Below are 141,559 nucleotides of genomic sequence, written 5' to 3'. Positions count from 1 at the left end.
TTTGCAGCAAAGGGCTTTATGCATTTGGAAACTAAGGTGCAGACAGTGCTGATGACTGGGCTGCTGTCAGTTCAGATTTTAATTGCTGGTTTTAGATATATTGTGATGTTATTTTAAGTATTGTTTCTAACCAGTTTGTTTTTATTATTCTTGATTCTATGACTCATGTTTTTACATGTTGTAAGCCGCCTTGAATTCCAACTTGGCAGGATAGAAATATATTACATAATAAATAAATAAAATAATATGAGAGGCAGTGGGGTGGAATCCATGTACATTATTCTGAGTTTTTTTGGAGGATGAACACTATACAGATATAGTTAGTAACACATATTTTGACATCTCTTTTTTATTGATTTGGTTCAATATTAAGAATATTTTTAACTGTTGGGTTTTTTTTACACATTTAAAATATATAAGACATATATCTACACTAAATTATAGAGTAGTATTGAGTAGAGCTACACACATGCAGAGCTACATACACGCAAGAATGAATTTCAGTGGGGACAAATGTGAGGTTCTACACTTAGGCAGGAAAAACCAACTGCACAAATAAAAGGTGGGGGACACCTGGCTTGCCAGCAGTACATGTGAAAAGAATCTAGGGGTCTTTTTAGACCACAACCTCAACATGAGTCAACTGTGTGATGCAGCAGCAAAAAAGCTAAAGCTATTCTAGGCTGCATCAACAGAAATATAGTGTCATAGTTCCGCTCTATTCTGCCTTTGCCAGACCACACCTGGAGTACTGTGTTCAGTTCTGGGTGCCACAATTTAAGGATATTAACAAGCTGGAACATGCGGAAAGGAGGGCAACCAAGATGATCAAGGATCTGGAAACCTAGCCTTATGAGGAACGGTTGAGGGAGCTGGGTATGTTTAGCCTGGAAGAGAAGACTGAGAGGAGATATCTAATGGGGTGTCACATGGAAGATGGAAGAAGTTTTCTCCTGCTCTGGAAGGGGGCAGGATCTGAATGAATGGAGTTCCACTTAGTTTAATGGCACTTATGTCAGAGCGCGGGTGGCACTGTGGTCTAAACCACAGAGCCTAGGGCTTGCCGATCAGAAGGTTGGCGGTTTGAATCCCCATGATGGGGTGAGCTCCTGTTGCTCGGTCCCTGCTCCTGCCAACCTAGCAGTTCGAAAGCATGTCAAAGTGCAAGTAGATAAATAGGTACCGCTCCGGCGGGAAGGGAAATGGCGCTTCTGTGCGCTGCTCTGGTTTGCCAGAAGCGGCTTAGTCATGCTGGCCACATGACCCGGAAGCTGTACGCCAGCTCCCTTGGCCAATAAAGCGAGATGAGTGCCACAACCCCAGAGTCGTCCATGACTGGACCTAATGGTCTGGGGTCCCTTTACCTTTACCTTATGTCAGAGCCAGGTGTGGATTGGGTAGAGCAGCCATTTGGTTGGTTTGCTATGCTATACAGGGGGTGAAGTCGGACAGGGAGTTACACAGAAAATCTGAGCATGGGAGAGCTGTATCATTGGCAAGTGAGATGGGAGTGGGAGTTGAGAGCAGACTACATAGGTTTTCACTTATTACATAAAAGTAAGCTGCCCCTGGTGTTTGAATTTCTTTTCTAAAGGGTCATATTGCATCTGGTTCTGACTCACTGCTGTCTCTCTCTTGCAACCACAGAAAGCACAGTTCCAGGGGGGCCCATTGGAGGCCAGACGAGGGTGACGTTACGCAACGAGCACATGCAATACATCATTACCTGGTAAGTGACAAAACAGTTGGAGTTTTTATCTAGAGCTGGGCAATATTTGAAAATCATGATGCAGGAAAAGCTGTGAAGCCAGCTAATGCTTCTTTATAGCTCCATCCTTATTTCAGATGTAGTGATATATCTGTATATCGTTATGTTTAGCTAGTGACAATATTAAATGCCATATTAAATAAAATAAAGCAGAATATAGAAAATCAAGAAAAATTGCTAGCAAAATCCCCTAAAGATAAAACATTGAGTAAAAAGATAAAATTATTGCAAATACAGCTTTCAGCATTGCTAAATAATGAGATTGAAAACAACATCAAATGGATGAAACAAAGGTTCTTTGAAGCAGGGAATAGACCAGGATGACTACTCGCATAGCAAATAAAGAAAAAATGAAAAGAAAGTCAGATAAATAAAGTAGAACACAAAGGGAAGGTTTATGAAACGGAAAATGAAATCAATAAATGTTTTGTAAAATACTTCACAAAACTATATAAAAGAGGGTCAGAAACAGAACAAGAAATTGCAGATTACTTCTCAAAGAGGAAAATACCTAAAATAAGCAAAGAGAAAGTGGAACAGTTAAATGCCCCAGTTACGGTAATGGAATTACACCAAGCAATTTCTAGTTTGAAAATTGGTAAAGCTCCTGGCCGAGATGGACTAACGTCGATCCACTATAAAAAATTGGAAGCTAACATAGTCCTGCCTTTAAAAAATCTAAAGTTATCAATAGGAGGAAGAGTTTCCATAATAAAAATGAATGTCCTTCCCAAAATGCTCCATCTCTTTCAAACAATTCCCATAATATCTAGAGAAACATGTTTCGAGGAGTGGAGGAAAGATATGACAAAATTCATATAGCAAAATAAGAAAGCTCGCATAAAATTTAAGCTCCTGACAAAAAAGAGAGGGGAGGTCTGGCGTTGCCAATTTTAAAATTATACAAGAATGCCTTGTGTGGCTGAAAGAATGGATCACTTTGGAAAAAGCAGATTTATTAAGACACGCCTACCTCACATAAGATAAGATCAAAGTCCATAAAGGCTTCAATAGCCACCTAATTAGAAATGCATTTTTTAAAGTCTGGAGTAAGTACAAAACGAGACTGGAGCCAATGACACCATGCTGGCTCTCACCTCTAGAAGCCCATGCCATGAAAAAACTAAACATGAATAATGAATGGGCAACTTATAGAGATTTGATAATGGAAGATCAAGATAAACTTAGAATAAGACCCTATGAGGAAATAAGGCATTATGTCTCCGACAGAGGGCAATATATACAACTTGGAAGTGTCTTTTACTTGGACTCGAAGAGAGGCTTTGCTAAAGAGAATTCATTAATTCATGAAACATTATTAAAAAACAACAAAAAAATTACTATCTAAAATGTATAACCTTCTGCTAGATTTGGACATGATTGACAAGGAAGTGAAAGAGACAATGATTAAATGGGCGCGAGACTTTGGCCTCACAATATATTTAGAGCAATGGGAGAAACTTTGGCAGGAAGATATAAGGTTTACCACCTGCAGTACAATGAAAGAAAATTTCATCAAAATGTTCTACAGGTGATATTTAACATCAGTCAAATTAGCAAAAATCTATAAACTGAAATCCAACCTCTGTTGGAAATGCAACAAGGAAGCTGGTACAACAATGCATACGTGGTGGAGTTGCACCCCAATTAAGTACTTCTGGGGGGAAATACATGAGGAGTTGAAAAAAAATGCTTAAAATCCCAGAGGCTTTACCTACTGGGCCTTTTAAGAAAATAACCGAAATCGAAAAAAAGAATTTTCTTATACACGACCACCGCAGGCAGGATAGTAATAGCATCTAAATGGAAAGCTAAAAAACTACCTACCAAGGAGGAATGGATTCTCAAATTAAATGAATATTTAAATTTGGCTAAATTAACAGCATCCATACGTCAGCAGCCAAATCAAAAACTAAAAAACGAATGGCAATGCTCTGATGGTTATATGACAAAATATTGCTCTAAAAAAGACATGCTAATATGCTTAGATTAAGAATGTAAATGCATCAAAACAATAAATTATCAATGACATATGTATAGTGGTACCTTGGGTAACAGATACTTCAGGTTACGGGTTTTCAGGTTACGGACGTGCCAAAACCTGGAAGTACCGGAACAGGTTACTTCCAGGTTTCAGTGCTCGCAGATGCACAGAAACACCAAATTGCAACCTGCACGTGCGCAGACACAGCGCTGCGGGTTGCGAACGTGATTCCCGCACGGATCACGTTCGCAACCCAAGCGTCCACTGTATTTATACAGTGGTACCTCAGGTTAAGTACTTAATTCATTCCGGAGGTCCGTTCTTAACCTGAAACTGTTCTTAACCTGAAGCACTTTAGCTAATGGGGCCTCCTGCTGCCGCCGGAGCACGATTTCTGTTCTTATCCTGAAGCAAAGTTCTTAACCTGAAGTACTATTTCTGGGTTAGCGGAGTCTGTAACCTGAAGCGTATGTAACCTGAGGTACCACTGTATAGAGAAAATAAAAATAATCAGAATGCAATGATAAGGGTAAAATTGATTCTAAAGAAGATGAGTAGTGGTGGAGGGAAGTTAAACAGGGTGGTGGGTTTATTTTATTTTGGATATTGTCTAATGATTTAATGTTTCTTTTCTGTTATGTATTATTTCTCATTTTTTAATTAAATTGTATGACGGAACATCTAAATAACAAAAAACAAAAAACCTGATTCTCATCAAGGCCACCATCAAAATAAGTAAAATGATGTATATTTTGCAGTTTCCATGATTCTCCCCCTTCTCTCTTGAATTTTTGGGAAATGATTGGTTATTAAATGGCCAAATCAATGTGCCAAATGAAAGCAATGATGCATTGCAGGGGTTACACTAGATGACCCTTGGGTAGGGTTGCCATGTCTGGGAGTTCCCAGACATGTTCTTTTAGGGGACAAAAGGCCCATTCAGGGGTACTTATAAATTTTAAAGGAAATGTCTGAGTTGGGGGGACAGTTTTTATTTTGCCTGACTCAGGCTGCTCTGCACACCCTGGTCGCTGCCAGCCTGAGCCAGGAGAGGTGTACAGGCACTCTGCATTCCCTGGCTGCCGCCAGCCCAAACTGTGTGGCCATGGCCCCGCACACCCCTTTCCTCAGCTCGTTGTCCTCTTTGTACTCATTATATGGCAACCCTTTGCATACATTTCTGACCCTAAAATTGTGTGCCCTTTGCAGGTTAACCTTGTGTCTTAACACTAGCTTTCTCCTCTTTGCAGGTATGGTTTATGTGCAGCTACCTCCTACATGTGGTACAAGAAATTTATTCAGAAGGTTCACCTCTAAGACTTACAACTCCTTGGTGCAAGCTTGTCCTCAAAATGCTCACAGGAGCTGCAGCCAGTCTCTGAGCTCACTATACAGAGGAACAGGCCTTCTGACTTGATTGCAGCACTTCAGTGACCAGAGCAAGCAGACCCAAGCAAGGAAGACTCTTACGTTCTGCTGAAAGTCGGCTGCAATATATTAAGAGCTGCAGTCTTGCCCGACTGACCTGGGAGTAAGCCCCACTGAATTCAGTAGGACTCATTTCTGGGTAGGCATGGTTAAGGGAGGAATTAGGATGATGGGGGCCTTAACAGGGAGGGTGAAAGCCTTTCAAATTGTAGTGCTTATCTTGGGTTGCTTAATGCTATGTAATCAGAAATGACATGAAGGAAATCAGGATTCAAGAGTATTAGTGTTTGGGCAAATAATCAGCATGTTGCTGATAACAATATGATGCAAAGTTCCATGTAATGAAGTAGTAAATAAATCATGTTGCATATACAGCTTTGTTTCTTCTTGGCAACAATAATGACATCAAGTCCCTATCAAAAAGAAGTATTGTAAACTTCTGAAGTTCCTAGTTGCAGGTATTTCAATTGCAGTCTCCCCTGTGAGCTGATCAATTTCTGTTGTCTTATCAAGGCAGCTTATGAAATGTTCTAGAACCCAATATACTTGCAGCTAACATTGGCCAAAGCTCCACGAAGGTGTTGTTTGAGCTTTCACACCTGCAGAGATGCTTCCAGGGTGCTCATTATTGGGGCAAATCTTAAATTCTCTCCCCTTGGGACAGAAAAATGGAGAAAGGAATGCTGGAATAATTTCTTCTTGGGTGCTGTGGAATCCCCCTTTACTAGACAAGGCTACCAGAAGACATAATTGACAGAGCACCACACTCTCATCACTAAAAACTTACAGAAAACTAGAACACATTTCTTCTTTTTTTTGCAGTATTTTATTTTTATGGGAATAACTTCTTGAGGCAAATCTGATACATCTATCCAAGTTTAGTGGCCAGTTCTTTAGCCTTGGCTTTTTCAAGCTTAGCAATGCGGGCCACTGACTTCGGCCCCAGAAGATTGCCGCCCCAGTGACGACGAATCTGGAAGGAAAAAAGATTGCACACATGTCAAAGTGACTTACAAAACTTACAATTAAAATTTAGATTAAATGGTACGATTTGAGGATTTAACATGCACAGCAATAACCTGAGTGTCTGCTTTTAAGTACAAATTAGATGCAAAAACTACTACTGGAACAGAGACTCAAATCAACTCCACTTCCTACATTACAGCTGTGCTCTAACAAGTAGTAACAGTTTCAAACATTATAGTACTATAGACACAGACTCTGGAATATTGCTAACAGGCTGTGTAACCCAATGGTGGCTCAAGTCCTTTTCTCCTGTGGGCATTTATAGATTCTCAATCCTGTTATCTTGCCCAAAATATTTTTAGATGCTACCAGCTCAGTGGGTCAACATGATACTGCTGTTCACTCACATTATTTCTGCTACACCATGAGGGAATTCTCTACACAGGGCTGGAATGAATTTTCATATTGGAGGCTGCTAGCAAGCCATTCCTGATTTCAGCAAGCTGGACAGTGGTCATGCCACTGCAAGGGAGGGGGGCACTTTCCAAAAGCCAACAAATTAGTCAATATACCCACAGACCCTATAAGCACAATCTTACCTCATCGTATCTCTCATTGTAGTTGGTCTTGACAGCTTCCACGAGTTTAGCTAGAGCTCCCTTGTCCTCACTGCAAAGGAGAAAACAGATTCAACAAGTCAGCAATTGAGTCTTGAGTTATGCAAGTAGACTACAATTTAAAATACTGCTTTAAGTGCCACTTTTCAGGGCAATGTTCTCTTAAGGGGCCCCACAAAAGTTCATTGAGCTTCAGCAGTTGTGTTCATTCAATTCACCATGGCCAGATGCGGAAGGAGGAAAGGCTTTAGCAGCTGTTTAGCTTGCAGTTAAAAGTGTAACTGCCCCAAACCACACCAGCCTCTTTGGTTTCTTCATCTGAATTAGAAAATAGGCGAAAAATGTTTTCAGGGCTACTTACGGATTAACCTGAGTGAAGGCAACACAGGTACAGGTCTTTCGGTGGACAAGGCGGCCCAGCCTTGCCTTGCCTTTGATGATGCAATAGGGCACTCCCATTTTTCTGCACAAGGCAGGCAGGAAAACTACCAGCTGGATCAGAGAGGGGAGAAGAAATGCTTTAAAGTTGGCAGTGATTCAGTTTTTAATACAATAGGAATGAGGAACTGTGGCTCTCCAGACTTTACTGGACTCCCATCAGCCCCAGTGGTTAGGGATGATGGGAGCAGGAGTCTAACATCAGTGCTTTCCCCTTCCCTGCTTTACAACAAGGGCTCTGGCAATTGCTCAGGGTTAAAAAGCTCGTATAATTTTGCTCTTCACAGATAAGGGTCAGGTGAAGAAATTCAAACATCATTGCAAAAGCCATACCCTGCTCTATAAAGAGTCAAGTTTGAAAATTTGTTAACAGGACTCAGTGATGTTTTCCAAAGTAAGTTGTACAGCCAAGCACATTTCAACAGTCACCATAGTGGCCTGGCAACATTAAGAATTATCTAGAGAAGGAATGGGTGACCATTTTGTTCAAGTTAAGGAAAGAAACAGCAGAAAACACCCGTGCCTACAAGAATGCAGTGGCCGCTATTCATTTTTTAAAAAAAACTACTTAGCAGCATAAATCGGAGCTTTCGGGTACAAGACCCCGACTCTTGCACCTCCTTACCTCAACGGGGTCTACATCGTGTGCGATCACCACCAGCTGCGCCTTCTTGTTCTCCACCAGAGTTGTAACGGTGTTGACACCTACAGAAAAAGCCAGTTACTTGAGTGTGCTACAAAAGTTTGTTTTCCCATGTAAAAAAAATAAATCCAGAGCTCCCTGCCTGTGGAAAAGCACAGTGGCTCAAGTGGTGTTAACAAAGCACCAAGCTGCCAGCTTTTCCTAGCCATGTCAAAGACTAGCAGAGGAAAGGCCTGCTACCGCTCAGGGTTAAAAAGCTCGTATGTTTTGCTCTTCAGTCTGCAGTTCAGGTGAAGAAATTCATACATCATTGCGGTAGCCAGTGTGATGCAGCGGTTACCTGGGCGAAACCAGGGTTCAAACCCCAACTCAACCATGGAGCTCACTGGGCAACCTTGGGCTAGTCACTGTATTTCAACCCAACCTACCCTACAGGCTTGTTTGCGAGGGTAAAATGAGGAGGGGGAGAACCAATTATGCCATTTTGAACTTTTTGGATATCAACACAATAAATAAATATGGCCAGCTGTCCAAGCTTTCAATCAACCAGCTTAAATGTATAAATATAAAGTAGGAAGGTTACCTGCTCTGAGCACAGGAGGCCTCTTGGTAGGGACGTCGCCTTTCCCTGCAGCCTTTTGCTCTGCACGGGCCAGCAGCCTCTGCTTCTTCTCTTGCTTCGTCTCAGGCCTGTATTTGTGGGCCAACTTCAGAAGCTGAGTAGCTGTGGAAGACAACTAGAACCGTTCAGAGGAAAGCCTCTCTAACACCATGTTCCCATTATCCCCCTTCCCTAAAGGACATGACTTTTGTGCATCAGCGATCTTGGTGGTTGGGAGTCATCAAGGAAGCTCAGATAGCAAATATTTTGCTAGCATCATCTGCACACATAGGAAAACCCTTTCTCACTATAGCACTGTGTAAAACTAGTTGCCTCTTTCCAGCAAGCTCCCAAAACATGGGGTGCACATTCAATTCAAGGAGTCTGAGCAACTACCCCACTTTCTTCTGCAACCCCACCTTAGAACCAAGGAAAGGAGCCAGCCTTCACCTGTCTGGCGGTCCAATGCTTGAGTGAACTGGTTAACTGCTGGAGGCACCTTCAGCCTTTTGTAGAGGATGGCTCTTTGGCGCTGAAGTCGGATATAACGAGGCCATTTCACAAAGCGAGTCAGGTCCCGTTTGGGCTGAATGTCCTGCCCTGAAAGGCAGAATAACAACTCAAAATAACTGCTTCCTTAGCAATTACTGGTTATCCTTTTTTATTCCTGGTTTTCAGCCCAAAGCAAAGGTGGCAGGAGCATCAGCGATCTTGGTGGATAAGATTGTCAGCAGCATCACTCAGATAGCAAATATTCTTTTGCATCATTTGCTCACAGCCCAGAGAAGCTTGGTCTTCCAAAACATAGTGGAAACACCAGGCCCTTCTAAAAGCCTGCCAGAAAGTTTGCTACTACATACATCCTAATTTAGATAGAAATACACTGATAAAGAAAACATATTTAGCGTGACAAGCAATTAAGAAATATATGACAGATTTAAATTTAATAGATCTGCGGAAACTAATGCTCCCTACTACCAAGGGAGAATTCACTTTCCTATCACCAGCGCACCAGAATTTCTTTCAATTAGACCAATTTTTAACATCTTTTGTTACAGTTATAATATGGATAATGCTTTTTTGATACACACACTTTTACAATGTTTCACTCTAAGTTTTGTGTTGGATTATATAAATATGTTACTGGGGAATTTCAGATGATCAGACGGGCATATTCTTTTGAACGATATACCCCTGTACCTATTGTATGGAAAGTGACAACGGGACAGCAAAAATAGATTCTGCATGCCCTAATGGTGGCTAAGGGACTGATGAACTGGAAGAATAGTTTTAATTCTCCGTAATCAATAGCTTGATAACATAGCAATGTTAGCAACATATGAACAACCACTTACAAATGCACTTTCTTTGGATAATTATATTTGGAACGAGTTTATACAGAAAATACTAGGTTACTGATGAAGATATTTGTAACAGAATATTAAGGCTATATATTAGTCTTAATATGTACGGAAACCTAATTGAGTATTTTTCTTTTCTTTTAATTCTCGTTCACGTTTTCCTTTTCTAATCACTTTTTTAAAAAATGAAATTCTTGCAATGAAATATCAATTTAAAAATTGCTACTGCCTAAGGCCTATACAGGCATTTAAGATTAGATTCCTCCTCAATGATCAACTGATGCTTGTTTTAAATTATTTTGCTTTTAACTTGCTTTTAAATTTTCTTCAAAAATGTTTTTACTGTATGGTTTTATACTGTTGCAAAACCTCAGCGATATATTTCTAGGATGCAGCAGCACATAAATACTTGTTATAAATAGACAAATAGATAGCAACTTGTCAAAATGCAACAAAACCAGCAGTATTCCCCATGCACAGGTATTTTAGAGACAGGCGTATATTTCCCATTTCCCGTGAAAGCAACTTTACTCCTATTCTGTTTAGGCTCTATAACGGATCAACAGGGCTGCAGAGACCCATCATTCCAACCCCAAATTCCTTTTCCAACTCACCGATGCCGAAGTTCTTGGGCCTTTTCTCAAAGAGAGGATTTACAACCTTCTTGGCCTCCTGTTTCTTGACCACGGCAGGGGCCGGAGCCACCTTCTTCCCCTTGGCCTTCTTCCCCTTGGGCTGCGTAAGTTGAAAGAAAGATTCGGTGAATTCCCTACCAAAAGCGGGCGAGCCGCACACACATCGGAGGCCTGCACCAGGCCCGGGCCCCCAAACCCGTTCCCCATTTCATCCGCTTTCCCAAATACAAGGCGCCAGGGTGTCCTGTGCCTCCCCTGCCAGAAGAAGCCCAACCATTAGCTCGTTTAGAGGACGGATGTCGGCGGATTGAAAGGCCGCCGCTACAACAGACACAACTCACCATCTTGGCTTCGGCTTCGAAAAGGAAGGGCAGGAAGCGCTGGGCGGGCCTTAGAAATCCGCGGAGCGGAAGTAAACTCTATAGTTATACGTCTATGGTCGTTTTGGCTTTTCTGCGTAGTGATGCAAGCCTATAGGAGGCCGCTCCTCATCCATAGAGAATCCTGGTCCGTGCCTAGAGCGTAACCGGTTTATTGCCGGTGACAGTATCAAAGCGAGCATGCGGCTGCAAACCACGCCTGCGCACGAAAGCAGGCATGAGGAACGCGTGGACGGTCAGCTCGAGTCAGCGTAGCTTGGGTTCACGGGACACTTAGCGTACTCCATGCCGATTATGTTGTGAAACGGGCTATATGTTTAATTAATAATAAATAGTTCAGCAACATCCTTCTTTCCCCAACTGACCATGTCTGCCCAACGTTATTTCCTCACTTAATGCCCCTGTACATAAGTACAGATAATTCCCAGATATTTGTGCAGTGATGTACAACAGCTCCTAAGCATGTACAGTGTGTGTTCCCATAAGTTTCTAATCAGAGTTAAAATGCAGCCCTGCCCCCCCCCGCCCCACAAAGAAGCAAAGTATCCAAGGACACATGGCACAGCTCCTAAGCTGTTGGGCTGCCCACGACCAAAATTCCCTGAGGCACTTGTCGCCACCTGTCCTGTATAATACAGGATTGTCCCATATTTGAATGTAAAACGCAACGTCCTATATTGAAACAGTTTCGTCTTGTATTTCAGGTCCGTCCCGCCCCCTCTCGATGCCAAGCTGAGGATCCTCTCCAAATGCATGTATCCGAAAGGGGGTGTGAAAGGTAATGTATTTAAGCTCTGTGTAGCAAAGCACAGATAGATTTACAAATTCACGTGTGTGTGTGTATGTGTGTGTGACAAATTCCAGTGGGGCCATCCGGTTAGGCTGCAATGGATGGTAATGGATTGCTTTGGAGTCACTTCAGCACCAGTGCGGGGGGGGGGAATCACCCACCAAACACCCCACCCTGCCTTGTCCCGTAGTTTGCTAGAACAGTGGCAACCCTAGCTATGGTGGCTTGTGTTTATAAAAGAACCATAGGCAAAGTTGAGACTTGAGACTAGTTGCTGAGGCTGAAATCTCCACCCCCCCCCCATAGCTGTCAAGCGTCCCTTATTTGGAGGGACAGTCCCTTATCCCAGCGCCATGTTCTGCTGCTGTCCCTTATTGATGGATGTCCCTTAAATTTCTGGGGTTTCAAAGGAAGCAACTCCTCTCCCTCCCTCCCTGCCGGCCAGGGAGGAGGGAGGCTCCAACTGTGTTGCTTGGCTGCCCAGCCCGCCCCCCTCTGGTCTCCTCTCACCAGCCTCGGCCCCCAGGAGCCCCTCCCCGCCGGGACTGGTGGGAGCCTTGGGCCCTTCCGCCACCATCCTCCTCGTGGTTGCCGAACTGGGCGTCTCTGCCTGGGGCCTCCCCTCTGCCCGTCACCGCCGCTCCCGCTAGGCCGTACTGCAGCTGTGCCGCTGAAGGACCCGAATGAGATGGGCAGCCTGGCATGGTCTATGAATTGATGAGGAGCCTTGAGAGGAGAACGAGGGCAACCATAGAGAAATAAGTTCAGAGAGAGGAGGAAGAGGCGGAGACGGAGGCACGGGCAGGTGTTCCAAGAGCTACAAGGTAAGGACCGCAAGCACTTCTCCCATAGATTTGTAGTGGTAGACTAGCATAGATGGTCTGATCTGCGGGTTTACTTCGGGCGCAATTTCCCCCCCCCTCCTCCCACCCCACCTGATGGAACTGAGAGCTGCAGATGGAGCATGAGAGAAAAGATACAGAACTGCAGCAGCATCTTCGTAGCTTGGTCTTCGTTTTGCGCGAAAAGTGGTTGCTGCTTGTAGTCATTTAATTGCAGTGTTTCATCAGCTGGTGTCTTGAGCAGCAACCTCTGGAAACGAATGGCTAAAAACCGGTGCTACTCTCCAAAATTATCTGGTCCCTTTTAACTGTTTGACTAAAATCCCTTATTTTGGCTGCTGGTCCCTTATTTTCAAATCTGTAAGTTGACAGCTATACCCCCCCCCCCGCCTTCTCTGTTGTAAACTCCACTTCCCACATTTATGGAACGCTCTTCTTAAGGGATTTAAAGTCCCAGATTAAATCCCTAACATTTCCAAGTAGGGCTGGAAGATTCCCTGTCTCCATTCATGGAGAGCTGGTGTCAGTCAGTATATACAATACTGACAGCATACCCTCCAACATTTCTCTGATGAAAATAGGGACACCCCATTTCATAATTTTATTATTTATACCCAATACATCTTACTGGGTTGCCCCAGCCACTCTGGGCAGCTTCCAACATTTATAAAAACAGAAAACATTGAAAAACTGCCTTCAGATGACTTAGGGGTAGGATAACTCCACACCCTCCAACATTTCTCCAATGAAAATAGGGACAACCGAATGAAAAGTGGGACATTCTGAGATCAAATCAAAAACTGGGCAGGCTTTTCTAAATCAAGGACAACCCTGGAAAATAGGGACACTTGGAGGGTCTGTACTGAGTTAGATGAACTACCGTATTTTTCGCCCTATAGGGCGCACTGGCCCATAGGGCGCACCTAGGTATTTTTTGGAGGGGGGAATAAAGAAAAAGAATATATTTTCCCCTAGGTGCTGGGCTGGGGCGGGGGAAGCCCAAGCTTCCCCCGACCCCAGCCCCCAGAACAGGCTGCTATCCACAAGCCTTGGGAGCCCGGCAGGAACTCCCGCCGGGCTCTCCAGGCTTGTGGATATCTGCCCGAAGCCCAGGGTGCGCTGCTCAGCGCGCCCCAGACTTCGGGGTGCAGGCTGCTGTCTGCAAGCCTAGGGAGCCCGGCGGGAACTCCCGCGGGCTCCCCAGGCTTGCGGATAGCTTCCTGAAGCCTGGAGAGCGAGAGGGGGCGGTGCGCACCGACCCCTCTCGCTCTCCAGGTTTCAGCGAAAGCCTGCATTCACCCCATAGGATGCACACACATTTCCCCTTCATTTTTGGAGGGGGAAAAGTGTGTCCTATAGGGCGAAAAATACGGTAAATGTTAAAGAAAATAAGGAGGTTGGCTTTTGCTGCCCAACTCCCCAAGGGACTGAGTCCACTAAGTCCATGATTGGTCAGAAAGGAATGGCGGTAGGATGCACTGAAAGCAAGGCAGATCTTTATTTTTCTGTTGCAACAGAGTTCCCTCCCCTCTTGCAAGGAGGCAAGAGAGACCTAGAACAATGGTGCACAAGCCCCTATAAAGACTTTGAAAACTGCCCACCCTGTAGCCCAAGACCACCCCAGAAACATCATACATACATTGCAGAAGGTGGTCTCCAGCAGAAATTTGAGTGCGTTGCTTCTCTCCTGTCTGCCAGAATACCTGATAACGCCTTACTGATTGCATTTTCTGGGTAGCCTAGCCATTCCTTTGAGATGGTAAATACTTTAGTTCCTGAATCTCCTTTTTACAAATTTACACCTTATTGATAGTCTGCTCAGCTTAGCATAAACTTGCCAGACTGGATTTGCAGGGAGGATTTGCAAGTGAAAAGACAATTGGAAAGTTTCTCCCATCCTCCTGCTGCAGAGAAATATTTGAGGTCCTTTGGGGAGAGTCAAAATGGTTTCAGGATTGCTCTCATGTACTATTTTAGACATGTGGTTTATATGCTTATCTATGTGTGTTTACCTTGTGCATTTATGAACATTTATGAATATTTATTCTATATATGCATCTGCCCGTTCTGCCTTCTGGTTCAAAAGGGCCCATGCATTGGTGATCACACATCAATTGAATCGCACACCTAATATGGTTCCTGCCTGTATATCAGAAATTGAATCACTCCTCTGCTCTTTCACATGCCTCTAGTATCTGTGTTACATCCAATCAACAACCATTTCATTTTTATTGTCTACAAAATGGGAAAGCCACACTCATATTTTCAGCAAAATAACACAAAAATTGACTTTATTAATTTTTAAAAAAATGATTTTTATTGAAAATTTTCAAATATACATTTTCATCATTAAATATGTGATAGGAATTTTGATGTCTTAGATATATGTTAAATGTTCATAAGTGTACCAACCAAGCACGTACATAGATCAGCACAGGAAGACCAACCTGAAACCATTTTGATTCCCAAACTGAGCAAATGTTTTCTCTGCAAGGTCAAAGGAAAATGGAAAAGCCTCCCCATTGTCTTTTCCTTCACAAATCCTGTCTAAAGGGCACATTTAAGATATGAATAGGGTGTGAGCATGTGACATGGTCCAGGAACTAAGTATTTATCATTACAAAAGACTGGCCAGGCTCCCCAGGCAATCCAATCAAGTGACCATTAAACAGGTAACCTGGCAGACAGGAGGTAAACAAACCACTCAGATTTCTGCTGTAAACTACCCTTTCTGTGATGTAGGTATGATGTATCTGGGGGTGGTGGTCTTGGGTTACAACCCTTCTGTGATGTATGTATGATGTATGGAGGGGTGGTCTTGAGCTCTAGGGCAGGGAATTTAAAATGTCTATATAAGGCCTTGCGTGCCATTGTTCTGGGTTCCTCCTCCTGCGTGTGGTGAGCGAGGACCCTGTTGCAACAGATGAATAAAGATCAGGCTTACTAGCTGCTTTGCTTCTCAGTATTCTCTGGTTGGCCTCTGTTATTTTCTCCTACCAATAGGGAACCCACGTAAGGACTCTATATGGGCTCTTGGATACCCCATAAGGGGAAAAGGGCAGATTTTTGTTTACAATAAATAACCACCATTGTAATCTTGCATTCATCGACTTCCTTCCTTCCCCTTCCATGGTTCTTTAAATTTTCCAATATCTGCATACTCTAAAAGGGAAAAAATTCCACTTAATTTAGTCCCCCCCCCAATTATATCTCACTATTGTTGATTTTACCTTAATCCCGCTAGTGTTTTCACTTGCTTAGAGTTATTTTCCAAATATTCCATTAAATTTTTCCACTCTTCTTTATATACGTGACCTTCTTGCTCTCGTAGGTCTGTTAACTCTGCATATTCTATCATTTTGAGCTGTCATTTCTCTTTCTTAGGAACTTCTCTCACCTTCTAGTTTTGGGCTAATAAAATCCGAGCTGCTGTAATTGCATACATAAATACGTTTTCTGTCTGCACCATTCCCAAAAGAAACGCTTCTGGTTTGGGGGTGAATGGTTTTCTAACTAAAATGTTTTTTCCATCTCATTATGCAGTAATACCTCCACGAACGTCTGCCTTGTCTAGCGTCCATTCCGGCGAACGTCCACAGCAAACCCGGAAGTACCGGAACGGGTTACTTCCGGGTTTGCAGCTCGTACATGCGCAGAAGCGCTAAATCGCACATGCGCAAAAGTGCAAACTGCTCCACACGTGTGCACAGATGCGACGCTTTGCCCTGCGTCCATTTCGGCTAGCGGCCAGGGCTCCAGAACGGATCCCGGCCGCAAAACCAGGTACAACCGTATATAATTTCCCAATACTTTAACTAATCTGCATGCCCATCACATATGTAGAAATGTTCCTCCCACTTCTCTGCATTTCCAATACATATCAGATTTAGATTTATACATCTTAGCTAACCTGCTTGGAGTTATATACCATCTATGTATCATTTTCACATGGTTTTCTTTTAGTGTGTAGCACGCAGTAAATTTCAAATCTTTCTTCCATATTTCTCCCAATGGTCAAATTCAATATTATGCCCTATATCTCTTGCCCAGTGAATCATTGATTATTTTACCAGCTCATCTTTTGTTTCCCGCTTCAATAACAACTTATACATTTTGGATAATAATTTTTCATTTTTTTCTAATAGGATTCTCTCAAATTCTGAGCTTTGGTCCAAAAAAACATTTTTAAAATCTATCTTGAACCATTCATTTAATTGATAACACTGGGGAACAAAATTTTTGTTGCATTGTCACCTACAGTTGTTCTAACCTAATTTTGACGTGCTGATTTCATATCTGAAGTTGGTTTTGTTCTGTAAGTTCTAGGTTTTTTTGCAATTCATGTTTTTCACTTTTCACCATAATCTTTGTTTTTCACAATGCAAGAATTCAATATTTTATTAAACACATAGCCAAAGTAGTACAATATGAGTATAAATGTAAGCGACCCATAAAACATTGAACATGACATGTATAGCATTTAAAATGATGTGTGTATCTATGTACAGTTGGAGGTATGCAGAAAAATGTATTCCATTGGGATACACAGTATACTGGGGAACAATTTGTTTTTCATTTTCTTTTGCATGAGATTTTTCAACTGTTCTTATATATTCTTTCAATGCTGATTTCAAATCTGAAATCGATTTTCGTGTACATGCTATAGTTATCTTTCAATTTCTGACTTTTGCCGATATGTCATATTTACGTTGGGAATAAGTGGACACTGACACGTAGATCTACCATAACCACATGGTAATTGTTGTTTTGCAAAGTTAATTTTTCTTTATTTTTACAGTTTTGTAACCTAAATATTTGTATTTTTCAGATCGGACCATGGCTTCTTCAAGTAGACAAAAATGTGTAAACAACCTGGTTGGGGAAAAAATTGTTCCCCAGTGATATTGTAACCAATCTGCTACTTGTTTTCTTTTTTATTTCTTTCACTGTCTTCAGTCTGAGTTCCTTCTCTGAAAAGTCCAGGAATTCTCTGTATGTCACCCATTGTCTGACCATATTTATTCTTTTCATAGCAATGGCTTCTATCGGCAATAAGCACAATGGAGTTTTCTTTTCCAACAGGTTCTTATATTTCTCCCAGACTCCCCGATTTGAGAAACTCTTACGTATCTTAGCTTTCCCATACAATAGACATGCATGCCAGCCAAATTTAAGATCATGACCTTTCAGATCTAATGGATAAGCGTTTTTTTCAAACCAATCCATTCCTTTAGCCAGCAAAGACATGCTGCCTCATAGTATAACTGTAAAGGGTGAAGGAGGGTAAAGCCTCCTCTTTATTTATAATCTATCAGAGTTTTATACTTAATTCTTGGTTTCTTTCCCCACCAGATATATCTAGAAATATCTCTGAAGCAGCACAAACTGTTGACAATCAGGACAGACTGGAATAAAAACATTTTAGGTAATACATTTATTTTGATGGCTGAAATTCTACCCATTAGGGAAAGCTTCATTCTTCCCCCCCAGCTCCAAAACTTTCTTAATCTCTTTCCAAACCTTTGTATAAAAATTGACTTTATTCAAACAATTTGTTAACAATTAGAGAAATATACATTTTTTTCAATTAAACACCCCCCACAAAATCCTACTTTTAAAAAAGCCACAAACATGTTACAATCAAGTGTTCAAGTGAACTGGCATCAGAAGACTAATGTTGAATATACAACTAAGGTCTCTTTTTCAACTGGCACTTCTCTTCTACCTTTAAACAGCCACCCGACACACATCCTTAAACTGACAAATGTCCTCCTGATTTGGGTGGAGGTAAAACAGAGGATACCAGCCCACATGAAGCTGCACATAGACATGGCCAGTTTTTCTGGTTTCTTTAAAGAAAGGTTGGAAGTAGTTTTGTCAATAGTTTTGAAATGTTTTAGATGGCCCAGTCCTGTTTTCAAATACATGTATGCTAAGATCCACATCCAGACTTTTACCAAAATGTGAGCAGATGGTTTTCAGAGAAGGGTGTGGTAGAAAGAGGCATCAGCTTATACAGTAAGTAGTTACATGATAGGGCTTTAATTCCTTATACAGCTGATCGGAAGGAAAAAACCCAAATACTCTAGCAACTGGAGTATGGGGAAAGGACTAAGGCCTGTTCCTTCAGTTGAAAACAACCCTTGAACACTGCTCCCTGAAGCTACTCAATAGAGTAGGTATTTGCAGGACAGGGATGTGAGCCTTAGCTTACACAACTGATACGGAGGAAGAATACAGTACTGTAAACGTAATATTATTACTTTTTAATAGTTGTTCTTAATTTAGTACTAGGGCCACCAAGTTTTTTCATTTTGTTTACAGCTTCTGCACCTTCAAGAGAAACCGACCATGTAGACAAGACACTCTTCTTATAATTTTGTACCCAGTGGCAATAATTTCAATGGCTTAAATTTCTGCCATCTTGGGCTGCCTTGAAGGCAGCTCCTGCTCTAAAATTCCCATTCAGATACTAAAATGTCAGACTATAAGCAACAGCCTAACTTTTTCCCACAAGAAATTCCATCTAAGAGAGCACAGTTCCCAAGGGATCTCGTAGGCAGGGAACATTAAAAGAACACCTGCACACTAAAAACACAGCCACAAGAGAAGCAAACTTCCCATCTTGACTGCACTGGGCAACCCATGGGAAACACTGGGTTAGCTATCCTGTGAGGCTGTGCCTAGAGAAATGTGACTTCTTGCAAATACAGCTGAGGCCTGCTGCCAGAGAAGAGAGCCTGGGGAGGGCAGGAAAATGTTGTCTTGATGCAACCACCGGAACGTTCAACTGTCAAAACGCAACAAAGCTGGGGAGAATTGCAGGCTCCCTTTTCAGGCGTGCTCCGTCGGGCCTGCTCCATGCCCGTTGATGTGAGGGTGAGAAGGAGTGGACCCCTGAGGGGCCGGAATGTTCTCCTCCATCATGGCAGCCGCCAGAGGCATGGCTAGGCCTTCTGGGGAGGACATGGTCAGCTCCTGTCTCCAATAAGCTTCACACAGCGGGAGGTCGTTGGTGTCACACAGACTGTAGCTTTCCCCGAATGAGATGCCCGTTAAGGAGAAAAGGACAGTGAAAAGCCACAAGAAGGAGAGAGAGAGAGAGAGAGATACAGGAGGGAGAGAAAAGGAGAAAAGCAAGACAGAGGCAACAGTGTTAAGAAAATAGCAAAAAAAGGGGAAAAAAGAAGCAACAACTAATGTTAAGAACGTAAGAGCCCTCCAAGATCAGGCCAAAGGCTCATTTAGTCCAGCATCCAGTTCTCAATCAGATTGATTGGCCAATCAGATGCTAGTTATGGGAAGCCCAAAAGCAGAAAGCAAGTGCAACAGCACTCTCCTTACTGTTAACAACAGCTAGTATTCAGGTTATACCGCATCCCCTCCAAGGTTTTGGAAAGGGAGTCTTTCCCAGCCCTGACTGGAAATACCAGGGATTGAACCCAGAACCATCCTCATACAAAGGATGTGCTCTGCCACTGAGCTATTGTTCTTCTCCTAAAAATAAAGCAACACTTCTGTCCTCATGATACTGAACAGCAACGTAGGAAGCTACCTCATCCTAAGTCACAACACTGGTTCATTGATCCCAGTATTGTGTACAGCATTTTAGATAGGGAGTCTCTGATAGCCCTGCCTAGAGATGTCGGGGACTGAACTTGCAGCCTTCTGCATGCAGAGAAGATGCTCCGCCACTGAGCCATACCCCCCCCCTTTTAAAAAAAGATGCTGCATGTGTATAACCATTTATCTTGGTCCTTCTTGCTTGTGGAAATCCTGCTCTGAAGCAAACAAGAGGTGCAAAAGAAAATAAAGCAGTGGAAGAGTTTTGGAAGGAGAGGAACAAGCTTTGCATAAGACAAGCAGGGGGAAGGAGGTTTTCAAAAACAAGCTGTGGGTTTGCTTAAAAAAATAATGTAGTTATCAGCTGAAATGACAATTATATTTTCCCCCACACACTGCTGTTTTATTTACAATAAAGCTTGCAGCAAATATTTCTAATGGGATATATGTGTGTGTATAATAATATAATAATTATAATAATAATATAATATAGTGGCATAACAAAGAATCCTTAAAATATTGCTTTGTTTTGATGCATCTTAACATTCTGGAACTGGAAACTCATGGTCCAGTCATCACAGACAGAAGAAAAAATGCTTATTATGTCCAATCCTATGTATCTTTACTCAGAAGCAAACCCCACTCTATTCAATTGTGGTCCCTTTCAGCTAAGGGTGCGTATGATTGCATCCTAAACCCCAAAGTTCCATATCTTCTCAACTGCAGCCCTTCAGATGTTGTTGTTTGACTACCCCATGCTCATACTATGCATCAGATACCACTTTAAACAATCATGGCTTCTCCTGAAGAATTTTGGGAGCTGTAGTTAAGGGCGCTAAGTACTATTTGGAGGCCCTTGTTCGCTTCACAGACCTACAATTCCCAGAGTGGCTTAACAATCAATCCCTCTTCACAGGGAACTCTGGAAATTAATTGTAACCCTGTAATCCCTGCACCATTCGAAAACTACAGCTCCCCTAATTATTTGGCGGAATCCATAACTGTTTAGCATGGCATCATAGTGCTTTAAATGTATTGTTAGAATGTGGCCTAAAGCTGCCATCTTCATTTATTATTAATTTCATAAAATTTATACACCACTTGATTGTAAAAAAAGCTTCAAAGCAGTTTAATCCCACTTAGATAGGAACAAACCCCAATGAATTCAAGAAGACTTACTTCTGAGTAGACATGGTTAGGATTGCAGTTTACACTGACTAGTGATTGGGGTACTCTGGGCAGTTCAAGATCCAATACCTGTTCCTGTTTGCAAGTCATTTAGGTGACAAGATCACAATGCCGATGAGGGGGCAGGAGAGAAGCTCACCTCCACATCTCTGTGGAGAAAGGCCTAGTTACATGGTGTGCTTGCCCTCCAAAATGGCTACATCTCACGTCAAACATGAAGTACTCAATAAAACAGCTTTGGGGCCTGGATTCTTTGGGTGCTGGGAATTTAGGGATGCTTTTTAAAACAAGGACAGTTGTTATTTTCACACACACCCCACCCCACCCCCACCCCACGTCAGAAACAGGAAATTGTTGTGGTTACTATAGGGCAACCGTCCATGGCTTCATTTGTACCTGGAAGAGTAATATTCTTCCTCCAGCTCATAGAGGTCTATCGAGATCTCATCACGCAGGGCAATAAGCTTCTTGTCGCATTCCTCCTGAAGGCTGCGCAACTGCTGGTTCCGCTGGTTGATGGCTTCGTTGACAGAAGGGAAGTCATTGAGGATCAGGAACTGTTTTAGGTCAGAGACAAGCTTCATAAGAGACTCACCAGCTCGAACCTAGCAGAGAAATAAATTCAAATTGTTTATTTTATACTATTTATACACCACTAGATCGTAAAAAGAAAAAGTGTCAAAGCGGTTTACAAAAAGAATAAAAGAATGAAATCATAAGAAAAAAGAAAAATACCACACTACTATTTAAAACAGGGGTAGGCAACCTAAGACCCGTGGGCTGGATGAGGCCCAATCACCTTCTAAACACGGCCAGCGGACAGTCGGGGAATCAGCATGTTTTTGCATGAGTAGAATGTGTGCTTTTATTTAAAATGCATCTCTGGGTTATTTGTGGGGCATAGGAATTCGTTCACACACCCCCCCCCCCGGCAAATATAGTCTGGCCCACCACATGGTCTGAGGGACAGTAGACCGGCCCATGGCTGAAAATGGTTGCTGACCCCTGATTTAAAACATTCAATGAATAATTAAAGTCAATGACAAGCTGAAAACCAAATTAAGATGTGTCTGTCTTCTACATGTCTGGACAGGCTTACCTAAACAAAAATGTTTTTGGCAGATACCTTGGAGTACAGTGAAGGCACCTGCCTGATATCGATGGACAGGGAGTTCCAAAGCATCAGTGCTGCCACCCTAAATTATTAATTTCTTACAAGTCCAGAACAAGTATTATGGGGCATTTGTAACAGTGCCTGCTCGACAGATCAAAACAGTCCACTGGGCATATATTTGGTAAGACTATCTTGCAGGTAAACTGGTCCCAACTGTTAAAGGCTATATATACCAATAATAACACCATGAACATGGCCCAGTAGCAAATGAGCAACCCTTGCAGGTCTCTTAGCTTGGGTGTTATATGCTGACAAGGTCTTGCTCCTGTCAGCAATCGTGCTGCAGCATTCTGCACTAACTGCAGCTTCTGGAATGAGCACAAGGGAAGCCCATATGCAGCATATTTCAGTAATCCAATCTTGACATACAGCCCCAAATTACCCTGAATGTATAACAACAACAACAATTTATTGCCCACCCTTCACCAGCAGGTCCCAAGGCATATTAAAACATTTTTTAAAATATACTGAACAGTTAAAACAAATCACATTCAAAGGAATTGGGTGGATCCTAAAACACACACATCTCAACAAAAACAAGAAGACACACTTCTGTGAGGAGGGAATTCCACAATCGAAGAGCTGCCCCTGGGAATGAGCTGTCCTAAGCTATCAGCACCCAGAACTTCTGAGGGTGGCAGAACAACCAAAAAAGCCCCTCTGCTGATCTCAACACCTGAGAGGGTCTGTAGGGAAGAAGGCAGCCTCTCAGGTATCTGAACACACCCTAGAACCCACCCAACAAATGCTCCTATTGGATGTTTTTTACTCACAATATTTGCAGCTCTGACTTGCATCTCGTAGTTGTCCTGCTCTCCTTGGGTTGCCCGAGAAACTTGGGTTTCTTCCTCAATCTACAGCAAATGTTAGAAACAAAGCTTTTACACTGGGTTCAACATCTTTCTTACACTGTTCTGCAGAGAAAAACAGCCCTCTTCACTATCCTCCATGAGATTTTATTGCATTCCCTCTGCCAGAGGTTCCGAACACTTCTGGCGAAAGCAGGCATGGGGAACATGTGATCCTTTAGATGCTGCTGGACTACAACTCCCATCATCCCTGACTGCTGACCATGCTGGCTGGGGCTGATGGGAGATGGAGTCCAAAATCATCAGGAGGAGCCACTGGTTCCCCAACTCCGCCATAGAAGAAGCAATGCCCCCAACTAGTAAAATGGAGGCTTCTCATTCAATCCTTCTTATAGGAACATTTATTCATTTAGGCCTCCCTTCTATTCTATAAATTTGAAGCAGTATTACACCACTTTACACAGTCATGGCTTCCCCCAAAGGATTTTGGGAACTGTAGCTTCTTAAGGGCACTGACAGCTTTTAGGAGACCCCCTATTCACCTCACTGAGCAACAATTCTCAGAGCGGTTCAACAATCAACCCCTCTTTACAGGGAGCTCTGGGAACTGTAAGCTCTGGGAGGGGACTAAATATCTCCTAACAACTTTTGACACCCTTAACAAACTACAGCTCCCAGAATTCTTTGGGGGAAGTTATGACTGTTTAAAGTCATATCATGGGGCTTTAAATCGAATGTGAGAATTTCCCCCAGCTTTGACTTAAAGCAATGATGAGGTAATATTTTTATGTTCCAATTAGGTGAGCAAAAACTTTGAGTTTGGATGGAAGAAAGAATACCCATGACATGAGGTCCCGCCACCCACCCACAAGTAATCTTCTCATACCTTTGCAGTTTTGACTATTTCTGTGAAGTTATCCATGATAGACTTGATGTCATCTTTCAGCCTCTTGTTGTAAGACTGAAGGAGGGTTTCCTTGCTCTGGGGGAGCACGCGCTGCTGCGGCATTGTGGTGGCAAGGAGAGAATCTTAGCTGCTCACCAAGAAAGGTCAGAAAGAGTTACAACTAAACAACAATTGAAAGTCAAAGCTTTATTACATATATTTCAAGACAACAGTCTTGAATGAATAAGCCATTCATTACAAGCAGTGAGTTGCAACCAGACACTGGAAAGAGCTTCCTAGCACAGTAGAAAATTGGTACAAAACAGTTTGGGAAACAGCCCTCCTTGACAGAGTAATAAATAAACTATGGTTGACATAATAATAAAATATTTTTTATTTGGATGCCGCCCGTCTGACTGGGTTGCCCCAGCCACTCTAGGAGCCTCCCAACAGAATAGTAAAATGATAAAGCATCAAATAGTAAAAACTTCCCTAAACAGGACTGCCTTTAGATGTCTTCTAAAAGTCAGGTAGTTGTTTATTTCCTCAACATCTGAAGGGAGGGCACTCCACAAGGTGGGCACCACTATTGAGAAGGCTCTCTGCCTGGTTCCCTGTAACTTCACTTCTCACAGTGAGGGAACCACCAAAAGGCCCTCAGTGCTTGATCTCAGTGTCCAGGCTGAAAGACGGTAGTGCAGACACTCCTTCAGGTATACAGGGCCAAAGCTGTTTAGGGCTTTAAAGGTCAGCATCAACACTTTCAATTGTGCTTTGAAATGTACTGGGAGCCAATGTAGATCCTTTAAGACTGGTGTTATATGGTCCCGGCGGCTGCTCCCAGTCACCTTTCTAGCAGCCGCATTCTGGATTAGTTATAGTTTCTGAGTCATCTTCAAAGGTAGTCCTATACAGAGCACATTGCAGTAGTCCATGCAGGAGATAACCAGAGCATGCACCACTCTAGTGAGACAATCTGCAAACAGGTAGGGTCTCAGCCGGCATACCAGATGGAGTTGGTAGACAGCTGTCCTGGACACAGAACTGACCTGTGCCTCCATAGACAGCTGTGAGTCCAAAATGACTCCCAGGCTGCACACCTGATCCTTCAGGGGCACAGTTATCCCATTCAAGGGGGTCCCCTACACCCACGTGTCCCCTGCCCCACCAAGAACAGTACTTCTGTCTTGTTGGGATTCAACCGCAATCCATTAACCTCCACCCACTCTCCAAGCACCTCCATACACTCACACAGGACCCTCACTGCTTTCACTGGTTCCGATTTAAAGGAGAGGATACCCATCTGCATACTGCATACACCCAGCCAAAACCTCCTGATAATCTCTCACAGCTATTTCATATAGATGTAGAAAAGCATGGAGGAGAGGACAGAGCCCTGAGGTACACCACAAGTGAGAGCCCAGGGGTCTGAACATTCACCCCCCCAACACCATTTTCTGGACACAGCCCAGGAGGAAGGAGCGGGACCACTGTATAACAGTGCCCCCTGCTCTAGATGGCCCAGAAGGATGTCATTGCTTCTGCAAAAAAACCCCTCAATTTGCAACAGATCTCAACAGTTTCTCCATCAACTGCACATCTCCATGACCCACCTCAAAATGCATGCATTACAAAATACATATCCACTGGTCAAATTCCAGCCTATTTTGCTTCATTAGCCTTAACCAACTTGGTGCCCTCCAGAAGTTTAGGTCTACAACTCACATCAGTCCCAATTCTGTGATGGACTTCCTTAGCATAAGGCAGCTTCCTATTTATTTAGAGCCACAAATGCTGGACCGCTACATTATTTTTTAGAGGAAAGGACTATAGCTCACCTAACCTGGGAGAGCTGTTGTTAGTCAGCGCAGACAACACTAAGCTAGATGGAGTAATGGTCCGACTCAGTACATGACAGCATCTTACTCAAACCATCCCTTTTAGATCTGGAACCTTATTTCTGAAGAAGGTCCTCATCATTTCGTGGAGAGCTGGGAGAGCGCAACCCTGGAGAGCCACTGCCAGCCAGTGCGGGTCACACTAAGCTAGATGGACCAGCTTTCTGACTTGCTATGATGGGAATCATAAATCCCAAAACCTTAGAAGCCAACAAGACTGAGAAAGGCTGATCTGAACTCGCCCAGCGCTCAACAAACGAGACTAAGGGGTGCATCGCCCCCTGTTTAAGAAGCCTTCCACCCGCATTCGTGCTGCATTACTCCGCGCGCTAATTCAGAAAAGTTTCAGCCTTTCTTCCGCCGGAGTAGTAAACACACCAGTCACTGAAAGCACAAGCATGCATTTGAAAAGTGAGAGAAGCCAAGTGCATCGCTCTCCTGCTCTCCAGTCACAAAAGAAGTCTAAATAAATAGATCGATTAGTATCTCAGTATCTTACTCAATACATGTAATCCTCTTGCAGACACGCGGCCATTTTTCCTTTTTCTCTGGCGAACGGTTCCTCCTTCACTGGCTACGTCCAGCCCATGGGGCGGGGAAAACGTTTCCTCCTCCTCCTTCCGAAGCTCCTCCAACATCCCATAATCCTTCGCCTCCTCCTCACAGGGTCTACCAATAGAGCGCCGAGCCGTTCACAAAGGGTCGTGGGCAAGTTCTGCCTTCCTCTCCAGCCCAGGTAAGTGACCAGCTCACGAGCCACGCGTAGTGCGCTTTTGCGATTCCTGCAAGAGAAGCGCACGCGTTGAGGTGAACCACACGGGTTGCAGCGCCTTCTTTGCACGCCCTGCGATCCTGGTTTAGGGGAACGCGTGCCAACCCCTAAAAAGCCTTAAGGGGGTGGATCTCCGCCAACTGCTCACTGGCCAGCCCTACACAGGATGGGAGATCTGGAGTGGTTTGCCTTGCGCCTACATATGAGATTATCTCTCCTTCCTGTGAGCGGCCAGCATGTGTTGGTTCGCACGTGGCGTTAGACGAGCGTACAACCTCTGTACATAAGTTGTTTAGCTGCACGCTCCTACAGCTATTCATATTTTCAGTTTGGGAAACTGTGTACACAGTAGTTGATCAGTACACTCTACACGCAAACGCTTGTGCGTGCGTAAAAACAGCTCTCTTTATTGTGTAACCCTGCACACGTGTTTGCTGGAAAGTAAAATTTAGCTGGCTGATGTGACACGTGGGGGCTGTTCACCCGTTCTGTTAAACAGATGTACAATTTGGGGTACCCATATGTACAAATTAGGTCTGCTCTTTAACAACCATTCACATGTGATATTAAGGAGTGTACAGTCTGTAACTGTGTATACAATAGCTTTACAAGTCAACAGATGTCCACTTTCCCCCTCAAATGCCTGTGCATGTGTTGAGATGGCTTTCTGTGGATTTTTATTTTCTTGACTTGTAAATATCAATCCATGAGTCTCCTTCAGTTTACTCATGTCATTGAATAATTTCTCTCTGTCGTTAAGCAGGATGAAAAGCGAGTATGCAAACGTGGCCCCATGAGTTTTGTCCACTTTGGGTCGACGTAGCAGAAGCAGCCTCACACAGCATTCTGGGTAGAAGTTTCGAAGGGAGGATGATCAGAATGAACAAGACATCTTTGACTTAGAAGCAACATTCCCCCTGCGAGACCATCTTACGATTTTATTTTAATTTTTGGTTTATTTACTTTTATCTTTTACCTTCACAAGACTTTGATCCCACAATGGCCAGTTTAGTCAACAAAGACTCTTACCTGCAGAAATTGGCCAAGAAAATTTGCACCCAGGAAGCCCCCGAGCCACGAAAAAGGAAATTTGGTACAATTATCTGATGCTGTCATTTACTTCTCTAGATCAGTGTTTTTTGTAGTAGTGCAGCCTCCTTGGTTATTGTAATTATTTTTATTATTTCACAGTATTTATATACTGCTTGTGATGAAAAGTGGTACCTCAGAGTGGTAGTACTTAATGTTTATCCTTATTTTAACCACAGCTCATTTTAGATTATAATCTGCTCAGGAAAGGGTCCTGATGCCACAATGGAATGACAGTAGTGTGTTTTGAAAATGCAACTTGGAAAAATTCAGTTGTCTTGTCTTGGTGCTTCCTGCAGACCTCCAGAAGTTGCTGGACTACCACTCCCATCGTTCCTGATCAGCCATACTGGCTAAGGTTGATGGGAGTTGGAGTCCAGTAACATCTGGAGGGGCTTCTAATATGTATGTTCTTAGGCATTTACAGTGCTCAGGTTGCGAATGTGATCTGTGTGGGATGCATGTTCACAACCTGCAGTGGCGTGTCTGCGCACACATGTGTTGCGATTTGGCGCTTCTGCGCATGCACGACCACCAAAACCTGGAAGTAACCTGTTCCGGTACTTCCGGATTTCGCCGGTGTGTAACCTGAAAAAACACAACCTGAAGCGGCTGTAACCCGAGGTATGACTGTATTCCTTGCAGAAATGTTTGCACAGCATCTTATCAACCAGATTGCAAAATATTTTCCTCTCTTTGTTTAATGAAGTCTTGTGTCTCTGCCTTCAAACATTCTCAGGAACTGGACTGGGAGACGATAGCACCCAGCCAAAGAAGAAGAGGAAGAAGAAACAGAAGAAGCAAGGCAAGATAGTGGGCACCCCTCTGGGCAAGCAGACAGCACCTGGGGGCAGCCAAGCATCACCAGCCAAGCCAACAAATGCCAGTATTAAGAAATCTGGCCCAGTTATCCATGCTGCACCCAGTTCCAGTGGATCTCAGACTACTGGGGGGAAAGGGGACAGAAGCCAAAATGATGTTGCAGGTGAGAGTGTTTCTACAGCCAGTCAGCTAAGCTACTGGGCTGGGTTCTCACATAACTCTAAGCAGTGGTTTAGTAACCCATATTTTAGAATTATGTGTGAACCAGGCCACTGAGTTGAGTTTAGCAGCAATTTGGGTTGGGACACAGGTCACGTGCTTTCTCCTGTTTTCCCTTACAGGTGGTGACAAGAGCACAGCCAGCTCATTTTCAGCCATGAATCTCTTGCGGCAGAGACTGCACGAGAAGATCCAAGAAATCTCTGGCCAGGTAAGATCAGCACCCTCCTTTAAAATGTTGTCAAGATGTGGAGAAAGCCTGGAGAATCCAAAGCCAATTTTAGGCTGTAGGCATATGCCAGCTTAATTTGGGAGCAAGCCTCGTTTAGGGCAGTGGAACTTGCTCCTGATTAAACACCCACAAAATTGCACTGTTAGATGTGTGTGTGGTGGAAATATCCCTATGCCTCTAGTATTCTGGTTCCAGTTGATATCATACTGGCTTCTGCTCTACCTTGATTTGAACTAAAACAGTTCACCCATCTTTGGAGGCCAGATTTTGGAGGATGTGATGGGGGGTGGTTGATGTATAATAGGGGTGGGAACCTATGGCTCTCCGGTTGTTGAACAGCCAGCTCCCATCAGCCCCAGCCAGCGTTGCCAGTGGTCAGGGATGGTTAGAAACATCTGAAGGGCTACAGTTGAGTGTATAAATATAACACATTCTTCAGTCAGGCCTGTTTATACTTTGTGATTTTGTTCAAACATAGCATGGGTGAGAAATATTTGGGTGAAAAAAATCAGCTTTTTAATAATCTTAGCTTTACTGTTTTCACTCTAAAAAGCAAGTTTGTAGATCGCATGGCTGAAAATATAAGTTTGTAGATCACATGGCTGAAAATATAAGCTTACAGCAATGCATTCTAAGCTTCCAGTGTCCTATGCACCTTACCCCTCCCCATGAGAAAGATAGGCAGTGATCCTAAGGATAAGCATGAGCCTAAGTATGCAAATGAAGAACCTTTCTGTTGGTTCAAGGAGAGAGAGAGAAAGGTTGATAAAAATGAGAATTCCTGGATACCATGATCCAAGTTTGGGGCAAGTACTCTTTGGCAAGAGAACACCAGCAGAGATTTGAAATAGCAAAATACACAACAAAGTAAAGTATGGAAATAAGGGTTTTTAGACTTTTAAAATATACCACTTAAAGTGAGTTCCAAAGTTTCCCTCTTTTAGTAGCTTAGAAAAAGGAACACATTTGGCAAATTAAAAAGTTTACTTACAAGCTCTCCAAATGTCAAATTCATGTGCTTTTCCATACAGCATTCAGAAAAAGCTGCACAGGCAGTAAAATGTGGCTTAATTACAGTGGTGCAAGTTCCTAAATCATTGATAGGAACTGAAGAGTGACTTGTGAAAGCTGAGCAACCATCACATCCTCTTACACCTGAGCTGCTCAGGTAAACTGGGAGAGAACAAAGCCTTGATTATCCAGTCTCTCCCAAAGTGAGCTAAGCACATTGATTGTATGAGGCTAGTTATCCCACAGTTCCAATAACTTTTGCAGTATTTAGGTTTTTTCTGTAAACGTGTAATATATAGATACTGTGTGTGTGTGAGAGAGAGAGAGAGAGAGGGAGGGAGAGAGAGAGATATATGAAACTGAGATCGATCCAACACTGTTTAGTTAATAAATAGTGACAATTCTAAGAGTACTCAGGATGGAAAAATTTTAAGAGATGTGACATATACAAATTATCCCTTTAAAATTACTATTATTATTTTTAGCTACATAGAAATTAGCAGAGTGGTTCTATAATACTGTCTTCAGAGTATGTCCCACTGAGTTCAATGGGGCCTGCTCTTGGGTAAGTAGGTTCAGAATTGTAGTCTAAATTTTGTTTTCCGGATTAAGTCCACAAGGTATCAGGGTCTTGAGTCTGTGCATCCTCCTGCTATTAAGATGGATTTTATGGTTGTTCTGTATGAATAAGTTGGACAGGTTGAAGCAGTTTCCATTTTGGGGGTCAATAGTGATTTCTAAATCATGCATAAAAGTATTTTGTCCCCCCACCCAATATTCTGATTGTGGCATCCAGTAATGTATAATTACATTGTTAGTCTTCCAGCTGAAATTCTCTTGAAGGAAATAATCCTTGCCGGCTTTCCTGCTTTTAAATGTAATGGTAAAGATAATACAGTCACCAGATTTACAATGATACATATGTTAGTGCTCTTTTCTAGGCACTGTCTTTTTAGCTTAAAAAGTTCACTTTCCTCTTTTGAACGATTCCTCTTTCTTTTCAACTTGCTGTTTCTTAACAGGGAAACAGCAAAGAGTTGTCCCCAGCGGTGTTGGAGAAGAGGCAACGAAGGAAATACGAGAAGGAGAGAAAGAAACGCCGTAGAAAAGAGTTGAGGATGAAAGAAAAAACGGAGAAGAAGGAGGCAGAGGAGGCTTCAGCAGCTATTTCAGAGCCCCAGGCCCCAAAGAATGACACCAAGGTTGAGATCGTCTTCAATAAGGTTGAAGTCCATGAGGAAGGGCTTAGCAAAGCGGAAAAGAGGAAGGCGCTGAAAGGCAACATTACTCCACTGACAGGGAAGAATTACAAGCAACTCCTGAGCAGATTGGAATCTCGGAAGAGTAAGCTGGAAGATCTGAAAGACAAGGATGAGGGGAAAGCCAAGGAGCTGGAGGTGAAGATGAAGTGGACAAATGTCCTGTACAAGGCAGAAGGGGTCAAAATCCGTGATGACGAGGACCGGCTGAAGGCGGCCCTGAAGCGGAAGGAGAAGCGCAAGGCCCAGCGCCAGAGGCAGTGGGAGAAGCGGACTGAAAATGTAGTGAACAAAATGCAGCAGCGGCAAGACAAGCGCCGCAAGAACCTCCAGAAGAAAAAGATGGCCAAGGTGGAGAAGAAGAAAGCCAAGGCTCGCAAAAAGGGTCGCATCCTGCCCGAGGACCTGGGCAAAGCCAAAATTAAATGAATCAGGCTAGTGGACCATTGGAACCCACTCCAAGGCAGGTGCTCACAGGGCTCATTAATAAAAGCTATTTTGTAGTGGAACATCTGAAATTTTTTATATCTAAATCTCCTTGCTTGTGAGATGACTTGGAGTCATCAGGCTGTGCAGCTAGACCAAGAAGAGGGAGCTCCTACACTTGAGATGCAAAAGAGATAATATTTTCACAAGACTGTTTCTGTGGTCATACAACCCTGAGCTATGCCAGTTGATCAAGTGGATCTTTTCATCCCTCTCCCTGAGTCAGGATAAGAGAACCTTCAGTCTGGGTGCTAAATGTGGCCTTCAAAACCTATCTTCCAGGCCCCCTGGCATAGCTTAACACCCTCCTTGAATATTTTCTACCTTTGACTGTGCTATAATGTCTTTTTTCCCCCTTGGGTAAAATGTGTATTCCCCTTCATTTTTGCTTTTGCCCTGCCCATCAACCGGCATGCAGCCCCTTGAAAATTTCCCAGAAGGGAACACAGCCCTAAGGCTGACAAATGTATTTTTTGTGAAGAAATTTCACAAAATCTCATCAACAGGAGCTCAGGAAGGAAGCAGATGAATTTAATATCATAACAATAATGGGATAAATAAAAAGAAGAGATTATTTTTCATTACTTTACATTAGCGCAACATAAAAATATTATGTATTAGTTTACATATAATTTCCAGAAGATAAAGAATAAATATTTACAGCTGTTTGCAGAGATGCACAAAAGTTGAATGTTATCTTGAAAATACTAATTCCAGAAGTTAATAAACAGTACCACTTTTCCAGTCAATTTGAGATTTATAATAGCTTTTTGTGAAATAAGTTTGTGCAGTCCTTTTTGTGGTGGTTCCAGAGTTTTCAGGTATGAGGCAATACACATAACTTCAGTTAGTAAGTTTAATACTGTTTGTGAATCCTCTGGTTTTTATTTCATTTTCATTTCAACTTTTCAGTAATGTATAAGATTTATTTTTTCATCTGTAGTTAGATGTTAATCTGTTAAATAACCAAAATAATGTTCCAAAAGTGGCTTATTTTAGAACAGACCCCAAAAGTGGGCATAAGCTCAACTTGGGAGGTATGGTATCTCCAACATATATCTGATGAGTTTATAGTATTTAGCCTATGTAGTGTAGGAGATAACTATTTTTTATTTAAATAGGTATATATTTGAAATTTGCCTTAATCCAAATTAGGTGGAAAGGAATTATGAAAGGAAAACATAAAGCTGAATGAGTGTCTTTTACTCTCAATTGACAAACACTGATTTAAGTGTCTATTACTTAAAGGTTGGGGTAAACCCTTTTATAAATAAAAATCCCCCTTTTATAGGGGATGGAGCAGCTCCCCTATGAGGAAAGGTTGCAGCGTTTGGGACTTCTTAGTCAAGAGAAAAAGCGAGTAAGAGGAGACGTTACTGAAGTACATAAAATTGTGCATGGAGGTAAAAAAGTGGGCAGAGAATATTTCTCAATCTCATGACACTAGAAGTCATGGACATGAAGCTGAATGCTGGTGTTATAGGAAAAAACTGCTCCAAGCGCCCATATAGAGTCCTTAAGTGGGTTCCCTATCTGTAGGAGAAAATAACAGGCCAACCAGAGAGTATTGAGAAGCAAAGCAGCTAGTAAGCCTGATCTTTATTAAACTGTTACAACAGGTTCAGGTAGAGTTAGGTAGCTGTGTTGGTCTGACGCAGTTGGGGGCGGGGATTGTCCAGTAGCACCTTAGAGGCCAACTAAGTTTGTTCTGGATATAAGCTTTCGTGTGCATGCACACTTCAGATATCTGAAGATATCCTTCAACTACAGGTGAAACTCGAAAAATTAGAATATTGTGGAAAAGTTCATTTATTTCAGTAATTCAACTTAAAAGGTGAAACTAATATATGAGATAGACTCATGACATGCAAAACGAGATATGTCAAGCTTTTATTTGTTATAATTGTGATGTTTATGGCGTACAGCTGATGAAAACCCCAAATTAACAATCTCAGAAAATTAGAATATTAAATGAAATCAGCAAAACAAGGACTGCAAATAGAGCAGTATTGGACCTCTGAGAAGTAGAAGCATGCACATGTACTCAGTACTTGGTTTGGGCCCCTTTTGCATCAATTACTGCCTCAATGCGGCGTGGCATGGATGCTATCAGCTTGTGGCACTGCTGAGGTGTTATGGAAGACCAGGAAGCTTCAATAGCAGCCTTCAGCTCTTCTACATTGCTCGGTCTCATGTCTCTCATCTTTCTCTTGGCAATGCCCCATAGATTCTCTATGGGGTTCAGGTCAGGCGGGTTTGCTGGCCAATCAAGCACAATAATCCCATGGGTATTGAACCAGGTTTTGATACTTTTGGCAGTGTAGGCAGGTGACAAAGTCCTATTGGAAAATGAAATCAGCATCCCCATAAAGCTCGTCTGCGGAAGGAAGCATGAAGTCCTCCCAAATCTCCTGGTAGACGGCTGTGTTGACCCTGGACTTAATGAAGCACAGTGGACCAACACCAGCTGATGACATGGCTCCCCAAATCTCTTTTCTGATGAGAGCAGCTTTTGCATCTCACTTGGAAACGAAGGACCCAGAGTCTGGAGGAAGAATGCCAGATGCTTGAAGTCCAATGTGAAGTTTCCACAGTCTGTGTTGATTTGGGGAGCCATGTCATCAGCTGATGTTGGTCCACTGTGCTTCATTAAGTCCAGGGGCCAATGCAGCCATCTACCAAGAGATTTTGGAGCACTTCATGCTTCCTTCCACAGACGAGCTTTATGGGGATGCTGATTTCATTTTCCAGCAGGACTTTGTCACCTGCCCACAGTGCCAAAAGTATCAAAACCTGGTTCAATGCCCATGGGATTACTGTGCTTGATTGGCCAGCAAACTTGCCTGACCTGAACCCCATAGAGAATCTATGGGGCATTGCCAAGAGAAAGATGAGAGACATGAGACCGAGCAATGTAGAAGAGCTGAAGGCTGCTATTGAAGCTTCCTGGTCTTCCATAACACTTCAGCAGTGCCACAAGCTGATAGCATCCATGCCACGCCGCATTGAGGCAGTAATTGATGCAAAAGGGGCCCAAACCAAGTACTGAGTACATGTGCATGCTTCTACTTCTCAGAGGTCCAATACTGCTCTATTTGCAGTCCTTGTTTTGCTGATTTCATTTAATATTCTAATTTTCTGAGATTGTTGATTTGGGGTTTTCATCAGCTGTACGCCATAAACATCACAATTATAACAAATAAAGGCTTGACATATCTCGTTTTGCATGTCATGAGTCTATCTCATATATTGGTTTCACCTTTTAAGTTGAATTACTGAAATAAATGAACTTTTCCACAATATTCTAATTTTTCGAGTTTCACCTGTAAGTGCACATTTAAAATATGAATAGGATGCAAGCCGGTGACCTGTATTCAGGAATTCAGTAGTTAGCATAACGAAAGAGTGGCCAGGATGCCCAGGTAATCCAGTCGGGTAACCTGGCAGACAGGAAGAAACAACACACCCAGATTTCCACCCCTTCTCTGATGTATTAAGGGGGTGGTCTAGGGCTACACCCCTTCTGTGGTGCATGTATGAAGTTTTTGGGGGTGGTCTTGGACTCCAGGGCGGGCAATTTAAAATGTCTATATAAGGGCTTACACGCATGGCTCGGGGTCCTCTTCCTCTCTCCTGCATGTGAGGGGAGCACCCTGTTGCAACAGCTTTAATAAAGATCAGGCTTACTAGCTGCTTTGCTTCTCAATATTCTCTGGTTGGTCTCTGTTATTTTCTCCTACTGACAGAACCTACAAAAGGACTCTATATGGGCTCTTGGGGACCCCATAAGGAAAAAGGAGCAGTTTTTTCTCATAACAGTTTCCCTTGTACATTTATGAACGTTTATTTTATATTTGGGACCTTAGAATTCTTATAACACTGGAGAATTCAGGGCTGGTGAGGACCACCACCTTGGATGGTTTTGAAAGGACTGATAAATTCATGGAGGATAAGGCTATCAGTGACTCTTGGCCACCATGGCTATGTTCTGGCACCAGTTTTTGGCCCCAGTTGGTCTGATCCAGCAAGGCTTCCATTCTTATCAAAAATCCCCCTTGATTGGACAAGAAGCTTTTATTATCTGCATCTGTTAAGTTCACAATCAAGGCATTAAAGAAGTACCCATCTCCTGTTGCTTGTCCTCAGCCCCTGGTGTGGATAGACTGCCTCTGAAAATGAAGTTTTGATTTTGCCACCAGGTGGAGCCTGTGATCTCATTTTATAAGGGAATGCAAAACAATTTCTGTGTATCTGACGAAGTGTGCACGCACACGAAAGCTCATACCAAGAACTAACTTAGTTGGTCTTTAAGGTGCTACTGGAAAGAAAAAAATTTTTTTTAATTTCTCCCCAGTTACCCAAGCAAATCCCCTCCATAAAATGTGGATGCACACCTGTGTCCTGACAAAAACACGTGTATACTAATGAAATCTGCCAGACAGCTCCGTGGCTGGTGCGTGGTGGTTTTTGCTACTTCCCAACTTTTTAAAAACCACGTTTTTACAATCTCCCCCCGCTAAAAAAAAATGGAATGGTTGTAACCTTCAATGCAGGGCATCTTGCATTGAAAAGCAGGATTCAAAATGCAGAAGCATCTTGACGTTATTCTAACTTTTAAAAGGATTTAAAGTCGGAAAGTTTCTGTACATGCTCGGACTCTTATTTACCACGCAATATTCTGGTGGGGGAAATTATGGAGGAAAACAACTATAACTAGTACTCTATAAAACGCTAAAAAAAAATTTTCCTTCCAGTAGCACCTTAAAGACCAACTAAGTTAGTTCTTGGTATGAGCTTTCGTGTGCATGCACACTTCTTCTAACAAGATTACTGTATAAGTGACCAGGACACAATGACGAACTCGTAAGACAAAAACAAGCCCCTGCCGCTCGTAATTTTTTTTTTTAAACCGCTTTCCGCGTCTCTATGGCAACAACTAGTCATCGGAGCGGCCATGTTGAATCCCGTCGAGTCCCGCGAGAGAATAACACGCACTTTCTCCCTTCCTCTTCCCTGCTCTTGATAGTCACCATGGCAACCAAAAGACGCCGTTCTTGGCCTAGCTGCCTTGAGGCGGCTTTTGGGACCGGCTTTCCAAGGGTTCGTCAGGTAAGGTTCACTGTCGGGTGAGAGAGGGGCAACTGCGGGAAGGCGGGAAGAGATGAGTTGAAGAGGAGAGCCCCCCCAAAAAAATACGTTGCAATGAGTTGCAATCTTTTCCTTTGCCCTAAGGGGGAAAGCAGTCACACGCCCCGCTAAGCATTCTGGGAGAGCAGCACATGGAAAGAATCCGTCCCTCCCATCACATTTAGTTTGGATCTCAAATGTATCCCTCACGGCAGGACCTGATCCGAGCCACAAAAGCCATTTTTCTCTTCTCCCCAACTATCAGCACAGGACTTGGGGAGGGGGAGGGGACACCACTCTTGGTTATTGCCTAATTGCATTTGATGATTTGCATAACTAAGTGCTGTAAATAAATTTGCACAATTAAATGCAATCATTAATTGTATAAATGACACTTTTATTTAAATGTGCTCAGGGCACTGGCACCCAGATAGGTAGATGGCAGATAATGGGGAGGGAGTCCACAGTTGCAAATAAGACTGCAGCTATAATATCATAAAACCCCACTGAAATACATACACTGGCACTTACTGCTGATATATGAGTCAGTTTGAGATGCCATGCAATTACAAAAAAGTCTTGTTCACAGCAGTTTCTCCCCCACTCACCATTCCCAACATCACTCAAGGAATGACACCAAACCATTCAATTATTTCTTTCTCTTTCTTTGCATTTTCCTTTTTCTCAGCTAACCCAAGAAAAAGTTCAGCTGCAAACCAATCGAGCGCCTAGGAAAAGTCTGCAACATGACCCTAGTGGGGGTGTCCCGTGTCGTCCCCAGTGGGAAAGTCTACAGACAGATATTTGATGATGAGGTACAGCAATGACAGAAGCTAGAATACCTGATTGGGCGGGTGGGGTGGGGGGAATAGCATCACTTGAAGCAGGGATGGGGAACTGCAGGTACAGAACTCTCCCTGAGCTACACCTCCTCTCCCAAGGCCACACCCCTGTCCAGTTTTGGTTAGTAGATCTGCAGATTAGTAGATCTGCAGGTTCTAGTAAAATACACACACACACACACACACACACACACACAGTAGATCCTGCAAGCCTTCGGTTTGCCCACCACTAGACTTAAACTCCAGCAGAGGCAGTTGCAAAGTTGGGTTAGAGCAGTCTTTGCAAACCTAGTGCTCTCCAGGTGTTTTGGACTAAGGTTCTCATCAGTCCTAGCCAACACAGGGTGAAGGCTGCGTGAGATTTGTGTCCTAATTTTTTGTGGGATATCTTGCACAGGATCACTTGGGGAGTACCTTGTTCATTATGGTCTGTATCAACCATTTTCAGATAATACCCTCAAATCCATGTGAAAACATCTGGAGAGACTTCAACTCCATAAACTTGTTCTAAGTAATGGTTCTAATTTCATGTTGCTATTAGACTTTTCCCAAGAAATGACAGGCTACCTGCTATTGTTGCAGTTCATTGTATTTTAAATTACATGTAAAAGCAAAAAAAATATTCTAAAAGAAGCAGAAAACTTAGCACATTTAAGCTTTTAGGGTGTGAAACTCACCCAAACTCGCTTTAGCATATTTTTCTCCCTGCTGGTCTCATATGCCTTCAGCTTGACTGAAGACAGTGTATACTTTCATTCGAGGAGCGACAGGGTTTGTTCAACCTGACACATCTCTGTACCAAGACAAAAATGTGGCGAGTCCTTATCTGAGAGATGTTTGCAGATGACGCAGCCTTGACAGTGCACTCCAAGGAAGCTTCACAAAGACACAAGCCTGCATGAAATTTGGCCATACCACCAGTCTGATGAAGACCAATATCCTGGGTAAGAACGCCGCCAGCACTCCACCATCAGCACTGGTGACCACACACTTGAGGTGGTAGGCAATTTTGTCTACCTGGGTTCTACCATAACCAGCAACCTTTCCATTAATGCTGAGCTGGACAAGCATATTGGCAAGGCAGCTTTGGCAATGGCTTGCCTCTCCAAAGGGTATGGGAGAATGTGATGCTAACATCTAATACGAAGATGAAGGTCTACCAGGTTTGTTTGTTGAGCACGCTGCTAATGCACACTGTGTGTTGACTTGTGGGCAACTTACAACTGCCAGGAGCAGCACCTCAACGCCTCTCACATGTGCTGCATCAGGAAGATTTTGGGCATCACATGGCAAGACAGAGTTTCAAACAAAGATGTGCTCTCCCAGGCCCGCAACCCCAGCATGTTCACATTCCTGTCTCAGCAACATCTACACTGGCTTGATCATATCCACAGAATGGAAGATGGAAGAATCCCCAAGGACAGTGGTGTCCAAACCAGATTTGATGAAGTGAAGGGCCGACCCCAGGAAATAAACTGCCACAGGGGCCAGAGTAAATTGACCAGCAGGCCGGATTAGGCCCCCGAAATGGACTTTCGACATGCCTACCCAAGGATGTGCTCTGCGGGGAGCTAGTTTCATGAACCAAGCTTGTTGGCAGACCAACTCTGTGTTACAAAGATGTCTGCAAATGTGACAAGAAGGCTGGCAACATCAACCCTGTGTGGGAATTCCTTGCAGATGACTGCAGTGCCTGGAGACAGTCAATCTGGTCATGGGAGGAATAACCACTGGAATGAGCGCAGAGGGAAGAAACACCATAGTGCTTCTACAGCGGCACAACCAGGCACCTTCATCTGCCCCAGCTGCAACAAAACCTCTCTTCACCCACAAAGGCACACTCCTCTATTGTCTCCTAAGACAGATGAACGCCAACACAAGCTTTTGAGGATGCATGCTCACTTCATCACATAGTGAATTGAAATCTTAGTATACATGTTTGTAAGGGAGAAAATTGTAATGTGGGAGTTGTATGGCAAAATCTTTCCCCCCTTTTTTTTTTGCATCTCATTGCCATTCAAACCCTGCCTTACAATTTTCTCCTTTATTCACTTGCCAACTTTCACTTCATTAACCTTGAACAAGATGCTTTAATTCTAGCTATTAAAAAAGGACAACAATATATTATGAAGAATTAAATCAGGGTGGGACTCATAAGTACTTAACTTTGCTTGGCAAGTGCCCTCTATTTCTGGTGAGTATAAGCATGCCCTCTTTCACCTTAAAGGAAGAGGTCTAATTATTTTTATTTTGGCTTTGGCTAGATAAACCTTGTGCGCACTCTGGGAGAAGCAAGAAGCAAAATAGCCCAGCACAAGCTTCCGCAGATCCCAGGAACGATTCCGCTGGTGAGGGATGTGGAAACCTGCTCTGGCAATGGGTTTTTATCACATCGTCAGCAGATGTGGGTTGAGGGAATGCCCAATGATGACGTCACTGAAAATCCAGTGCAATACAAGTAAGGAACAGAGTTATGATGTTATTCTGTGCTGTCTACTTGACCCTTGGAACTTTTTCCAGGCCACACCCCTCACTCACCCTTACTTCACATCCCAAGTGTTTTGACCTGACTGGAATGTGTTCTTGAACTCTAATAATGTCTCTTGCTTCAAGTTCCTCACACTCTGTTTCTATTCCAGAGAGGCTGCAACACTGGCATTTTTAAAGACTCAAGAAAGTGAAAATGTTATTGCTGCCCGGGAAGTCCGAGGACTTGCTGAAGTCATAAGTAAATGTTTACCAATTTAATTCTGGCACCATAATCAGTGTTTTTAGCAAATGTGGTATCTTTCATTTATGCAGACTACCAGCTATACTACTGCAAAGTACTCTGCTTGGGGCTTCCTTTGAAGATAGCTCAGTAACCGCAGCCAGTGCAGAACACCACTGCTCAGTTTTTGGCCAATACCTTGCCAGTTGCACTGGTGGCCACTGCATTCTCACACTCAGTTCAACCTGATGGTGATAGTCTTTAAAACCCAAAATTGTTTTGCCGATAGTAACACCTTGAACTTAGGCTGTTACCAAATGGGCCACAAGGGCAGATCTCTGAGCAGGTCTCCTGACAGGGCCTCCTGTCAACAACCATGCTGCAGCATTCTGCACTAACTTTAGTTTCAAACCCACACAGAGTTGACTGCAGTAATCCAATCTTGAAGTCACCAATGCCTGAACTATTGTGGTCAAGCCCTCCCTTTTTATTGTCTGTAAGCCACTTATATATTTTATTACAGTTAGTTAAATAAAAGAATGAGTAACTATGAACTTGTGCATAAAACTGAAGATGGAACTAAAATGTGGCAGGCTCCTTTAGCAGCATGAGAATGTCAGCTAACCCAGTGGTTTTGTAAAAAAACTCCAAAGCACATTACTCTCTCTTTATGCTAGCCTGGCTAGTTCTACAGCTGTGCATACAGTCTAATCTCCCTCCCTCCCTCCCAGTTCCTGAGAAGAAAAACAGTGACATTGTGGAACGTATCTCAGAGAGCAGGAGGTGCCGTTACGAAGAGACGGTGGTGATGCTACGGCAGGAATTGGCACGCGTTGGGAAGGTAGGCAGCCCCCTTCATCACTTTAGTGCATCACCATTGATAGTACTAGGGATGGGATAATCTGTCTATTTGCAATGTGAAGCCAATGTGGTGTAGTGGCTTGAGTGCTGGACTAGGACCTGGAAGACTAGGGTTCAAATTTATCCACTTGGCCATGGAGGTCTCTGAGTGACCTTGGGCTAGCCACTCACTTATGTGACACATTTTTCTAATACATACATATTGATGCACATTGTTTCGTCCAAGCCTTGTTTCGTCCAAGTGTAACATAACTCACAGGGTTGTTGCTGTGAAGATAAAATGGGGAGAAGGAGAACCATGTACATCACATTGAGCTTCTTGGAGGAAGGGTGGGATATAAATGTAATAAAGAAATAAAATTCAGTTCTCTCCGTTTCTCATTTCTTCCTATCTTAAATTCAGTTTTCCACTTTTTGCAACAATTTGTGAATCTTTCTTTAAATCCTCGTGAAAATATGCTACTGCTTTAGTATGGATCTCTCCAAATGTTTTGTGTTCAGTTTTGACTATATAGTTTTATGCAAGAAATTCCCCCTTATGTGCATTTTCATTTTATTTTTCATTTATGTGACACATTTTTCTAATACATACATATTGATGCACATTGTTTCGTCCAAGCCTTGGCAAGTGTTACCCATCAGATCATCTTCTCTGTTTCAGGAAATGGAGGTGTGTTTCTTGGAGCCTGGGAAGCTATTTCTGACCAAGCTGTCAGAATCCGATCGCACCATTGAGTCCCTTTTCCAAGATTCCTCTGAGAACCTCCACTTGGAGACTTACACCATGGAGGTGAGGGAGTGTCTCACAACTCAAACTCAAACAGGGCTTGAAGGCTGGCTGCCACCTTTTCTTGCCCCTCTGGCTGATACTTCTGGTGACCCCAGATCCTCACTGCTTAGCAACAGGGATGAAGGGCCTGGCAGTCACTGTGGGTAGCAGAATAAGGCATGCTGGAGATAGGAACATAGGAAGCTGACATACTGCATCATCCCATTGACTTATTTAGCTCAGTATTGTCTACACTGACTGGCAGCAGCTTTCCACTGTTTCAAGTTGGAAGTCTCTCCTTGGAGATCCCAGGGCTTGAACCTAGGAACATGGAGAACTTCCTTATACTGAATCTATGTATTTTTCTACCTCAGTATTGTCTACACTGACTGGCAGCAGCCCTCCAGAAAGTCAGGCAAGGGATATTCCCAGCCTTACCTGGAGATGCCAGGGATCGAACCCAGGGACTTCCTCATGCAAAACAGATGGGCTGCCGCTCAGCTACAGCCCTTTCCAGTAACATAGAAAGCTGCCTTATACAGAGTCAGACCATTGGTCCATTTAGCTCAGTATTGTCTACACTGACTGACAGCATCTTTCCAAGGTGTCAAGCAGGGGCATTACCAGCCCTACCTGGAGATGCCAGCAATTGACCCTGGGACCTCCTGCATGCAAAGCAGATGCTCTACTAAGCTACAGCCCTTCCCTCCGAAGGCTGTAACACATGGGTGTAGCCGGGGGGGCGGCAGAGGGGCAGCTGGCCCCCTAAATCAATACAAATCAGTACAAATATGAGGTTCTCCCCCCCCAACAAAAGCCTGCCTCCCCAACAAAAATCCTGGCTACGCCCATGTCAGTGAACAGAACAGTGGGATGGGTTGAAAGGAACTGGCATGCCAACAAAGACCATAGAACAGACTTCATCTTTTTCTTGATAACTTTTAAACAATATAGGGTTCCACCTCAGCTCCCCTGTGTGGAATTCATATCCCATTTGTACCTTGCAGGACTTTGAGAGAATGTGGAACCTTGTCTCCAAGGAGACCTTAAAAAGAAGGCAGTGGATTAGAGAGCTGGACAAAGCCTTACTCAAGGCAGAGGTAGATCGAACTGAACGGGTAAGTACAAGAAGATGCTAACAGAGAGTACATGAATGATTGTGGGGGTTGCTGCTGTATGCCTTCCATCAGCATGTTGCCCAGAAGGAAATGCAGCCCTTGGAGCTGGAAAAAGTTCCCCACCCTTGCTATGGCTCCTTGAAAGGGTTAGAAATAGTTGTTTCTTGCTGGCGCATGTGTCTTTTTAGGAACTGGCCTCTTCAGTGAGATGGTGGAGGTTTGTCTCTTTAGGTGAATGGGGCATTGCCTCACCACTCTCATTCTGTCTTCAGCCAATTCGCACCTGCCTTCCTCCTTACTTACGAGTCTAGGGGGTTGCCCCAGCTGTTAGCTTCCCCCTGCATAGACTTAAAGTGCCCCTTGTGGAACTCATCGGGGAGAATGATGAGAATAAAAGCTAGAATTGGTTGGCTCTGCCTGTCATTGACTCTAGTTCTACTTATCATTGGCTATGGCTCTGCCTACACTACAGCTTGCATCCCTGCATTCCACCTCACCCATGGCCACCGGTTACCACTGGCTGAGTAGCCCAGTGGGGTGGTCCCCCAGCATGTCCCTAGCAATCTCAGCAGAGAGATGTCCTCACCATCCCGAACACTTTTCTTACCCCCTCCCTCTTTTTCGGTTTCCAGATCAAACTTTTGTTGAACAAATATAATAAGATCCTGGATGACATTTCCTATTTCCTACCCTCTGATGTCCACAGGTTCATTCACAAGGAAGCCATGGTAAAACCTTTCTGCTTGATACCTGAAATTATCTAGTAAGATAACCACAGGGTTTGCTTGATCCCATCCCCACCCCTGTAGTTCGGAAATGATTGAAAGTGGGCATATTTGCAAACCTAATTCGGGTAGCAGAATTGGGCATTTTAAAATAAAATTGTGAGGTGTGTGTGAGAGGGGGGGGAGAGAGAGAGAGTGGATATGTGCAAGATCAGCACAGCAACCGGGAAAGAGGGATGGGATCCCTGAGACATTGTACGTGAAAGGAGCAGAGAGACAAGACAAGAACAGGTTTGCCCTGGTGTCCTCAGCACAGCACCAAGGGTGCACAGGTGCCTGTGATACCTCAAAACCCTCTGCACTCTTTTCTCTCTCCACTTCTTTTTTATCTTTTCCCCCTCTTTGGAAGTGAGAAAGCAGTGAAGAAAGCAGATTGACCATGATGGGAGGAGGAACCTACTCTGGGCATTTCTGCTTTCTGCCCCATCAAGTCCCAGTGGGTTACCAGCCACCATTGTAATGTCACCAGAGAACAATTAAGGGATGTGTCTAGCTAAGGTTTATTCAGAGTAGACTCCTTTAGATTACTGTACCTAAATTTGTCTTGCCCATCATGTCCTCTGGGTTGAACCAACTCATCTGAAGTCTTCATCTCCCTGAAAAAGAGAGATTCCCTTGCTACTCTCATCTACATCTTCCAATTCCAGATGATCAACCAAGCCCTGCTGGCCAATCGGAGAGCAATAGCCAAGCTGTTTGTCAACCTGATGGAGGCAGACCTGAAAGGAGACATCTTCTATCATCGCAAACTGGAGGAGAGAATAAAGACCTGGAGAGCCAAATGGAAGCAGAAAATAATTTACAGTTTCAGGTCTGAAATTTCATTTGTTTATTTATTTAGAGTATTTGTACTTTGTTCTTTATGCAAAAGTGGTTCCCAGGTTTGCATACAATTGGTTAAAACAAGACAGTCCCTGTCCTCAGGCTTCACAACACACAAGGAGAAAGGGAGAGGATGGGCAGAGGGTGGAAATCAAGCTCGGGAACCAGTTCTTAAACAGTTGTTTTTATAATGGCCAGCTATCATAGTTCACAGATAGAAGGTGCTTAACAGAGCTGGTCTTTTGGTGAACTCTGCTTCTCATCTCTCCCACTGAGGCAGACTGATTGAATGGTTGCCCCCAGATGGCAGTTTGGGGGAAAGAAGGCATGATGGAGCAGGAGATTTGGGCAGTATAAGATGGGTGTGGCTTTTCAATCGCACAGTATCCCTCGCAAAAAAGAAAGCCCACATTTAATGTTTCTTGTCATGTCCTGTAGACAGTTCATGGAAAGTGAAAGAATACGGCACCCGAGTGCTGTGAATGTGGAGCTGGAGAATATGCTACAAGATCAAAAATCACTCACTGAGAAGAGAACAGCACTGTTATATTCACTGGGGTAGGTGAACAGGAGAATAAAATGTAACTTCTCATTCCTAAGAATGTAAGAATAGCTTCCCTGCTGGATCAGGCCAAAGATGCTTTTATTCCTTTTTTTTTAAAAAAAATATTTTTTATTAACCGACCAATCAAATCAAATCACATCACATAAATTCCAAATTACAAAGCCGAATTTTTAAATTTTTGTTGTGGGTAGCCATATTTCAAGTTCCGAAGGGGGGTCCAATCATCTTCTTACTGCTGCCTTAATGTCCACAAATCTGTCCAAATAATGTTCATAATTCTATCCAATCCTATCTCGCTGTTTCCCACATCTCATCTTGTTATTTTCATATATTAAAGATGCTTTTATTCCAGTATCCTGTTCTAATAGCAGCCAACCGGATGCACCGTGGGAAGCTCACAAGCAGGACCTGAGCATAACAGTAACTCTCCCCTTATGATTACCAGCAACTGGTATTCAGAGGCATATTACCTCCCACAGTGCGGACAGAACAAAGCCACCCTGGCTTGTAGTAGTGATGTTTTGATGGTGTCAAATTATGGGTGGTTGGCAGATGTGTATGTAGGCCAGGGACTTTAACATTTTACTTCCCCCTATGGTCCCAAACCATATTGTCCCCACCCCCCATGCCAGCAGTTTGCACAGGACGTTTTCCTTATGCAACCTGTGGGGGGGACTCCAAATTGGGGCCGTGGGGGGCAGAGGCAGTGGCGGAGCTTCATGCTCCAGCACCGGGGGGTGGAGAGCAGGTGGGGGCGGGGCTGGCGTGTGTCCCAGGGGCGTGACATGTCACCTGTGGGGGCGTAGCACCCAGCGCAGGTGGGGGGCAGCCGCGATGGCACCCAACCAGGATCGTGCTGCCAGGATCAGTGCGCTCCCCCCGCACTCCTCTTCCTCTGCCACTGGGTGGAGGGCATCCAATGTTGTCAGTTTGTGTAAAAGAAACAACCACCTGCACATATAAAGGCAAATATAGAACTCTCCAATGTTAGCCATAATCAAAGTAAGCCCACTGAAGTTAATGACAGATTTAGACCCATTAGTTTCTGTGGGCCTACTCGGTAAGTATAGAATCATAGAATTGTAGAGTTGAAAACATCCTCAAGGGTCATCTAGTCTAACCCCCTGCAATGCAGGAATCACAGCATTCTAGGACAAACATGGGATACAACCTGTTGTTCAGTTTTTCCATTTGGCTCCCTGTATCACCCAACTCCAGGCTTAGCAGTAGGAGTGCTGTCAGCCAAACTACGTGAAAAGAAGGGGAAATCTGCTACCTCCACTTGTCTCACCGAGCCCCCAGTCCCAGCCCACAAATTTCCAGATTTTCTCCTATGCCCAAACAATACACTCCCCCCTTCAGCTTTCCCTGGAAAAGTTCTCTGTGGAACTTTCAACTCAGCTATATAACTAATATGTGACCAGTGAAAACTGGGACCCAAATGAAATTTAAGATTTGTCATGCAGACCTCAAGAGCTTTATGTGCTAAGTGTTTCTCTGTCTCTTGTCTTTTTAGCAATATGCTGCCTTTGATGCAATCCAAGGCTGAATTAAATGAGTGGTATGAATCTGTGGTGGCTTTAAATAAGCGGATAGGTAAGGAACAAAAGTTTTGCTATTGTTATTTAAAGCAGCAATTTATATATTTACCAGATTTCCTAACTATAACCCTTCACTTTTAGGTCTTAGGGCAGGCTACAAGAATATAATATACCATTATAGAAATAAGATGAAATCTTTATAATGATAAAAACAAGTAAAGCTGTTCAGATGGAACAAACAGTGCTCCACATGTTCACAAACAGAAAGATGTGAATATTTCATATTCAATCTTGTAACCACCATATCCAATCTTGTGTTAATTTTAATTTTTGTCTCAAGATACCCACAATGTCCAATACTTAATGAAAATCCGCCTCCAGTACGAGAAAGTTTGCCAGGAGTGTTTGTCAAAGGTGCAGGAGTGTAAGGTTAGTGGGCCAATCAGTTTTGTTGAAAACTGTTTTTCTGTTTTTCAGCCTGACTACAGATGTGAATAAGAGAAAATCTGCTGTTGTTGTTATTTACCCACCCTTCACTCTAAGGTCCCAGGGCAAATTAAAACAATCAAAACACAACATTAAAAGCATTTTAAAACAACTTAGCATCACAGTAATAAGATAGGCCCTAATATATACATCTCAAGTGTCAGGAGCCAGTTTAAAGAGGTGTGCCTTCAGCATATAGATGCCAATATAGATATTTTTGAAGACTGTAATAACTAATGATCTGGAAGAGATGATGATGTAAGATGTAAACTCCCCTCTGCCAGATCTTAGATCAGGGTAGCCATTGTAGTGTACCTTCAAGTGTTGTCGGGCTAACTCCTGTTAGCCCCAGCCATAATGGCCAGTGGTCAGGCATGAAGGGAGTTGGAGTCCAACCATATCTGATTTGACAGGTGAGCAGGATTGCCTACCTGTCAGTAACCTACATTGTTATAACACTAACCTCAAAGAGGGTTGCTGTCAGCAAACTTACATTCCCGCCCCCCCTCGCAGACCAGAAAAGCTCAAAGCCTATTGACATCAGGCAGTGTCAGGGCAGGTGTCAGGAGCAAGCAATAACTCACATGATGTAAGGAAAGTTAACTCTCTTTAGTCAAAGAAACAAAACAGTTCATGAGGCCAGGCCTAGCGAGCACAGCAACTTTTTCCAGCAGATCTTTCCTCAATGAGACAGTTGTGAGGACTGAAGGTCCCTGTCTTCCCACAGCTCCCTAAATTTCCTCCTCCCCATGGTCCTTCTTAAGCAATCTGTGCCTTGTCTGTCTTTGCTCCACCGTCTTCATCCCTCTTCTGGTTCTGGGAGACCGGGGGGTGGGTGGCGGAGCTGGTCACAGCAGAAGGGGGAGAACCCCAGGCTTCTTCAGCAGCCCATTTCAGTCCTGTCTCTTGGCCCCCCTCATCTTCAGCCTCATCTTCTGCCTCTGGTTCTGGACTGCCCTCTGCCCCAACTTCTTCCTGCTCACTACACCCTGTTACCTTTTCTGCTTCTGACACCTCCTTCTCCCAGTCTGCTTTCTCTTCTCTCTCTGACAACTCATCATTGTCCCACCACCAATCCTCAGGTTCTGAACCTTTGTCCCGTAAGGATCCCCAGCTGGTGGCTCCCACCAGTCCTGTGCATCCATGACAGGCTGACACACCTTCGCTGTACCCTTTTCAGCACCTGATAAAAATTGTTTTGTTTAGACAAGTCCACCCAGGTATTTAGAAAGGTATTTAGAAAGTTGGTGTGAGTTTTAATCTGTTCTTAGTTTATTGTTATTTGAATGCTTTGAAAATCTTAAATTATCATTGTTAAATCTTCTTATTGATCATTTTGTTGTTTTATCTTTTTTTGTAAACTGCTTTGAGGGGGGGGTTGTTGTTTTTACAATCAAGCAGTGTATACATTTTGTAAAATAAATAAATAAAAAGTGACTAGCTGCCAGTGTGGATTAGCGAACCCTACTTGCCAAGGAACATGTGTCAGTGCACCTTAAGCTCCTGATCATCCTTTTGCATCCACATTTTTAGTTGCTCCACACCTGATGTCATCTATGATGGAAGTGGATGTGGTTTACAGGGAAATGGTATCATAGGCCAAATTGCAACACTTACCAGACCTCATGTGGCCCATGAGCCCTGCTGTGAATGAAAAGCAATATTAATTCATAATAACTGAAACACATCAGTGGAGTCAAGGCTGCATATTTATGAACTTCACTACTAATAACGCTTTCTCCCTCTCCAATTTTAGAACAAACTGATAGATAAGAAAATTTGCACGGAAAAAGAGGCTGAAAGGATTGTGAATCCAAATTTCTACCAGTTAGTTGGGAAGTTACAGAGTCACTTTGAGCAGGAAGTAGAAATGATGGACGTAAGTTTGCCAGTGTCTCTTCCTAACACGTTTCCTGCAACGCATCCTAGCAGGATCAGAGCAGCAGAAATGAACCTGCTGCAACTCAAATTGAGAGAACCGATGGTCTGTGTAGCAGTTCTCCTTGTGGGTCAGATGTGGCCTCAAAGCCTCTGCATTTGGCCCTCAGGACCAGTGGCAGAAACTGAAATATGAAAGTTAGGAGCTAAATGGCACCTTAAACCTAGGTTATGGGCACAACTACAGAATGTTTAGGCACGTTTTTTTATAACAAGAATACAAAGCTGAAAATGAATGAACTGCAGCTAAAATATTATGTTCATTTTTCACATGGTCTGGTCCTTCCCCTGCCCACCCCCCCTAATATTCTTAAGAGGGTCTTTTCTCCAGTCTTCAGAGAGTAGCTGGCAGTGGGGAGGCAGAAAAAGGTCCTTTCCTTGCACTCTGCAATTTTAATCTGAAATCTTAGCTCAGAAACTGCTTGCGCTAATGACATTCCCTGTTGCAAAATGCACTTATGACAATGGGAGTTTCGAACACTGCTCAGGGCTCTTCCCACATCACACCTTTTCCCTAGCCACCCTTCTCTCCCTGAGCCACACTCTTCACCAGTTCCTCCCTAGCATTATCTATCAGGCTGTCTAGGTAATGCAACCCAGATGCCTCAGCTGGCACCTTTGAGATGCATTCCTCTATTTTATTTATGTCACTGGATGTTTCCTTGGGAGGAGGAGCAGAGGCGTCTTTCCTATTGGGCTTACTGGTGCCTTGTGCCAGCGAGCCCCAGGGGCGCCCCAGCGAGTGGGGGAGCTGCACAGCTTTGCCAGTGGCCTCCCCTTTCCCTGCTCCCACTAGCTGCACCTTGCCAACCATATGGCTGGCGGGCATGCAGCTTGCTTTCCAAGCCTCTGCAGGAAGAGAGCGATCCCTGCAGAGGCTTCAGGTAGAAGCTGCGCCCCGCCAGCTATATGGCTGGCTGGCATGCAGCTCTCTCTCTCTCTCTCTCTCTCTCTCTCTCTCTCTCTCTCTCTCTCTCCCCTGCCCAGCCTGTGGGAAGAGGGAGGTGGGCGATGGTCCCTTATTTGTGAAACAAGCCTGTTAATTGCCTATCCAACTAAAAAAAAAAGGCACTGAAGGTTTTTGAGATCAATGCAAGCTAAAAAGCATTGCAGGGGGTTGAGCTAGATAACCTGCAGGGTCCCTTCCAATTCTACGTTTTTCTGAAAAACACACAGACACACACAACCCAACTATGGTCCCTCTGCAGTCCTCGCCCCAAGCAACTGTGTGTGAGACTTGCTCCCCAGAAAGTGTGCCTTGTCTTGCTACCTGTGGTTTTTGGTCTCTCGTCAGCCCTCTCCCCACAATCTATTCATATTCCTTTCTCCCTGATCTCCAATATTACATTTTCCTCTGGTTGAGTCTTAAAACAGAAAGCCCTAATTCCCAACAGTGTTTCTTGCTGCAGTCCTACTGTCTACTCAGAAGTAAGGTCCTATTAGATTCAGCAGGGCTTACTCTCAGGTGAGTGCAGTTAGAGCTGCAGCCTTTGTGACCCAAGTTTTGGGTTCTTTTTAGGTTCAGGATGTCACTGCTTTACACCCACCCCCCACAATATTTGAAAACGTCAGCTTTGTACTTAAACACAAATTGGCTGGGAACTTTATTGTCTGTGTCTTTATTAGTTTATTTAAAGAAAGGATGAATTAAAAGAACTGCTGAGTCTTGAATGAGTGTTGCTTTGGAATTGAGGACTTCATTAGATTTTCTTCTGCCTTTTTATTTTGTTCTAAGGGCTTGTTAGAGATAATGTGTAAGTGTGGTGCCAGCTCCCAAAAAAAAGGTCAACAACTCTAGGAAACGGGGGCTGGGGCCATGCCAGAGGGATCTTTGCACCACAGCGCCGGATATGCTTAAGACTGCCCTGAGAAGGAGGTTGTGAATAAGATTGGTCCTCACTGATTTAAATTGGGCCCTACCCATCCTCAGCTAAATGCTGATTGCATCTGCTAACAAAAATCCTAAATCACAAATTCTTTCCGTTTGATTTCTCTCCAGGACCACCTAGAACAGTTGGTTAAGCACACAGAAATCAACTGCAGGAATGTCTACCAGTACTTCCAGGATGCTCTCACTCTCTTTGATACCCACAAATGCAGCCTTGTTCGTTATGAAAACGAGCTTCACAGTAAAATGAACGAATGCCGAAACAAGCATGAAAATCTAAACAAGGTCAGAGCAGGGGGTCTGGTTTAGTGAGGGGTGGGAGGACAGAGAATACAATTTGGTAGGCCATATCAGAGATCTTGGTGGGGACAGACAGAAGAAAGGTTGTTGGCAAATCTGCATGAACTCTTGCATCTTGAATCAGCCATGTGCATTTGCAAAATTTATTTGCACAATTTGATCTGCAATTTTTATTTTCACGTGATTTTGCTTTGGCTTAGTCTATGGAAAAAAGCAAGAACATCAAGAGAGCTCTGCTGGATCAGGCTAAAGGTCCACCTAGTCCAGCATCCTGTTCTCACCCAGTGAGCTCTGGGACTGAGGGGGGGATTTGAACCCTGGTCTCCCGGTCCTAGCCTGGCACTCTATATCTATGGCACCACATTGACTCTGATAACATAAGAGCATAAGAAGAGCCTTTCTGGCCCATCATAGTCCAGCATCCTCTTCTTATAGTAGCCAATCAGATGCCCCAATGGGAAGCCCGCACTCAGGACATGAGCAGAGCACTCTCCCTACTTGTGATTCCCAGCTGGTAGTATTCAAGAGCCATACTGCCTTTGACAGCCATCATGACTAGTTGTCACAGATATCCTTAACCTCCTCCTTGAATTTGTCCAGTCATCTTTTGAAGCCATCCTAGTTGGTGGCCCTCACTGCCTCCTGTGGAAGTTAATCCCATAGTTTAACTGTGTGCTGTGTGAAGAAGTCCTTCCTTTTACCTGCCACGACTCTTCCAAAAGTTGCCCTCATTGGACAGACAGCCCTGGGTTCTAGCATTATGAAAGAGGGAGAAAAGACCTCTCCGTATCCATTTTTTTCCAGACTATACATAATTATGTGCACCTCTATCATGTCTCTGCTTTTTCAGCTTTTCTCTAAAGTAAACTGCATAGTGACCCCCTTTTCTCTTAAATAAGCTTAACTAAACTACATAGTTCTTGTTTGTAGCACTGTATTCTCTTCTGTTTTTTAAATTTACTTTATTTCCCAAACTAGCTTACAGTCAGTATCCTAAATACATTTTTAAATCACAGTCCAATAATTTCAGACAATGAATTAACAAAAGCAAACACAAATTTTGGGAACAGTATCACAAAAATGCTGACTTAATATATTAAAAAAAAATCTTTAGCACCTCTTGACCAATTACTGAATGTTTCCCTGAATATCAGTATGCTTTTTAATCATTTGATTGGTTACCTTATAAAACAACAACTGTATATTGGCCGATAGTCAGCTTAGGTAGATTCTTTTAGAAATTGAAAGATATGTGAAATAACTTACGATTTTAGAAAACTCAACCTGCTGCTCACTGTAAGGCTGCCTTATAACTGTTTTAATTTTTATACCCTCTGAACACACCAGTCCCAAAGAAGCTTGGAGCAGCAGTGGAAATAAACTCCAGCCTGAATCAATTCAAGTTTTAGCTGGTTTATCTGCTCTGCCCCAAGTAATTAAGCCTTCTAGCATTAACCATTCTAATGCCGACTGCTTCCTTCCATATGGAGCCAGCTAAGGGAAATTAATCTGGATGTGACCGTGGACAAACTGAGGACCCAAAGTTCTGATGAAAAACTGAAGGCCCAGCTGGAGAAGGTTTATGCTGTTTTGGACTTCATTCGAGCTGGGTATGTTTCAAGCAGTGCAGGTGGCAGAGGAAGCACAAATGCTTTGGGCTAGAGATAGATGTACAGTATGTATATAAATCCTGTGAAATGACAAACAAGCTGCTGTGCCCTTCTCACTGCATGATTCGAAGCTTATCTCCACAACCATAGGGTCTATAAACTTGCTTTAAAAGAAAACTCTGCAGATGCTGCCCTAGGTATGCCTGTCAACCAGTAAGAACAATGTGCTCTCTGATGCACAAAACAGTGAATGGCCTGAGACTGAGTCTGCACTGGAATTCTAGGATGTGAGCTGGGACTTTTCAGGGTGGATGCCTAGTCTGATGAGCTACCGTGGGCTGCGTGTTTCAAAGCTTTAGAGCAGCCTTCCCCAGCCAGATGTTTGGGACTATAAACTCCATCATCCCTGACAGCTGGGCATGCTGGCTTGCCAGTTAAACATGCCAAGTCTACACCCACATTGAGGAGGTGCGGTAGCAGGACACATGCTTTGTATACAGCAAGTCGTTAGTTCTAGCCCCACTCTCTCCAGTTAAAGAAGATTTTGATGTCAAGAATTGCCATTAAAATTCAAAATTCAAAATCCAAATCCAAAACCAACATTCTTGATTCAGTGGTTCTGGTTGAATGAATGAAGTTCGCACAATGTTTACTCAATTTAGTTGTAAGTCATCTGTCATAGATGTTTGAATATTCATTGCTGCAAGTTGGGATGCCGACAGATTCTGGCAGTTGTACACGGTGTCTGTTGTTATCGAATGTTGACTTCTACTGCAGTGGCCTCTGATGTCAACCTCTAATCCTACATTGCACATATTTGATGAATTCTTGCACAATCAGATAATATCTGTGGCAAAATTGTTAAATAGGTCCTGGGAGACACCAGGGTTCAAATTCCGCACTCAATCCTGAAGCTCACTGAGTGACCCTGGGCTAGTTGCTGTCTCCCAGCCTAACCTACCTCACAGGCTTGTTGTGGGGATTAAATGAGGAAGGGGGAGAACCATGTATGTCACCTTGAGCTCCTTAGAGAAAAAGGTGGACAAGTAATGCAATAAGTAAAAATAATTAAAAAGTTTTGGTTTCTTTGTTTGTTTACAGATATGCAACCTTCCAACAAGATCTCTTGACTAAATTATCCACTTATCCAGACTGTATTTTACGCAGCCTGAATTCTTACAGCACCTCTGTCAGCCGGTATTTTAATGTGTGGGAAGTCTACAAAGGGGTATGTAGAAAACAAGACTTTGAATTTGACACTTTTGTAACTTAAGTAGGTGCAGGCAGGTGCTGCATCCTTGCACATGTTCTCCTTCCCTACACTGAAATTGACTTCTTGCTCAGTTCATCTAGCAAACAAAATGGGAATAAAAGGGTACAGTTAGTAATTTATTTATTTGCTGTTTTCATTTGTTTTATTTATTACATTGTTTATTACCTTTCTTCCCAAGGAGCTCAAGGTGGCAGTACATAATTTTCCCCCTTCCCATTTCCTCCTCCCAATGACCCTGTGAGGTAGGTTATGCTGGGAGCGAGTGGCTGACCCAAGGTCACCTAGTGAGCTTCATAAAGATACCCGTTAAAGGAGTGGGGACTGTCTTTTCTTTCTTTGAACTCAGTTAAATTGATGGACTGTGAACGTGTTCCCTTCAGGGCCCAGTTGCATCTGTGACATTGCTAGTCCTCTTGAGCAGCCACTTGTGACCTGACTCAGAAGAGGTAGAGTAACAGTGTGTGAAAAAGGAGTGGAGTTGATCCCCAAGGAAATGGCAACCCCCCACACATACACAAAGCTGATGAAGAGCATAGCATGGATTCCAGTGTGTTAAAAGCCCCTGAACATGGTTTGGGGGATTGGGAACATGCCATCTGAATGCATTTTCTCTCTCTCAGACTCAGCCTTCCAAACCTGTGTTGACCTACCTGTAAGGGTTCTTGTAGAGATCAAAATAAAATGCTGTCAGTGGCATGCAATGAGCACCCAAGAGCGCTGTGTAGATGTCATGCATTAAGTATTATTTGTGAAAAATAATGAATTATCCTTTTTAATTCTTGATATTTTTTCTTTTCCCGCTTTCTTTTTTAAAAAATCAGAAGCCATTCAAGCAAACTGGGGATATGAATGAAGAGGAAGGTAATTTCTATCCTCCACAGTGTAATATAGTATTTTAAAAAGCACAACTTTGCCTCTTACAATCATGAGAATCAGTACCATCCAATCAGGCATTTTGTTCCACACGATGTCGGCATTGAACCTCCAGTATTACGGTACCTATCCTTTGGAACTCCCCCCCACCACATACCTAATAGGCCCCTTGTCTGTTGACTTTTCAGCCCATGGTAAAGGCCTTTGCTTTTTCCACAAATATTCATCCCAGTTTGTTTAAACAACCCCTAAGGTCTCTTCCTTCAAAACCCACCCTCTCCCTCCAAGATTTTCAGGAAGGGGAGGCTGCCCTTGAGTGAGACTACTTAACCTGTAAGAGATGGGAGTGTGGAAAGTAAGAACACATATTGCCAACACCTTCATTGCCAACCCTCTGGAGGTGACCCTTGTGTTATTTTTTCCTTTTCCTTTTTCTCAACTCAAGGGTGGGGAACTTCAGGTCCAGAAGTCAAATACGGCTCCCTAGGCCACACTGTCTACTAGCTCTGCTTTGCCCCCTCCTTGCATATTTTTGCCTAGTTGGGCTAAGTCCTTGAACTCTGGTTTTGCCTCTTGCTTGCCTGGACAGAGGCAGGAGAGCTGTGGGAGGGTGGGTGAGTGTGTGTAGAAATCAGCACTATGGTGATTTGTAGTGTTCTGCCCACTTTTGCCTCTGGCCCCACCCTCCACTGCCATAAGGCCCTCAGAAATTTACCTAGAAGGGAATGTGGCCCTCTGGCTAAAAAGGGGTTCCTCTTCCTTGTCCTCCTCCTCTTCCTCCTTATTTTAGTATTCATATGCCTAGCAATTCATAGAGGGACAAAAGGAAGGAAGGCCTCTGTCTCAAAGCTTACAGTTTTAAAAATGCAAGGAATTACAGCCTTCCATGTGCAGTCTAAATGCATGTTAAGTTTATTCACTCACAGTTAGCTCATTGCCCTCTCCTTCTGCCCCCTCCCTCTGCTGTCTCCGTCCCCACCTGTGAAATTTTAACTGTAAGCTCCCTGAGGTTGAGGCCACCTCCCTTGCTTTAATTTTTCCTCTTCAGAGCACTGGATGGCACCTGTGTTCACAATAATTTCATTTTATGCTCTTTGGGCAGAAATGGGGGAGGACATTGAAGAATCGGACAGAATTGAGAAGGGCTTCTCTGAGAACAAAAGCGAAGAAGAAGAAAAAGAGGAACAGCAGGTGGAGGTGAACCCAGAAGCTGAGGAATCGAGAATTACCGTAGCAGGGGATTCAGAGAGCTCTGCTCCAGAAAGCGATGGAGCTCTCATCCCCAGAGACGGCAGTTTTATCCTGGAAAGTGACAATGTGGAGAAATCCGATGAAGGGAGCAGTTCTACTACGCAAGAGGCTGTTGAGGTCCGTGACGTGGAAAATGCCACAGCACCAGCATTTGTGAGTTTCTACCAGGTTGGGGTGGGGGAACAGGATTACTTTAGCAAACACAGAATGACATAGAAGAAGCAAGACCTGAGCACAAGAGTGCTCTCCCTTCCCTTGGTTTCCAGCAACTGGTATTCAGAAGCATTTCAACCTCCAACCATAGAAGCCATGCATGGCCATCATAGTAAAGGCCCTTGATAGCCGTCTCCTCCACGAATTTGTCCAATCTTCTTTTAAAGCTATCTATGTTATTAGCTATCAGTACCTCTTGTGGGGGACGTGGGTGGCGCTGTGGGTTAAACCACAGAGCCTAGGACTTGCCGATCAGAAGGTCAGCAGTTCAAATCCCCGCAATGGGGTGAGCTCCCGTTGCTCCGTCCCTGCTCCTGCCAACCTAGCAGTTCAAAAGCACATCAAAGTCCAAGTAGATAAATAGGTACCGCTCCGGCGGAAAGGTAAACGGCATTTCCATGCGCTGCTCTGGTTCACCAGAAGCGGCTTAGTCATGCTGGCCACATGACCCGGAAGCTGTACGCCAGCTCCCTCGGCCAATAAAGCGAGATGAGCATCGCAACCCCAGAGTCAGCCACGACTGGACCTAATGGTCAGGGGTCCCTTTACCTCTTGTGGAAGTGTGTTCCATAGGTTATCTATGTGCTACATGAAGAAGGACTTCCTTTTATCTGTCTTGAATCTTCTAACATTCAGCTTTGTTGGATATCCATGTGTGCTGTTGTAATGAGAGAGGCAGAAAAATCTCTCTTTCCACTTTCTCCATGCCATGCACATTTATTTGTGTGTGTGTGTGCATAGCATAGTATTTTGCATTTTTCTATTTACATATCATAAGTTACCATCAAATATTCTTTCCATATAGACTTCCTAGCCTAGCCTTCCATGGTGTCTGTAATATGTCTGGTATTGCTGTATATCCATATATTAATCCACCCTACTTTTTCCTTTCTAATTCTTATTTGTATTTAACTGTTGTTCAGAGAATCACCCATACTTGTAATTTCATTTTAGTATCATTTTTTTTAAATACTCCCCAAAGGTTTCCCATTCACCCTTCATTTGTTTTTCATCCTGATTCCTTATTTTGGCTGTCATGCTTGCAAGTTTGGCATATTCTGTCAATTTATGCAGTCATTGTTCTTTTGTTGGTGTTTCTTTTCCCGCCCAACTTTTAGCATACACTATTCTTGCTGGTGCTGCAGCATTAAAAAAAATATTATATAGCCTTGCAGGGAGCTCATAATCAATTATTGCTAATAGAAAGGCTTCTGGTTTCTTCGGAAATGTAAATGGGGGTGGGGGGGAGATGAGCTCATTGTAAACCATCTCCCAGTATTTTTGGGGTTATTTACACTGCCACCACATATGTATGAAAGATCCCTCAATCTCTTCATGTTTCCAACACAGTTTGGACCCTCTCTTGTACATTTTAACATTTTAACTGGGCATCAGATTCTACTGCCATGCACAGTTTTAAGCATCATGTAGTGTTTTCCTTGCCTTTTCTCTAAACGAAAATATCACATGCACTGCAATGTTTCTTCATATATTACAGTGCATGATTCCTGCGTCCCAGGAATCCTGGGAACTGTAGTTTAGCCCTCAGAGAGCTGCAATTCCCAACATCCTTAGGAAATTGCAAGATTTTGGGGGGAAAGTTATACTCTTTAAACCTAGACAACCTAAGAGGTCTTGTGCAGCAAGTCCAGTTCCCCCCCAAGACTGGACATACTGTGATATAAGAAAAGCAATGAGGAATTGCACTGGAAAGGTGTGGGATGAAACCCTTCATTTGCTGGAACATCATCTAACCTCCCTGCAAACAATTCTTACCTTATGCCATCCACTGGCTTAAATGTTGCTTTTAATTGGGAACCAATGTCATGGTTTCTCCCTTTGCCTCATCCGCAGGTGAGGCTCTCTAGGACACCGTCACGCCTGATGGAAATAACCACTGAGTTCTTCACTACATCCAGTGGAAACACTTACAAGGCAGTTCTGAACTCACCAAAGCTTCAAATCAAGAAATCTGAGAAATATTATGTGGGGAAACTGAAGGCGAATTTGCTGCCCTCCTACCTAGAGCAAGTGTACCTCTCTGAGAGTTTCTTTACGGATGTGAGAAGGCAGTGAGTAGGACTTCAATCTCTTCTCTTAGTTTACAACTCAATCCCATCTTCTGTGTGGGTTATGTTCCAGTGGTTTGTGCATAAAAGCAAAATTACCCAAAGCCAAAACCGCCCCGATCCCTGAAATGAGGTTGGGGCCATCTAAGATCTCAGATTGCCCTGCAGGATCTTGCAGGGGCTTCTAGAGCCCTTGCATGGTCCTCCCAGAGCCTAGTAAGCAAGGCAGAGGGCTTGAAACTCTTTCTATGAAGGGAAAGACCCCCGGCAAACAAGGCTGCCTTATCCACTTTTTATTTATTTAATTTTTTTTGTTGAGTACATAAAGTTGTATTTATGTAGGTGAAGCCTGTGTGAGATGCAATCAACCTGTAGTTTAATGGCATTTATTTATGTTTTAATTAAAAACATTTACATGCCGCTAAAAAAAAATCTATTGAGTGGTACATGGTCTTTGAAAAGTCGGCTCCCAGACTTCAAAACTACCTCCTTAGGGAGGCCAAACTGGCTCCCTCATTGTTGTCCTACCGGCAACAGGTGAAGACTGTTTTGTTCCAGCAGACTTTTGGAAGCCTACTGCTTTTAAGGAAAGGGCTTCTAAATAGCACAACACTGTTTTTACTACCTGCATTTTAATATATATTTTTTGCATCTGTTATAGTTTTTAATTCTGTTATAAATTACTTTTTTGACTATCATCTTCTATGTGCTTTTAGCTTCCTGTGTGTTTTATCTGTGTCTTTTTTAGCTTTTGTGAGCAGCCCTGAGTCTCAGTTCAGGGAAGCTGGGGCATAAGTACATTTTAAAAACAAACAATATGTTAGTAAAAACAAAAATGCAGCCCAAAGACTGAAAAAGAACAATATAGAAACTGGTGTGAACAAAAGTGCAGACAACAGATGTCCCATAGATTTCAAACACATAAATCCGGGTCTGATTTATAGGCCAGGAAGAATGCCTGGGTAAAAAGACAAGTCTTTGTAAGATGTCTGAAGTGACTGATGGCTGCTGCTTCATGTGTGACAGAGGGAAGAGCCTTTCCCAATATAGGAACAACAGCAGAAAAAGTTTCTGAGTCGTCACCCTACAATATTTTGCAGGGTGCCATGTCACAGGTAGAATTTCTCCAGATGATCTAAGCAATCTTACGGTATTAATACAGAGACACATAGCCTTCCAGGTAAATGCCTTTTTCAAGAACAAGAACATGAGGAAGATTGTTCAAGGCATCTTTCAGCATAAAAATCAAAACAAGATGAGCTTGCTGAGGATCTTTAGCATAATTGGGAGAAATGAATGATAGAAGTTTGAACGTATTCATTCCTCTGAACCTGCAACCTCCTTCAATGGTGGTCTTGGAAGGATTGTTGCTGTTCTCTCCCCACCACCACCACCACCACCACCACCCAAAAAAAAAATTTCAAGACTTTCAAGACTTTATTATGAAGTTAAAATAAGAATCCAGTAAGAAATAAGAAATAAAAATTTAAAAGTAAATTTTCCCCCCATAAAGCCATTATGTCAGGGAACTGTCATCTGAGACGAAGGAGGTGAAAGGGCTCATGGAGGGTGAGAGAGACCACTCAGCGGAGGAGGGGACCAGCAGGGGGAGAAGTGGAGTTACAAGGGAAAGTGAGTCGGAGGGAGAGCTCAGAGATACTTCAAGCGGGAACAGTGGAGAGGTTTCAGGACCTCCCGTAGGGACACCCACTCCTCGGCGGAAACTGTCACACCGAGAGTCCAGAAGACGCGTTTCCGTCAAGGAGCTTTTATGCTGGAAGAAGTTCCGTAAACGCCCACTGTCCGATTCAACGAGCGATTGATGGAGCCATGCTTAAGGAGCTCCATCACAGACAGAGGTTTGGGAACTTAGCCAAACTCTGAGGGATCAGGATTTTACGCACAAGCAGCTCACCATCCCATCACAGCAATCGGACAGTCCCTGAAAGCAGCTTGTGCAGAGAGGCATCATGAGCAACCCAGCTGGAGCCGGAGGAGCAGCAGGAGCTGGAGAAGGTCCAACTCTGGAAGAAAGGTGCAGAGTTTTGGAACTCCAGCTAGCAATGCAAACGGCGAGGCTAGAAGAAAGGAGGGCGCAGGATGCAGAAAAGGCAAAAGGCGCTACACTAGCAAGAAAGATGCCAGGAATGGTGCAGAAGTTTGGGGGGGACCCCAGGAACTACCAAGCCTTTAGGACAGAGATGCAGTATGCTCTTGAACTGCAGTTTAACGACTTTCCCGATGAGGCATCGCGAGTGGCGTTTGTGATTGGCCATCTCGAAGGGGGGGCGAGAGACTGGGTCCGGCCCCTGATGGCAGGGAATAGTGACATGCTGAAGGACGCGAGGAAGTTTTTTCGCGCCATGGATTTGATGTTTTCCAGCGAGATTGAACAGGGACTGGTGCGCAGACAATTGATGGCTTGCAAACAGGGGAGCCGATTGGATCGTGAGTACTGGACTGAGTTTACAATGTTGATACATAAATTGGGGTGGGACCTATCGGCGGAACCCATTCAAATGCTCTTTGAAGAGGGGCTTTCTTCGGCGGTGAAAGACGAACTTTCCCGGGCGCCCAGGGCGGAGTCTATGGACCAGCTGACCAAATCAGCGCTGACCATTGGAGCGCGCCAGGAGGCAAGAGCCTTGGAGAAGCGGGAGGGGAAAGGAGAGTGTTGGAGGGATTTCCGCATTCCAGAGATTCCAGAACCCAGTTTCCCGCCCGGAGAGCCGATGGAAGTTGGAACAGCGCGCGCGCGCGCAGTTTCAAATCCCAGTGAAGGGAGGAAGAAGGAGGGAAAGAGCGCCAAGAAATGTTACCTCTGCCAGCAGCCAGGTCACTTTGCCAGAGTCTGCCCACAAAGAAAGGAATGGCAAGGGATGGCGGGAGCTGTTGGGGGGAAGGAGGAGGAAGTCCAGGAGCCAGTAAAAGCCAACGCCTGTCTGCCGCTGTCAGGGCACTGCAGACAGGCCAAGGAGCAGTAAAAGTGCCCACTCCGGAACCTCCAAGACCAGCTCTAGTAATAGAGGTGCTGCTAGAGCTGGCAAACGGATACCCACTAAAGACCAAGGCGCTGTTGGACTCAGGCAGCTCCTGTAATTTTATGAGCAAGGAGTTTGCAGCTGAACACCAGATACAGACACTCCCTTTAAGCAACCCCCTGCAGGTCACCACGATCGATGGGAGGGAGCTGTTGGGGGGAGAAGTTAGCCTACAGACCGTCCCAATGGTTATGAGGGTGGCAAGGCACACTGAAAGGATAGCGTTCAATGTAGCCACCCTGGGAGGGGCGCCAGTCATTTTGGGAATGAGCTGGCTAGCGTTGCATGACCCGCTAGTGGGCTGGCATCAGAGAGTGGTCTCCTTTGGGTCAGCACATTGCTTGGAACACTGCAAAGAGGGAAAGGTGCCAGAAGGGGCAAAAGCCTCCCTAGCAGGGATGGAAGTGGCGGACAAAGGGAAGGTGCCCAAACAATATGCTGACCTGAGCAAGGTCTTCAGCGAAAGGGAAGCAGATAAACTACCACCGCATAGAGACTTTGACTGCCAAATTAACCTGGTCCCTGGGGCCCAGCTCCCCGTGGGCAAGCTGTACGCCATGTCAGACAGGGAAATGCAGGAGTTGAGGGAGTTTATTGACAAAAACCTGAAGAGAGGTTTCATCAGAGAGTCCAGAGCGGTGGGGGGCAGCCCAGTGTTTTTTGTGGACAAAAAAAACACGGATAAACCGAGATTGATCGTGGACTACCGGCGGCTAAATGCCGTGTCAGAACCAGTGACTTTCCCCATGCCCAGAATTGATGACATTTTGACCAGGGTGAGGAAGGGAAAGATATTCACGAAACTGGACCTGAGAGGAGCGTACAACCTGATACGAATAAAGAAGGGGGATGAATGGAAGACAACGATGTTCACCCCCCTAGGGGCTTTCGAATATCTCGTTATGCCCTTTGGATTACAAGCAGGCTCCGCCTGTTTTCAATCGCTCATGAACCATGTACTGGGACCTTTGCTCTACAAGAATTGCGTGGCCTTTCTCGATGACGTGCTGATATATTCAGAGAATGAGGAGCAGCATGTAAAGGATGTCAGGGAAGTGCTGAGCCAGCTGCAAGCAAACCAGTTGTGGGTGAAATTGGAGAAGTGTCAGTTCCACGCCAAGGAGGTGGAATTCCTGGGGTACCGCCTATCAGACAAGGGATTAGCCATGGATCCAGGCAAGGTACAGGCGGTGCTGGAATGGAAGACACCGAAAACGAAAAAAGATGTGCAAAGGTTCTTAGGGTTTGGGAACTTTTACCGTAAATTCATCAAGAACTTTGCCCACTTAACGGCTCCCATCACGGACTGTCTGAGCAGCAAGAAGAAATTCGTTTGGACGGCGGAGGCGGAGCATGCTTTTGAGGAATTGAAAAAGGCATTCGCTTCGGAAGAACAGCTCCTGCATGTGGATTTACAAAAACCCATGAGAGTGGAAACTGATGCCTCAGACCGCGCGGTGGGGGCGGTGCTGCTTCAGCCAGGGAGCAATAAGTCGGAATGGAGACCGTGTGCCTTCTTTTCGCGTAAGCTGAACAAATCCGAGAGGAACTACACGGTATATGACCGAGAACTACTCGCCATTCACGAAGCGTTCCGGAGATGGAGGCACTTACTAATTGGTGCACAGCATAAGGTACAAGTATGTACGGACCACAAGAATTTGGAGTATTGGAGAACGGCACGAGTGCTCAACCAACGACAAGTGAGATGGGCCCAGGAGTTCTCCAAATTCCATTTTGAAATCTGCTATGTGCCAGGTCCAGAAAACATCAGAGCGGACGCTCTCTCTCGCAAACCTGAATATTTGGAGGGGGAGGGAGCGCCAGAAGAGAGACATATCATCCCAGAGGACCACTGGGTGTGTGGTGCGGCCTGGGTGGGGCAAAGAGAACTGGTAGAGGGAACGGTAAATGATGAGTACGCCCAGGATAAGCTCAGAGGTTTAAGGGGAGAGGGAGAAGACCCCGGAGGTTTTGAAGAAAGAAACGGGGCATTGTATTACAAAGGGGCGCTATATATACCCGAAGGGGAATTGAGGGGGAGAGTACTCAAACAGCTGCACGACAATCCCACAGCGGGGCATTTTGGGCAACACAAGACCATGTGGTTGGTGACCAGGGAGTTTTGGTGGCCCAAGGTGAGGGAGGATGTACGGGAGTATGTGAGTAGGTGTGACCAATGCCAGAGAGCCAAAGGAGAAAGGCGGGCACCAGCGGGGTATTTAGAACCGTTACCCACACCAGAACGACCGTGGGAGGCGGTGTCGATAGATTTTATGACTGATCTGCCCAAATCCCAGGGGAAAACCGCCATACTAGTCGTAGTAGACCAGTTAACTAAGATGGGTCACTTTGTAGCTTGCTCACATGCAGTCACGGCGGAAGAGACAGCAAAATTGTTTGTAGAACATATTTTTAGGCTGCATGGCGCCCCCTTGAGGCTGGTTTCCGACAGAGGGAAACAGTTCACGTCCAGATTCTGGAGGAAGCTTATGAGCTTGTTGCACGTAGAGGTCAACTTTTCGACTGCCAGGCACCCTGAGACCAATGGGCAGGCGGAGAGGGCAAACGGTATCCTTCAACAATACCTGAGGTGTTATGTCAATGACAGAGAAAACGATTGGGTCGAAAAGTTGGCACTAGCGGAATTTGCTTACAATAATGCAGAGAATGTGTCCACCGGGATGAGCCCCTTTTTGGCTAATTATGGGTGCCACCCCAGGGCGTTTCCAGGGGAAGGAGGAGAGAGATGGAGTGTTCCGGCCGCTGAACTTTTTGTAGAAGAAATGGAAGCGATCCATCGTCAACTCCAACACAACTTAGAAAGGGCCAAAGAAGAATATAAGAGGCAGGCAGACAAGAGCAGAAGGGAAGGTGAAACAATTAGGGTGGGGAGTCGGGTCTGGCTATCAACCCAAGGGTTGCCGTTCAAGGGTAGTTGCAAGAAATTGAGACCCAAAAGATTGGGACCATTTGAGGTCATCCAACAGGTCAACCCAGTGGCTTTCAGACTCCGGTTACCGAACCACATGAAACTGCACCCAGTATTCCACAGGTCATTACTGTCACCATACAGGGGGGAAGGTGAAGGGGTATCCACACGGGGGCCAGCCATAGAAGAAAGGGAAAGCCGCAACTATGTGGCGGAAATCATCGACTCCAGGTGGAAGGGTAATCAGGTGGAGTATTTGGTCGCGTGGGAAGGGGAGCCGGAGTCGGAAAACACCTGGGTGAAGGCAGGGGAGGTCCATGACGAGGTCTTGATCGAAACGTTCCACCAAAGGTTCCCCAGGAAACCTCAACCAGTAGCGAGGTTCCGGAGGGAGTACTTTGGCACCACCGACGATGAGGAGGAACTGGAGGGATTCAGGGAATCGGAGTTGGAAGAGGGTACAGACTCCGAGGAGGAGGAGTACTTGGAAACCGGGAACAGCAAAAGGTGGAGGGAAGTGTTCGAAACTTCGGAAGATGAGGGAGGTTCCTTCAGGGGTTTTGCTCCCTCGCCTCCCGGAGAGGAGGGGAGGGAAGGGGGTGAAGGGGGCCCTAGAGGGGAGGTGGATGTCAGGGAACTGTCATCTGAGACGAAGGAGGTGAAAGGGCTCATGGAGGGTGAGAGAGACCACTCAGCGGAGGAGGGGACCAGCAGGGGGAGAAGTGGAGTTACAAGGGAAAGTGAGTCGGAGGGAGAGCTCAGAGATACTTCAAGCGGGAACAGTGGAGAGGTTTCAGGACCTCCCGTAGGGACACCCACTCCTCGGCGGAAACTGTCACACCGAGAGTCCAGAAGACGCGTTTCCGTCAAGGAGCTTTTATGCTGGAAGAAGTTCCGTAAACGCCCACTGTCCGATTCAACGAGCGATTGATGGAGCCATGCTTAAGGAGCTCCATCACAGACAGAGGTTTGGGAACTTAGCCAAACTCTGAGGGATCAGGATTTTACGCACAAGCAGCTCACCATCCCATCACACATTACTATATAAAACACATTCTCAAGACTACACATTGAATTAGATGTTACAAAAACAAACTGATCCGATACAGAAAAGAGTACAAACCAAAGGTTACAAATACAAGCCATATTTCATTGGGATTTGCCACCCCCATGATTGGCCTTTCATATAAGTAACAAATGGCCCACCCACAAAGAAAGCCTCCCATCACATCTCTGACTCACCACTTCTGAGCAAGAGAAATGCTTAGCACAGAAGCTCATACATAAAAATGTGGAGGGAGGGTGCTTAGCTAATCTGAGGATGGACAGTTCTTTCCATAAACCCGGAGCAAAGCATGTCTCCTACTTTTTAAATTCTGAAGCAAAGCATAGCCAGAGTTTCCAGAAGCCTGTGAAGCTCTGGGGTTCACCCACATTGCGTGATGCAACACAGTGAACACGGATGAAGTAGAGATGCAAACTTATGAGAGAGATGTTTGTTCCTGCAAGCAGAAGGATGCCCCAACTTTTCCCATCCTTCTCTTTCCCCATCACAGAATCCGGCTGCAGTTTTTTGAACACCTGGAGAACTGGTATTCTGAGACGTTGTCCAAGGCCGGGGTCATTGTGGACTCCAAGAAAGAAGAGATCAGCGCTGAACTGCAGCTGCGCGCTCACCTTCATGAGCCAAGGCGGGAGCGCATCGAGAAGGATATCTACGATGTCAGAATGGGTATTAATGTTTTCACTGCTACTTGTTACCAATGTGACACAATTGTTTCAGCTAGCCCACCTACTCCCCACTAACACTAAGGCCACATCCGCACCATACATTTGAAGCGCTCCTATACCACTTTAAACAATCATGGCTTCCCCAGAAGAATTCTGGGGGCTGTTAAGGGTGCTGAAAGTCATAAGAGGGGACTTCCTAGACCAGGGGTCAGCAACTTTTTTCAGCTGTGGGTCGGTCCACTATCCCTCAGACCATGTGGTGGACCGGACTATATTTTGGGGAAAAAATATGAACAAATTCTTATGCCCCACAAATAACTCAGAGATGCATTTTAAATAAAAGGACACATTCTACTCATGTAAAAACATGCTGATTCCTGGACCATCCACAAGCCAGATTTAGAAGGCAATTGGGCCGCATCCGGCCCCCGGGCCTTAGGTTGCCTACCCCTGCCCTAGACAGAGGACTAGGACCCAGGAGACCATGGCTCAGATTCCCCTCAGTCATGTAACTCACCGGGTGACCTTGGGCCAATCACTGCCTCCCAGCCTAATCTACCTCACATGGTTCTTGTAAGGATGAACTGGGGAGGAGGAGAACCATGGACACGGACTCAAGCTCCTTGGAGAAGAAGATGGGATAGAAATGCGATAAATAAACTGTAGTTCTAGGAGGGGAATAATGAGTCTCTGCAAATAATATAGGCTGATTTGCTATATATGGTTGTGCCCAGCTGTTAGGTTAAATTCCCCCTGCCCTCCACCGACCATTGTCACCCTGGCCTCAACTGGTAGGCAGAGGATCGAATTCAAAACGTTGACAAATTTGTGGAGGCTGAATTTATAAAAAGCGAAGGCAAGGATGGGTTTTTGGAAATTTGTTCAGTGGTGTCTGGACACACACATACACACACAAATAAATAAATAAATATGTATGTATGAGCAATGGCACCCCGTGGCATTGGGGGGGGGGGGATATAGATTGCAAGGCTTTCCAGATTTATCTTACTTTCAACTCCCACTGGCTTGAACCTAAAGCATTCTCCCACCCCACCCCTGCACGCCTTTCCTTCCCCCCTCTCAGCGGAGCTGCGATTTCACAACGACCGCTTAGTGCGACACTGCAGTGGTGTGGTGGAGGCCCTGAATAAAGAAAAAGCCGCCTTCTCCAAGCTCCGAGAAGACCAGAACCATGTCAGCAAGACTTTCCGGCGGAAGATCCAAGACATGGAGAACATCTTCCTGATGGAGACCAGGGCAGAAAAGTCAGTTGGGGGGGGGGGTCGCACAGCTTTCCCCCATGCCTCTTTAGTCCCAGGGAATTGGTTGAGCAGGGGCTACCTTATCACAACATCAGGTTTCCTGAGTGCTTTTGATTTTGGTGGTACTTCTGGATCCAGGTCTCTCACTGGAGGCTCAGTGGCTAGAAGTGCCTTTTACCAACTGTGACTAGTTCAGGGAAGCCTTGCCACAGTTGTTTATGTGTTGGTTACTCCAAGACTGGGTTGTTGCCATGCACTTTGTGTGGGGCTTCCCTTGAGTTTGATCAGGAGGCTGCAGTTAGTGCTGAATGTTGCAGCACATACACCCACTCAATCACTTTAATCTGTGGAACTGACAATGCCCCTGATGCCATATAATACCTGTTCTGTATTTGTAAGAACTCGATCTTTTAGTGTGGTGGCCTCTACACTTTGGAACTCCCTGTGTGTTGACATCAGGAAAGGCACCTTAACTCTATTCTTTTCAGCACCTGCTATAACACTTTTGTTTAGGCAACCCTGTCCAGATGCTGAGAAAGTTGATGCAAGTTTTACATCAGTTTTCAGTCAGTCGTTATTGTAACTTTTTGAAAGTCTTAAATTGTTATTAATCTTCTTATTTACAATGTTATTGTTTTATCGTTTTTGTAACCCACTTTGAGGATTTATTTGTTTCTTACAGTCAAGCTGTTTAATATAAATGTAAAAAACTTTGTTGGTATATCACCATCTCCTTTCTCAGGCTGTTGAGTCTCAGCAACAATATGCGCACTGAGCTGATTGACCACGTGGAGGTGATGCAGCTCTCCCTTCGGAGCTACAGGCAGTACTTGGAAGAAGCACTAGGAAAGCTGCGAGATGCAAACACTGACTTCCTTAAAGCGTGCAGGTATGCCAAGAGCTGTTCAGCAGTGGCTGGTGTAGTGGATTCCATAAGGTGGGGTGAAGCCCCCGAGGCAGTGTCCCTGTGGGTGCCCCACCACTTCCACTGTCAGCGGAGAATGGGTACCAGCATTGGTGCTTATTTCATGAGATCTCACAAGAGCTCTCATAGTTCGAGAAATCTTGCAAGATTTTGGCACTGATGCGCCGCTCCGATATCAACACCACTGTGGTGTTTAAGGCAACTTTACTTAGTCATGGTAGCCACCACTGGAAAACCCACAAAAGTGGAACCCCCAGGCCTATAAATTCCCTATCTTAGTTTTGCACAAGTGTAGAAATTAAGCCACGTTCCTGTCCCCCTCCTCCTTCCCCTGCTGAGTTCTACAAGGGACAATAGTGAGACTTGAGGAGGAGGAGGAGGAGGAAGCTGGCAGCTGGTGCCACCACCCCTTGTAAGTGAGAAAGCAGGCGGGGGGGGGGGCTGGCTGAAGGCAGACTGGGGTAGGCAAGGTAGTGTCCTTCCCCTAAAGAGGCAGCTTCCACTAAGTCTTTATAAGATCCTGCTATACAGGTGGAATCATAAACAGGGCCTTTTCCAACCTCAGGCCATCCAGAGTCTTAGCATCCTTAACTGGTATTTTTCATTGTTTTTTCCAGATTATTTGCTGATGGCGGAAATTTTTCTCCTGAGGAACTAGATGGCTTCATCAAGCGCCTGCACAAGGAGAGTGGGCGCATTGAGTTTGTCGAGGGCTTGATCATGATTGACCTGGAGAAGATGGAGTCTTCTTACCTGGAGCAGGTGAGGAGATGCCGGGCTCCCTGTTCTAGCAAGATAGAGGTTGCATCAAGAACAGCGAGAAGAATAAAAACTCTTATTTCCCCCCGCTGCCTCCCAAGGCTACAGAGGTCATCAACAGATATGAAAGCAAGTTTCGTTTTCTGGCACTCGACCGGCTCTTCATAGAGAAAATCCAACGGTTCTTGACGAACACTCAAGTGAAAATCAAGACAGAGGTGCAGATAAATGAAGAGTATTTTATTTTACTTTATTGCCAGAGTGGGGAGAGGCAGGCGTGGAGCTTTCTCATTTACCCCCAGCTCAATGACTTTTTACCTAAAGCTTTGAAGGGCTCCAGATTACTTCCTTGGATGCTTGACAAGCCCTTACTCAAGTTATCCTCCCCATTAGCACTTGCACACAAACAGCAAAAGGGATAAAGCACAGGAAGGACCCCCAGAACTGAATGAGTCCTGGTGGGAATCCCAGTGAGACCCGCTTTTTTTATTTATTATTTCGTCTATTCGTTGCATTTATATCCCACCTTTTTCTCCAAGGAGTTCAAGGTGGCATTTGCAGTTCTCCCCACACTCATTTAACCCCCACAGCAAGCCTGTGAGGTAGGTTATAGGCTGAGAGGCAGTGATCACTGAGCTTCATGGCTGAGTGGGAGTCTGAACCTGGTTCTTACCGGTACTAGTCCTCATGTAATCCTTACAACAACCTTGTGAGGTAGGCTAGGCTGAGAGGCAGCAACTGGCCCCAAAAGTGAGCTTCATGACGATTGGGGCATTTGAACCCCAATCTCCCAGGCCCTAGTCTGACACACTAACCACTACACCACATTGGCTCTCTGCGGCAAATGCTGAGTAGAGGATGGCAAAAGAGACAAGAAGGATTCTGAAACAACATATCATGCATAGCCAGAGATGCACTGCAGATTACCAGTATAAAGCTCTCAGACCACTGGGGGATGGATTCTCACAAAACTATCCCCTGCAGATTTCCCCACCCTTGCCTTTCTCCTTAACTGGTAAACACACATCTGGGGAAATGCATTTGCCCAATTATAGTTCTGCCACTGGAAGTCCCATATCCCCTTGTATGAGTGTCAGCCAGGAAAACCTTTCTCCACTTACCTTCTGCGAATCTCAGTTAAGCTTTTGACTTCAAGTCCCCCCCTTTCCTTCTTAGGTGGCAAAATCCAATTGGCAGACCCAGACGTTAAACTCTTACATGGAGAAACTCACCAGAAGGATTGATGCTTGTGCCCATCCCACTGCAGATAAGGAAGTAAGTTCCAACAGCATGCAATTAAAAATGATTTGTCTTTGTGCTGCAAGGGGTTCAAGTCATATCCAGTGGGTTTTCAAAGTCTGGAATGCAGACCTGGAAGCTTGTCAGGGATTCCTCAGTAAGAGGATCATTCATTAAATGAAGCTGGGCATTGGAAGATTCAGGACAAACAACAAGAAATGACTTCATGCAGCACATAAACTATGGAATTCTCTCAGCTGGAACTTAGCAGAACTCAGTTCCGGCACCTCTCAGGTGGGCGCCACTGCTATTCTAAGAGAACGAGGGAGGTGTTCATGGTGAGTTCCAGCACCTCTTTTTCTAGAAAAATAGCAATGTTAATACAGTGGTACCTCTGGTTACATACTTAATTCGTTCCAGAGGTCCGTTCTTAACCTGAAACTGTTCTTAACCTGAAGCACCACTTTAGATAATGGGGCCTCCCGCTGCTGCCACGCCGCGCGATTTCTGTTCTCATCCTGAAGCAAAGTTCTTAACCTGAGGTACTATTTCTGGGTTAGGAGAGTCTGCAACCTGAAGCTTATGTAACCTGAAGCGCCACTATATATATGTGTGTGTGTGTGTGTGTGTGTGTGTGTGTGTGTTTATATTGAACAAAATCATATTTAGTGCCTGGTTTGTTTATTTCTCTCAGTCTGTAACTTCAGAAGCACTCTATGAGTTTGCTACGTTTGTGATGGAAGAACTGAAAAAGAGAAGCAAGTATCTCAATTGCCTGCTCGAACTGGTAAATAGATCCACATGGTGAATGATTGTAATGATTATTATTTGTCTCCCTAGTGCCATTTGTGTACAATGCACTGCTAAACAAGAATAACATAAGCAAAAAGACAGTTCCCTGACAATCAGTGGGCAAAATGACACATGGTGTTGATGGGAAAATTTGCAGATCTGTAAAGCTTAAAGCTCCCCCTTTGGGGAAGGGCTGTAGCTCAATAGTAGAGCATCTGCTTCACATGGAGAAGGCCCCAGGTTCAGTTCCCAGGATCTCCAGGTAAGCATGGAAAAGACTCCCTGCCTGAAACCCTGGAGAGCTACTGCCAGTCAGTGTAAGCAGTGCTGAACTAAAAGGATAAATCATCTGACTTAGTATAAGGCAGATCGCTATGTTGTTCTTGTGGCTTCCCCCAAGGCATTTGGCTAGCCACAGTTGGAAACAGGAAGCTGGGAAAATTGACCTTTGGTCTGGTCCAATAGGATGATTCATCTGTTTTGCTCCTTTCCGACGCAGGACCCTGTGTTCTCTTATGTACAAGACCCCACAATCCCTACCTCCGTGACAACCTCCATCCAATCAGATAGCATGCTGCAGGAAAGCAAGACATTTGTGATGGGTGTTGAATGTACATCACTGTTGAACCCAAGCCGGATGGGGAAGCCGGCCTTTGACGATGCAGCGATTAGTGTGATCAAGCACCTCATTGGGTAGGTATTGAAGGGGAAGGGGAAGGGGCGGGATGGTCCTGGTTCTTGCAAAAGTGGTGGAGACTGAGAGCACAGTAAACCCCAAGTCCATCAGCAAGGAGGGAGATGCTCATGAACAAATGCCTCCAATTGGTTTTTAAACTCACTGCAGAGAGTGGTGCCTAGCAGTGGTGGCTGTTGACTGTTGGGACTGGGAGGGCAGAAGGAAGGGACACCCAAAAGGTGGTGGCGCCAAAGCCAGAGGCAGGCAGAACCAGAGCCAATCACAGGCAGCTGGTTAATTCTTGTTTTATCCCCATCCTCCTCCCTGCTAAGAGGGCAAAACTCACTAAGGAAGAGGAAGCTGACAGCCAGTGACCAGTTCCCCTGAACTGGTTGTAGGAAGACAGGCAGGTGGAGACTGACTGAGAGCAGACTGCAGTTGGTAGGGTGGTTCTCCACTCACCCTAATGAGGGCAAGGAGTAGCCAATGTGGTGCCCTCTGGATGTTTTTGGACTCCAACTCCCATCAGCCCCAGCCAGTGTGGCTAATGGTCAGGGATGATGTTAGTTGTAATCCCAACAACATAAAGAGGACTTCATGTTGGCTACCCAATGGGAAAAGTTACTGCTAAGACAATGTGGGCAAGAAAATGAAAGTGTCACGAAATTCCAACAGAGAAAGAGTGCTTAAATAAAGTGCATGGAATTGGCTGAGACAAGTTAACTGAGCTCTAGTCCACAGGAGGGAAGGGAGGTCATGGAGTGTTGACTTCACTGAAAGATGGAATTGCTTTGTCAAATAGCGGAATGCAAGTAAGGGAATGTAAGACTTGAAGGACCTCTGTTTTTGTAAATAATATCAAAAAATGAAAGAAAGCTTTATGGGTTAAAAGACATCCCCTACAAATTCCCAGGATCTGAGTCTTAACCTGTGTTGAGCTTGTTTCAGATCCCATCGCATCAGAAGACTGACAGATGCGCAGCAGGAGAAAGAGCGATTGCAGTCCGCTGCAACAGAAACAGCACCAGGTGGGCACAAGGAGACCTTCCATGCAGGCAATAGTTGCAGCCACACAGCTTAGCTCAGGGGGTTGTAACAGATTTCCTTCAATTAACCATACCAGTTGCAATGCTTAAGACAGCTTTACTAGATCAGAACAACAGCAGCCACTGGGAACCTGCAAAAGCAGAGTTCACAGGCCTATAAATTACCCAGGCTTATATAGAAGCATTCCCTTGCCTTAGCCTTACTCACACACCTTGAAATCAAGATGTGTTCTCTGAGGAAAAGTGTGCTTGATTCAGCAAGAAGAATTCACTGTCTGCTTTCTGTCAAACTGGTCCAAGGCTGAATTTTTCCAGCACAAACATTCTCTACCCCGCAAAAAACAAACAAACAAACCATTCTCAACATATTCTTAATACAGTACAGTCTGCAGAAGCAGATTCTCCTAACTATATTATTTCACACACTGTTTTTACATACCTTCACATGTAGGCTACCTATCAATCAGTATGGCTATCCACCACAGGGTTGCCAAAACTTTTTGGGCCCGCTGGTCACAATTGGAGTTCTGACAGAGCACTGTGGCTGCTGGTCACAAAATGTCTGCCATGCGGATGTTCAAGGGAGAGGTGGAGTCTGTGCAAATGGGAACCAAGTAGGAAGAGCAAGCAGTCACTCTCACACTTTGGTGATTTGGGGATGGATATTTGCTGAGACCTTTTGCAGGCACCAGAAGAGGTCCTTGGGCAGAGTACATGGTGTTGGCAACACTTGCATTGGCTAGCATTGGGTTTGGCATTGGGTTTGGCATCAGCTGCTGGAGACTATGCCTCATTTCACACATAACCACCTCAGAAATAGTGCTCCAAGGCAACAGGACTGTAACCACAATATATTAATAATGAAGTTTACAATAATGTAGACAAAATATCAAACAAAAGTATTCATTTCTACCTGCCTATCATTCCGGACCATTGCAGTGGTTTTTTCCCTCTTGGAATTGAGTAACTTTTTTGAAGTCCTCCCAGTTGTGAAAACTACAGTCAGAGCCTTGAAACAGAGGAAGATCTTTGAAACAGGACCATATCCAGAAACCTGTCTTTTTGTCAGCTGCTTAGCGCATTCTTCAGTATAACAATAATTACTTTTGGGGTACACGGTTCTTTGAAAGCCTCGCTGAAATGTACACTTTGCAATTGTAATAGTATTTTGCCTCCTTTGTGTAAGCTTCATTATTAATTTATTGTCCCAGGTTCAATCCCCAGTGGCATCTCCAGGTAGGGCTGGGAAAGATACCCTGTCTGAAACTCTAGAGAGCTGCTGGCAGTCAGTGCAGAGAGTACTGAGCTAGATGGACCAAGTTTCTGGACGTATAAAGCAGCTGCCTTTATTCCCATGATGCCTTGCTCACTTTCTCTGCAACGATGAGGTCTAGAAACAAACTTAGGTTCACAAAAACAAATTATAAGCATTCTGACAATCTCAAGGTTCTGCCAACATGGGCTGTAACACTCTGTAGCCCAAGCACAACAAGGAAGAGATGCGGCTCAGTGGTAGAGCGTCTGCTTTGCATGCAGAAGCTTCCATGTTCAATCCCCAGGACCTCCAAGTTGGGCTGGGAATGTCCCCTGCCTGAAAATCTTAAGAGCTTCTGCCAGTGTAGACAGTACTGAGCTAGATAGTCCAGGGGTCTGACTCAGTAGAAGGCAGCTTCTCTCCAAGAGAAGAGAGTGCATTTTAGGTGCTGTATTCAATGCTGTTCCTACTCAGAGTAAGCCCATTGAAATGAACATGAACTTGGTTTCTTGATTTCAGTAGGTCTGCTCTGACTAAAGCTTAGTTGGAGACAACCATAGGAGGTGTGATCCCAACAAATGAGGCTGGCTTAATAATAATAAATAATAATAAATTTTATTTATATCCTGCCCTCCCCAGCCGAAGCTGGGCTCAGGGCGGCTAACAACAATCAAAATAATCCAACATTCTAAAAACATTCATTATAAAATTAATTAAAATCAAATTAAAATCAAATTGATGGCAACCATTAAGCAAAATTCTGTGCAGATTGCCAGAGGAGGGGGTCAGGCTGCGCCCTGACCAAAGGCCTGGTGGAACAGCTCTGTCTTGCAGGCCCTGCGGAAAGATGTCAGGTCCCGCAGGGCCCTAGTCTCTTGTGACAGAGCGTTCCACCAGATTGGAGCCGCGGCCGAGAAAGCCCTGGCTCTAGTTGAGGCCAGCCTAACCTCTCTGTGGCCTGGGATCTTCAGGATGTTTTTATTTGCAGACCGTAAATTTCTCTGTGGGACATACCAGGAGAGGCGGTCCCGTAGGTACGAGGGTCCTAGGCCGTATAGGGCTTTAAAGGTTAAAACCAGCACCTTAAACCTGATCCTGTACTCCACCGGGAGCCAGTGCAGCTGGTATAGTAGCGGATGAATATGATCTCGCAGCAAAGACCCCATAAGGAGTCTCGCCGCAGCATTCTGCACCCGCTGGAGTTTCTGGGTCAGTCTCAAGGGCAGCCCCACGTAGAGCGAGTTACAATAATCCAGTCTGGAGGTGACCGTCGCGTGGATCACAGTGGCTAGGTCAGGGCGAGAGAGATAAGGAGCCAACTGCTTAGCTTGGCGGAGATGAAAAAATGCCGCCTTTGTTATAGCTGTAATCTGCCCCTCCATAGAGAGGGAGGTATCGAAGATTACACCCAAACTCTTAACGGACGATGCTGGCACTAATTGCACCCCGCAAGAGATGGGAGTTGCCCCCTCAATCCCATATCGCTCCGTCTCAGCCAGAGGACCTCTGTCTTTGAAGGATTTAACTTCAACCGGCTCCCACGTAACCATCCAGCCACAGCTTCCAGACATCTGGTCAGTGTGTCTGGGGCCGAGTCAGGATGGCCATCCATCAACAGATAGAGTTGGGTGTCATCCAGCCCAAAACTCCGGACAAGCTGGGCGAGGGGGCGCATAAAGATGTTAAAAAGCATCGGGGAGAGAACCGCACCCTGAGGCACTCCCCACACCAAGGAGTGGCGCGATGACAATTCCCCCCCAAGCGCCACCCTCTGTCCCTGACCAGAGAGAAATGAGCGCAGCCATTGGAGGACTGTGCCCTGGATCCCCACGTCGGCAAGGCGGTGGTCTAGGAGTTCGTGATCGACCATGTCGAAGGCTGCTGACAGGTCTAGAAGAATCAGCAGCCCCGACCCGCCTCAATCCAGCTGCCTGCGGAGATCATCTGTTAGGGCGACCAGAGCCGTCTCGGTCCCATGACCAGCGCGGAAGCCAGACTGGAATGGATCGAGAGCCGATGTTTCATCCAGAAACCTACCAAGCTGTTCAGCAACCGCTCTCTTAATCACCTTACCCAGGAATGGAAGATTCGAAACCGGGCTGTAATTGGATAGATCTAAGGGATCTAATGATGTTTTCTTTAAGAGCGGACACACCACTGCCTCCTTCAGTTCCCCTGGGAATATCCCGGTGCCAAGGGACAAATTGATGATATCACCCAGGGGGCCCCGCACCTCGTCTGGACACACTCTAATCAGCCAAGACGGGCACGGGTCAAGAGGACAGGTGGTGGGCTTTCCAGCTCGGAGGAGTCTGTCCACTTCGGCTGGGGATATCCAGTCAAAGTGGTCCAATACTGGACCCGAGGACAGTCAAGGGGCCTCCAGTTCCTTTATTGTATCCAAATTGGCAGGGAGGTCATGGCGAAGCAACAGGACCTTCTCCGCAAAAAAGCTCGCAAATGCCTCACAGCTGTGTGTCAAATTGTTATTTAAATTTGGCTGTCCTTCAAGGGATGTTAAAGACCTAATTATACTAAATAATTGCGCCGGGTAAGAGCTAGCGGAGGCAATGGGGGCCGAGAAGTAGGACTTCTTAGCGGCCTTCACTGCCATCTCGTAGGTTTTCATAAAAACCCTATAAGATGTTCTTGAGGCTCCGTTACGGGCACCCCACCATACTCACTCTAGCCGTCTGAGGTCCCGCTTCATTTTCCGAAGCTCCTCGGTAAACCAGGGAGCCCGGTTTCTGCGGGGTCGCAGAGGGCGCCTAGGTGCGATCTCATCAATGGCTGCTAGGAGCTGGATATTCCAGCCCTCAACAAGCTCAGTCAATGAGTCGCCAGGGGGAGCAAGGTCCCGCAAGGCCTGACGGAATCTATCAGGGTCCATCAGCCTCTGCGGGCGAGCCCAAATTGGCTCGCCACCTAAGCAGGGTGGGGGTGGAAAATCAATCCTGGCTTTCAGAGCGTAGTGATCAGACCATGGCACCTTCATCGAAGGAGACATGATCACATCTATACCGGCGCCAAAGATCAAATCCAGCGTGTGGCCTGCTTGATGTGTGGGACCCGAAACAAACTGGGAGAGCCCTAGTGTCGCCATGGAAGACACCAGGTCCAGAGCCTGTGAGGAGGGAATGGCATCAGCATGGATGTTGAAGTCCCCCAATACCAATAGGTTAGGGAACTCCAAGGCCCAGCCGGCCACCGCCTCCAGCAGGCCTGACAGGGTGGCTGCTGGTGCGCTAGGTGGCCGGTACACCAGCCAGACAGCCAAGCTCACCTCGGAGCCCCACACTAGGCCAACACATTCAATGCAGGGAATCGATGGCGATGGTAGAGCCCTGAAAGAACAATCTTCCCGGATTAATAATGCCACCCCTCCCCCCCGGCCCACAGTCCGCGACTGGTGGAGGACGGAGAAACCCGAGGGCGCCATCTGTCGTAAGGTAACAGTTTCCCCTTCGCACACCCAGGTCTCCGTCACACAAGCCAGGTCAACCCCCTGCGAGGTGAAGAAGTCTCGCAGGGTGGCGGTTTTGTTGCCTATAGACCTGGCATTGCACAACACCAGTGATGGAGGTGAGTAATCCTTGCTCACCCTACCTTCGTCCCTCGGGATGGGGCGCAGATTGGAAGGGGTACGAGCATATCCGTATCTCGATCCCCTTCACCTATGACATCTTGAGGATTTGGTGAGGATCTTGGCTAAGACAAACTCTGTTGACCCAGCCCGCTGCTCCCGTTCAATTCAGAAGTGATGTTGCATGGAAACATTGCCTCTAAATTCTCTGTGCAAAGTGAGAGTAGTGGGCCTGATATGAAAGGTGGAGCTCTCTCTTTCCTGATGTTTGGGGCTCCAGCAAGCATTGGAAGCCATCGACCTTCTGAGCTGACCCCACCTGCCACTTAATGCCCTCTTCCATCTTTTCTTAGAGCTTATGCCAAAACCATTTTCTCCAGCATTCTCGGGTGGAGCTTCCCATCGCGAAAGCACCCAGGTTGCTCAAACCAACTTATCTCTCACGTCTGCACGGAAATCTAGTTCCATTGGCAAGCGGATGTCAGGAAGGTGAGGAAAACAAGAAAATTGCCCCCTCCTTCTGTTTCATTGGCATCTCCCCCTCCCCTTCCAACCGTACCCCATCCCTACTGACACACACTTGGAAAGGACATTTTTCAAGAAGAGCTCACAGACACTTCAGTGTTGCTTTTTAACACACCCAAATAAATCAGCCTCAAATAGGATTATTCACTGACAATTTAGTGGTAATGATGCCTGACCTGTTGAACATGGGAGCAGCAGTACTTTGAGCGCTTCACGACTTGGCAACACAGTCAGGTTAAAATTTCAAAATCTGAAGCTTTATGCTTCAGTGTACCACCCAACATCCAAAAAGCTTTCACAGAACTCACAGGCATTAGACTCTGTCACACAAAGCTTAGCTATTTAGGAATAATTGTAACAAGAAACCTTAACAGACTGTATTGACAAAATATCCTCTTGTATGGCAGACAGTTCTTCAGAATTTCGCAAAAAAAAAAAAAAAAAAAAAAGAGCAAACCCCATTTTACCCTCCTGGACAAATTAGCAATGGTAAAAATTATGATTCTACCAAAATTGTTGTTTCTATTCCAATCACTAACCCACTTGGATCCCGCTTAACCAGATACCAAAGTGGCAAAAGTCCTGCAAAAGACCCAGATTAAATTATTATATATACTTTGAACCCATCTCCCATGTTCATCAATAGACCAGCACTTTATATTGTTTCATTGGTAGCATAAGAGGAAAAATGACTATTACTCATACTTAATCTAAGCACAACCACAACAGCTCCTGGCTATACAATGTTGAATGTTATTTGTTAACTCTGTTCTGTCCAGTTACTCCTTTGTTTTTGTTTAAACCAATTCACAAACCAAGAACTTATACATTAACCACTAACGATGAATTATATGTTGTAGATATTGCTGCAAATTTATTATGCTATTTTTGTGATATGCAAATGAGAAGGTGGGGGAGCTGGGGGGGAGGTAAGCAGTTTTATGCAACTAAGTCTTAGAATAGACCCATTGAAATTAATGAACCTAAGTTAGACTTGAATGGATCTACTCCATGGCATGAAAAAAGTGAATAGAGAAAAAAATATGGTCTCTCTTTCATAACACCAGAACTCATGGACATCCAACGAAGCTGAGTGCCAGCAGATTCAGGACATAGCAGGGCATAGTTATAACTATGGAACTCACTCCCAGTAGTGGCAGTGGTGGCCACCACCTTAAATGGCTTCAAAAAAAGGATTAAATAGATTCATAGAGGATAAAACTATCAATGGCTATTGGCCACGATGGCTATGCCCCGCCTTCATGGTTAGAGGCAACAGTGCTTCTGAATACCAGTTTCCCACAGCCATCTGGTTGGCCACTGTGAGAACAGATGCTGGGTTAGATGGGCCTGATACAACAGGGCTAGCACTGGATACCACCCAAAGTGTTTACCTGTGGCTGAAAAGAGTTGTCAGCCAAGGCTGCAACTGAAATGACTAGAGTGGATTGGGAGCTAAATTCCAAAGCATATGGAGCACACCAGCTTAGGAAAGGCTAGCCCAGATGAACTTGTGTCTCATCCAGTAAGAGCTCTGTTTGTGTTCACATGGCTCCAGCTAGGACTTAATGGTGGCTTGTCAATGTTTATTTTAATTATCAATGATTATATGTCTGTGATATTGAGGTGGGGTGAATAACCAACTTCTGGGAGAAACAGAGAAGCAACTACCACCACCCTGCTCTAAATCCTTTCTTTTCGAGAACAGTGTCAGCTCCATACAGAGATATACAAAAACCACTCGGACTGAGAGGAAGATGCAGATCTTTGGAGACAAGCCGAAAGACAATGAGTAAGCCCCATGGTTAAGATTTATGCTTTGATAAGCTTTGTTAGTCTGTTCTTCAGCTGAAAAGGCTCCTTCAGGTGACTTACAGTGGTACCTCGGATTAAGAACTTAATTCGTTCTTAACCTGAAACTGTTCTTAACCTGAGGTACCACTTTAGCTAATGGGGCCTCCCACTGCCACTGCGCTGCCGCCACACAATTTCTGTTCTCATCCTGAAGCAAAGTTCTTAACCTGAGGTACTATTTCTGGGTTAGCGGAGTCTGCAACCTGAAGTGTCTGTAACCTGAGGTACCACTGTACAAGGTCACTAAAGGAAAGCAGTCCCTGCCTCCATATTTACACATTAAAAGAAATCACATTAAAGGAAAAGGGCAAAAGGAGGGAGAAAGGAAAGCAAAGGAACTCAGACACTGGTTAGTAAAGTTACAGCAGTTATAATAGCCAGATGGGATGGTAACAGATTCAGGTTGCCTGGTGGGTAAGTTGAGAAAGAGCCAGAGGGTTATGGGTCTCTTAGGACGGCCAATGGAATAGCATGGCTTCCCTTTTTCTCCTCCTTCTCTGAGTTGGCAAAGGAGAGTGTCCTGACCTCAGGGGTAGGCTTCCCTTCTTCAAGGAATGAAGCAATAGATTCAGACTAGGAGGCTGAATTGCACTCAGTGCCAGCCCAAGAGGAATATACTGAACCAAAGCACTGACACAAGAGCAGCCCATTTTGCGGGTATCTCTCTGCATTGCCCTCCTCTGAATCCATCTCAGAAGCCCTAGTGAAACCACAGTCTCCCCTGCATTGTCAGAGCTGATGACTACTAAAGCTGGCTGGGCCCCTTTAAATGAAGAGACTCCTCCCACTAAAGCCAGCGCTACCAGCTGTGACAGCTCCAGCTCCTATTTAAGGCTCAATCTGAGGAAGATGGGCGCTGAAACAACATCTGAGCTCTTCTTTTATGGAGTTACCAGCCTGAGCCCTGCATGGAGATGTCCAGGGTGCAGACGAGGCCTTGCCTTACTAAGGCCACATCTCAGAGCAGAACACTGGAGATGATTCTGTCCAAATGGAATTGACTGAGCCACATGCAATGTACTGATAATGGTGGTACTGTAAATATTATTAAATCTACTCCTAGGCACCTCCCTTAAACCCTTTTTCCCCTTTAGTTCTGAACATTTGAAAGGAATTATCTTCAGCATCCTGTGGGACAACTTTGATATTATTATGAATTCTGCAGAGGTAAGGATACTTCTGCTATGGATAGTTCTGGATTTATTTCCTTTTTTCCTTTTTAATAATGCTGGTAATGCAGCTTCAGAGCAGAACCAGCGGTTAGGAGAATCCTCCCCCTTTCTAGCAATAATATATAGCAACACTTCTTTTGCATCCTGGTGCCATCACGTTTTGCCTCCACCATTGTTGACAAATGATGCGGAATTGTGAGCGGGGCCAAGAGGCAAATCTTTCTGGGCTAGTAGGGCAAGGGAATCAATATTGCAGGTAACTCACAACTTACACACGTTTAACTTGTGCGCATTCAGTTTTACGTGCTTGACCTTTTATTTTTTTACTTTTTAAGTTGAAAGTAGGCAGGCATCCAGGAAACAAAGAATTTGGCGATCCCACCTGCCATTGAACCCAATGTGTTTTGACTATATGTGATTTTGACATTATGTGCTGTCCCCAGAATGTGACCCCAGTGTAAGCTGAGAGTCAGCTGAACTTATTTAAAACATATTCACCCTGCTCTTCCGCTGGAAAAAAAAAAGACCCCAGGCCAGCTTACAATGACCAGTAATACAATAGTACAGCAATAAAAAAAGGGGGGGAAGGATTGGGAGGGAGGAGGAGCAAAGCAAACTCAGGCACTATGTCATAGTTCCAGAATCCAGCAGGGAGTAATTCAACAACTATTGGGCCTGAATCTAAACACAAACAGAAGGACTGCTACTTCCTTTCCTTCTGGTGGCCCCAGTGCCTGCAGTTGTTAGCTGGAGAGGGGGGGTCTCTCAAGCACAGCAGAGGGTCCCTGGCTTCTATTTCCTTTTCATCTGATGGCTTCCTCAATGTTTGGGAGTGCATAGAGGCTGGGTTTGTCAGGAAGGAGGTTCCCAGCCTAAGCCTTTGCAGGGTTTGAACTGTGTTGAAATAGACCTTAAAAACAAAAATGCAGGAAAAATCAGGTTTGTCAGCCAGGGCCCTTTCTAGGGTTGAAAGGACCTTTTGCAAAGTCCCAAAACCCTGCTCCCCAGTCCCACAAATATGTTTATGGGTCCCTTGTGGCTCCTAAGAGGCTTCCTTGGGCAGTAAGCAGTTCATTGCTGCCAGTTTTTTCTCAAGAATGGATGTTGAGTCACTCCAGGACACAGACATGGATGATTGTGGTGAGAGACGTGGCCATAGACACCACCACAAGCACCTGGTAGCCCCCAAGGTAATCCCCATGTTCTTGTGGCAAAAGCCACTTTCCCTTTTCACAGTGCATCATAATGACTTGACATCCACTGTCAGCAGCAAAGACAGCGGTTGTGAGCTGCCTTCCACTGCTAAGGGTGTGACCTTGGATGCTGGTCCAGATCAGGGCCGCCAAACTTCTTAGTTCACCAACCCCTAAAGTTTTATGAGCTTTATGTGCTCATAAAGGTGTTGTCAGCCTCAACCCAAATTCTTATTTAACTAAGAGGCATGAAATAACAGGATATCAAGATTTACTCATCATCAGTCACCATTACTAGGAATCGTAAAATGTAAAAAATGAATTAAATGCTGAGGTTCCTCATTAGCAAGGGGTTGAATTCTGTACATGCCCATGCCATTTACATATCATACCCTTAGCTCCTGATTAAGTTTTTCACACTGTATCGCCAAACCTTCTCTGCCACAGCCAGACCCTTTTAAATCCCTAGTTTCATGCCAACACAGTCCCATCAGCCTGGGGTTGGACAGGATGGGCGGACAATATCAACCCCCTTGCCTGGCCAATATAGACCCAACAAGGCTGTCCTTGCATCTCTGTTGCCCTCTTCTGTTGCCCCAGGGCTCAGAATCTTCATCCAGCTCTTTTTTCTATCCTGTTTCATGTTCCAAAGGAATTCTACAAAAAGGAGAAGCATCAGATCACTCGGCCAGAATATTTGCAAGAAACCTATGACTTGTGTGTTGACGTGTTGGGGCAAAAGCTACTGATGTATTTACTGCAGGTAGACGAGTATCGTGTAGCCTGCATTTCTGGTAAGTTTGGGCTGCAATCTTTTACCCATTTCTCCAGTGGGGAAGTCCTATAGAATTCTAGAGTTGAAAGGAACGTGCGCACCCCCACAAGGGTCACCTCATCCAACCACCTGCAATGAAGGAATCACAGCTAAAGAATTCCTGACAGGTGGCCATCCAGCCTCTGTTTAATAACCTCCAACAAAGGAGAGTCCACTGCCTTATGAGAGAGTTAATTCCTTAGCTTGCAGGGAAATAGCTCTGCATTCTTTTCCCTTTCCCCCAAACCTTACAGAGTTCCGGGATCAGCTGAAGAGCTTTGAGGAACAGCTCCCTCACATTGTTCGGATGGTTATTGGCAAACTCCACCAAGATCATGAGCAGCTCTTCATGGACTCCATGGAGCAGATACGGCACAACCTACAGGAACAGATGCAGAAATGGGACATTGCAAAAGTAGGTTGTGTGAGCATCCTGGAAGGCACCACCCTATTCCTTCCTCCTCCTGGGCCCTCAGTCTTAAGGCAGGAAAACACCTTCAGCAGCCCTTGCACCTCACATCATAGGAGAATTCCAACAAAAATGGGAACAGAAACTAGCACCTCTGGTTTCTCTGGCCCACATCCTTGCAAGCTGCTGCAGGAGAGGAACTGTGAGCAACATAATGGGAGAGGTGATTCTGGCACCAAGGTGAAACTGTCACGTTCCCTTTTGCCTTTGCCAAGATGTGTAGCATTTTTAGTTCAATTCTATTATATTTATTTTAGTCGTTCCCAAAGTGGGCAGTACTGCTGCCCCCTTGCTGCTTAGTGCCCCTCCTAGGTAATCCCGCCCCCTTTGGGGGAGGCGGTACCACTTACTTTGGGAACCACTGCTGTAACGTGAGAACAGCACCCAGACGGAATAGGCTTTAATTGTGAAAAGATTTCCTTTCACATTTTTGCAGCCAACAAGAGAAATCTAGACACAGTCTCTGTTCATAATTTGTTCAGATCAGTCAAAAGGTAGGGCACACAGTATCCAGGAATTTTGAGAGAACAAAAGCCACAAATATGATTTGAAGGTTGTTATAGGAATGATAGGAAATAAGCACATGAGCCAAATACTCAATAAACCCTGCCCCTTCAGTAGCCAGAGACAGGAGTAAGTGAGCAATAAAAAAACACCCAGGTGTCAATGTATTTAACTCTTTATTCAGAGAAACCGAAGCAGCACAGGCCTAGTGATCAAAGCAACTCTTCCCAGTAGGTCTTGCCCCAGTGAGGCAGATGTGAGGACTGAAGGTGCTTGCTACCACTCTCTAAGGCCCTTCCACTGGTTCCTTCCCCAGCAGCCTAGGGCTCCTTTGTCTTGTCTCTTTGCTCCACTCCACCATCTTCATTTTTCTGTGTGTTCTGGGAGACCAGTGGGGAGGGGAGCTGGTCACAGCAGGAGACAGAGCTTCCCTGGCATCTTCAACAGTCTGCCTCCACTCTGCCTCTTGACACCTCCCCCTCTGCTGCTGCCTCTGAGCCTGGACTGCTCTCTACCACAGACTGTTCCTGCTCACTAAACCCTGTTACCTCTTCTGCTTCCAACATGTCCTTCTACCAATCTGCTTCCTCTTCTCCCTCTGACCACTCATCATCATCCCATCACCAATCCCCTGTCTCTGAGCCTTCTTCCCCTGGAGGTTCCCCAGCTGGTGCCTCCCACCATGCCTCTGCATCCAGCCAGTCCATTAATATTCAAAGGGACAGAAATGTTCACTGCAAGGAGTGCCCTTAAATCTGTATCTTTTACACTGGCCTATTGTGTTGCCATTTTATTGTGTTAATTATGAAATTTATTTTTGCACCGTTTGAATTTCAAATATCTTCCTGTTGTAAGATGGTTTGAGCATCTTTTTTTTAAGTGGAAATACAAATGAAATTATAAATGAATATGATTAGTATTTGCTGCTGTTACTTTCATCCCACAAACAAGGTGTCACTGATTTTGCTCTTCCCCCACCCCCAATCCGCATTTGTGTTACATTTCATAGAATCATAGAATTGTAGAGTTGGAAAGGACCCCCCCAAGTTTCATCTAGTCCAACCCCCTGCAATGAGGAATCTCAGCTAAAGGATCCAAGACAGGTGGCCATCCAGCCTCTGCTTAGAAACCTCCAAGGAAAGTCCACCACCTTCCAAGGGCTTCTGTTCCACTGTCAAACAGCTCTCACCATAAAAAAGTTATTCCTACAGTTTAGTCATAATCTTTTGAATCCATTGGTTCAGAATACCAATGTCTTTTCCATTGACATAAACAGGGCAGAATAGCATAATCACAATGTAATTTGCATGCACGTAGCTCAGTTCGCCGAGGACGCGGGTGGCGCTGTGGGTTAAACCACAGAGCCTAGAACTTGCTGATCAGAAGGTCGGCGGTTCGAATCCCCGCGACGGGGTGAGCTCCCATTGTTCGGTCCCTGCTCCTGCCAACCTAGCAGTTTGAAAGCATGTCAAGTGCAAGTAGATAAATACTGGCTCCGGTGGGAAGGTAAACGGCGTTTCCGTGCGCTGCTCTGGTTCGCCAGAAGCAGTTTAGTCATGCCGGCCACATGACCCGGAAGCTGTACGCCAGCTCCCTTGGCCAATAAAACGAGATGAGCACCGCAACCCCAGAGTTGGCCACAACTTGACCTAATGGTCAGGGGTCCCTTTACCTTTACCTTAGCTCAGTTCGCACTGTTGTTCTAATGAAAACCGAGCACATGTCGCCCTTTGACTGTTCAATTAAAGGAGAAGAACAAGCACAAGCTGCGACCGAGTCTGGGCCACCCTGACAATCTGCCCCAGCTGGAGGCTCTGTGCCAAGAGGAGGAGGAAAGGCAGAAGGAGCAGGCCAAAGGGATCCGTCTATCCACCAAGCAGCAAGAGGTATCTTTTTCTTTCAGATTTGCCACCTCTTTAGAGTTAAGTGCAGAGATGAAATCATTTAAAGTATGGAGAAATGGAGCTTCGCTTATCCAGACATTTTCACTTGTGGGCCCAGTACTCTTGTCATCAGCTACTGGGACCAGAACAGTCTGCAGTTCAAGGGACGGGCTGCTTCTTTGGGTTGGCCTCTTTTTTTCTTTTATCCGCCAGACTTTAAAGAACATAGGAAGCTGCCGTATGTTGTGTCAGACCATTGGTCCATGTAGCCGAGTACTGCCTACAATGCTTGGCAGTGGCTCGCAATCCTCTGGTTCACAGGGTAAAAAAGGCATGGCATGCATGAGAAAAGGAAGAGGAGGGAGGAGGGGAAAACAAGCTCAAGCTCCAGTTCTTAAAGTCACAACTGATGACAAACTGAGGTCTTGCCCTTGATAAAGGGTAGTCCCTGAAACACTCTCCTCCTGTCCCATCCCTATCCCCAGATCAGATTGAGAAGCTGACCTGGTGACAGCATCCAGGCCAGGAAGCCACACCCAGTCTGCGTCTAGAAGGCAGTCAGAACCCCAACTGAAAGAGAAGCCCTTGTAGATTTTTACCTCCACACAACATACACTGTGCCACTTGTTGTTCCCCAACAGGACTGTGTCATCAACTGCACCCAGAGATTTGTCTCCAGCCTGGCCACCACCACGGAAAAGATGCTTGTGGAGATGGATGCCAGCCTCACCGTTGACGATGTGCAGCAGGGAAGTACGTCCAGGGGAATGTGAATTCTGCCATGGTTTCCTGACAGAAGGAGAGCTTACTTGTGCAGCAGAGGGAGGTGGCAAAGTGGACTATAACACTGCATACAGATGGTGGGGATATCACATTTGAATGCTCTCTCATATATGTACATGAACATAACAAAAAATCACCGCAAGCACAAATTCTAGCATGTTGGGAGAGAGGTTGTAAGTTAGTCCTCTGACTGCCACCCTCATTTTCTTTATGCAGTAACCTTTAACTTTAGCATTTTACACTGTTAGCTGTTCTGAACAGCCTTGGGAGGAGGGCATTGTATCAGTACAGTAGGCAAATAAGTAAGCGCAGCCAGCATGTTTTGCATGTTCTTCTCAAGGGCGCAGAGGAGGAAACTTGCGAGGAAGCAAAACACAGGAAGTGGACTTGCTGTGGGAGAATGAAAGTGACAACTCGTGTCAATTTCACTTTCAATTTCTCTCTCCCCCAGCCTTAAGCTCAGTTTACCACCCATCATAACTTTGCAGTTAATCTTTAAAAAACAAAGTAGTTGTTGAAATTCATCTGTCTTTTAGTACATTTCCCCCCCCCCCCTATTAAGTCACATTTTTACAAGCAGTTTTCCCCTTATGGAAATTCACTTATGCATGATGTCTTCATACATACAGGTATTTTTAGACACATCCTTTCCCCAAATTTAAACTCATTTTCCTACACATTTTGTGGAGGGAGTGGAGAATTGCATTGGAAAATTTAGCAAAAGAGAGTGTGAATTTGGAAAGATTGCTGTGTTTCAGTTTGCATATTGTTTGGGAGGTGCAGATCAGGCAGACTTTGCATTAAAATGCAGACTACGCTGAGTTTTATCCCCCATTCTTACATTAGAAGCTGACTCCTATCTTGCTGGTGTTAATTTTGTGTTTTGTTTTTTTGTAAAAGCTTTTTATTTCATTTTATAATGTATATAAAACAGTTATAACAACAGATGAAAAACAAAGCTATTAAAATAGGCCCATTGAATGAGTACAGTTTTACATGGATTAAAATAACAAAAGTCCAAGTAAAGAATATTAGCGTTACTAGATTATCAAGTATTGTTCCATATCTGTCAGGCTTGTGACAAGGGTTATCTTGACAGTGATGGTTCTGCTATACAGTGGTACCTCAGGTTACATACGCTTCAGGTTACAGACTCCGCTAACCCAGAAATAGTACCTGAGGTTAAGAATTTTGCTTCAGGATGAGAACAGAAATTGTGCTCCGGCGGTGCAGTGGCTACAGGAGGCCCCATTGGCTAAAGTGGTGCTTCAGGTTAAGAACAGTTTCAGGTTAAGAACAGACCTCCGGAACGAATTAAGTACTTAACCTGAGGTACCACTGTATATGTAATGAAAGAATGCCAGTACATATAATTAAAAATGTCTGCAGGTTCTAGTCCTTTTTGTGTGATTTTCTCCATTACAGCTATATTCCAAAGCAAGAGGTACCAAGTTTCCAGTGTAAGATATTGGACTGTTTTCCATTAAGTTGCAATTATTATTCAAGATCATATACAAGACCAATTCTTTCGACAATATATATCTACCTTGGTACCATCAGAAATATTCAATAACAGTGGCCTTTCTCCTGTGCCAGAGGTGGAAGTCTCCCGGGAAAAGACCTGTACCTTGATCCGTCGCAAGAAAGCCGGCCTTTCCTTAGAAAGAGAAGAATACAAGCTGGTGGCTGAGCGGGGAAGCAGGTAACATTTTGAAGCCATCTGATGGGGGAGTTTGCAGGCAATCCATCCATGCAGTAGAATTTATCTTGGGTTAATTTGCTTTGTAGTCCCGTACTGAGTCCCCAGCATCTGCAGTTCAAGAGTGCTTGCAGAATGGCACCTCTTAGCACAGGTGTGCAGAGCCTCAGGCACCACAGGCTAAATTAGGCCCGCCAGTGTTCCTGATTTGGCCTGCTAAACCATTCTCCCCATGCCTGGCCATGTCTTTGTCATGGGTGTGGCAGGTAAGATGTCATATGTGAAGCATAGGGCAGATAAAGCCATAACTGCAAAGGAATAACCAGGAGGGCACGTCCAGTTTTTTCTTTTGAAAGCAGGAAACTGGCTGGCATTTACTGCTGCCAGGTAGATGCGAAGAGATTAATTGCAACTATACCGCAAGGCAATGAAAAGTAACAGGTGATGCACAACAGGTGTGTCATAATTCTTCAGAAATAGAATCACAGAGCTGTGCAGTTGGAAGGAATCACAAAAGTCATCTAGTCCAACTCGCTGCAATGCAGGATTCTCAACTAATGAAACCCTGACAGATGGCCATCCAACCTCCGCTGCCGTATTTTAAATCACCTGCTAGAATTGGCTTCAACAATCTGGAGGAGTGGCGGCCCCTTTTGGATCTGGCCCACCACAAAGTGGCTGCCTGCCCCTAATTCAGCTGTAAGTTAAATGCAGACATGCAACTAATTTTCCACACTATGTGGGGGTACAGTCAGGGGTGTATCTAGGGGTTGGCCAGGTTGGCCCACACCAAGGGTGCAGGACCAGGGGGGCACAAAATTGCACCTCTCCAGTCTGCCTAGGAGCGTCTAGGAGCCTGCCCACTCTTCTGCAAGCTCCACTACCCTGCAAGGGGTGGGGTAGGGGCACCAATACATCTCTTTGTCAAGGGTGCAAGGGATCCAAGGTACACCTCTGGGCAAACTGTTTTTGAATCTCTACATCCCTACCATGTTCTTTTAATGTTAATGGATATTAACGTTATCAGGATTGAACTAGATGACCCTCAGGGTGCCTTCCAACTCTACAATTCTATGGTTCTATGAGACAGCTGTGAGGGTGGGAAAGAGACAGTCCCTAAACACAGTCCCTCTGATAGTGAACTCGGGTGGTAAGTGCCCATAGGAAAGGAGCCAAAATAGGGTCATTGGAAAGCAACAGGGATGCTATCAACCTCTTTAAGAGAACCCCAGAACTGGCAGAAAATAAAAGGGAGAGGGGAAACCAAAGCTGAGGAATAGGAAACATAGGAAGCGGCCTTATATTAAATTAGGCCATTGATCCCTCTCTAGCTCATTGTTGTCTACATTGACTGGCAACAGCTCTCCATGGATTCAGGCAGGGAGTCTTTCCCAGTCCTACTGTTGGGGATTGGATCCAGGACCTTCTGAGTGCAAAGCAGATTCTCTGCTGCTTAGCTGTGGCCCCTTCCCCAAAAGGACTGAGCACGCTCAGCCACATACTATTGAGTGTTAACTGGAAAAAAGAAAGGAAAACTGGGGGCAGGATGGGTGAGGAAGGAATCCTCTACTTATAGCAACCTGGATGGGGATAAGGCAAACTGGCATGAACCCTGAACAGGAGGAATGGGCAGTGAGGATAATGCTGCAAAATTTTATGGCTAGCCCTCCTTGTCCTTGTTTAGAAACCCTAACTAAGATGTTATCTATTCTCTCTGTCATGGGCAGTCTCTGGATCAGCCTCCTGGTGACCCAGCAACCAATCAGTGCTGGGTGAAGTGTGCCCAGACAGAAGAGAGAGTGGATATTTACCAGATGGAGGGAGATGCCATCCCAGATAGGGATGACTTCCCCTACTGGAGACAGGCAGGATCTTCAACTTGCAACTTCATCTCCAGAGGGGAGAAGTCATCTTGTCTCTCCAGAGCAATCCTGCCTCCTGCAAAGGATAGCTGGGTCTTCTTGTCTCTCCATGTGTATAAAGAGAAACGCTTGAGTGTTTGTTTTTTGTGGATTTTTCCTTTGTCTAGTCCTCTCCTTTGTCATGTTTGCTAGACCATTTGGTAGATGATTCTGAATGGGTGTTTTCATTTTGTTTCCTATTGGCTTCCCGGCCTCCCATGTTCTTCATTTCTACTTATTCATTCTCTTCATCTCCACCCACCCCCATCACATATGCTCACCACTATTTCCAGTATCAGGCCCTCCCTTTCAGCCTCTCCTCCTGTCTTTGGGTGTTTACCATGGTATTGGTGGCTCTTGTGGCGTTCTTAGGAACAAAGGGAATCTGCACCCACCCTTATCTGGATGATATTCCGGTGATATCTCTGGATCTCTGTCATTAGGCCACAGATCTTACTCTCTTCTGGATGGATCAGCTTGGGTTTGTGGTGAACAAGGAGAAAAGCTGCTTGATTCCCTCTATCACTCACTTCAGGGTGATGCTCAACATGCAGTCTTTCAAGAAGGCCCTCACTCAGAAACAGATCCCGCTTCTCACTTCCCTGTTATCTCAGGTCGTCTCTTGCCACAAATCTGCCCTGTGGTTCTTGTGAGCTTTCAGGGCACGGTAAGCATTCAACCTAGTTCTCTGGGTCAGGTTTCACTCCAGGTCACCAGCAACTCCTCCTCCCTTTCCAGGATCATATTCTCCAGAAGAAAAACCCTTTCTCCTCAGGGTTCCTCAGGATATCAAACAGGAACTACTTTGGTGGCTCCGCCCCAATCATATTTCAGAGGGTTTCAGTGTGGAAGTGCCCCAAGAAGTGATAAAATAAAATAAAAAATAAAAAACCATCCCCAAATCTGGTCACATTACTAATCTATCTTTATTGAGGGAGGTTATTACACCCTCCCATCCCTGTTCAATTTCGGAGGCTTCTGTGTGTGTTATTTGATTGATTGATTGATTAAATGTTTGTTTGTTTGTTTGTTTAGGACCTGGCCTGGAATCCCAAGAACTACCCTGGTGGGTTTTCCAAACCAGATCATCTGTCGAGAAACCACCTCACTGACTACATCCAAGACCACCCTGGGTCACATGGCAGCGATGGAAAAAAGGGATGCTGTTTATGTGGTAAGGAACTGTGGGGAAAATGCTGTGGCCTCAGCAGCTGATAGGAAAAACAGTTGCTAATGTGGGGTAGGATTCCACGCAAAAGCATTTCATGAAAGGTCGAAGTTGGAATTATTAATTACTTTTGTTTGTTACTTACTGCAAAAAATGTCTCAAAGTGACTTACAAGTATAAAAGCATGAATACAAAATGTAAAAGGAATTTAAAAATATTCAAGGAACATCAGTTAAGTAAATGTGCTACCCTTCAGCCTGGTTCAGAGGCTCCAGCAAAATGCTGCAACTAGAGACTGTTGATTGGGACAGCCTATAGCCAGCACATAACTCTGGTGTTCAAAAGCTTGCACTGCCTGCCCCTTCCAAGTCTCTCTCTGGTGTAATTAAAGAATAACTTCACCATTCTATCCTTGTGTTCCATCCAAGACCAGTTCTCCCAGTTTTGGAGACTATCCACAGAGTACAATATACCGTATTTTTCGCACTATAGGACGCTCCCGACCACAGGACGCACCTTGTTTTAGAGGGGGAGAACAAGGGGAAAAAAATTATCCCCCTCTCTGCTCAGTGCCCCTTCAGCGAAGCGGCAGGAGAAACCCTTCCATTTCTCCTCCCACTTGGCTGAAGAGGCACTGCGCAGCTCTCCATCTCTGCTTTCTTTTCCTTCCATATTTCACCAAGAACACTTTTATTAAACATGAAAGATGCCAGGGTGGTAAAAAAAGAAAACACCAGAAAAACCTATGCTGCATTTTAAATTCCTCTTTGCAAAAGGGCTAAAGCAAGACATTTAAATGTCCCACCAGTGTAGAGATCCCTTTTAGTTTGTCCTGCTTCTCTTTATTTCAAGAAAAAGCAGAAGTGAAATTTAAAGCTGCTTGCATGGTTTAGGAGCACGTTTAAGGATTTCCTGATACCACCAGTTCTCAGCTCAGCTAAAAATAGTTTGCAAGAGCTTTGCGATCTCTGATAGCCTAGTATCTCTCTCTCCCCCTTTTTCGTAGTTCTTTTCCACATATAGGTTGTGGGGAGGATGTAGCCCTCCATATATTGTTGGGCTCCAGCTCCCATCAGCCAGCGGTGATGGGATTTGTAGCCCAGCAACACCTGGAATGTCACAGCTTCGCCGTCCCTGATTTTGGTTTCGTTCCCACGTAAGCTAAGCGTGCCATCAAGTGCAGCTACAGTTGGATTGCTGCGCCTGAGGCTGCAACAGCCAGCACACTTATCTTGGGAGTGAGATTCCCTCAGCATTGCTGAGACTTGCTTCTGAGTAGAGCAGAGAGGCTTGCCCTCTGGCCCTGCGAACTAAGCGCGAGCGCCATTGAGTTCAATAGGAACCTTCAACGCAGCGAGCCTTTCCTCCGTGCAGCCCCGCACAGGATCTGCTTCCTCGTTCAGGTTTGCATCCTCCCCCAATGCAACGGCGGTGCAACCAGGAGCGGATCCCCCACCCCGGAAGAGCGTCCCTTCCCTCCCAAATTGGCCGTGTGCTCCAGAAAGGGGGGGGGAGAGACGCACCACTTGCCCGCCTCACCCAGCCCGGACGGGGGCGGGCGGAGAATGTCAGCTCGAACAACTTTTTACTGGGCTCCCGGCGGCAGGCGGTTTGTTTGTTTTTTAAAAAAGCGACCTTTTCAACTGCAGCGTGGAGGAAGCGATAAATGGCTAGAAAGGGGAGGTGGCTGACGCGCTGCACTCCCCAGGCCGCCGCTGCCTGTCCTGCCTGTGCATCTCGCTCCACCCCACCGCCGCTGCTACGGCAGCCGCGGAGGAAAAAGGCACCGGGATGCTGCCGCCCGGGACAAGGCACGGGGCCGAGACAGCTGCGCGGGGAACCTGGACGGCGCTCCTCCTCCCCCTCTCTCGCTCTTCCTTTCTCCCCGTAGCCTGCGCTGCCGCCACTGCCAGAGCAGCTGCGGAGGAAAGAGGCACCGGGATGCTGCCGCCCGGGGCAAGGCACGGGGCTGAGATGGCTGCATAGGGAACCTGGACGGCGCTCTTCCTCCTCCCCCTCTCTCTTGCTCTCCCGGCTTCAGCAAAAGGAACCCAAAGCCTCCGGAGCACAGCGGGGCCTCCCGCTGTGTTCCGGAGGATTCAGGTGGCTATCCCTGAAGCCTGGAGGGCGAGAGGGGTCAGTGCGCACCGACCCCTCTCGCTCTCCAGGCTTCAGCGAAAGCCTGCATTCGCTCCATAGGACGCACACACATTTCCCCTTCATTTTTGGAGGGGAAAAGGTGTGTCCTATAGAGCGAAAAATACGGTAATACAGTGGTACCTCGGGTTAAGTACTTAATTCATTCTGGAGGTCCATTCTTAACCTGAAACTGTTCTTAACCTGAAGCACCACTTTAGCTAATGCGGCCTCCTGCTGCCGCCGATAATTATTTATTATTTATACCCCGCCCATCTGGCTGGGTTTCCTCAGCCACTCTGGGCGGTTCCCAACAGAATATTAAACAGAATAAAACTTCAAACATTAAAAACTTCCCTAAACAGGGCTGCCTTCAGGTGTATGTGTGTATACATTGCATTAATCCAGAAACATAATGCCTAGGGTTGTCCCCCACTCAGTCCTAATCAGAATTGATGCACTGAAGTTAATGAGCATAACCAAGATCCATTTATTTCAGTTAATGGCTGCACAAAAGAGTAAAGCCGCAAGATAGCAGCTACACACCAGTAAACAGCTTCGATTGGCTAGCTAAACTAAGTGTGAGTAGCCAATGGATCTCAGACCCTGAGTTAGGAGTTAGGAACTTCCCCTGCATGTGAAGGCAGGCTGGTGGATTGAGTGGACAAGACCAGTAATGGGTCCAATGGTCAGGAAGGCGGTTTCTGCATGTACTGTAGAGAAAAGTGAGGGGCAGATGAGGCTTGTGAACCTGGGAAGGTTGCTCATCTTGGAGAAGGAAAAGTCTGATCCTAAACATCTGCTGCCTTTCGACTATACAGACAGCAACCAATTTATGTGTGTCTAATTGATGCACGACTGCGCACTCACAGCACAGCAACCTGGAAGTGGTCAGAAAAGGTGGAAGAATGGGGCAGTGGCAGAATGACACAGACCAGGCGGGGGTCAGGAATGTAACCCCTGCGCAAATCGGTAGTTGCGTGTACCCATTCGTGAAAAAGGCTTTGGGAATAAATCCCAAGGAAGAATGTGAACCCATTGCCTGCGGAACATGTTTAGGAGAAGAAAACCCTACACAAATCCAGAGTGAAATCCCTAAGACGGTCAGATGGCGCCTTGTACACCTCCTTCTGGAAACTCCTGCACCCAAGCTGGTATCAAATATATTCCTCTGCTGTCCTTTGGACCACATCAGCTAGGCCAAGAGGGGGGTCTTGTCATCCGGGCAGCTCAGGACCTCCATACACACTGCCTAGGCTTGTGCTCAGGATAGGTCATTTTGGTGCTGCTAACACAGCAAAAACAATACAGGAGGCAACAGTTATGAGTTACTGGTCTCTGTGGCCACAGCAGGTGCTGTAATTCTTCAGTGGTTTGACTTCAGCCCTGGAGGTGCACTCTGTTGTCTCTTGAGAAAGATAGATGCCAACAACTCTTGAGTAGGATTTATGTGGGCTCCATCTCTGGAATCTGAGTGCATAATCATTAATGGAAATTAGGGGGAGTTTTTGTGTTTTTTTAAACTCCATCCTTCAGTCATCCTAGGTGTGAGTACAGAAAGATAGATTCCTTCCTTCCTTCCTTTTATTTGCATGTGGCAAGGACATTTCCCAGCCAAAAGAATGCACATGACAAAGAGTTAATTCTTTATTTATTGTCATAGATAACAATAACAGTTGCTTCTACAGCTCTGGAGACCTACGCACACCAGTCTAGCATCTGGGCAGCTATTCCCAGGTCTTGTGCTCAATGGAGCAGTTGCAGCATCTGGAGAACACTCCCCCCCCCTCCACCAGCTTATGTCCCTTCCCTTGATGGGCTGTGCACATGTAGCTGGAGACCACACCTGTGTGGAAGCTGCTTTTGCTCTTCCTGCTTCAATTCTCTTCTGGTTCTGGGAGGCAGTGGTGCAGGGGAGGGAGGGGAAGCACCCAACCTTTCACTTTCACCTGGGCTGCCTCTTCCTCCAGCTCTGAAGCTTCCCCTGCCTCTAATTCTTGCATTCTGGCTAGTACAGGTCACCACAGACTACTGCCCCCTTCTCCTGAGTCAGACTCCAGCCCCGCTTCCCCCAGTGCATACTCACCAGTGTCTTGCCTTACTGACCTTGACATCATGCCACTCTTCAAGCATGCTTAAAACAGCTTACAGAATAGCATAACAAAACACCACAATAGCAAACATGACAACATACCAAAAACACATTTCAGTACTATACATATAACAAGACTGCATAAACAACACGCAGCATCCAATAGTAAAAATGGCAAGGGAACCCAACTGTTTCACCTTTGTCCTAGAAACACCCCTCCCATGCAGTTTCCCCCACTCCCTCTCCAGTGGCGACTTTCAAGGCTTCCAAAGGCAAATATGGATTTCTTTGGTCCTTATTTTGCATTTTCTGGGGTTGTGTTGCTCACATAGGCATTCAAGGAACTGTTGGAGGTGGAATTTGCCAGGATTAAAAAGGAGAAAACAGCCCTTCTAATGAAGGCCCAGCACTGGACAGACTGGTGGAAGAAGTCAGTGCAGAAGATCAAGCAGCTCTACGCATGAATCTGCCACCCTCTTCTGCCTTCACGTGTTCTCATTTCTCTCTCTGTAAGCAATATATCCACCCCCCCACACTTGAGTAAATATATTATTTAGCAATCAAGGCGTCCTTGTTTTCTAACACCCTGGGTTAACTGGTGAGGAATTGCAAATGGGAATTTGAATCAACTGCCAATCAGTTGAAACTCTTGACAACACCTCAGAAGGGTTCCCAGAGGAACAAAGAGGCTGCTTTACATCAGCTCAGACTGCATGTCTGGGTCTACTAGGGATGGATGACTCTGTCATTTTCACATTTTTGCAAGCTTAGAATCTAATCCTCTCAGCATCAAAAAAAGAACCATAAAATAAAAAGTTCTCCTGAAAACTTGTCAGCATTTTAGTCCATGTTTCTCCGTTTATACACATTTTTTAACACAGTTTTGTTGAATATACTCAGGATTCTGCCCAAGTAAGTCTTACTCATAGGTGACCCATTGAAATTAATGGGCCTGAATAATTACTAGAATATATTTACTGTGTCATTTTCACCAATATCATAGAATTGCAGAGCTGGAAGGGACCACGAGGATCATCTAGTCCAACCCCCCTGCAATGCAGGTATCTTTTTGCCCAACAATATGAAGTCCTTATGCACACTTTCCCCTGATATACACATTTTAGTACATGTTATTTGGTTGGAGAACTGCATTGCAGCATTTGGAAAAGAGTGAATTTGGAAGGAGAGTCAGGTTTCATTTCGTGAGTTGTTTTGGGAAATGTGAATTAAGTGGGAGAGGATTTGTGTTTTTCTGTCGAGGGTTTCTCCGGTTTCATCACCTCTTTCCTGCTCCATGAAAGTACACGGAGTGAAGAGGAAAAGCCTTCATAGGGATGGGCAAATCAGTCAGTTTCTCTCAGTTTCTCATTTTTCTAATCTTAAATTCCGTTCTCCATATTTCTACATCAGTTTGAAATTATGACTTTAAACTGTGGCCGGAAACCCCCCCCCCCGTCTTTTCCACACGCTCACCTGTAATGCACAAGCACCACACGCACACACACACACCTATCCCCATCCAGGAGACGACCCTTTAGAGGGCTGTCTTCCTTAAACAAAGCCTTCCGTAAATAAGGAAGCGCTATTTTGACAAAACTATATAGAATCCCGATCTTCCTTCATGCATTTCCCTTCAGTAGACCGGGCGAACGAACTCGAGGTCAGCCGGCTGCCGTCTCGACCAATCAGCGTTAGCGAACAGCGCCCCTAGTGGCGGCTACGCTGGTACTGCAGCCGGCATCCACCGCTTCCCTACTTTGACAGCTCACTAATACAATGTTTCCGGACTCAATTGACCGTGACTGATCTAATCAAATGTTGCTACATTGTATCTAAATTTGGGAAGTGCTTTGAACTTCAACAACCCTTTCTTCGGAAATTCACCAAAAATCAACGGTACCTTGGATTTTCATCGGACCACTTTTACTCGGCTCCAAATCACAAGGACTATCAAAGGGGGGTGGCTTGATACCAACCAGCCATAATCCCCCGACCGAGCAGGCACGTACACAGCGCTCCACCCGGATGACCTGAACACCTTGATAGCCGGCTTGATGGGCTTAGACGGCCAACCGACGGAAGACACAATAGCCTGCATATGATCGTGTATTCGGCTTCAGTCATAACAAAAGGACTATGACCGGGTTCCCTCCAGGGGGCAGGAAGCGGCGCCCCTTCCCTTTGTTTCTCCACTAGTAAAGGGGACGGGGGCATTCGCCAGGTGTGAAGATGCTCGAGTTACCTGCCCGACTCCTCCCTTGACTCCTCCTGTTCTCTATGTAATCATGATGTAAATATGATGTAATTTGAGGGTGTATCCAAGGGGATTAGCAAGTAATAAAAGTGATGGTCTCCTTTTGTTCGGGGCTTCCATCTTGCTTCACCTCGTGGGCGGTGGGGGCCCTGTCGCGACAGTCTTTGCTAATAAAGACCAAGCCTACTGGCTGCTGTTTTGCTCTGATTTTGCTCTGGTTGGTGTCTTCATTTCGTCCAAGAGAGCCCTCTGCGTTTCCGTTAACAGTTTGGCGACCGTGCTCAGGGACACTTGGTTCTCCTGCAAAGGTGAGAGGGGAGATAGAGGGGGATCGGGCGCCACTGGGCATCTTTAGCTCAGGGATCCCTTTTCTTCCTCTCCCTGCCTCCTCTTTGTGGGCGGTAATCAACCGTCACCAGAAGCCCAACCAGGGAGAGCAAAGGCGAGGTAAAGCCGGCTAAAGGAAAGGATCCCGGGATCTGCGGGGGACATCTTCGAACGTGAGTATGGTTTGAAGAAAACACACTGGGAGGGGGGAGGTAAAGTTACGTCTCCACGACAGCCAGACTTTCCTTCTTTCATTTCTAGCGTTACCCCTCGGAGTCGTCCGGGTGCGCCTTAAACACTCTTCTTTTCTCCCCCGATTCTCCCCCTCGGAGTGTGGCCAGGGAGGTCGCGGAACTTTACTATCAGACGATTACCCCTCGGAGTCGCCTGGGTACGTCTAAAACTTTCCCTTTTCTCCCAATTTCCCTTTCGGAATGTGGCCGGGGAAATTGTGACCCCTTTACTGTTTTCCGGCGTTACCCCTCGGAGTCGTCCGGGTATGCCTATCACTTTCCCTTTCTCTCCCCCAATTTCCTTTTCGGAGCGTGGCCGGGGAAATTGTGGTACTTTGTTTCCAGCGCTACCCCTCGGAGTCGCCCGAGAGCGCTAATTCTCATACTCTCTCCTGTTCTCCCCCGTTTTCCGTCTTGGAATTGAGTCCGGGAAAGCGTGGCCCTTTATTGTTTCTCTGACGTCCCTCCCTCGGAGTCGTCCGGAGGGGTCCTTCCGACCTTATTCTCTCCTATTCTCCCCCGTTTTCCGTCTTGGAATTGAGTCCGGGAAAGCGTGGCTCTTTACTGTCTTCCCTGACGTCCCTCCCTCGGAGTCGTCCGGAGGCGTCCTTCAAAATACTCTCTCACTCTCCCTGTCCTAAATATGCAAATGAAGCCGCCCCTCCTGCCTGGCGACTCTTGTTGAGGATGACCCGGGTATGTGAGAACGCAAGGTCATTTGCTTCCCTTCATAACTTGATCTGTTTCTCGGACCCCGATCTGGCATTGCATTGCGCAAGCGTTCAGTAGGGAATTCCGAACTTAGTCCGAAAGGCTAGGCAGGAGGCTGTCGTGGGGTTAGAGGGGTGGTTCACGAATTGGGGCCCCACACTAGGACTAGTTGCGCGCATGGTACTGAGGTAGAATTTAGAAATTGTGACTGGGTATCGGGTAGAGAGAGAGACCCGTGACTTTAAGGCAAATGTTTGAGGTTCCAGAGTAGTATGTTGAGTACAGTTAAATGGTAGACAGGATCAAGTTTAAGTAGGAATAAATAGAGCCGTTTTGACGAAATAAATCCCTAATGCTATAAGATAACTATTTCCCTGACCAAACACTATTTTTTCTCTATCCCTCCCTATCCTTCCTCCCTCCCTCGTCCCCCTTGTTTTTTCGTTCTTTGTTTGTTATAGTGTGCACCGCTAGCGAAATACCCCATCCTTGTGTATCAGAGAGATGGGAGCTCACGCTTCCCAACACTCTGATTGGGCTCCTCAGGGCGGCAAGGCTTCCACGAAGCCTTTCCGTACTGAGGAAGACCCCGATACCCCTCTGAATTTCGTTCTTTTGAATTGGAAGGAATTGAGAGGGAGAAAGGGACTCTCAAAATCCAGACTGAGGGATCTCTGCAACATCTCGTGGGTCGCTTTTACCCATCATCTGGAACCGCCTGCCCAATGGCCACCGCATGGTTCCTTCAACCTTGTGAAGATGCAAGCACTTAAATCCTATCTGGCCGACGAGAAGCCTCGCCAAATCTATTACCTCAATCTCTTTGTCGAGGCTCGCGAGTTGTTTAGGGACCAGCAAACGCATATCGTCCGCCAAATGGCCGTTTTAAAAACAGCCCGACCTCCCCCATATGACGAAATCAGGGCTCAGGAAGAGCAACTGGATAGGACTCTTGTCCCCTTCTACTACCCCGAACCTAGAGCCCCGCAGTTACCGGAGGGCAGGGCGAGGCCCGCTGGGGGGAGCACCGGACCGGGAGAAGACACGACCACTTCCCCAGTCACTACCCCACCCCGAGTGGAAGCGACCGTATCTCGGCCGGACTTTTCCGCTGGCACCTCAAAAACAGGAGAGGACCATCCTATTTTGGATGTACCGGCCCTTCCCAACGGACAACACTCTAATGGGGGGTCAGATGGACCGGTTGCCAGTCGAACGCGGACTAGGGAGACATTACTCAACGGAGATGTAGAGGGCGCATTTCCCTTAAGAGCATTGCCCATACCCCCCGTGAAAGAAGGAGACCCGCCTCGCATGGTCTTCACACATCAACCTTTCCTTACGTCGGACCTGATGAACTGGTCCGACAAAATGCCCTCCTTGAGAGACGACCCCGATAAGTGCCACCGCCAGGTGGCCACCATCTTCTCCACGCACAACCCCACATGGGCAGACGTTCACATGCTACTCGGAGCCCTCTTCAACGAGGCCGAGAAGAGAGAAATATTATCGAAGGCAGGAGAGGCTCTAAACCGCGAAAACTATCAATTAAATAGACCTGCCTCCATGGCCCCCTTGACTGCCCAGACATTACTTAACGACCCGGAATGGGACTACAACTCCACCGATGGCATATGGGCCCTAAAAATTTTCAAGAAGGCTATCCTAGATGGAATTAAAGCTGCTGGCCAGCGAACCGTAAATTGGACTAAAGTCCAAGCCGTCCTTCAAGGACCAGAGGAACATCCGTCCGACTATTATTCCCGTTTAGTCTCTGCAATAAAAACCTGGGGTGGTATAGACCCAGAAAGCCCCCAACATGAGGTCATAGTTAAAGGCTTCTTCAAAGACCAAGCCACAGCGGATATTAGAAAAGCCCTAAACGCACACCTCGGATACGACGGAAAGACCATTAGCGAAATCCTTTCCATCGCCAAATCCGTCTTTAATTCGAGGGACGAGCGGAGGAGAAAGGATTTAAAACCCGACTCTCCGAGGGTATTAGCATATGCAGGAGGGGTCCCACCATACAAGGATAGAAACAAACCAAACGGTCCAGAGTACCGAGACAAGCGTATCTGCTATAACTGCGAGGAAGTAGGACACGTCAGGAGATTTTGCCCCCTCCTGCCAGAAAATACAAGACCCGAGTACACAGACCCGAGGCCACACAGACCAGACTACCGCGAACCGTCACACCCCAAGTCTAGGGAATCATACCTTCCATACGGACATTTACCACCAACGGTCCAAACGCAACATCGAACTAACTTCGCTCCCCCACAACCAAGGCCCAGGAATCACGCTCAGGATCCTCTCAACCCCTTCAAACCGGCCGCCAACCCCGTCAGCCCAGCTCGCGAAATGGCCGTACAAGAATATCAAGAGCATTGACAATTAAAAGCAGATCCCGCCTCTTTCCCCTTTCTCTGTCCCGTCTTACAACTATCCTCCTCCGATCCTATTTGCACCATGCAAATAGACGGGCAACCCTATGATTGCCTCCTGGACACTGGAGCTACCTATTCCACCCTAACAAATAGTCATCTGACCCCCGGGGAACAAACCAGAACCGTAATGGGACTGGATGGAATTCCCAGGAGTTGCCCTCTTTCCAAACCTGCAAGGGTCTCCGTCGGCCCCCTATCTGTCAAACATACTTTCCTGCTCACATCTAGCCCCGTCAACCTTTTGGGTAGGGATCTGCTCTGTAAATTAAACGCTACAATTCAATGCGGACAAGAGGGAATCTATTTGCACATGCCTAATGAATCCATCTTCGGCTTCCAAGGAATGTTACAAGAAGCCCACAATCCCACCATTGACCTTCCGCCTGAACTCTTAAATAGTGTCTCCCCTTCTCTATGGGGAACTGAGTCAACCTCAGTAGGACTCTTAAAATCTGCAACCCCGGTAAAAGTAAACTACAGGAAAGATCAACCCTTCCCGTGCACCAAACAATATCCCCTTCCTCAAGAGGCCATAGATGGGTTGACCCCGATGATCGATGAATTCCTGAAAATGGGAGTTCTAGTTCCATGCGCCTCCCCATGCAACACTCCCCTCCTCCCCGTCAAGAAACCAAATACCAATCCCATCAAATGGCGTTTAGTACAAGACCTTAGGCTCGTGAATGCCTTCGTCATCCCCAGGCACTCTGTGGTAGCTAACCCACACCACCTCTTGAGCACGATTCCGGAGAGAACTGTGGTATACTCCGTCATAGATCTATGCTCAGCTTTCTTCAGCATCCCCGTAGACCCAGACAGCCAATTCCTATTCGCCTTTACATGGCAGACAGGACAACTAACGTGGACTCGATTACCCCAAGGATATGTAGAGTCCCCGGCAATCTTCTCATCTATACTTCATCAAGATTTAGCTGACGTGACACTGCCAAAAGGCTCCGCTCTCAGGCTTTACGTAGACGACATCTTACTCTGTGCTCAAGACTTCGAATCCTGCCAAACCGACACTATAACTCTCCTAAACATACTAGCACAGAAGGGACACAAAGTATCCCCAAAAAAGATACAGTTTTGTAAAAAGGAAGTCAAATATCTTGGCCACATCCTAGGAGAGGGCACTCGTGCCCTAACCACAGACAGAATCGAGGCAATAACAAAATTACCCCTGCCAAAAACTAAAAGACAACTTCGGGGCTTCATCGGAATGAGCGGGTTTTGCCGCGCATGGATTCCCCGCTATGGAGAATTCACCCGGCCACTTACAGCAATGACACACGAAGATTCCCCCGACCAACTTCGATGGTCGGCAGAGGCACTCGAGGCTTTTGAGTCCATTAAAAGGGAACTGAGGACCTCACCTGCCCTTGGACTCCCAGACTATAGGCTCCCCTTTTCCTTGTACGTACACGAAAACAAAGGGGTAGCCTCCGGGGTCCTTACCCAACCCTTTCAAGGAAAAAACAGACCCGTCGCTTACTACAGCCTTCAACTAGACACCACTGTACTAGGGCATGTGGGTTGCCTTAGAGCAGTAGCAGCAGCGGCACTGCTCCTAGAGAAAGCACAGGAGACTGTTCTGGGGCACAACTTAACCGTCAACGTTCCCCATGCTGTCGCCACCCTCCTTAGCTTACAAGGGTGTCAACGCTTCACCATACAACGCTTAAACAAATACGAGGCCATCCTCCTGAGCCCGTCTAACGTGACCATAAGGAGAGTGAACACGCTTAACCCCGCAACCCTCTTGCCCCTTCCCGACGATGGTACCCCGCACCACGACTGCTCACAAATAGTCCGCCATATGGAGAAACCACGAGAAGACCTCGACTACCTCCCTTTACCCAATCCCGACCTCATTTTATACACTGACGGAAGCTCCAAGATTGTAGATGGCGAGCGGAAAACTGGATATGCTGTAGTGACTGACAGCGAGACCCTAGAGGCACGACCTGTGCACCCAAAATACAGCGCACAGGCCGCCGAACTTATCGCCCTAATCAGAGCTTGTGAATTAGGCGCAGGGCAACGAATCAATATCTACACAGACTCAAAGTATTGTTTTGGATTAGTGCATGCCACTGGCCAAATCTGGTTACAAAGAGGCTTCCTGACGGCAGCCGGTACCCAAATTGCACACGCTCCCTTAGTGCAGCGACTTATGAACTCCATACACCTACCCGAAGCCATCGCGGTAGTCCACTGTAAAGCACATACTAAGGGGCGAGACCAGGTCTCCATAGGGAATCGATGTGCCGACCGGGCAGCGCAAGAAGCAGCCCTCCTACCCCTCACTACAGACAACGAATTCCAAGGACCCCAAGTCCCATCAGATATAGACTTTGCCGAGATGTACAGAACAGCGACCCCAGAAGAGATTACAGGTTGGGAAGAGCAAGGAGCCCACTTACAAAATGGTGTTTGGTATTTCCCAGACAAGAGACTCATAATGCCCAGATTGTGGGTACCCAAGCATTTGAGAATATTACACCAACGTACACATTGGGGAAGAGACAAACTTATTGATACAATGCAGCGCTGTTGGTATGCCCCTGGGCTCACCCAGGCTGCTAAAGCTGCCGTCAAAAATTGCCATACTTGCCAAGCCTTTAACCCAAAACACGCCGCCAGGTGCCCTCCGGGAGCCAGGCCATGGGCTTTCGTCCCTTTCGAAAGTCTCCAAGTAGATTTCATAGATCTACCCCCCTGCCACGGCTACAAACACGCTCTGGTCATCATCGATCAATTAACAGGGTGGGTAGAGTGCTTCCCTACCCGCAGAACAACTGCCCAGATAGTCGCAAAGATCCTATTACAAGAAATAATACCAAGGTTCGGTGTCCCCAGACATATAGACAGCGACAGGGGTTCACATTTCACATCCGATATAATTCAACAGGTAGCCACCGCTCTAGGAGTAAAATGGAAGCTCCATACCCCATACCACCCCCCTTCTTCCGGGCAGGTGGAGAGAATGAACCAACAACTAAAGTCCCAATTAGGAAAACTCTGTACGGACACAGGGATTAAATGGTTAAATGCTCTTCCCTTAGTCCTACATAATTTAAGGGCATGCCCCCGCGGTAGCCTTAAACTATCACCATATGAATTACTGTTTGGCAGACCCTCTCCCGTATACAACACTCAATTCCCTACCTCAGAATTGGAGGTCGGTGAATCTGAACTAACCAAATATGTAACGCAACTCCAGAAGCAACTAACCCTTCTTCACAAATATGCAGCTGCAAGCCAGAACATCCCACTGGATGAGAATGTTCACCCATACCAGCCAGGTGACTGGATACTAGCCAAAACCTATCAAAAGGTACCCCTGCAGCCCACCTGGGAGGGCCCCTACCAAGTACTTTTAACCACCCCAACTTCTGTTAAGGTAGCGGAAAAGACAGCTTGGATACACCATACCCGCTGCAAGCCCGCGTTGCCACCCGAGCCTTCCACGGACGACTCACCCTACTGCACCCCAACTACACCGGGGGACGGCGATACCGACTCAGAGGAACAACAGACCGGACCTGATCGGGGCACGAATCGGGCCCAACAGACCGGACCTGATCGGGGCACGAATCGGGCCCAACAGACCGGACCTGATCGGGGCACGAATCGGGCCCAACAGACCGGACCTGATCGGGGCACGAATCGGGCCCAACAGACCGGACCCGAACCACCAACTTCACCCGCCCATTGGTCTTCTGAACTCATCACGACTACAGAAAACGCAGAGCAACCTTCAATCCGCCTCCGACTCCGTAAAATCCCCACAGCTTCATCTGACAGCTCCATTTGACAGCTCCATCTGACAGCTCCATCTGACAGCTCCATCTGACAGCTCCATTTGACAGCTCCACCTGACAGCTCCATTTGACAGCTCCATTTGACAGCTCCATCTGACAGCTCCATCTGACAGCTTTATTTGACAGCTCCATTTGACAGCTTCATCTGACAGCTCCATTTGACAGCCCCGTCTGACAGCTTCACCAACTGACACGCTATGGACACCAACGCACCCAAACTCTTCCTCTTCTCCATCCTCATCGCAACCACTCTTTCCCATCCCACCACCGCCTCACATGCATCATGCCCTGGATTACAAACTCAATACAAATATCTTCATTTCGGGATTATTGACATGGTGAAACCCGGAACATTGGATCGCTTGGGGGACTTCGACTTCTGTCTACCTGAGACCCGCACCCTTCTCCGACACTCCGTACTACCGACTCTTGCTACACACCAATCCTGGGAACTCTTTATTCGCTCTACCTCCTACACGCCACTCGGAAAACTCATCCTCACCCGAGATGGCCCGTGGTACCGCGCCCACTGCATCAATGGCTCTTATACAACCTTTTCCGACGGCACCCCCCAACAAACAATTAACTGGACACTTCTGGACAATGGTGGCGGTGAGTCGGTCTATACTGACAAAAATCACCCCACAGACCACCTAATCTACGGCTTCTATTGCCAAAGAGTCGACACTGCCCCCCGTCACACCACCTTACAGGGAGTCTGTCTCCGACGATATTGTTGCATTTGGGACATTGGCACCGCTGCCACCTGGGACGGCAAGGCATACCTAGAAGGCTGGCATCACTCCACTGCACCACCAGCTCAATGGGATACCACCGGGCCACAAAGATGCGGAGGTTTGACCACAAACCTCACCTACTTGCTCCGACAAGATCCACTTCACCCTGCTGGGACCGCACCTCGACAAAGGGGGGAACTGTCAATATCTGAAAACCCCACCACCCATAATGACCTTCTGTCCACCTGGCATTCAAATACCTACGTAAAACTAATCTCTCAAATTGCCAAACAAACTACCACGGACAATTGCTGGATCTGTGCCAATGCCCCCGCACACCTCCACAGTGGCATACCATTCCTCGGAATACCCCTTACTCTGCAACAACATCTCTCCGCGGACATACGGTCTTGGAACCTGACCGCTGTGAATCTGACCCACCAGTACATCTACCTCAACGGACCCACTAAAGGCGACCTCTGCCGGAAGTTCAGCGGCAAAGACAAAGTCATTGGCGAGAGCACCTGTAAGTACACCATTGATATTACTTTGACTGGCAGAATCACCCTATGGCAACAAGGCAACCCCTCCACCCATCCCAGCGTGCTGTCTGCGTGGAGGCGCGTTATGAGTTTGCCCGACTCCTGGGACCCCTCCCCCGTCTCCCAATGCTTCTTTCGCACTTTCCTTACCGGTCGTATAGACTCGTGCCTGCAAGGGTTGTTCTGGGTATGTGGCCACCGTGGCTATGTATGGGCCAGCCCCCATTCCCAAGGAACTTGCTACCTCGGACTGATCTTGCCTGGGATCCGAGTCACCCGCGATCTCCCTCCCGGAAGAAGGCGAAACAAAAGGGCTAAGGACTTGTCGAAACTCTCCGACGTGACAGCCAATGGAGAAACTTATGGCCGGGCCCTTTTTCCCGCCTACGGGGCTGGTTCCAACCATGTTGACATTCTCAAGCTAACGGACATTCTCCTAAATTTTATGGAAGAGTCAAATGCTGCCACCCAATCTATCCTAACGGAATTAACAGAGGTCAGACAAACGGCGATCCAGAACCGCTTGGCTTTGGACTATGTTCTTGCTTCGACCGGAGGAGTATGTGCCCTTGTGGGAACCGAATGCTGCACATACATCTCCGATCAAACCCTAAATATTACTGGACACCTCAACAATATTCATAAACTAACAGATGAACTAAAGGACATTCAACATGAGGGACTGTCGGATGCTCAGTTCTGGAATTGGCTGCCGGGGTCCGCGTGGATAAAACAACTCATGGGAAACGGACTCCTGATTCTGATCACTGTTACCATCTGCATTGCTGTTTTTTGCTGCGCCATTCACTGCTTCCCGATGTGCTGTCAAAACTGCGGCTCTTGCGCTTCAGCTCTTCGTCCGCGAACATCCATGCCTGCCCCAAGGACCTCATCAACCCTCATCGAAATGGGACCCCTGAAGAACACGCAGAGCCTAAGTCCTAGGTATGATTTGTCAGACTTTTATTGATTTGTGCGGAGAGAAGGATTGCGCGGTCTTGCACCTTCGCAATCTTATCTCCGAAGGGGGGAACTGTGGCCGGAAACCCCCCCCCCGTCTTTTCCACACGCTCACCTGTAATGCACAAGCACCACACGCACACACACACACCTATCCCCATCCAGGAGACGACCCTTTAGAGGGCTGTCTTCCTTAAACAAAGCCTTCCGTAAATAAGGAAGCGCTATTTTGACAAAACTATATAGAATCCCGATCTTCCTTCATGCATTTCCCTTCAGTAGACCGGGCGAACGAACTCGAGGTCAGCCGGCTGCCGTCTCGACCAATCAGCGTTAGCGAACAGCGCCCCTAGTGGCGGCTACGCTGGTACTGCAGCCGGCATCCACCGCTTCCCTACTTTGACAGCTCACTAATACAATGTTTCCGGACTCAATTGACCGTGACTGATCTAATCAAATGTTGCTACATTGTATCTAAATTTGGGAAGTGCTTTGAACTTCAACAACCCTTTCTTCGGAAATTCACCAAAAATCAACGGTACCTTGGATTTTCATCGGACCACTTTTACTCGGCTCCAAATCACAAGGACTATCAAAGGGGGGTGGCTTGATACCAACCAGCCATAATCCCCCGACCGAGCAGGCACGTACACAGCGCTCCACCCGGATGACCTGAACACCTTGATAGCCGGCTTGATGGGCTTAGACGGCCAACCGACGGAAGACACAATAGCCTGCATATGATCGTGTATTCGGCTTCAGTCATAACAAAAGGACTATGACCGGGTTCCCTCCAGGGGGCAGGAAGCGGCGCCCCTTCCCTTTGTTTCTCCACTAGTAAAGGGGACGGGGGCATTCGCCAGGTGTGAAGATGCTCGAGTTACCTGCCCGACTCCTCCCTTGACTCCTCCTGTTCTCTATGTAATCATGATGTAAATATGATGTAATTTGAGGGTGTATCCAAGGGGATTAGCAAGTAATAAAAGTGATGGTCTCCTTTTGTTCGGGGCTTCCATCTTGCTTCACCTCGTGGGCGGTGGGGGCCCTGTCGCGACAGTCTTTGCTAATAAAGACCAAGCCTACTGGCTGCTGTTTTGCTCTGATTTTGCTCTGGTTGGTGTCTTCATTTCGTCCAAGAGAGCCCTCTGCGTTTCCGTTAACAAAACCCATGAAAGTTCATAAGCATTCTAGTGCAATTCTTTTCCTAATGTACACGTTCTTTTGTGGAATTTCCCCCAATATGCACAATTTTGCAGAGCAGTTTTCCCTAGTATGCACAATTTTGTGTTCAGTATTGGTTTATACGTTGTTTCAGAAAGTGCAGATTAGATATGTTGCCCTTTAAATGAGAGCTGGAACCGATTCCCTCCTCACCCACAGCTCATGCTCTGGAATATCTATGACCCTGTTTTTCCAGAGTAAGGTATTGCATAAGGAAATGTTGAATAAAAAATAGTTTCATTAAGACTAAAAGAATTTCCTGCTGAACCTGCCTGGCAAGTCCAACTCCATGGGTTTCAGCAATTCCTTTCCCAATATCTCATTCCCATCTCCCTTGATAAGAACAGCCTTTCACAAAGAAACCCTCACCAACTTATAAATTGTCCCTGCAGCAAATCAACAACTTAAGAGGTTTGCTGCTCCCTCCTCCCCTCTGGGGATTTTATATAATCAATCAATCAATTAATTAATTATATAAATATGCATGTACTGTTATGTCATTAAAATGTATCAATACAGTTTACAACAATAAAAACATAAAACCACACAATAAAAGCCAGTGAACTATAGTGGTACCTCGGGTAACATACGCTTCAGGTTACAGACTCCGCTAACCCAGAAATAATACCTCGGTCTTCCATAAATTTTCCCATTGGGCCATGGTTATTGAATGGCCAAAATCCTGGGACCACCTCACCATTGCCACTGTTACCTCCTCCTCCTTAACTGTCCAGTCAAGGAGGAGTCGGTAAGTTTTGGAAAGAGTTTTTCTTGTGGTACATGACACCAGTCAAGCTTGCAAAAATCTACCATTTGCCCGATAATAAATGTTGGAAATGTAAAGAAACTGAAGGTACATTCTTTCACCTTTGGTGGACGTGCCCAAGGATTAAGACTTTCTGGGAGATGATATATAATGAAATGAAAAAGGTATTTAAATATACCTTCTTGAAGAAACCAGAGGCCTTTCTCCTGGGCATGGTCGGCCAATTGGTGTTAAAGAAGGATAGAACTTTTTTTATGTACGCTACAACAGCAGCAAGAATACTCATTGCAAAGTACTGGAAGACACAAGATCTACCCACCTTGGAAGAATGGCAGATGAAAGTGATAGACTATATGGAATTGGCGGAAATGACTGGCAGAATCCGAGACCAGGGAGCAGAGTCGGTGGAAGAAGATTGGAAGAAATTTAAAGATTATTTACAGAAACATTGTAAAATTAAGGAATGCTAAAATGATGTCGGAATGAAATGAAGCGGTTTTAGCAACAATGTTAAAAAGGAGTATGTAAAAATGGATTGTTAATAGATGAAAATATAAAGTTATAATATGTTAGGACAAAGAATTAAGATAAAAACAAAGAGGGAAAGGTTTTGCTGAATTAACCATTCGAACTAGAATACAAAAAAGGGAGGTGTGAGGAGGTCAGGGAAACAAGTAAATGAAAGGCAAGACATGGAAAGATGGATTTATTTTTAATTGTTTTTATTTCCTCTGTATTTTGTATTTTTTGTTTTCTTTTTTCTATTTCTTTATTACTTCTGTAATTTCTTTTGAAATTTTAATAAATATCATTTTAAAAAAAAGACGAAAGAGTTTTTCTTTTAGACTTTACAAGATCAGATTCGAATCAGGAAATTTCTACTGAGAACCCCTTTTGTTTGTCAGATATAAATTTTTCAAATAACTGATGGTATTGGAACCAGTCTGAACTGTGTTGTCTTATTTCCTCAATTTTTTTAAAATTTTATTTGGTTATCTTCATTTTTTAGAAGTATTTTATATGTTGGCCAGCTTTCCTGAGTATTTTTCCGTTTTACTGCTATGGCTTCTACTGGAGAAGTCCACCATGGGACTTTAGGTTCCATCAGGTCTTTATATTTTTCCCACACAGCAAAGAGTGACCTTCTTATTATATGGTTGGTAAAAATGTTATGAATTTTCGCTTTTCCATATATTAGGTAGGCGTGCCATCCCCAACGGTTGTCAAAACCTTCCAGGTCCAGGAGGTCCGGATCCTGCAACGTGCACCAATCTTTTAGCCAGGTGAAACAGGCTGCCTCGTAGTAAAGTTTTAGGTCGGGTAGGGAAAAGCCTCCTCTCTCTTTTATGTCTATTAAGATCAGGTGTTTAATCCTAGGTTTCTTCCCTTCCCACAGAAATTTGGAAATTTCTCTTTGCCATATCTTGAGACAACCTGCTTCACCCAGTATCGGAATCATTTGAAATAAAAAGATTAATTTTGGAAGCACATTCATCTTTATAATGGAAATCCTACCCAGAAATGTTAATTTTAGTTTACTCCAAGTTACCAAGTTTTTTCTAATCTCTAGCCAAGTTTTGGTGTAATTATCCTGAAATAAGTTTATGTTCTTGGGGGTGATCCAAATACCCAAGTATTTCGCTTTTGAAGAGATTTTCAGGCCCAATATTTTTTCTAAGTCGTCCTTTTCTTCTGTGGTTACATTTTTAACAAGCATTTTTGTTTTTGTTATATTCAGCTTAAAGCCTGCCACTTCTCCAAATTCTTTAATCAGTTCCAGCACTCTTTTCAGACTTTCTTTAGGGTTTTCAGTCATAACAAGTAGATCGTCCGCGAAAGCTTCAATTTTATATGTTTTGTTTCCCAGAGTGATGCTTTTAACAAGCTGATCCCTTCTTATCTGATTGTTCAAGACTTCCATCACCAAGATAAATATCAGTGGAGACAGTGGGCAGCCCTGTCTGGTTCCCTTGTTTATTTTGCACTCCTCAGTAATTCTTCCGTTGATGATCAATTTTGCATATTGTTCCGAATAGATGGCATTTATTCCTTTACAAATATTTTCTCCCAGTCTGATTTCTTCCATTAATTTTTTCATAAACTTCCAGGTCACGTTATCAAAAGCTTTTTCAGCGTCTACCAACATAATAGTTGCTGGTTTATCAATTTTAATATCCAAATATTCTAATACATTAATCACATGTCTAATATTGGATTTCATAAATCGTCCGGGAAGAAATCCGGTTTGATCTTTATGAATTATCTCTTTCAGCACCATTTTTTATCTATTTGCAAGAATGTCTGCGAATATCTTGTTATTTAGCAGTGCAATGGGTCTGTAATTGGCCATGTTTGAGGCATCTGTTCCCTGTTTATGGATAAGAGTAATAAAGCTGTCCTTCCAGGTTTTCGGAAGTTTTCCATTTGCCAGAATATTATTCATTAGGTCTTTCATGGGAAGAAATAATGCTTGTTCTAACTTTTTATAGTAATTAGCTGGAAGACCATCTGGGCCCTGTGTCTTTCCTAATTTTGATCTCTGTATAGCTTGTTGCACCTCCATAGCTGTTATTGGTGAGTTCAAGATTTCAGTTTTTTCCTTAGGTATTATTGGTAGTTTATTTTTGCCCAAATAATCAATTATTTTTTCTAGAGTCTCTGGACCTTCTTTATATAGTTTTCCGAAAAAACTAGCAAAGTTTTTACTAATTTCCTTCGGTTCTTGAATCCATTTGTTTTCAATTTTAATTTTATTGATAATTCTATCTTCCTTTTTCTTCTTTAATTGCCAGGCCAGAAGTTTACCAGGTTTATTTGCAAACTCAAAATTTCTATGTCTCAACCATTTTATCTTCCATTCTATCTCTTCATTTATTATCATGGAGAATTGCATCTGTAAAATTTTTATACTTTGCTTAATTAGTTCATCATCTGGTTTTTGGAAAAGGATCCTTTCCTTTTTTCTAATTTCCTCCCAGATCTCCATTTTCTTCTTCTCCTTTATTTTCCTTTGGCATTCACAAACTGTTACACGATTAGAGAGAACTTTCAAAAAATGCAACATCGATGGTATCTAACACCATGGAAACTTTCAAAAATGTATAAAAATGTGTCAAGTAATTGTTGGAGATGCGGAGACTCAGGAACATTCTACCATATGTGGTGGACATGTAGGAAAATACAGGTATTCTGGGAGAGTATACATGCAGAACTGCAAAAAATGCTAAAGATCTCTTTCAATAAAAAACCAGAGGCCTGCCTCCTGGGAATAACAGATTTGGATATTCCACAAAAGAGGAAGGGTATCTTTTTATATGCGACGGCGGCAGCAAGAGTTTTGATCGCAGCAAAATGGAAGAGTAATGAAATCCCCTCTATACAAGATTGGATCCAAAAGCTGACAGAATATGCCGAATTAGATGGTTTATCAGAAAAAATAAAGAATAAATCAAAACAGGAATTTGTTTCTAAATGGGAGGTTTTCAAAGAATATCTGAAAAATAAATATAGTAGTTTAAATTCTGTTGCAGCATTCGAGGAACTTCAGTAATAGTTGCTAGGTAGATAGAAGAAATTAGATTTATTGAGAATAAGTTTAATTATGAAAAAAAATGTGTATTGGCAATAAGTAATATGAATTTGAAATATGGAATAGACGGGAAGTTGGGTCTTTAGTGTTAAGACCAATAGATGTTTTATTGTTTGCCAAGAAAATTATGTGTCTATGGTTATTTTTGTAATTTGTGTGTAATTTGGTATTTGTGTTTTTTTGTGTGTTTTTTTCTTGTTGTATAAATAAATATTTTTTTAAAAAAACAAAAACAAAACAAAACAGAAATAATACCTCGGGTTAAGAACTTTGCTTCAGGATGAGAACAGAAATCGCGCGGCTGCGACGGCGGCGGCAGCAGGAGGCCCCATTAGCTAAAGAGGTGCTTCAGGTTAAGAACAGTTTCAGGTTAAGAACGGACCTCTGGAACTAATTAAGTACATAACCAGAGGTACCACTGTATTGTGGAAGGATATTTTCTTAGTTGTCTGCGTAGGCCCGGCGAAACAGAGTTATCAGCAGGCGTTTAAAAGGTGGCACAGAAGGTGCCTGCTAAATCTCTTGACTGAGCCATTGACATCTAAGGCTGGTTTTCTTGTCAAATGAGCCTCACCAGTTAATTCGTGGAACCACCTATGTTCCTGCAGGTGAGCTCTGTGACTGAGCTAGGATTTAAGGGTTCAGGTGGTCTCTGAGGTACCATGGACCTAAGTGGTTCAGTGCTTTGTAAATTAACACAGGAACCTTAAACCTGACTTGGCGGTAAGTGAGCAGCCAATTGTCAATTTTTTTTACGGACCTGAACCTTTTGGGCTGGGCTGAAAATATAGATGCAACAATATATACAGTAGAGAGAAATGAAACGAAAGCAAAAGCAGAAATCTAGGCAAAAGTCACAGCACAAGGGAAGTGGCTGTTTTCACAGAAAGCTCTAAGTGTGGGCAAAATGCGAGAGCCAGTGTGGTGTGGTGGTTAAGAGCGGTAGTCTTGTAATCTGGTGAACCGGGTTCGCGTCTCCGCTCCTCCACATGCAGCTGCTGGGTGACCTTGGGCCAGTCACACTTCTCTGAAGTCTCTCAGCCCCACTCACCTCACAGAGTGTTTGTTGTGGGGGAGGAAGGGAAAGGAGAATGTTAGCCGCTTTGAGACTCCTTAAAGGGAGTGAAAGGCGGGATATCAAATCCAAACTCTCCTTCCTCTTCTTCTTAATATAGATTAAAAGCTCTCTCTCTAAAAAAAAAAAATGTATTCCTGGTCAAGAATTAGTCCATTAGTCTCTCACAAGGCATGCCAGGAGAAAGCAGAACTCATAACAGCCTAGCTGTAGGATGAAAAAAGTAGAATGTTTCGCAGGGTAGGTAGGCAGACATCATTTATGGGAAATGACTAATGCATGAAGGGGGAGGCTCCACACAACAAAAGGATGTGGTCTGTACCATATCGGCTTCCGGCAAGGAACCAGAGAGGCACCTCTGGCCATAAATCTGAACACAGGGATCAGAAGAAAGAAGCCTGAATTTTCAGCTGTAAACACACCTTAAATGCTGAGGTCATCTTGACTGCCTTGCTCCAGGGAGCTGCCACCGAGTTCACAGTCTCTTCGCTGATTTCCTTCTTTCTGGTAAGCAAATCTTTCCCTAGACTTTGGAGTTAGGCCTTGGTATCGGAAATTTTAGGGTCTGAGGCAGGAAAGATAAAATGCTGCAGTGTCCAGTCAACAGGATGAACAGCCAGCAATAATCTTTCTATAACACACGCCCAAACAGAGGGATATAAAAAACGTTGAAAGGCTCCAACAAGGAGGCAGAAAAGCAGACAGCCTTTTCCCTCATTAATGCCTATTTTAAATTAAGAGTTCAACAAAATAAAATGGATGGTTAAGTAGTTGCTGCTGTTTAAACTACAAAATAAATATTCCAACTATTTCTAATCAACTTTAAGCACCAGGTTAAGTACTCTAGAGAGGTGTTTCATCATTCCATGGGGGTTTTTTTTAGAAGGGGGTGAGATGAAGTACCTTCTCGGCTCTCTTGAATCTCTGAGCTATGAAGAGGGAGTGGTAAAAGGTGGGAGGTAAAGGTAAAAAGAGGGGATGCAGGAGGCACTGTGGGGTAAACCACCAGGACTCTTAGGCTTACCGATCGGGATGACGGAGTGAGCTCCCTTTGCTCTGTCCCAGCTTCTGCCAGCATATCAGTTTGAAAGCATGCCAGTGCAAGTAGACAAATAGGTACTGCTGCGGTGAGAAGGTAAATGGTGTTTCTGTGCGCTCTTGCACTTGTCACGGTGTCCTGTTGCACCCAAAGCTGTTTAGTCCTGCTGAACTTAACCGTCCAGGGGTCCTTTGCCTTTACCTTTTTACATGGGATAATTTTCCTTTTAAAGCTTCCTCCCATGGCTGCCTTTTAAGCCAAACAGTGGAAATGGGGATAGAGAGAGGCTTCTCAGTGCTCTCCCTAATATGCCCTTTTCCTTGCTGCAAATGCCTCCCAGCAGAGAGCAGCTCAGTAAAAAAAGGAAGCGCGAGGATTTTATGGGCTGCTGTGTGCAAAAATCTATAAAGAGAGATGCAAACACACACAGACAAACCAAATATACACAAGAGTCAGGAAATCTAATGTTGCTTCATATTTTCTCACAAGTTCCTGAGTGGAACAGGAAGCAAAGCATCACATCTGCACACACAGTTCATTGAGGTGCAGTGTTTATTTCAAAGCTGATACCCGCCCTGACTGAAGATTTGGCCTCCATCGAATGCCCTCCAGCAATTTTGTTGCTCAACACACTTTCTATGTTCCCTAGCATGAATATAGCTGCCTCTCCAGGGTTGTAGGCTGGGGCACTCTGGATCCTTCAGGTGAATGATAACATGTGGAGAGCGTAGGAAGCTGCTTAATACAGAGCCAGATCGCTGTCCCATGCAGCTCAATATTGCCTACACTGACTGGCAGCAGTTCTTCAGGCTTTCTGGCTGGGTTCTCTCCCAGCCCTGCCTGGAGATGCCTTTGGGGATCAAACCTGAAGCCTTCTGCTTGCAAGGCAGATGCTCTACCACTGCGAGTTAGATAACCAACAAGCAGTGAGTAAGAATGATTCCTTGGATTCCTTTTATATTGATCTGGAAGTGGAACTGGGAGAGAGACTTTCCCAACTGTTATAAGAAAAAACTGTTCCTTTTCCCTTACGGGGTATCCAAGAGCCTTAAGAGTCCTTAAGTGGGTTCCCTATCAGTAGGAGAAAATAACAGAGGCCAACCAGAGTATATTGTGAAGCAAAGCGGCTAGTAAGCCTGATCTTTATTGCGAAAGAAAAGTACTATTGCAATAGGGTCCCCACTCACCACACACAGGAGGGAGGAGAAAACCCAGAACAAACATCATACATACATCACAGAAGGAGGTGGTCTACAGCAAAAACCCTGTTTGCCAGCATACCTCATAATGGTTACTGACTTCATTACCAGAGCAGTCTGGCCATTCTTTTGTGATGGTTAATACTTTAGTTTTTTGTTTCCCCTTGCAAAATGACCCCTGAATTTTAGAATTATATTGATATTGATGCTGCATTTTATGTTGTATTTTATGCTGTTTTTAAGTCGCATTTTAATCAATGTTTTATATTTGCTGTTAGCCGCACTGAGCCCAGTTTTTAAACCGGGAAGGTTTAAAAGGTTTATTTATTTTTATTTTTATTTTTATTTTTATTATTGCTTTAATACGCCCTTTAAGACAGGCTTTGTAAGCAAAAAGAGAATGGAAAGGCTTTCCCCATTTTCCTTCCTTACTGCAGAGGAATATTTGAGGTCACTGCAAGAGTCAAAATGGCTTCAGGATTGCTCTCCTGTACTATTTTAGACACGTGGTTTATATAGTTATGTATGTGTTTGCCTTATACATGTACGAACATTTATTTTATATTTGAGACCTTAGAATTCATATAACACACCTCTAATGTTACTTTCATTACTTCCCTAGGTGAAACCTAGATAAGATCTGGACTTTGGGTATCTTTAATTCTTCTTTTGTTCCAGCCCAGGAAACATGAAACTTCAGAAACTTATCTTATCTGTCCTTGCACTCACCTTTAGCATCATCTCCTTTTTTATCGGGTGAGTCTCTTTCGCTGAATATCCTTCCAGTAGCACCTTAAAGACCAACTAAGTTAGTTCTTGGTATGAGCTTTCATGTGCATGCACACTTCTTCATCTGAAGAAGTGTGCATGCACATGAAAGCTCATACCAAGAACTAACTTAGTTGGTCTTTAAGGTGCTACTGGGAGGAAAAAAATTCTTTTGTTTTGACTATGGCAGACCAACACGGCTACCTATCTGTAGCTGAATATCCTGTTCATGGCAGCCACCAACTTGGATGGCTTTAAAGAGGATTAGACAAATTCATGGAGGAGGAGAAAGCTCTCAGTGGCTACTAGCCATGATACCTATGCTTTGCCTCCATGCTTCTGAGTACCAGTTGCTGGAAGCCACAGGATAAATGCTGCCAGCCAATGTATTTTTTTTTTTAAATATTTATTAAAATTTTACAGACAATAAAAAATTACAGAATAAAAAAAGAAAAATAAAAAGAAGAAGAGAAAAAAAATACAAAAGTACCAAGGAAAATACAAAATACATAAAGAAATGGAAAAAAAAATAGAATTGAGAACAAATCAATCTTTTCACATCTTTATATTTCAATTACTTGTTTCCCTGACCTCCTCACGCCTCCCTTTTTTGTATTCCAATTCACATAATTAATTCAGCAAATCCTTACCCACTTTGTTTGTATCTTAATTATATATCTTAACATATTATTACTTTATATTTCCATCTAATTATCAATCCTTTTTAGATATTATTTTAACCTTATTACTAAAACCATCTCATTTCAATCCTACATCATTTTAACATTCATTAATTTTACAATGTTTCTGCAAATAGTCTTTAAATTTCTTCCAATCTTCTTCCACCAACTCTTCTCCCTGGTCTCGGATTCTGCCAGTCATTTCCGCCAATTCCATACAGTCTATCACTTTCATCTGCCATTCTTCCAAGGTGGGTAGATCTTGTGTCTTCCAATACTTCGCGATAAGTATTCTTGCTGCTGTTGTTGCATACATAAAGAAAGTTCTGTCCTTCTTTGGCACCAATTGGCCGACCATGCCCAGGAGAAAGGCCTCTGGTTTCTTCAGGAAGGTATATTTAAATACCTTTTTCATTTCATTATAGATCATTTCCCAGAAAGCCTTAATCTTTGGGCACGTCCACCAAAGGTGAAAGAATGTACCTTCATTTTCTTTACATTTCCAACATTTATTATCGGGCAAATGATAGATTTTTGCAAGCTTGACTAGTGTCATGTACCACCTGTATATCATTTTCATAATATTCTCTCTTAAGGCATTACATGCCATGAATTTCATACCTGTGGTCCACAACTGTTCCCAGTCAGCAAACATTATATTATGTCCAACATCTTGTGCCCATTTTATCATAGCAGATTTAACCGTTTCATCCTGAGTATTCCATTTCAACAGCAAGTTATACATTCTTGATAATGTCTTAGTTTTGGGATCTAACAGTTCTGTTTCCAATTTTAATTTTTCCACCTGGAAGCCAATTTTTTTGTCCAAGTTATAAGCCTCCCTTATTTGATAATAATGAAGCCAATCTCGCACTTTATCTTTTAGTTTCTCAAAACTCTGCAGTTTCAGTTTGTCACCCTCCTGTTCCAAAATCTCCCAATATTTTGGCCATTTGGCCTCCATATTGAGCTTTTTCTGAGCCTTCGCTTCCATCGGTGATAACCACCTTGGGGTTTTATTTTCAAGTAAGTCTTTATATCTTGTCCAGACATTAAACAGTGCTCTTCTGACAATATGGTTTTTAAAAGCTTTATGTGCTTTAACCTTGTCATACCACAAATATGCATGCCACCCAAAAACATTATTAAAACCTTCTAAATCCAAAATGTCTGTGTTCTCAAGAAGCAGCCATTCTTTCAACCAGCAAAATGCTGCTGATTCATAGTAAAGTTTAAGGTCTGGCAGGGCAAATTCACCTCTATCCTTTGCATCAGTTAATATTTTAAATTTTATTCTGGGCTTCTTGCCCTGCCAGACAAATCTAGAAATGTCTCTCTGCCACTTCTTGAAACAGTGCATTTTGTCCAAAATTTGAAATAAAATTGAAATAAAAATAACATTCTTGGCAATACATTCATCTTTATAACAGCAATTCGACCAAACAAGGAAAGCTTCAGATTTGACCATATTTCAAGATCCTTTTTCACTTCTGACCAACATTTCTCATAGTTATCTTTAAATAAATTTAAGTTCTTAGCAGTCATATTAACCCCCAGGTATTTTACTTTCTTAACCAATGTTAAACCTGTCTCCTTCTGAAACCTCTCTTTCTCAATCGGTGTTAAGTTTTTCTCAAGAACCTTAGTCTTTAATTTGTTCAACTTAAATCCTGCTACTTGACCAAATTCCTGAATCAATTCTAATACTCTTTTAAGTACTAGATTCTGGCTCCTGTAATGTCAATACTAAGTCATCTGCAAACGCTTTAAGTTTGTACTGTTTAGCTCCGACCTGGATACCTTTGATCAAATGGTCCCTTCTAATCATATTTAGCAGAACCTCCAGGACCGAAATAAAAAGTAATGGGGAAATTGGGCAGCCTTGTCGTGTCCCTTTCTCCATCTTAAATTCTTCTGTCACCACGTTGTTAACTATCAATTTAGCCTTTTGTTCTGAATAAATTGCACCTATACCATTTTCAAAACCTTGACCAACCCCCATCCCCTGAAGATTTTTCTTCATAAAACTCCAAGAAATATTGTCAAAGGCTTTCTCCGCGTCAACAAATATCAAAACTGCTTTTGTATTAATGTTCACTTGCAACTTCTCTAAAATGTTAATTATATTTCTCGTGTTGTCAGACAAGTGTCTACCCGGGAGAAAGCCAGCTTGATCTTTATGTATCTCCTCAACTAGTACTTTTTTCAGTCTTTTAGCCAAAATATCTGCAAAAATTTTGTAATCCACATTAAGTAGGGATATGGGGCGGTAGTTCTTAAGTTGTGTTTTTTCGGTATAAGTGTAATATAAGCTTCCTTCCACGACTCTGGCGCTTTTTTCCCCTCCAAAATTTCATTACAAACCTCCTTTAGTGGTCGAATTAGCCAATCTTTCAGAGATCTATAATATTTTGAGGTTAAACCATCCGGTCCTGGAGATTTGCCCAACTGCATATTTTGGATGGCACCTTCCACCTCCTGATCTGTTATTTTATAATTCAGCATTAATTTATTTTCTTGAGAGATTTTTTGTAGTCCATTTGTTCTTAAAAACTGGTCTATATCAGTCTCTTTCTGTGGCCCTTGTGTATATAGTTGTTTAAAATATCTCTGGAAGCACTTTCTAATCTCCACTGGATTCTGTATATTCTTTCCATCCACTTCCAAGTTTGTAATGGTGTTCAGTTTTTGTCTTTTTTTCATCTGCCAAGCCAACAGTTTCCCACATTTATTAGCCGATTCAAATGTCTTTTGTCTCATCTGCTTAATTTTCCATTCTATTTCCTGATTTATCATTTTCATATATTGTACTTGATACAACTTTATTTCTCTCAGAATCTCTTGCGACTTTGGTTTCACTCTTAGTTTCTTCTCTCCTTTTACTTTCTCCAAAATTTTATCTTTTTTCTCATTTTGAGTTCTCTTCTTTATTGCATTCTGTTGAATCAGAAACCCTCTCATAATCGCTTTGCTTGCGTCCCAGATTACTCTTTTTTCAACCGTAGTATTCAAATTTATCTCAAAATAGTCTCTCAAAGTTTTTTGGGCCTTCTTGGTAACTTCTGCATCTCTAAACAAGGTGTCATTCATCCTCCATCTAAAGGAACCAATTGGTGTTAATTTCATCTCCATTCTCACAGCATTATGGTCGGAGCAAGTTCTAGGGCAAATTTCTGCTTTTTGAATTTTAGGAGCCAGTCGTCTAGTTATCCAAATTTGGTCAATTCTTGTCCATGTCATTTTGGCTTCAGAGAAGAAAGTTCCCTCTCTACCCAAGGGGTTCTTAGTTCTCCAAATGTCAATTAAGTCCATGTTGTCAGTCATGTCAAAAAAGGTTTTTGGTAGTCTGCCGTCTTTGGTAATTACCTGTCTTTGTGACTTGTCCATATTTGTAGACACCACTCCGTTCATATCTCCTATCATAATAATGTTATATTCCATGTAGTCCAATGTAGACAACACTGAGCTAGGTGGAACAATGGTCCTCTATGAGGCTGGTTACCAATGCTTTGAGGAAAATCGCCTCCTACACTAAATCCTTATTGTGTCTTGTAAACACAGAAAGCAAAAATAATTCTGAATTAAATTAAGTATTTTTCACTTGTAATACTAATCAGCACCTAATCCATTCCCACCATGTAAATATGAGGATGGGAGAAAAGTACAGCCTGCCACTGCCACCATGCCAAGTCCAACAAGACCATTTTATTGTTCATTTCCTTGCAGATGCCCCCATCCTGATAACATTTCTCAAGTCCTGCACAACCTTTCTGCCTCTTTTAACTGCCTTTTTTTTTGTCCCCAGGGTTTTGATTGGGAAAGGACTGACCCACTACCTTCCATATTATCTTCCATGCCCAGATCTCTTGTAAGTACCATAGTGAGATTTGGGGGCTAAACTGCAGAGCCTCAATACTCCATCCAATGCCATGTGATTAGCCATGGTCCCTGCATTCTAGGGCAGAAGTTTTCAACCGTTTTGAGTCCACGGCTTCCTTGACCAACTGCGTTCTTTCTGTGACACCCCTGTGGGGCTCCGGAGCCCAGTTATGTCACCCGCTGCCTGCAGAGCTGGCAGCCCCTCGCCCCTTTTCGAACACTCTCCCTTGTGGAGTGTTCCTTCAGCCTCCTAGAATCATAGAATCATAGAGTTGGAAGAGACCACAAGGGCCATCGAGTCCAACCCCCTGCCAAGCAGGAAACACCATCAGAGCACTCCTGACATATGTCAAGCCTCTGCTTAAAGACCTCCAAAGAAGGAGACTCCACCACACTCCTTGGCAGCAAATTCCACTGTCGAACAGCTCTTACTGTCAGGAAGTTCTTCCTAATGTTTAGGTGGAATCTTCTTTCTTGTAGTTTGGAACCATTGCTCCGTGTCCGCTTCTCTGGAGCAGCAGAAAACAACCTTTCTCCCTCCTCTATGTGACATCCTTTTATATATTTGAACATGGCTATCATATCACCCCTTAACCTCCTCTTCTCCAGGCTAAACATGCCCAGCTCCCTTAGCCCTTCCTCATAAGGCATCCTCTCCTCTCCCCTCTCCTTGGGAGTCCTCCAGGCAGCCGTCTCTGCAGCCTCTGGTCTCTGAGCTTCCTCTGAAAAGAGGTGTCTTCTCACACTGCACCAAAGTGGCCTGGGACTTGTCTGCCCATTCCCAACAGCAAGGGCTGGTGGACTGCCTGGCTGCGGTCCCTTGCCCATTTGCTTGCTTACTCTGAGGCCACTTCAGCTCCTGGCAACCAGCACCCCCTGGCCAGCCCCAGAGGCACCATTGACTTGGGGAGCTTGTAGCCAGGGCAGCTGCAACAAACAGCTGTGCAAGGCAGAGATGAGAGGGCATTGAGGGAGGGAGGGAAGGAAAGAGGGACAGAGGCCAGTGTTGCCTGTGGCACCCCTGACTATCATTCAAGGCACCCCAGGGTGCCACAGCACACTGGTTGAAAACCACTGCTCTAGGCGATTAGACTAGATTAACTTTGGAGTACCTTGTAGCTCTTCAGTTCTATGTTTTTTGGTTGCAAGAGTGAGGTGTCAAACAAATTGAGCCTGTAGGAGCTTTGAAAATAGGAGGAAATACCACTGTCACAGGCACTGCATAATACTTGTTCTGTGCTTATAAGAAATCAGTATGTTAGTGTGGCAACACCTCTACTTTGCAACTCCCAGCCTATTTATATCAGGTAGGCATCTTCACTATACTCTTTACTGAAAAGATTTTTGTTCAGACAAATCTATCCTTACAGAACATGTGGGCTTGTGTTTTAAGTATGTTTTTAGCCAAACTGTTTTCATAACACTTTGCATCTTTAAAAAAAATAAATCCTGTTTTTAACTTTCCTTTTCTTGACAATTTTAATGTTTGTTTGCTTTTTGCAAATTGCATAGAGGTTTTATTTACAATTAAGTAATATACACCTTTTTAAAAAAGCATGCACACAAACAAATGAATAAATAAAAGTTGAATTTCCCTTTCTCTCTCTTTTTTTGGACAGTGCTTTGAAACTACAGTACAGAGAGGAGAATTCGCACCAGCTTTTCCCACAGTTAGTTCTCTTCCACTTGCATCTTCCCTAAAATTGCTGCTTCTTCCTTCTGGAGATTTCTTCTAATATATGAGTATTTATTATCTTTTTCAGATTATTTTATCCACAGCCAAAGTCTGTGCAACAAACGTAAGTGCCAGAAAGGACTGGCCCGATTCATATATTCTATTTATTAAAACTTTTAACAAATTTACTTTGCTGTTTTTTTTAAATGCAACAAAGCAGTAGACATTGTACAAAAGTTTCAAGGGCGATAAAAATTGAAATAAGACAAAAATTTAAATGTAAATAAGAATGTATTTAGGGAAGCTTTTAATGTTTGATGTGTTAGAGGATTTTAATATTTTTTTGGAAGCCGCCCAGAGTGGCTGGGGAAGCCCAGCCAGATGGGCGGGGTACAAATAATAAATTATGATGATGATGATGATGATGATGATGATGTAAGAAAAGCCCTGCTGGATCAGGCCAATGGCCCATCTAAGTCCAGCATCCTGTTCTCATAGTGGCCAACCACAGAACCCAACAAAAAACCCCAACCAGGATCTGAGCACACAAGCAATCTCACCTCCTGCAGTTTCCAAGAACTCGTATTCAGAAGCCTTTCTTCTGACCATGGAGGCAGAGCAGAGATATTGTTGTGGCTAATAGCCATTGATTGCCTTGCCCTTGATGCATTTGTCCAATCCAAGTTAGTGCCTCCTGTGGAAGTGAGTTCCACAGTTTAACTTGGTGCTGTGTAGTTAAATAAATTCATGAATACTGGTTAATTAAAATAAATTTCTGGCTTCAGAGGCTTGTCTAATTAATACCATTTGAGGTGACCTCTTATAGAAGTCCAGGATGACTTTTCCTGAACTCGCAAGTGTGTTCACACTTCTCCGAATTTTTGCAGTGCTGTTCTCCAGCTGAGTAATGTGTAAAGAAAAAATGTTTGTACTAGGACAAAGTGTGCATTTGAAAATGTATATTTTAGTGAATAGAACATACAGAAATTCATTATATTAGGGAAAGTGACTTTGCAAAACTGTGTATGTATATTAGCCATAATTGCATATGAAAAATGTGTGTGTATCAGGGAAACTTGCAGAAAAATGAAGTTTCCGGAGTACTGTACTTTAAAAAACAACAACAGATGGAAACATGGAGAACTGAACTTATATTCGGGAAAAATAAGAAACTGAAATTGACAGATCTGATCACCAGTAGCATCCTATTTGCTCAATCAACACTTTTGACATTGCATTGCTTTATTTTCCTGGTTTCCTCAGGCGCTCTGATGTGCTCACCGTGACTCCGTGGCTGGCCCCCATTGTCTGGGAGGGGACATTCAACCCTGAAATCTTGGACAGCATCTACAAGCCTTTGAACCTTACCATTGGAGTGACTGCCTTCGCCATTGGAAAGTAAGCAGAAAGGGCAGGAGGGGTTGGGAAGGTCTGCGCATTTGCCGAGATCTAAAACATGATGTGGGCTGTAGCAACTCTGGTTATAAAAGGTGAAATATACTCAGAGTCGCAAAGTGATTTCATGCTCTTTATTCAGCTCATAGTGGTGAGGAGGAATGAATGAAAGTCCCCTCAAGGTATCTGCTTTATATACATTATTTACACAATGGGCTGCACATGATTGGCTAATTCCGGAATTCTACTGTAAGCCAATCAGGTTGTGGATTCACTTCTATCTGGAGCATGATTGGGTGGTTCCTGCCAACCAATCATATTGCTGCATTGTTCTAGGACCAATCTGACTGCTGCATTCTGAATCCTATTGTTCTAGGACCAATCAGACTGCTGCAGTTTGGATCCTATTCAACTCAGTACATAACACCCCTCCCCTCTAAGTTCCAGTCCTGCCCGGGAGGTCGCATTCATAGTCCTCGAGGTACGCCGGTGGCCTACGTGTGCGTTGCGGCCTGGGGTGTTCCCTGGTCCGGGGTTCAGGTTCTGGCTCATGTTCCAAGGATGCTGGCTGTGATGGGCCTGTCTGGTCTGGTGCAACCGGCTCGCTCAGTCGTGGTTCTGGTTCCGGTGTCCTTTTGGCTTCGCGGGTCCTCTCTGTATTTACTGATTCTGCCTCTCCTGCTGGCCCCTCCTGCTCTATGGGCCTCACTGCCCCTCTGTTCCCTTGGGACTCCTCTGACCTTTCCTCCTCCTGGTTTTCTCCCGGGAATCGTCGCCGTATCTGGTTGCAGTGGCGGCGCCAGCATTGCCCCCCATCCGTTAGCACCTCGTACGACACGGGACCAGTGACCCTGGTGACTGTGGCGGGTACCCATGCTGGGCCTGCCCCAAAATTCTTTGCGTACACTGGGTCCTGGGCCTCGAAGGTCCGGGGGTTCCTGCCTTCCCCCACCACTACCTCATCCTGAGCTCTATCGGGGTGAAGGCGGTCCAATCTGATTGCAAGGCGCCGACCCATTAGTAGTTCAGCGGGGCTCCGGCCAGTCGTTGAGCTGGGGGTGCTGTGTTGTGCTAGGAGGAATGTGGCAAGGCGGTACTCCCAATCCCCTTGCGTCATGCGGCGAAGGGTGTCCTTGGTGGTCCGCACCATGCGTTCTGCTTGGCCATTGGTGGCAGGGTGGAATGGCGCCGAACGGATGTGGCGGATGGCGTTCTGCGCTGTGAAGGTTTGGAATTCTCCTGACGTAAATGCAGTCCCGTTGTCTGAGACGAGAGTGTCAGGGAGCCCGTGGGTTGCAAACAGCCTGCGTAGTACCCGGATGGCTGCGGACGTAGAAGTGGATGGTACCAGTGCGACTTCCAGCCATTTGGTGTAGGAGTCCACCACTATGAAGAATGTTTTCCCCTGAAAGGGGCCAGCGAAGTCCACATGCAGGCGTGACCATGGTGCTCGGGCGGACTCCCAGGACTGGACTGGGGCCCTTGGGGGATCTGGGCGGGATTCTTGGCAGGCCTGGCAGTGTTTGACCCAGGCCTCTATCTCTCCGTCGATCCCCGGCCACCACACATAACTCCTGGCAAGGGCCTTCATTCTTACTACCCCTGGGTGTGTCTCGTGTAGGGCTGTGAGGACCCTTTTGCGGAGGGGCTGGGGAACAACGACCCTGCTTCCCCATAACAGGCACCCCTTGTGGGCTGACAGTTCATGTTTGCGGGTTGTGTAGCTGGTGAATTCTGGCCCGGGGCTGCTGCTGGGCCATCCCCTCCACACCCAGTCCAGGACGCGGGAGATGACCCTATCTTTCTTGGAATGGTGTGCAACTTCTTGTGCCTGAATGGGGCGGTCGGGAAGCAGCTCCAGGCTCATAACCTCTTGTGCAGGTGCTGGGTCGGGGCCTGTTTCCGGTAGTGGTAGCCTGCTGAGGGCGTCCGCATGGCCCATCGCCTTCCCAGGGCGGTGAATCAGTGCATACTGGTAGCTGGCAAGGAAAATTGACCACCTGAGGACACGAGGAGACAGCACTTGGGGGGTCTGCTTTTCGGAGGCAAACAAGCCAAGCAAGGGCTTGTGGTCAGTCACCACGGTGAAGGGCCGCCCGTACAAGAAATCATGGAATTTTTTTACTCCCTTCACGATTGCCAGACCCTCCTTGTCGATTTGCGAGTAGTTCCGCTCGGTTGCGTTGAGTGTCTGGGAAAAGTATGCCACCGGTACCTCTCTTCCATCCGGGAGTTGGTGTCCCAGGACAGCGCCAATGCCATAGGGTGAGGCGTCGCATGCTAGCACCACCGGCAGCCTCTCGTCGAAGTGTGCCAAGACCGAGTTTGAGACAAGCAAGTCCTTGACTGCCTGGAATGCGGCCTCCTGGCGCTGGCCCCACACCCAAGGGGCCCGCTTGTCCAGGAGTCTGTGTAGGGGCTCCGCTACCGCCGCCTTGTGGGGAAGGAAGGAATGGTAAAAGTTCAATAGTCCCAAGAAGGCCTGAAGTTCAGTCTTGTTCTTGGGCGCTGGGGCATCACAAATGGCCCGTACCTTGTCCCCAGTCGGGTGGACCCCTTCTGCGTCCACCATAAATCCCAGAAAGTCCACCTGAGGCACTCCTAGTAGACATTTTTCCCGCTTCACCTTGAGACCCGCCGTCTGGAAACGGTGCAGAACGGTGCGGAGGCGGTCCTCAAACTCCTCTGGTGTGGGCCCGGCAATCAACACATCATCGAAGAAGGGGGTGACGCCAGGAATCCCTTTAAGGAGAGAGTCCATTAGATTCTGGAATATGCCTGGTGCCACGCTGACACCGAATTGCAGCCGCTTTACCCTGAACGCTCCTCTGTGCGTCACAATCGTCTGTGCCTCTGCTGTGGCCTCATCTACTGGCAGTTGTTGATATGCTTGGGCCAAGTCCAGCTTGCCAAAAATTTTCGACCCAGCCAGGGTGGCAAGGACATGGCTGACCACTGGCACTGGGTATGCATGGGCCGTGAGGGCCTTGTTTATGGTACATTTGTAGTCTGCGCAGATGCGGACCGAACCATTCGGCTTGACGGGTGTGACGATTGGGGTTTCCCAGGGGGCATTAGGCACCGGCTCCAGCACGCCTTGCTCCACGAGTCGGTCCAATTCCTCGTCTATACGGGGTTTCAGGGCGAACGGGACCCGGCGGGCCTTGAGCCTGACTGGTCGTACTGCGGGGTCAAGCTGTAGAGCAATGGGGGGGCCCGTATACTGTCCCAATTTCCCATCAAAAACCCCCGGAAATTCCTTGCATATGGCGTCCACGTCCACTTGTAAGCTCGTGTGGTTCACCCCGGTGACGGCTAGCCCCAGTGGTCCAAACCATGCCAATCCCAGTAAGCTAATGTAGGGGCCCTTGACCACAAGCAAGTCCAGTTGCCGCGTCCGCCCTCGGTATTGCACCCTGAAGGTCCCCACCCCCATTGTGGGGACCTTACGTTTCTGGAAGTCCCGGAGGGTGAATGGGGCCGGCCTGAGTTTGGGACCCCCAGTAGGACACAGTTTCCTTAAGGTCCTTGCCGAGATTATGGATAGAGTTGAACCCGTGTCAAGCTCCATGTGGCATGGGGCCCCCTCTATCTGTACCTCTACATAAATTTTCTCTACGTTGGGGTGGGGCAACTGGTATACCTGGAAGTCCGTGAGCTCCGTCGAGTTGCCTTGGTGTGTTGGGCCCCGGGACCTGGGGCTCTTGGATTGGTCATCTGATGCCTGGCGTCGGGTGGGCCGAGCTCGACACACCCGGGCGATGTGTCCCAATTTTCTGCACTGCCTGCACTCTGCGTTGCGGAAACGGCAGGTCCTCCTCTCGTGACTGTCTCCACAGCTTGCGCAGTTCCCTGCTTCTCGTCGAGGCAGCTGTGGTATGTGGGCTGCTTGAGTGCGCTGCTGTACTCGGTGCACCTCCTCCCTGTTGGATCCTGAGTCGTCGGTGAGGTCTTCGTGGTGGACCCTCGGTTGGGACGGCTGGCTCGGCCGTGCCTCTTGCGTCGACCTCTCGGCAGCTTCCGTTGCCAGGGCCTCCTCCAGAGCGACCTGGAACGTTAGGTCCTTCTTAGCGTAGAGGCGTCGTTGCAGCTTCTCATCCTTCAGGCCACCGACGAGGCGGTCACGAAGCATGTTCTCCAGCTCTGAGAAGTTGCAGAACCGGGCAGCTTGGCGGAGAGAGGTCACAAACCCAGTTATGGTTTCCCCAGGGGCTTGCCGCTTTGCATAGAAGGCATTTCGACGAGCCACCACAGAGGGCTGTGGCGAAAAGTGCCCCTTCAGCTGTTCCATTATTGTTTTGTATGGAACAGTAGCGACGTCTTCGGGTGCAAGGAGAGCCCGGGCGATTTCAAACGTCTCCTCTCCGCAGACGCTGAAGAATATCGCCCTCTTCTTGGCGTCTTCTTCATCGGTGACCCCTTTGGCTTCTAGGAGGAAGGTGAAACGGGAGGCATACGCTTCCCAGTCTCCAGATGCTGGGTTGAACGGCGAGAAGCTGCTGTCGGTTGCCATTCTGAGTTCCTTGTGTCCCGGAGCTGAAGCCTGGATACACGGTGCGAGGCAGCGGTGCGGCAGGTGGTGGTGCTGCGGTGCTGTGTGTGGCAGTCAGCTCAGCGGGATCCCACCTTCGTCGCCAGTGAAATATACTCAGAGTCGCAAAGTGATTTCATGCTCTTTATTCAGCTCATAGTGGTGAGGAGGAATGAATGAAAGTCCCCTCAAGGTATCTGCTTTATATACATTATTTACACAATGGGCTGCACATGATTGGCTAATTCCGGAATTCTACTGTAAGCCAATCAGGTTGTGGATTCACTTCTATCTGGAGCATGATTGGGTGGTTCCTGCCAACCAATCATATTGCTGCATTGTTCTAGGACCAATCTGACTGCTGCATTCTGAATCCTATTGTTCTAGGACCAATCAGACTGCTGCAGTTTGGATCCTATTCAACTCAGTACATAACAAAAGGCCTTTGTTACGAGTGCCTGGGCTTAAGGACATAGGATGAGCCCTCTTGGATCAAGCCTAAAAGGTAACTCTCCTGCAGTTTCCACCAAGTGATATTCAGAAACATTTACTGCCTCCAACAGTGGAGGGAGAGAACAGCCATCAGGATTAATAGAAACAAAATTTTAAAAAATTCCTTCCTGTAGCACCTTAGAGACCAACTAAGTTTGTACAAACTTAGTTGGTCTCTAAGGTGCTACTGGAAGGATTTTTTTTTATTTTGTTTCGACTACGGCAGACCAACATGGCTACCTACCTGTAACCAGGATTAATAGCTTTGTGGAGCTGCTGCATTTCAGGATAGGTAGCCCTAGGCCACATTGACCCCTGGTCTGATTCTAGCCTACTTTGCTCCCGCCTTATGGGGCCTTAGGAGCCTCGGAAGCAGCCTTATACCAAATTAGACCATTGATCCATCTCACCCAGTACTGCATACACTGACCAGTGCAGCTTAAAAATCTGCTTTTTAAAAACTCTGCCCTGAGCAATTGCTCTTAATATATATATCTTTAATATTTGCTCAGATACATACGATTTGTGAGCCATTTTTTGGAGTCAGCTGAACAGTACTTCATGGTGGGATACCATGTGAACTACTACATCTTCACAGACAACCCCAAAGACATCTCCGTTGTCCGCCTGCAGCCTGGGAGAACCCTCCACCTCATCCCTATAAAGAAATATGCCCACTGGCAAGAAATCTCCATGCGCAGGATGGAGGTCATAAACCGGTACATCTCAGATACAGCCCACCGAGACGTGGACTATCTCTTCTGCCTGGACATTGACACGTTGTTTCATAACCCGTGGGGCCCAGAGACCTTGGGGGAGATGGTGGCAGTGATCCACCCAGGCTACTACAAGGTCTCTCGGACAGCATTCCCATATGAGAGGAGACCTGCTTCCATGGCCTACATCTCTAAGGAAGAAGGAGACTTCTACTATTGCGGGGCGGTCTTTGGAGGCCTGGTCAAGAATGTCTACGAGTTCACCAGGGCTTGCCACATGACCATATTGGCAGACAAGGCCAACGGCATCATGGCAGCTTGGCAAGAGGAGAGTCATCTGAACAGGCACTTCCTTTCCCAGAAGCCTTCAAAGCTCCTCTCTCCGGAGTACCTTTGGGACGACACAAAGTCAAAACCAGCTGAGCTGAGACTCATACGGTTGTCATCATTGAGCAAGAATTATAGGGAGGTCAGGGACTGACCCTAGTTGGGTCAGTCTTGGCCTCACTGTGTATTTCTGGGCAGGGGAGCCCTTGGGATCAAATTATTTGGACCTGCAGATCCATTGCGGAGTTGGCAAAATCAGACACGTCCCCCAACCCCTGCCAAGAGTGCCACCCCTTTCTCACAGGCTCTGGACCTGGTGTCTTCCATGGTGACACTAGGGCTCTCCCAGTTTGTTTTGGGCCCCACACATCAAGCAGGCTACACGCTGGATTTGATCTTTGGCACAGGCATAGATGTGATCATGTCCCCCTCTATGGAGGTACCATGGTCTGATCACTATGCTCTAAAAGCCAGGATTGACTTCCCGCCCCCACCCTGCTTAGGTGGTGAGTCGATTTGGGCTCGGTGCAGAGGCTGATGGACCCTGATGGATTCCGTCAGGCCTTGCGGGATCCTGCTCCCCCTGGCGACTCATTGACTGAGCTTGTTGAGGGTTGGAATACCCGACGCTTGGCAGCCATAGATGAGATCACACCTAGGCACCCTCTGCAACCCCACAGAAACTGGGCCCCTTGGTTTACTGAGTTGCTCAGACAGCTAGAGCGAGTATGGCAGAGTACTCGCGATGGAGCCTCAAGAACATCTTATAGGGCGTTTATGAAAACCTATGAGATAGTAGTGAAGACTGCAAACAAGTCTTACTTCTCAGCATCCATTGCATCTGCTAGCTCTCGCCCCGCACAACTTTTTAGTATAATTAGGTCTCTAACATCCCTAGAGGGACAGCCAAATTTAAATATGAATCAGGCACATAGCTGTGAGGCATTTGGGAGCTTTTTTGCGGAGAAGGTCCTGTCGCTCCGCCATGACCTCCCTGCCAACTTGGATACAATAACAGAACTGGAGGCACCTTGATTGTCCTCAGGTCCAGTACTGGACCACTTTGACCGGATACTGCCAGCCGATGTGGACAGACTCCTCCATGCCAGAAAGCCCACCACTTGTCCTCTTGACTTGTGCCCATCCTGGCTGATTTGAGCATGTTCAGACGAGTTGCAGGCCCCCCTGGGTGACATCATCAATTTGTCCCTTGGCACCGCTCTTAAAGAAAACATCATTAGATCCTTTAGATCTATTCAATTCCTGCCCAGTTTCGAATCTTCTGTTCCTGGGCAAGGTGATTGAGAGAGCGGTTGCTGAACAGCTTGTTGGATTTCTGAATGAAACATCGGCTTTAGATCCATTCCAGTCCAGCTTTTGCTCTGGTCATGGGACCGAGATGGCTCTGGTTGCCCTAACTGATGATCTCTGTAGGCAGCTGGACCGAGATGGGTCGGGGCTGTTGATTCTCTTAGATCTGTCAGCAGCCTTCAACATGGTTGCTCACAAACTTCTGGACCACTGCCTAGCCGATGTGGGGATTCAGGGCACAGTCCTTCAGTGGCTGCGCTCGTTCCTTTCTGGACAGAGGGTGGTGCTGGGGGGGTGAGTTGTCGTCGTGCTACTCCTTGGTGTGTGGAGTACCGCAGGGCACAATTCTCTCCCCAATGCTTTTTAACATCTTTATGCGCCCCCTCGCCCAACTTGTCCAGAGCTTTGGCTTAGGTTGCCATCAGTAGGTGATGACACCCTATCTGTTGATGGACGGCCACCCCATCCCACTCTTATCTGTTGATTAGACACCATCCCACTTTCAGTACTGTTTGTACCTGCAAAAGATTTGAGGCGGAAAGACTCCAATGCTTCCAGTCAGTGCAAGTCAGGTCATTATAATATAACAGATATTGTCAGTCAAAACCACGAAACTGCCAAAGAAAATCAATGCAGAACATTAAATGACTACAGGAAGTGTTACATCATAAACAAGATAAGGCACAAAAGAAAGAAATTTTATTGCAAAGAGAAAGGATCAATCCAGCCATCACTGACCCTGTTTTTGCAGAGCTGTCTTTGTTAACACCAGTTGTAGCCATGTATTGAATAAAAGGATAGCAATCAGTATTAAAACTGTCTTGTATTTGTCCATCCCTGATAGGGTTACCAGGTATGGGGCATCCCAGACCCTGAGATTCCAGGGCACAAACCTGGGACCCAGGAGCAGCTACCTGGGGATATCACAGGAGGGGGGCCCAGTGATGTCAGGAAGCATCACACGTTGCTTTTCTATTGAATTTATATCCCACTTTTTCTCCAGAAAGCTCAGTGTGGTTTTCTCCCACTCCTCCTGCATGGTTTTGTCCCCGTGAGATACTTTTGGCCCACACATGACTGCATAAACAATGTGTGGTGTTTTTTTTTCCTATCTGCATTATAGGGTTCTTGCAAAAAGGCTATATGTGGATCCTTTTTGAACAAATAAGTTAAAACAAAAAAAAAAAAAATTCTTTCCAGTAGCACCTTAAAGACCAACTAAGTTAGTTCTTGGTATGAGCTTTCGTGTGCATGCACACTTCGTCAGATACACTGAAACAGAAGTTGCCAGATCCTTCTATATAGTGAGAAGGTGGGGAGGGGTATTACTCAGAAGGGTGGTGGGAATGGGTGGTTGGCAGATAGCTGAGATGAGCCTGTTGACGGCTCTTAACGACTGCAATAGGTCTTACAGGAAAAAGCAAGGGGTGAGAAGGTGAAAAATGGCTTTGTCATGTATAATGAGATAAGAATCCGTCAACAGGCTCATCTCAGCTATCTGCCAACCACCCATTCCCACCACCCTTCTGAGTAATACCCCTCCCCACCTTCTCACTATATAGAAGGATCTGGCAACTTCTATTTCAGTGTATCTGACGAAGTGTGCATGCACACGAAAGCTCATACCAAGAACTAACTTAGTTGGTCTTTAAGGTGCTACTGGAAAGAAAAAAAATATTTTTTTTTGTTTTGACTATGGCAGACCAACACGGCTACCTTTCTGTAACTGGAACAAATAAGTTGTCATTCTGGTGTATTTTATTGGATCTCCCAACCCCTTCACAGTTAAAAGAAATTACTTTAATACCTGTACTCATTTTGGCCATTAAGCAATAGTGTCCTTTGCCAATCTAAGCTTTCCATGTTTTGGCTTTGGTTCTGCAAATTAATCTACTTCTGTAAAAAATCTACTTGTATCGCAACTTTGAAAAAAACCTTTGAATTAACCCAGAACCTTGAGAACTTACACCCTGGTAACAGTAGAGGGCACTCCAGTACTACTATGGGTATAGAGTAAATCATAAGCATAAAAATCAAACTTATTTTAAACAAGTAAATGATGAGGTACATTAAAGTGGATATTTTCTTGTAAACCTCATGTCCCAACCTCTGGGTACTTTCAAGATATTTAATTTTTGGGTCATTCCAGTTTGATTGCTTTCACTTCTATAGAAAAGGAGCCTTTTCTCTCTTTTTTAAAACAGCATTCTTCAGTTCCGCATTAGTTCCTGCTTATTAAAGAGTGTAGTAACCTTTCTGAAAAATGTGCAATGCTGCCTCTTCATTGTCCTGTTATTCTCTTACATGGTCTTTTGGCTTTGCTGTAGCTCTCTCATCTGGGCTCCTGAGCTGGGTCAACTTCACCAATCCAACTTCACTATCCAAAAAAATCAATAACCCTAGGCGGACAGACTAGTTCTAGTGGTGTTAATAGTTTTGTGGGTTCCTTGAGGTTGGTGGCTGAGAGTGTTGTTTAGCAATCACTAAACAAAAGGGAAAAGCCCAATAATATCTTATTCCTACATCTTGCAGTTTGAGTATTATGTGGCAAAGTTCCCTTCATTTTATCAGTGTCCAAAAAAAAAAAAAATCATGATTGGATTATTGTCACGAATTATTATTTCAACCTTTCACAAAGCCTTTCAAATCTCATTTTTCTTTTTAAAACAGTGGAAGCTCATAACAATACCCTTTGGGGTGATGTATCCTGCAGACTGGCTGGCAGTCCTCTATGCATTCTTCTTCATATCTTCTGGGGACAATTCCAGGCAATGTCTAACAGTTTTAAACCATTGGATTATCAATCCTGTAATATTATCTCTTTCTGCCTCCTTTTTAATCCTGTGTATATTAACCCTTTAGTGACTATTTCGCACTTCTTCAAGCTTAGACTTACGGTAATGCATTTATTTTCCCGAAGCAGCCTCTTAATTTTTGCTTCAAACTTAAATCCACTGCTGCAGAAGCTGTTTCAGCAGTACCCTCCAGCTTTTCCATTACTGTATTTACCTTTGCTTCCAGAGAAGCTATTAATTCCTTCTAGGCTTATATGATTCTGGCTTTTAAGGGAATGCATTATGCTTCAAACTATTCCCTGAATGTGGCATCCAAGTATTTTGGTTTTACAGCTGTATTTTCTGCTATTTTAGGAGGCACAGCAGCCATTTTGTCTTCTTCTCCACTTGTTTATAGGGGCCTCACATGAAGCATTGAGCTAAGCTTCCCTGTTTGGAGTGAGTGAAATGCTGCTGTGGACATTTCCTTAGGCAGAGGGAAGAAGATTTATTTTTATTTTAATAAATCCTGTGCAATCAAACAGATTTTAGTTAAAACTGGCACCCAGGGGAGGAAGCTGTTCTAAGTGGCCATTTTGGTTTCCGTTCAGCCACACCCATCGTTGCTGTTGCTGTTGTTGTTTATTTTTATTTAAAAGCATTTCCTGCACCTGGAAGGGAGTGGGCAAATCCCTGGAGGTCTGGCAACCCTATTCCCTGCGCTTTCTAAAACACAGCTACTCAACATTTCAGAGAGTAATGTTTCAAACTCTTTTTTGTACTATGTACTGTATCTAAATAAATCCCTGCCAGGGAGCATCACCTGCAAGTGCTTTCTAACCCAGCAGCCTTAAGAGGAAAAACCAACAGGGCTTTATATAGTAAATCCTGGTTTTTGTTCCCAAATATATATTTTTAAAAGAGCTAAAGAAGGTGTTGATTTTAAACCCAGTTTCAGAAATGATCCATGTGTGTGTGTGTGTGTGTGACATAGCTGTCAACCGTCCCTTATTTGGCGGGAAACTCCCTTATCCCAGCGCCGTGTCCCGCTGCTGTCCCTTATTGATGATGTCCCTGAAATTTCCCGGGTTTCAAAGGAAGCAGCTCCTCTCCCTCTCTTCCTGCCTGCCGGCCAGGGAGGAAGAGGGCTCCAACTGTGTTGCTTGGTTGCCTGGCCCACCCCCCTGTGGCCTCCTCTCACCAGCCTCGGCCCCCGGGAGCCCCTCCCCGCCGGGACTGGCGGGAGCCTGGGGCCCTTCCGCCACCATCCTCCTCGCAGCCGCCGAACTGAGCATCTCTGCCTGGGGCCTCCCCTCTGCCTGCCGCTCCCGCTAGGCCGTACTGCGGCTGCACCACCGAAGGACCCGGATGAGATGGGCAGCCTGGCACAGCCTATGAATTGCTGAGGAGCCTTGAGAGGAGAGCAAGGGCAACCATAGAGAAAGCAGGGGGGGAAAGCAGAGGAAGGAAGCGCTTCTCCTGTAGATTTGTAATGGTAGACTAGCATAGATGGTCTGATCTGCAGGTTTACTTCGGGCGCTATTCCCCCCCCCCCTCTTCCTCCCGCCCCGCCTGATGGAACTGAGAGCTGCAGATGGAGCACGAGAGAAAAGATACAGAACTGCAGCAGCATCTTCGTAGCTTGGACTTCGTTTTGCGCGAAAAGTGGTTGCTGCTTGTAGTTATTTAATTGCAGTGTTTCATCAGCTGGTGTCTTGAGCAGCAACCTCTGGAAACGAAGGGCTAAAAACCGGCGCTGCTCTCCCAAATTATCTGGTCTCTTTTAACTTCGTATTTCAGCTGGTTGACTAAAATCCCTTATTTTGGCTGCTGATCTCTTATTTTTGAGGCTGCTGGTCCCTTATTTTCAAATCTGTAAGTTGACAGCTATGGTGTGTGGGTGGGTGTGTGGGTGTGGGTGGGTGTGTGTATCCTGTTTTTGTTGTGCCTATAGTGCAAGACATAGCTGTCAACCTTCCCTTTTTTGTGGGAAATTCCCTTATTCCAGTGCCGTTTCCCGCTGCTGTCCCGGATTGTTAGATATCCCATAGACTGTCCCTGGGACAGGTGAGGCTGCTGATCCCTTATTTTTGAGGCTGCTGATCCTTTATTTTCAAATCTGAAAGTTGACAGCTATGGTGCAAGAGAGCCTCTTCCAGGCCTCGATAATGCATTGCAGAACAACTGAGGCGACATCTGCACTTTACATTTAAAACACTGTCATGGCTCTCCCCAAGGAATCTTGGGAAGTGTTGTTTGTTAAAGGTGCCGAGAGTTGTTAGGAGACCACCATATTCCACTCATAGAGTCATAATTCCCAGTTACTTTAATAATCAATCCCTCTTCCCAGGGAACTCTGGGAACTATTGTGGCTCTGTGAGGGGAATAGGGGGCTTCCTAACAACTCAGCAGCATACAACAAACTACACTTTTCAGAATTATTTGAGGGAAGACATCACTGTTTAAAGTGGTACAATGAGAATTTTTTAATGTGGCATTACTCACCAGTGGAGTGGAGTGGAAGTGGAGCACTGCCACTTCTTCTTCTTCTTCTTCTTCTTCTTCTTCTTTTTTTTTTTTTTTTTTTGCTGTCCATGGCAGCCATTTTGTGCTGCCACCGATTACACTTTTATTGATATATGAGTACCAGCCCTCACTCTTTTGCCAAATAAAAGCAGCACTGGGTATTATAGTGCTTTAAATGGGTAGTGCTGATGGGGCTGCAGTGTAGATAATACCAAGCTATGACTCTGCTATACAGCTGCAAACATAACGTATGAAGTGTGTTTTAAGTGCATTATACAAATGTGGCACTAGGTGGCACTGATGAGCTAATGACAAATTTCATCTATATTTTTAAACTATTTTTCTAAAAAAGCATTTTCACAGCGTTTTTTATATCTGTGAAGATTCAGCCTTGAAGACACCAATGGTCTGACTCGGAAGTCATGGATTCCCCCCATAAGAATCCTGGGAGCTGTACTTTTTTAAGGATGCTGAGAGTTTCCCTGGGAAGAAGGCTTGACTGTTAAATCACTCTGAAAATCGTAGCTCTCTCCATAGAGTGGGGGGTATCCTAGCAACTCTCAGTACCCTTAACAAACTACAATTCCCACGATTCTTTAAGCCATGGCTGCTTAAAGTAGTATGATACTGCTCCAGGACCGGATGGATTTACAGCAAGATACTACAAAGAGATGAAACACATCCTGTCGTTGCCACTGAAAGAAGTTATGGACAATATTCTTAAAGAAAGAGAAATCCCGGAAACATGGAAGGAAGCATTTATCACATTCATTCCAAAACAAGATTCTGACTTAACACAAGTAAAAAACTACAGGCCTATTTCACTACTTAATACAGACTATAAAATTTTCGCAAGTATTCTGGCGAAAAGGATGAAAAAAATATTAAAGGATATTATACACAAGGACCAAGCGGGTTTCTTACCTGGCAGACAAATGAGAGACAATGTAAGGAATATAATTAATATTTTGGAATATTTGACTGCCAGAAATGAGAAACAAGCTATGTTAATATTTGTTGATGCAGAAAAGGCCTTTGACAACATATCTTGGGATTTTATGTTGAAAAGTCTAGAATATATGGAGGTAGGGGAGGAATTTCTCAATGGAATAAAAGCAATCTATACGGAGCAGAAAGCTAAACTAATTGTAAATAATGTGATTACAGAGGAAATTGGGATATCTAAAGGTACACGACAAGGGTGTCCACTTTCACCACTGTTATTCATCATGGTACTGGAGGTTTTTCTAAAATCATTAAGAGAAAATGAGGCAATAAAAGGGGTTAAAGTAGGCCGGAATGAACATAAGGTGAAAGCCTTTGCCGATGATCTGGTTATAACGGTGGAAGATCCTTTGGAAAGTATGAAAAACATACTTATGGAGGTAGAGAGATTTGGTCAAGTGGCAGGATTTATATTGAACAAGAAAAAGACTAAAATAATTGTCAAGAATATGGACTCAGATAAGATTGAAAATATACAGCAGCAAGCAGGTATAGAGGTGGTGAAAAAGGTGAAATATTTAGGTATTTGGATAACCCCCAAGAATATAGATTTATATCAGAATAATTACATACCAGTGTGGAATGGGATAAAGAAAGATCTGGATGTGTGGGGACGAATGAAATTGTCATTTTGGGGAAGGATTTCAACGATAAAGATGAGCGTGTTACCAAAACTATTGTTTTTGTATCAAACGATTCCAATAATCAAGGGGACTGGGGTTTTTAAAGAATGGCAAAGAGTAATTTCAAGGTATATCTGGCAAGGAAAGAAGCCAAGAATTCAATTTAAGTTATTGACTGATGCAAAAGAAAGAGGAGGCTTCGCCTTGCCAGACTTGAAACTGTACTATGAAGCCTCAGGTCTCTGTTGGTTAAAGGAATGGATAAAATTAGAAAATACGGAGTTGTTGGATTTGGAAGGATTTGATAATAGATTTGGATGGCACGCATACTTATGGGCTGGAAAGAAGAAAATCCATAGAGGTTTTGGAAACCACATTTTCAGAGGACCGTTAATAGAAATATGGGAGAGGTATAAAAACCTACTCGAAGTAAAAACTCCACACTGGTTGTCGCCGTTAGAGGTTATGACTGTTAAAAAAATCAATATGAGAAAGAATTGGACTACATATGGAAATTTGATTATTAAAGAAGGGGGGAAATGGAAAATGAAACTTTATGAAGAAGTGAAAGAGTTAGTGTATGATTGGCTACACTATTTTCAAATAAATGAAATGTTTAAGAAAGATCTTAAAGAATATGGATATGCAGAGAAGGACTCTAAATTTCAAATAGAAATAATAAATAATGAATATAAAACTCTATCCAAAATGTATAAAATATTGTTGGAATGGCACACAAAGGACGAAGAAGTTAAATCAGTTATGATAAAATGGGCCAGAGATATTGGACATAACATACAATTTGATGATTGGACAAAACTATGGAATGAAAGTATTAAATTTACTGCATGCACTGCATTAAAGGAAAATGTTATGAAAATGATATATAGATGGTATATCACACCAGTAAAACTAGCAAAAATGTACAAAACATGTAAGAAGTGCTGGAAATGTAAAGAAAAGGATGGTACATTTTTTCATATGTGGTGGGAATGTAAGAAAGTGAAAAGCTTCTGGGAGTTGATATATAATGAGCTGAAAAAAATGTTGAAATATACATTTGTTAAGAAACCAGAGGCCTTTCTCTTAGGAATTGTTGGTAATGAAATAAATAGAAAGGATTATAAAATTTTCCAATATGCAGTGACAGCGGCAAGAATTTTACTGGCCCAGAATTGGAAACAAGAACAAATACCAACGCTGGAGGAATGGAGAACGAAGCTGATGGACTATTCAGAACTTGACAAACTGACTGGGAAGATCAGATGTCAACGAGATCAAAGATTCATCGAGGACTGGAAAAAATTAGCAGATTATTGGGAATGTATAAGTGATAATGAAATAACGTTAGTGGCATTTAAAGAAGCTCTGAACAAGAAATATTGCAAAAAAGCAAAATATAAGAGGGGGGTAAGCATAAAGGTAATATCAAAATTTGGAAATGTGTATCTAAAAAATCAGAATTTGAATGATTGGCAGAGAAGCTGAAGGAAGTCAAAAAATTGGAAAATTTATTGTAAACTGTAAATGTGGCATAAATGTATGGAAAATTAATAAAATATATTTAAAAAAAAAGATACTGCTTTAAATG

General features: G+C 45.0%; 6 protein-coding genes and 1 long non-coding RNA gene across 12 annotated transcripts in view; 4 read left to right on the top strand and 3 right to left on the bottom strand.

Moving 5' to 3' along the window:
* The window catches only part of SURF1 (SURF1 cytochrome c oxidase assembly factor), an 11,887-nt gene extending 6,333 nt beyond the window's left edge, over window positions 1-5,554 (top strand). Inside the window, exons 8-9 of the mRNA XM_083596892.1 lie at window positions 1,648-1,729; window positions 5,003-5,554. Of these exons, the coding sequence (XP_083453018.1) occupies window positions 1,648-1,729; window positions 5,003-5,069 (149 nt within the window). The 3' untranslated portion in view covers window positions 5,070-5,554. The remainder of the gene's footprint in view (window positions 1-1,647; window positions 1,730-5,002) is intronic.
* Window positions 5,555-5,983: 429 nt separating this feature from the next.
* RPL7A (ribosomal protein L7a) lies at window positions 5,984-10,867 on the bottom strand. The gene is made up of 8 exons (XM_083596895.1): window positions 10,783-10,867; window positions 10,421-10,541; window positions 8,896-9,045; window positions 8,428-8,568; window positions 7,827-7,906; window positions 7,125-7,255; window positions 6,746-6,815; window positions 5,984-6,153 (listed from the first exon to the last, which is right to left on the bottom strand). The coding sequence occupies exons 1-8, from the start codon at window positions 10,783-10,785 to the stop codon at window positions 6,049-6,051; spliced, it is 801 nt and encodes a 266-aa protein (XP_083453021.1). The 5' UTR covers window positions 10,786-10,867; the 3' UTR covers window positions 5,984-6,048.
* Window positions 10,868-17,974: 7,107 nt separating this feature from the next.
* On the bottom strand, window positions 17,975-26,615 carry MED22 (mediator complex subunit 22). 2 transcript variants are annotated; one of them, XM_083596896.1, is made up of 5 exons: window positions 26,471-26,615; window positions 24,074-24,221; window positions 23,152-23,232; window positions 21,601-21,809; window positions 17,975-19,486 (listed from the first exon to the last, which is right to left on the bottom strand). In XM_083596896.1, the coding sequence occupies exons 2-5, from the start codon at window positions 24,194-24,196 to the stop codon at window positions 19,288-19,290; spliced, it is 612 nt and encodes a 203-aa protein (XP_083453022.1). In that variant the 5' UTR covers window positions 24,197-24,221; window positions 26,471-26,615; the 3' UTR covers window positions 17,975-19,287. The 2 variants fall into 2 exon arrangements, with proteins under 2 accessions (XP_083453022.1, XP_083453023.1); XM_083596897.1 differs by having other exon boundaries at window positions 17,975-19,480.
* A 13-nt stretch (window positions 26,616-26,628) lies between these two features.
* Window positions 26,629-31,884, top strand: SURF6 (surfeit 6). Of its 3 annotated transcripts, none has more exons than XM_083596886.1 (5): window positions 26,629-26,707; window positions 27,504-27,836; window positions 28,572-28,817; window positions 28,996-29,084; window positions 31,139-31,884. In XM_083596886.1, the coding sequence occupies exons 2-5, from the start codon at window positions 27,743-27,745 to the stop codon at window positions 31,802-31,804; spliced, it is 1,095 nt and encodes a 364-aa protein (XP_083453012.1). In that variant the 5' UTR covers window positions 26,629-26,707; window positions 27,504-27,742; the 3' UTR covers window positions 31,805-31,884. The 3 variants fall into 3 exon arrangements, with proteins under 3 accessions (XP_083453012.1, XP_083453011.1, XP_083453013.1); XM_083596885.1 differs by having other exon boundaries at window positions 26,638-26,707; window positions 27,507-27,836; XM_083596887.1 differs by having other exon boundaries at window positions 26,695-26,778; window positions 27,507-27,836.
* A 4,865-nt stretch (window positions 31,885-36,749) lies between these two features.
* Window positions 36,750-97,164, top strand: CCDC180 (coiled-coil domain containing 180). 3 transcript variants are annotated; one of them, XR_014543827.1, is made up of 38 exons: window positions 36,750-36,970; window positions 37,677-37,803; window positions 40,095-40,288; window positions 40,470-40,558; window positions 41,272-41,381; window positions 42,063-42,191; window positions 43,178-43,288; window positions 43,921-44,016; window positions 44,721-44,884; window positions 45,334-45,453; window positions 46,977-47,056; window positions 47,342-47,430; window positions 49,244-49,366; window positions 51,425-51,598; window positions 53,108-53,223; window positions 54,325-54,451; window positions 55,318-55,357; window positions 56,472-56,773; window positions 58,688-58,905; window positions 66,432-66,607; window positions 67,691-67,871; window positions 68,611-68,757; window positions 69,411-69,555; window positions 69,654-69,770; window positions 70,729-70,827; window positions 71,486-71,578; window positions 72,083-72,276; window positions 73,208-73,287; window positions 78,497-78,632; window positions 80,377-80,460; window positions 81,617-81,689; window positions 83,540-83,681; window positions 83,956-84,116; window positions 86,423-86,560; window positions 87,199-87,417; window positions 88,937-89,042; window positions 91,976-92,114; window positions 96,669-97,164. XR_014543827.1 is itself a non-coding variant. In XM_083596250.1 (38 exons), exons 2-38 carry the CDS (start codon window positions 37,735-37,737, stop codon window positions 96,798-96,800), a joined length of 4,770 nt encoding a protein of 1,589 aa, XP_083452376.1. In that variant the 5' UTR covers window positions 36,753-36,970; window positions 37,677-37,734; the 3' UTR covers window positions 96,801-97,164. The 3 variants fall into 3 exon arrangements, 2 of the variants coding, with proteins under 2 accessions (XP_083452376.1, XP_083452375.1); XM_083596250.1 differs by having other exon boundaries at window positions 36,753-36,970; window positions 56,472-56,737; window positions 87,199-87,310; XM_083596249.1 differs by having other exon boundaries at window positions 36,754-36,970; window positions 87,199-87,310.
* Window positions 66,456-115,591, bottom strand: LOC310754580. Its single transcript, XR_014543887.1, has 3 exons — window positions 115,451-115,591; window positions 70,674-70,813; window positions 66,456-66,590 (listed from the first exon to the last, which is right to left on the bottom strand). It is a non-coding gene; the product is annotated as an uncharacterized lncRNA (long non-coding RNA).
* GBGT1 (globoside alpha-1,3-N-acetylgalactosaminyltransferase 1 (FORS blood group)) lies at window positions 115,407-133,856 on the top strand. The gene is made up of 7 exons (XM_083596521.1): window positions 115,407-115,535; window positions 117,889-118,022; window positions 122,520-122,582; window positions 124,213-124,263; window positions 124,357-124,392; window positions 125,532-125,666; window positions 131,199-133,856. The coding sequence occupies exons 2-7, from the start codon at window positions 117,955-117,957 to the stop codon at window positions 131,881-131,883; spliced, it is 1,038 nt and encodes a 345-aa protein (XP_083452647.1). The 5' UTR covers window positions 115,407-115,535; window positions 117,889-117,954; the 3' UTR covers window positions 131,884-133,856.
* Window positions 133,857-141,559: the final 7,703 nt, after the last annotated feature.

This window comes from Podarcis filfolensis (assembly GCF_964270895.1).
Source record: "Podarcis filfolensis genome assembly, chromosome: Z".
NCBI lineage: Eukaryota > Metazoa > Chordata > Lepidosauria > Squamata > Lacertidae > Podarcis > Podarcis filfolensis.
The sequence above is the reverse complement of the archived record's forward strand: the minus strand, read 5'-3'. Positions and strand labels throughout refer to the sequence as shown.

What these genes read in the sequence shown, in the direction of transcription:
- SURF6 (XM_083596886.1), top strand. Translation starts at nt 27,743, where the DNA reads ATGGCCAGTTTAGTCAACAAAGACTCTTACCTGCAGAAATTGGCCAAG. An exon ending in GCCACGAAAAAGGAAATTTG is followed by an intron (nt 27,837 to 28,571) that starts GTACAATTATCT and finishes AAACATTCTCAG; the next exon opens with GAACTGGACTGGGAGACGAT. An exon ending in AAGCCAAAATGATGTTGCAG is followed by an intron (nt 28,818 to 28,995) that starts GTGAGAGTGTTT and finishes TTTCCCTTACAG; the next exon opens with GTGGTGACAAGAGCACAGCC.
- MED22 (XM_083596896.1), bottom strand. Translation starts at nt 24,196, where the DNA reads ATGCCGCAGCAGCGCGTGCTCCCCCAGAGCAAGGAAACCCTCCTTCAG. An exon ending in AAATAGTCAAAACTGCAAAG is followed by an intron (nt 23,233 to 24,073) that starts GTATGAGAAGAT and finishes CATTTGCTGTAG; the next exon opens with ATTGAGGAAGAAACCCAAGT. An exon ending in GAAGAATATTACTCTTCCAG is followed by an intron (nt 19,487 to 21,600) that starts GTACAAATGAAG and finishes ATTCGGGGAAAG; the next exon opens with CTACAGTCTGTGTGACACCA.
- CCDC180 (XM_083596249.1), top strand. Translation starts at nt 37,735, where the DNA reads ATGACCCTAGTGGGGGTGTCCCGTGTCGTCCCCAGTGGGAAAGTCTAC. An exon ending in AGGTAGATCGAACTGAACGG is followed by an intron (nt 43,289 to 43,920) that starts GTAAGTACAAGA and finishes TTCGGTTTCCAG; the next exon opens with ATCAAACTTTTGTTGAACAA. An exon ending in AAAGGGATGCTGTTTATGTG is followed by an intron (nt 92,115 to 96,668) that starts GTAAGGAACTGT and finishes TTGCTCACATAG; the next exon opens with GCATTCAAGGAACTGTTGGA.
- RPL7A (XM_083596895.1), bottom strand. An exon ending in GCCCAAGAACTTCGGCATCG is followed by an intron (nt 9,046 to 10,420) that starts GTGAGTTGGAAA and finishes TCTGCCTTTCAG; the next exon opens with GGCAGGACATTCAGCCCAAA. An exon ending in GCCTCCTGTGCTCAGAGCAG is followed by an intron (nt 7,907 to 8,427) that starts GTAACCTTCCTA and finishes CTTTTTCTGTAG; the next exon opens with GTGTCAACACCGTTACAACT.
- GBGT1 (XM_083596521.1), top strand. Translation starts at nt 117,955, where the DNA reads ATGAAACTTCAGAAACTTATCTTATCTGTCCTTGCACTCACCTTTAGC. An exon ending in CTTCCATGCCCAGATCTCTT is followed by an intron (nt 122,583 to 124,212) that starts GTAAGTACCATA and finishes TTTTTTGGACAG; the next exon opens with TGCTTTGAAACTACAGTACA. An exon ending in TCGCACCAGCTTTTCCCACA is followed by an intron (nt 124,264 to 124,356) that starts GTTAGTTCTCTT and finishes TATCTTTTTCAG; the next exon opens with ATTATTTTATCCACAGCCAA.